Here is a 109156-nt window from a genome sequence, read left to right as displayed (position 1 = left end):
CAAAAAATGAGGTTTACAGGAGCTTTCGAAAAAGGCTTTTATTTTCGAAAGATCCTTGTCTAGATTGCTGGGGGGTTTTCCGAAAAAGCCCCATTTCGAAAAAAAGCGGCAGCCACCATTATGTAAATGAAGTGTGGGATATTTAAATCCTGGCTTCATTTGCACTTTCGATATGCCTAATCTACATCCCTCTGCCGACAGAGGGGTGTAGTTTAGACACACCCTTAAAGACTAACACATTTATTAGGGTATAAGCTTTTATGGGTAAAATCCACTTCATCCCTGAGGCTATGTCTACACTGCACCACTCTTGACAAAAGCCTATGCAAATGAAGTGTAGATTAGCATATTGTCACACTTCATTTGCATAATTAATTAGGGGCCGCTTTTGTGTAGATGGCTTCTTTTTGTGCAAAACCCCCCTCTTGCACAAGAGCCCTTTCCTGAAAAAATGAGGAAGAACGGCTCTTGCACGAGGGTGGTTTTGCGCAAAAAGTAGCCATCTACGCAGCTCCTTTTTGCGCAAAAGCCTCTTGCGCAAAAACCGTCCCTAATTAATTATGCAAATGAAGCACGGCAATATGCTAATCCACATTTCATGTCCATAGGCTTTTGTGCAAGAGAGGTGCAGTGTAGACATAGCTTGAAAGTGGCAGGAGATGGACAGTTGCCTTACGCTAATCCGGGTAGCAATTTAACTGTGATATTTAAGAAACAGGAGGTTACTTCAAAGTCATAGTGCTTCACCTAGTATTTACCTGCTGTCAAGAAGCTGCTAGAGAACTATACAAAGAACTCTTTGGGCCATGGTTCTGTTATCTCCAATGTGCTTAAGCTTCATCCCAGGAAGTCTGACTTGCAAGATTGAGGTCTCCAAGTCCAGACCAGGTGACCCTGGTATTGGACTATAATGTATGGAACGAATTCTGAAAGAAGTTTTTGCAACTCCAAAGCTCACCATCTCTACTGTGAACAGACCTAAGAACTCTATTCACACCTGTATGGCCAATGCACACCCTCTTGTCTTAATAAATCTTAATTTAGTTCATAACAATTGGCTGCAAGCGCATATTTGGATAAGATCTGAAATAATCATTGACCCGGTGGGTAATGTGTCTGACCCTTTGGAACTGGTAGGACTTTTTATATGATGAACAAGATTGTCAGCAATCCTCATCATATTTGACTTGGCTGCCTGCGTGGGAGTCCAAGGCTGGGTTGCTTTAAGGGAATTGTGTTTTGACTTCTGGGTAGCCAGTAAGTTATTTGTAGAAGCATTTTGTTGCAGGCTTGGTGAATCTGAGTATTAGAAATAGCCACCAGTTTGGGGGATTTTCTGCCCTATTCTTTGCTTGTGCCTTGATTGAGCAATCTCAGTGTGCCCTCCGGGAACCTGCTCAAAGCACCAGGAGGGCTGTAGACTGGGGAGTGAAGGTTTGGGGCTTATGGAGGTCTGGGGCTTTGTGGTAGGGAATGAAGCATTGGGGTAGTGGGAACCAGGAGAGTCAGTTGTAGGAATGGGGTGTTTCTGGAGAGAGCTGTCTTGTAAGGCTACGTCTACACTGGCATGATTTTCCAGAAATGCTTTTAACGGAAAAGTTTTCCGTTAAAAGCATTTTCGGAAAAGCGCGTCTAGATTGGCAGGACGCTTTTCTGGAAAAGCACTTTTTGCGGAAAACCGTCCGTGGCCAATCTAGACGCGCTTTTCCGCAAAAAAGCCCTGATCGCCTTTTTCGCAGTCGGGGCTTTTTTGCGGAAAACAGTCCTGTGCTGTCTACACTGGCCCTTTTGCGCAAAAGTCTTTCGGAAAAAGACTTTTGCCCGAACGGGAGCAGCATAGTTTTTCTGGAAAAGCACTGATGGTTTTACATGAGATTGTCAGTGCTTTTCCGGAAATTCAAGCGACCAGTGTAGACAGCTGGCAAGTTTTTCCGGAAAAGCTGCTGATTTTCCGGAAAAACTTGCCAGTCTAGACACAGCCTAAGTGTGTAGTAAGAGAGTGTGAGGGTGGTTGTGAGAAGGATCTACAATGGGTATAGGTCTGGGGTTCCATAGGATACCTTATAGGATGGGATAGGTGCAGAGAAACAGGTTTAGGTGGAGCCAGGGCTCCCCTGCCATTACAGAACCAACCCCTCATGACACACTAGGCATTCCACTGCTGCCTCAGGAAGCTATTTAAACAGAAGCTACTAAAGTTAAGCATTGCTAAGTCAGTAGGCCCAGAGAATTTGCATCCAAGAGTTTTAAAAGAGCCGTCTGATGACCGTGCTGGACTGTTAATGTTGACTTTCCAAAAGACTATCACATTTGAGAAGTTCCCAAGACTGGAAGAAAGCTAAGGTTGTGCCAATTTTTAAAAAAAGTAAATGGGGAAACCTGAGTAATTGTAGACCTGTCAATTTGCCATCGATCCAGGGCAAGGTAATGGAGTGGCTTATACAGAATTCAATTAATAATGAATTAAGAGGGCAATATAATTCATACAAATTTACATAGGTTTATGGAAAACAGATCCTGTCAAATTAGCTTGACATTATTTCAATGAAGGTCATAGTGTTGATGGATTGTACTTAGCTGTCTGTGAGGCATTAGACTTGGTGCCACATAAGACATCTATCAGGGATGATCTAGACAGTGCTTGTTGCTGCTATGAGGGCAGGAGACTGGACTTGATGACTTCTTGAGGTCCCTTCCAATTCTAGTCTTCTAAGATTCTATGACACTGTTGCAAAAAAAGCAAACGTGATTCTGGGATGCATTAATGGGAGTGTTGTGAACAAGACACGAGAAGTCATTCTTCTGCTCTACTCTGTGCTGATTAGGCCTCCATTGGAGTATTGTGTCCAGTTCTGAGCACCCCATTTCAAGAAAGATGTGGAGAAATTGGAGAAGGTCCAGAGAAGAGCAACAAGAATGATTAAAGGTCTAGAGAACATGACCTATGAGGGAAGGCTGACAGAATTGGGCTTGTTTCGTTTAGAAAAGAGAAGACTGAGGCTATGTCTACACTTGCGCGATCTTGTGCCAAAGCTATGCAAATGAGGCTAAGCGTGGAATATTGTTGAGCCTCATTTGCATATCTATTGAGCCGCCATTTTGCAGAAGAGGCTCTTGCGCAAGAAGAAGCTGTCTACACTGCTCCTTCTTGCGCAAGAAAAACCCTCAAGCGCAATGCTGTTTTTTCTGAAAATAACCAGCGTAACGGCATTGCGCAAGAGGGTTTTCCTTGCGCAAGTAGGAGCAGTGTAGACAGCTCCTTCTTGCGCAAGAGCCTCTTCCGCAAAAATGGCGTCTAATTAGATATGCAAATGAGGCTCAACGATATTCCACGCTTAGCCTCATTTGCATAGCTGTGGCGCAAGATTGCGCAAATGTAGACATAGCCTGAGAGGGGACATGATAGTGTTTTTCAAGTATCTAAAAGAGTGTCACAAGAAGAAGGGAGAAAAATTGTTCTCCGTGGCCTCTGAGGACAGGACAAGAAGCAATGGGCTTAAACTGCAGCAAGGGAGGTTTAGGTTGGACATTAGGAAAAACTTCCCAACTGTCAGGGGGTATGTCTACACTACCCCGCTAGTTCGAACTAGCGGGGGTAATGTAGTCATCCGCAGTTGCAAATGAAGCCCGGGATTTGAATTTCCCGGGTTTCATTTGCATGAAGCCGGTCGGCGCCATTTTTAAATGCTGGCTAGTTCGAACCCCGTGCCGCGCAGCTACACGCGGCATGGAGTAGCTAGTTGGATTAGGCTTCTCCGTGCCGTGTAGCTGTGCGGCACGGGGTTCGAACTAGCCGGCATTTAAAAATGGCGCCGGCCGGCTTCATGCAAATGAAGCCCGGGAAATTCAAATCCCAGGCTTCATTTGCAACTGCGGATGACTACATTACCCCCGCTAGTTCGAACTAGCGGGGTAGTGTAGACATACCCAGGGTGGTTAAACACTGGAATAAATTGCCGGGGGGGGGGGGGTTGTGGAATCTCTGTCTCTACAGATATTGAAGAGTAGGTTAGACAGACACTTGTCAGGGATGATCTAGAGCAGTGGCATGGAGTTGTCGTGGGCTCCTGTTGCTGGAGCCTGCCGGCTAGTTTCCCGGTGTCTGCTGACAGTGGCCAGCACCAGGTTCCCCAGAGAGGGTGGACCCAAGACAATGATCAAGCGATTTGTGTCCTGCCATCCTTCTCCAGCCTCTGACAAACAGAGGCCAGGGACACCATTTATATCCCCGGCTAATAATCTTTTATGGACCTAACCTCCATGAAATTATCTAGCTTCTCTTTAAACTCTGTGATAGTCCTTGCCTTCACAGCCTCCACTGGCAAGGAGTTCCACAGGTTGACTACACGCTGTGTGAAGAAGAACTTTCTTTTATTAGTTTTAAACCTGCTACCCATTAACTTCATTTGTGTATGTGTGTGTGTGTGTGTGTGTCAAGAGTGGGGAGAGACAGGGCCTGGGGCAGGATGGTTAGCCAATGGGATTGGAAAGAATGAAGTGTCACCATCCCCCCCCTCCACAAACACACACACACACACTTCAGTCTGTTATGCCCCACCCACTAATTTGAGGAAGGATTGTGACTGGAAGAGAGTGGGAGATGGGCAGGGGTCACGGCCTATGAGCTGCTGAGTGGGGGAAGGCATGCTGCTGAGGGGATGGAGGAGGAGGGTTTTGCAGCCTCACCATGGGGCAATTGGAGGCCCAGGAGGGACCGGTTGTCCGGGACTATCTCCCTTAAAATGAAGGGGGGGGCAGATGGGCACATTCCACATGAACAAAGAAGAAGCCAAAGGCAGGGGGTTTAGAGGCAGGAGCTATAAACCCTCTCTGCGAGTATCCAATAGATAAACAGAAGAGATGTGATTGACAGCCCGAGTCACCTATGTGGTGCACGCTGGTGTGGAGTGGCAGGCAGCTGGCCAATGGCAGCCACAGGCACGAGCTACTCTTTGCAGCCCTGTCTTCCCTCCCAGCATGGAACGTTGAAGTGAGCCCACCCTCGTAAGCTGTGGTCAGACCCTGATTGGCCAAGAACAGCAGACGGACAAGCAGTCTCAGCCAATGGGGCATCGAGTAGTGGGAAGGCTCAGAGCACCATGCAGAGGAGGGTGGGGACGGGAGGGTGGCACTGTGCTGGGGGGAGGGCTGGGGGGCAGGGCCATGGGCCTGAGGGAGCAGAAACAGGGCGGGGGTGGGAACGGAGCTTCCTGGGGAGCACATGGGCCTTGCTGGGGGATGCAGTGCTGAGGGGGCACATGGTCCTGAGTGGGGGGGGACGAGCAGAGGGGGAACAGGGTCCTGCGGGGGGGGGGGGGACGAGTAGAAGGGGAACAGGGTCCTGAGGGGGGGGGACGAGCAGAGGGGGAACAGGGTCCTGAGTGGGGGGGACAAGCAGAGGGGGAACAGGGTCCTGAGTGGGGGGGGACGAGCAGAGGGGGAACAGGGTCCTGAGTGGGGGGGGACGAGCAGAGGGGGAACAGGGTCCTGCGGGGGGGGGACGAGCAGAGGGGGAACAGGGTCCTGCGGGGAGGGGGGGGACGAGCAGAAGGGGAACAGGGTCCTGAGTGGGGGGGACAAGCAGAGGGGGAACAGGGTCCTGAGTGGGGGGGGACGAGCAGAGGGGGAACAGGGTCCTGAGTGGGGGGGGACGAGCAGAGGGGGAACAGGGTCCTGCGGGGGGGGGACGAGCAGAGGGGGAACAGGGTCCTGAGTGGGGGGGACGAGCAGAGGGGGAACAGAGTCCTGAGGGGGGGGACGAGCAGAGGGGGAACAGGGTCCTGCGGGGGGGGGGACGAGCAGAAGGGGAACAGGGTCCTGAGTGGGGGGGGACGAGCAGAGGGGGAACAGGGTCCTGAGTGGGGGGGACGAGCAGAGGGGGAACAGGGTCCTGAGGGGGGGGACGAGCAGAGGGGGAACAGGGTCCTGCGGGGGGGGGGACGAGCAGAAGGGGAACAGGGTCCTGAGGGGGGGACGAGCAGAGGGGGAACAGTGTCCTGAGGGGAGGGGACGAGCAGAAGGGGAACAGGGTCCTGAGGGGGGGGACAAGCAGAGGGGGAACAGTGTCCTGAGGGGGGGGGACGAGCAGGGGGGAACAGGGTCCTGCGGGGGGGGGGGGACAAGCAGAAGGGGAACAGGGTCTTGAGTGGGGGGGTGAGCAGAAGGGGAACAGGGTCCTGAGGGGGCGGACGAGCAGAGAGGGAACAGTGTCCTGAGGGGGGGGACGAGCAGAAGGGGAACAGGGTCCTGAGGGGGGGGACGAGCAGAGGGGGAACAGGGTCCTGAGGGGAGGTGCTGAGGGGACACGTGGTCTCAGGTGGTGGTGAGCAGGGATGCAGGAGGTACTGAGTGGTGTGGGGGGAGCTGTGCTGAGGAGGTGCAGTTGGTCCTGAGTTGTGTGGAGGGGAAGGGTACTAGGAGGCGCAGGCAGTCCTGAGTGCGGTGGAGGGGAGGGTTGCTAAGGGGGTGCATGTGGTTCCGAGTGAGGGGGGAAGTTCTGAGGAGGTGCAGGAAATCCTGAGGGATGGGGTGCTGAGGAGGTTCATGGGGTCCTGAGTGGTCGGTGAAGTGCTGGGGGGAGGAGTGCTAAGGGTGCAGGCAGTCCCAAGTGGTGGTGATGGGGTGCTGAGAGGCAGTGCAATGGAGGCAGGATACAGTCTGGGGAGCATTATGAGTGGTGGGGGAGCACACTGCGCTGGGTGGGGATGAGCAGTAAGAAGCTTGCTGGGCTGGGTGGGAGAGAAGCATGCAGTCCTGAGAGGGGTGAGCAGTGCTGGGTGGGGAATGAGCTCACAGTTCTTGTCTGGGGTGGGGAGCTCAGCATCCCTGGAGGGATTCCTGAAGCTGGGGGAGAGTGGGGCGGAGAAGCCGTCACTCCCTGAACTTCAAGTCTTCAGGCTACTACAGACCATGAGCGTACACCTCCATTTCCAAAACATGCAAAGGCACAAAGGACGTGCTGGGAGCTGGGTGTCTCCTGAGTGGTTGTTCAGTATCTCAGTTTTCCTTTTTTAAAAGTTTAAAAGTAAGTTTCCAATGGTCGTGTTTCTGAAGAGAAGCTTGAAAACGTGACCTGAGTTTAATGGCTGCCTGTGTTTGCAGAGAGCCTGAAACAGTAGCCATGAGAGGGGAGATCTGCCTTAAGTGTAACAGCCCAGCATTATCTGCCAGTAGCTCTGAGAGGAGGAAGTGCTCCAGGTGCAAATTCCAGTGACCATACTTTCAGTGGCGATATTGTCTTCACAGTACAACTAGCGGCACTAGCAACTATAAGGGCACATCTACACAGCCACGCTAAAGCCAAAATAAGCTACACAACTTGAGCTACATCAAATTGCATAGCTTAAGTCAAAATAGCCTATTTCAGCTTTTGGCATTGTCTACAAAGCAGGAAGTCCGAGTTAGAGCACTCTTCCTCTGACTTCCCTTACTCCTCATGAAAGGAAGGTTACAGGAGTGAGAGTAACAGTCCTTCAAGTTGGCATTATTTCAACATTACGTCAAAATAACTACTTGTAGTACAGACACAGACTGTGTTATTTCGGAATGATGTCAGTTATTCCGAAATAACACTGCTGTGTAATCAAAGACTAAATGGCCTCACATTGGGGGAAGCTTAGTATCCAGAATTGGGAGGTTGAGTTCCACTTAAAAAATGGGGGAAATGCTGCCTTATACATAGTTATAAACCTGCTACAGTATTTGCAAATAACTTTGTGTTATTTGGCCCTTCTCTATAGCCTTATAATCAAGGATACAGTAATGTAAATGCAGGAGTAACATTAATTCTCCATTTTCCAGACTTTTGAACAGTTAACAGTGTACTCGTAACACTCTCTTACATAATTTCTGGCAGAAATGTTCTAAGACTTTTGTTTTTCAGAAAAGAAAATACATTTCATAATCTGAAAAGAAGTGCCAAGGCCCCTCCAAAATGTCCTGTCTCGTACTGGATAGCAGGGCACTGCAAAAGAAAGCTTTAATCAATGAAAACCAGAGACATGACCTCCAACCATTATACAGTAACCAGCGTCGGATATAGGGCAGGGCGAGCGGGGTGGCTACCCCGGGCCCCGCGCTTCAATAGGCCCCACGCCAGCCCCGCTCGCCCTGCCCTATATCTGCTACTGCTGCCCTTACCTGCTGGAGCCGCCTCTGCCGCTGCCCTTCGCTGCGTGTCCATGAGCAGCTCCATTAGCCCGTGGCATGCGCGCGGCAGTGGCTCGTTGCCATGGAGGCGAAGGGCGATGCCTGGCCATTGCGCCCGGGTATCCCGCTACTCCAGCCTCCTGCCCCACCCAGAGAGAGGCTGGGGGTGGCATGGTCTCTCCCCTGGGGGAAGCCCAGACCCCTTTCCCACCACGCCCAGGGGCAGAGCAACCTGCCCGCAAGGGAGACACTGTCTCCTCCCGCCAGTGCCCACCTCGCCCCACTCATGGGCACAGCGCGACCCAGCTCCACAGACACACACACGTCCCTGGGAACAATGCTGCCTGGTAAATATCAGCCATGGGCAGACAAAGAGACTCTACTGTGAGCCAGGAGCGTTTTGTAGGTCTTTTGATTATATTGATTGAAAACGCCCTGTGTAAAGAAATGGACTTTACTGACATAATGGAAGAATGTGCTGCCAAAAGAGCTAGACAGCTAATAATAGACTTAAATACAAATGAAAATTTTTAATTATTAATGCAGAATTTTGTTTAAGAATGAATTACAATAGAATTAAAATTAAAATTATTCAACTAAATTAAGTTTCTATCAAATTTACACAGTTCACATTTAATATTGAAATAGCCTTCAATTTGCACATTTGACACCTTTTTTCTATTTTTTCACCAAAGTGGGGCCTGGTGAAATTGTGCTGCCCTGGGCCCCGCAAAACTGTCATCCGCCCCTGACAGTAACACAGTATTTTGCAATCTTTGGAGACTGTCCAAACTAATCAATCCAAGTATTTTTGTCATTGGTAGGTAAACAAACATTTTACTGGAAACGTGCTGATACGTGCTTTCTTCATTAACCCTTTATTTGCATTGTAATGGGGGATCTTTGAACATTAGTCTTTTACTCATCAATAGAATTAGCTGTGGAAGAAAGAAAACATATTTGCATCTTGTTGGTCAATATTATTATCCTGTAATATACCAGTAACTGGGAAGGACAGAAAGGATACTGCTGAGCAGCTCCGTATTCTTCTTGGAATGACAGAAATTAAAACCTTAGGATAAGCTGAGGAACTATTTCAGACACAAATAAAATACAAACCTTAGGGCCACTACCAGTTGAAAAAAATTGGACAGAACAGTTTTCCATTAGAAAATAGAGTTTTATCAAAACCTAAATGTTTATGGGAAGTGCTGATGTTGGCAACAGATTTGAGAGAAAAGTCTCAAAGGCTACATCTACACTGCACTGTAGGTTGAAATAAAATTTGAGCTACGGAAATTGCGTATCTTATTTTGATGTTATTTCAAAATAGCTTATTTCAAAATTTGGCACTGTCTGCACAACACTTATTTCAAAATAAATTTCTATTCTAAAATGTCCTTTACTCCTTGTGGAATGAGATTTACTGGGACATCAGAATAGTGAGCCTGTTAGATTTCAAAATAACAGACGCGCTCCAAGTATGTGGAATAGCTGTTTCGAGATACTCTGCAGTGTAGATATAGCCAAAATGAATTGTTTTGACTTTCTCATTTCAATAATGTCAGAATATTTTGTCTCAAAAAGACAAACTGTTTCGTTACAATTTTACGATTTAATGTCCTTTCCTCCGGGTTTATTATATGATCATTTAAATGTCGTGGCGCAAATAACATAAATTTCTCATTTGTCCCAGGGAGGGAGAGATCAGCTAAGGGGCGAGGGGGGAGCCATATGACCTCCTCACATGACTCTCCACGTGACTCCACCCTGCACCCAGTCTGGGGTTTCCCTCCCCATCCCATATTACTGGACAGGCGGTGGGGAGGGAGGCCAGGGGCAGTACAACAACTAAAGGAACAGCTGGGAGTTCTGCTGCTTTCCCCACTACAACTCTGACAGCTCCTCTGGCTCCCAGCTCTCCCTCAGATCCTTGTTCTCCGATGGGGCTCTGTACAGGCAAAGCTGGACCTCCGAGAGGCAGCTCTGTGGAGGGGCTGAGGCTGATAAAGCATCTTTCCACTTCCAGAATGCCGTACGGGCTACAGATGTCTTGCTAGTACAATGTGTCATATCATACTGGCCTATCTGCACTACAGTTGAAATGTAAAATACTTATGTTATTATTTCTGTGATATTTTATCATGTTTTGACATTAAAACACTTCAGTGGTTTCAGATAAAAAACATTTCAGTGCTCACATGCCCTGAGAAATGTGCCTTTTGGACTTTTGTTCAAATTTAGAATTAAAACAGGTTTCAAAATCTTGGGATTTCCTGTGGGATGGAAGTCCCATCTCTAATCAGTTCTAGTTTAGTCTCATTCCTCACTACACATTTCGAGTGCTCACCATTCCTGCCCTTTATCAGAGTGTGTAACACAAAGATTAAAAATCTGTCAGATTTATGTCACTAGAGAAACAAGGCAGCTGAGGTACAGATTGAACCACTCTAGCCTGGCGCTCTGTTCAGCAACATCCATGGATGGGTATGATTTTAGTTAGCTGGATGTCCCCTAAGCATGGGTGTGGCCAAGTTTTCCAAGGTCCCATAAAGTTTCTTTACAGCCACCAGTTCTGGCTTTCAGGGTATGTCTAGACTGAATCCCTCTGCCAACAGAGAGCTGCAGATTAGGCAGGTCGACATTGCAAATGAGGCAGGGATTTAAATATCCCATGCCTAATTGGCATAAAAATGTCCGCCACGTTTTGCTGACCTCTGCAAGGAGGTTTACAGGATCAAAAAAACCCTGTAGTCTAGACACACCCTGAGTGGCCCATTAGCCATTTTGCAGTTGCAGGACGGAAGGAGAAAGTTAGTGGATTACAGGTTGTTTTAATAAACCATACATTTGCTGTCTCTGAACAATAATAGCCTTGTCTGCTTTATGGGCCAATCTAATGGCCGTATTTTGAGACCTTCTAGTGAACAATGGTCCACCACAGGTAAAGGACATGGATTTCCACTGGATGAGCAGAATCATGATTTTCTATGACTATTTGTATAAATAGAAAGCTTGAAATATAAATTGAAAGCTTGAAAATGATGACCTTCTCAAGCGGCGCTGGCTGCTCTACTCTGATTCAACTGATGAAGTTTTCTGTTTCTGCTGCAAGCTCTTTGACTTGAATCCAAAGTCATCCCTAGCATGTGAGGGATCAAATGATGGGAAGCACGTCTCAGATCCTTGTGCATCATGAAAAGTTGCCTAGTCATTTCAATTTTCACTGAACGAGGGTCAAAGCAGACCTGGGGAATTGGGTGGGGAGCAGAGCAGCACACTTCGGGCAGCCCCCCTGCTCCATCCCCATCTGCCTGAGCCCCCTCTTCTCCTGGGAATGCATAGCTACCCTCCTCCCACCTTGCCAGGAGCCTGGCAAGTCTGTCGGTCTGCCTGGCTACAACTATACTGCATATTTTTGTCATTTTTGTTCTGGTTACAGATATGAAGGCGCCTGGAGTCCTCATTACTGATTAACTGCTCAGCTGTTAGCACAAGATCTCAGTTTAACAGGATTCACAAGATAAATAGCCCAGTACCCCTCCTGATCTTCCCATCAGCATGGAGGGATTTGTTCTCTGCCTGGGGATCCTGTTTGTGTTCAGTTTCCCAGAGGTTTCACACAGCCAACTGTAAGTATCCCCAGAATTCTGAGCTGGTGAGGATATTTTGGGGTTCGTTAAACTTCTGAGAGTGAATTCTGTGACGGGGTGTGGTCACAGATGACCCCTCAGGGTGCTGACACGGCCACTGCCCACTCACCTTTCCGCTCTCTGGGCCTCCTTACTGCCCTGTCCTGCTGGGCCAGCTCCGCTGGTCTCCCCCAACCAAGGTCCCAAGCTGGGGCCCCTGCCCCCACTGAAAAGCAGTACAGACACTGAACCACTCCAGGTCCAAGAAGAGTGCGGTTTAGGGCCCAGCCTCCTGAGAGCACTCCCCAGATGGGATCAAAGCCCAAAGAATTAGGTAACCCCCCTTCAGCAATGAAAGGGGGAATGTGCACACTGGGAATGTGCCCCCACTGGTAACAATCGCTTACACTGGGTTTGATAGAAAATGAAAATGGTTTTATTAAGTCGAAGCAGTAGGAATAAGAGAAAGCAGGCAGAGCAAAGTAGGTTACAAATAATCAAAAGAAACAAAACCTCCTGGCTAATTCTCCACTGAAACCTCAGTGCAAACTTAAACTCACCCTAAAACCTCTTTTCCAGATGCCACTCTAAACCAGGGCTGTCTTCCCCACCCTGGGGTCTCAGGCTCCTTCCTTCAGGTGCAGCCCAGCCAAAAGACTCAGGCCTCTGCTTTCCTATTCCTTTTGTTAAGGAGTTGAGGCCCCTCCCTACCAGTCACTGCTCAGACTTAAGGACAAAAGATTGTTGAACAGTGGCTCATCTAGAAGTTGCAGGTTAACACCCTCCATGTCTCCCTGGGTATGTCTACACTACCCCGCTAGTTCGAACTAGCGGGGTAGTGTAGACATACCCCCTTTCACACATTTGAAACTCACCAAGTATTCCCCACTCCATGTGTCTAATTTTCTACACACAAATGATACATACAACAGAGTAAGATCAACAGAACCAGCAGATCATGACATGAAGATTGATGGGTTACATGAAATAATTTGCTCAAACCACCTTTGAGTTATGTATATTCATGTCCATGAGTCCACTTCATAAATTCCACCTTCACTTTTGTCTTTTCACCAAAGTTCCATTAATGTTGGGAACTGCTTCCGCAATTCTCTTCTTTATCCTACTCCCTTTGATTCTTGTCTATCATGTTCCGTTCTGAAGCTGGTTTTAGGACTGTAGAATCTGGAAGCGTTCAGCTTCACATGCGGAACACAAATCTGAATAAACAGATTGATGAGGCAAAATCTTCCACTGGGCAAAGTGAGAGAGAAAACCTTCCCTTCCTTATGGGGGACTGAAGTAAACTAACCTGTAGTTCCTGAAAATGGAATTTGGCTAGTAGAGAGGTGCTAGCAGGCCAAGGCTTGAGAAAAATGCCATAGAATTTTGAATGACCAAGTGTACAGGAGGCAGTCCAGAGGGAGATCAAGCTGCCTTATTCCTCTGTGCTCTGGTGGGCCCATTAGGCCCTGCTACAGGGCTGGTCTGCCACAGTCTAAGGGCTCAGGTCTATAGCCTGGCTAATTAGCAGTCGAGTTACCTGGCCCTAGCTCAGGGCGAGGGTATAAATGGTCCTGGGGCTCTGGCCAATGTGCTGGCTGAGCTGCAATTCACAGGCCCAGCCTGAGCTCAGGATGGGGCAAGCTACAAAATAAAGGTTTCAGGCTTTCTTGGGTATGTCTACGCTGCAACACTATTTCAAAATAACTAGCGCTATTCCGAAAATAGTGTCAAAATACTGTCCAGCTGGAGGACTTCTTACTCCAACTCCTGTAACCCTCATTGTACGAGGAGGAAGGGAAGTCGGGGGAAGAGTGCTCTATTCCAAAATAGGTGCTATGTAGACGCTCCCTATTTCAAAACAAGATATTTCAAAATAAAATACACAATTGACGTAGCTCAATTTGCATCACTTATTTTGAGTTAAGCCCTGCAGTGTAGACACACCCCGTAAGGCCAAGCAGTAGTTCAAGGCCCCCGGCACTGGCTCAGGGTGGGGCGGCCAACAGTTTAAGGACTCAGGTCTCTCTGTAGGCTGAGCAACAAGTGACATGTCCAGGCTATCGGTCGGAAGGGGGCAGCCAACAAACAGATCAGCACTTAGAATTTCAGCCCATCTGCAGGCTGGGTTGCAGTTTATGGGTCCAGGCCCATACTGAGGGCAGGGCAGCAAACAAACAGCTGAGCTGTTAACAGACCGATAAGCAGTTTAAGGCTCGGGCTGAGCAGCAGTTGATGAGCCCAGGCCCTTAGTCAAGGCGGGCTGTGAACAGTTAAAGGCTAAGCAGCAGTTCATTAGGCCAAGGGCAACAGACAGTTTAAACAGTTTAAAGTTCAGGCCTGTCGGCTGCCAGTGGGTTGGCGGGGATCCTGGCTGCATGCTGAGCAATTTGCTAGGTCAGTGGGGATTCTGACTGCAGTGACCTCCATTTCCTGACTGGCTCAGCCTCTGCTCCTTGGGGTGCACGGTGGTGCTGGCAGTGTGTCCATGGGCTCCGGGTCAGGGTCAACTAGAGGTCTGGGTGGCCCAATCCAGTCTTCGGGGCCCCACAGTAGTCCTGGGGGCCCTGGCCAATCCTCTGGGCCTGGCAGTGGCCCTACCCAGACTTCTGGCCCCGGTAGCTGCCCTGGTGGCCCAGGACAGTCCTCCATTTGAGGGTGGCGTGGCTGGGCCTTCCTCCTCGGGAGCTTGGGCAGAGCGTCCGACCTGCTCTGTGACTGGGGCCCTTCTGAGCTCTGAGCTCCTGTTCTTATGCCTCTTGTCCTGCCTTCCTTCGAGTAGGGCTGGGTGACTCGGGCCCTGCTTACCAAGGGGTCTTAGAGAGTCCTTCCCCTTCTGGGTCTGAAGGAGGCCAAGCTGCCTCACTATACCAAGAATTCAGCTTGACTTCTCACCCAAAGATGACAACCCACTACAGTTTGAACCTCCCTAGTCGGGCACCCTTGGGATTTGACCGACGCCAAACCAGAGAATTTGCTGGACCTCAGGAGATCAATATTGTCAAGGAGCATTACCAACACTTCCACTCTTAGAAGACACTTAGGGCACATGAGAGCTAAACAACAGTACAGCACACTGAGAGCCAGGACTGGTGGCTGTAAACAAACTTTATGGAACCGTGGGAAACATCCAGCTAACTAAAAACATGTCGGATAGGGATGTAATCGTGTAGTTGATTAACCAGTAAGCAAAAGCTGAGAGGTTAATGCTATAGGCTACACGCATTTGCCCTCCCTCCCTTGCCAGTAAACTTTTTAGCAGGCTGGCCAGCAGCCTGGCTCAGTTCTGGCTTGCAATAGATCCAGGACCTATCCCTGCTGCAACTCTGCATTTAAAGTGTATTAGGAGCTAGATGGGCAGGCAGCCTGGCTCAGTTTCAGCTCATGCTGGGTCCAGGAGCTCAGATTCCGCCCCCTTTCCAGACAGGGACTGCTGCCCCCCTGCTCTGCTGCCTCTATATCAGTGCACTGGCTTATGGCCCCACCCCCAGGCAATATAGAATAGTCGAATAACCAATAAGAATTCATGAGGTTACTCAATTGTTCAATTAACCGATATTTAACATCCTTAATGCTGGACCACGGATGTTGCTGGACCAAAGGGGACCAGACTACAGCAAAATACCACTTGCACTATGCTGGGGGCATTCAATCAGTGCCAGCTACTGAACAACACCCTGAACTGAATTGCGGCTTTCTGTGGCGCAGTAACTCTCATGCTGGGGTGTGAGCATCATCTAGTGCACTGATGTGGCGCTTGTGCATCCATTCCACTTAAGTGGTATTCTAAAATTATTGGCTTTGGCACTACAATAAGGGCTTGGGGTATGCATGGTTTTCAGGCCTGGGCACAGAGCAGGGACTTCGGCAGGTTACATTTCAGGTATTGCATCTACAGCCTGAGAGAGCTACATTCTGATTTTCTGTCCCTGTCCAAGATACAATGCTGCAAGCAGAAATTGTCTCTCACTTGGCAAAGCTTTCCCCCTCCCCCTGCAGTTTTGCACATTTTTGTTTGAGTGATGGGATGTGAATTCACATCATTGGTAGAGATAGTGGAATAACTCCCAATGAGAACAGCAACTTTGCTTTACAAAATAAAAGAAATCTGAAACTGAGCCAGGCTGCCTCCCCATCTAGCTCCTAATACACTTTAAATGCAGAGTTGCAGCAGGGATAGGTCCTGGATCCATTGCAAGCCAGAACTGAGCCAGGCTGCTGGCCAGCCTGCTAAAAAGATTTGGGCCAATATTTTTTTGGTTTCTGGAGACTCTTCTGCTCACTTCTCTTGACACTTTACCAGTATAAGCAGAAATGAAACTGTAAATGATCAGTATTATCAGCTATTTCAGACTGTGTGTGCTATATTGTATTGCTTGTATTGCACTGAAATGTCTTGGTTTATTGGCTACAGAGACACACTCACCCTATCCTGTGTATTTCATCAATAAAATCAGAGTGGGACTGTAATGGGGTGGACCAAACCCCAAAGCCCCCTGCTGGATGCTTGTGGCCTTGCCACACTGCATCCTACCCAACCATAGAGAAGTCCTCCAAGGAGGCTAGAGTGTCTGTAGGCGATAACAGCCAATCAGGGACCATGAAGGCCCTATAAAAGGAGCTATAGGCGCAGAGTCCTGTTCAGTACCATTGGTGATCTTGACGACAGAAGACCACAGGTGACAAGCTCACTGAGGGAGCAACATGGAGAGAGCTCCATGTGAGGAGCTATTGTGGACTATATGACAAACTACGATAGAGCCCTGAAGTAAGGGTGAAGACACATGTCTCCAGGAGGGGAAGCCCTAGAGGCACCATTCTCCATCTGAGTGGGAAAGAAACTGAGAGACCATACAGAGGACACCAAGATGGGCCCTGGCAAATGTATGCCCCAGAAAGAATTTTGAGTGACTCAGATCAGGCCGTGTGACTGGGCTGGAGGTCTGAGTAGCCAAAAAAGGCTGAAGAACAGAGCAAGTGAAAGCACACACACTCAGCCAGAAGGAGGGGCTCGAGGAAAGTGAGTACCGTCCCTTAACAGGGAAGCATCCCTGATGAGATTATTATTTAAATGGACCATTCCCATAAGATGTCAATTGTTTTCTGCTTCACTGGCTCTAGTGGGAGTTAATAGAGCTCAGCATCTGTCAGGATTAGGCCCTAAGGCAAAACCAAATACAGAGTGTGGAATTTATTGGTGATGGGGAAGAAGTGTAGCTGATTTAAGGATGTTCTATATTATTAATTTGGACAGTTTGGATTAGGCTTGTCAATTAAACTAATTAGAAGATAATAAGGTTTTTGTTCCAGAATCAGGCTGTACGGAATATACCAGGGACCTTCAGGGGTATGACAGGCTATTCATACTGAGGCAAAATAGTTTTAAATTTTATTAAAATATATGGAATTGAAATCAAATAGCAATTTCAATAGTAAAATAAATCAGAGTTACAAATGCAGAATTGTGGGTCTTTGCCCATGAAAGCTTATACTCCATTAAATCTGTTAGTCTATAAGGTGCCACAAGACTTCTTGTCGCTTTTGCAGATTGAGACTACATGGCTACCCCTCTGATAAATGCAGCATTATTAGTCTAAAATACACGTGGGATTATTTCTATAAGCAGCAGTTAATGTACTCACACCCATTCTTGATATCTTGATGACATAAGACAAAGGATGAACCTTGCCTCTGGTACAGTAGTTCAGGTCTGGGGTTTCCACGAGGAGTAACGGTAGTTCGAACTAGGAAGCCTAGTTCAAACTACCTAGTTTGTGCAGCGTGTAGCCGCGCGGCACGGGGTTCGAACCAGCCGGGATTTAAAAATGGCAGCACCCGGCTTATGCAAATGAAGCCCGGGAAATTCAAATCCTGGGCTTCATTTGCAATTGCGGTATGCCTACATTACCCTCCTATTTCGAAATAGGAGAGTAGTGTAGACATACCCTTAGGCTATAAGGTGTCACAGGACTCCTTAGTTTACCTAACTGACCATTAGGAAAATAAAGTTGAAAGACTACCCTTCATTCTCTCTTCTCTTCTCCTCTTTCCTCTCCTTCTCTCCTGCTTCTAACAAAAGCTCCCGTCACCCTGTTTTATAAACATAAGAGTCTGGGACCTCCTTCTATGCCCAAATTTAACATCCTCACCCACAAACTATTGATACACTTACTCCATAGACTGGATGCATGTAACATGTTTGTACATATTGATGATCTAGTCATGATTCTAGATCGTTCTCACCTCCCTTATCTTTGTATTATTTTTGTTCTTCTTGTGGTATCCTTGTTAAATTTGAGGTTATTCTTGGAAGCGGCCATGAAAGAGGTTCTGTTTTATCACCATCTATCCAGGTGAAAGGCCCTGAGAATATGTAAGACATCTTTTGCTGTCTGAGTGAAAAATCCCAGATGTATGTGAGCTAAATGGGTGGAAGGTCCCCAACAGAAACACTAACTTGCCTTAGCTTAACATACAGGATTTGACCTGTATGCCCTCTTGCCTTACAGCCAAATTACTTTGCTATAAACCTATAAACTATAATAAATGTTTAAACCATAAGAAAGTATATAGATATCTATAGGCAAGCAAGGAGGTTAGCCCTATATAGGCTATAGAAGGGTAAGGTGCTTGGAAAAGTTATCTCTGCCAGAGTTTCAAATTCAGTAAATAAATGTTTCCCTATTCAGATACACTCTGATCACCCCTAATGTTCTGCGGGTAGAGAGCGAAGAGAAGATAGTAGTGGAAGCTCATGGTCTCACAACTCCAAGTGAGGTTACAATCACCATATACAATTTCCCTCAGAAGAGAAGCTATTTATACCAAGTCAAAACCAGCCTGAATTCTGAGAATGGGATGATGGGAACAGCGGTAATAAAGGTGGGTAAAACGCCAGCCTCCTTTTGCTATGCAAAACAGTTAAACCAAATTGCAGTATGTGTCTGGTATCCTCCTATCCAAAAATGCATTTAGAAAACCAGTTAAAATACTTTTCCTTGCAACACAGTGGTCTTTACTGTATATGAACACACATACTTCAATTTTCAACTAGGGATCCTGTTTAATTGGTGAATCAGTTAACTGGTTAACTGGTTAACTGGTTAAAGGGGAGTGGATGGGGGGGACTGCTCCAGCCTTCCTAGTCCCTCCCCCCGCCCCCCCCCCCGCCACAGGCAGGGACTACTCTGGACATCTGGAGCAGGTCCTGCCTGTGTCACATCCGGGCCTGCTTCAGACGGGGGCTGCTCTGTCCAGCCTGGAGCACCCCTGTCCACAACAGGCTCCACAGAGCTAGAGCAGCCCCCTGCTTGCCACAGGCAGGGAGCTGCTCCAGTCCCCATCGGTTAACCAGAATCGATAAGCATCACCCTGAATGGATGATGTTTACTGGTTAACTGATTAACCTTTCACATCCCTATTTTTAACCAGGACTGCTGTGCCCAAATGTTATGGGAAATTCCTAAAACCCAAACCCTTTCGACTCCAAAGCAGGGAAACTGCTGATGAGTTATATCGGTCTATGAGTATTCATCTAGCTCTGGCTACACGCCACAAATTCTGTTCCCAGCAGACATTCAGCTCTCTGAAAGATTGGTGAGCACATTGAAGAGTATTGCTGCAGCAGAAATAGATTAATCAGAAAACTCCTATTAAACCAACACCTCTAAACAGATGTCAGGTACCTGTTGGGTATGGACAAATAACCGCAGAGCTTGCATTCCGACTGGTGGAAATGGGAATTTCAGAGCCTGGTCAAAGTGCATAGACAAAAAAAATCCCACTTCCTACAATCTGGGACTCCTTCAGGCCAAATCTTGATCTCACTAACGTGACTGAAAGACTCCCTTTGACTTCACTGAAATCAGCACCAGGCAGTAAATGTGAAACTCCGTTCAGTGAAGAGGGCCCACACAAGACCACTTCTGCCCTGGGTGCAAATTCCATCCTTGATAAATTTTGAAGGACATAATCAACTTGTCACAAACCAGTGTAGCTCCACTGAAGTCATGGGCTGTCTTTCTCTTAGGGTATGTCTACACTACCCACCTTCTTCGAATTAGGGAGGCTAATGAGGACGACTGAAATTGCAAATGAAGCACGGGATTTAAATATCCCACACTTCATTAGCATGTTCCCGGGCGGTCGCCATTTTGGAAATTGACTAGCCCGGAGTAACTTCCCGCGTCTACACATGGCAGTGAAACGGGAGTTCGAAGTAACCCCTTAACTCGAATTAGCTGGTAACAGGAGGAGTAACATAATTTGAGTTAAGGGGTTACTTCGAACTCCCGTTTCACTGCCGCGTGTAGATGTGGGCAGTTATTCCAGGCTAGTCAGTTTCCAAAATGGTGACCGCCTGGAAACATGCTAATGAAGCGTGGGATATTTAAATCCCGTGCTTCATTTGCAATTTCGGTCACCCTCATTAGCCTCCCTAGTTCGAACTAGGGGGCTAGTGTAGACATACCCTTAGTCTTTTGCTACTTTACACTAACAGTAATTGATACCGGCCGCACCATCATTAAAAAGATGCATTGTAGGGTGTAACTATTGGTGGTTTTTAAAGTAAAACCAAGAACTCATACAATAATCATTTTGTCATCCAGGTTCCTGCCAAAGACATGAAAGTAAATTCCAAACAAAACCAGTATGTGTGTGTTGAGGCAAAATTCCCTCAGCAAAAGCTGGAGAAAATAGTCTTGGTCAGTTTCCACAGTGGCTATATCTTTATCCAGACAGATAAAACTACCTACACACCTGGATCTTCAGGTACTGCCTTTCTCTACCATCTATTAATGGATCATTTAAATGCTACTTACATAATGTCAAATCTATAGCAGGTTCCATACCATGGAGGTTACTATTTCACTCATTTTCCGCTTGTCATTCTATTCTGTATTTCATCTGTGATTTCCCAGCTCCTCCTACTACCTTGTCCATCTTAGAGAACCAGACGAGCAATGCTGAAATGGTTTCAGTTTTGCCCCCTGTCCATGCTGGTGCTGTCCTAAACCACTTCAGTTGCAATGTCCTCTGGGTACCGATCCTGCAGTTCCCAGCTCAATTTGAAGAGATTTTGCAAGGCTTCTAGCTCACTGTGGGACCATTGAACCATTTCATCTTGTCTGTACCAAGCTGGCACTAGACAGTTAAGCCCTAATTACTTACCAAATATGCTGAGAGGTAATTTGTTCTGGTCAGCTACTCGACCATTTGGGATATGTAGACAGAATTCTACACACATCTTGAGGTTTCATTTCTTTTAGACAACGCCTTCAGGCAAATGTTTTCCTGTGTCTTGGGGCTTGACTCTCAACTGTCACTTAGAGCAGGGGTTCCCAACCTTTTTCAGTCCCCGTACCCTCTTGGCTTTTAGTAACCTGCCCGTACCCCCTATTCAATAGGAAAGGAAATAAATTCTAGACTCTAGAATCCACAACTTTTTTCACTCACACGACTACTTTTGGAATATTTCAATTAAGGTAATCTAGTTATTTACCAAATATTCCCCGTATCCCCTTGACAAGCTTCTCGTACCCTCTGGGGGTATGTGTACCCCAGATTGAGAACTCCTGACTTAGAGCTTTGCACAGTCTGGGTAAAGTGGATGTAAAATTATACCAAATGAGAATTCCCCACTCACACCAGTGGCTGTGGGTTGTACCATTTTTTGCTCTAATATAAATAACTGCACAAGGAACAAGCCAATGCAAAATTGGGCTTCTAATGTTGTCGTAGGGTGTTCAGAGCTCTGACTGTTGACTGCCTGGCCCAGGTAAATGGGAATGGAGCATAAAAGATTTTTGCTCCAAAATTAGTGGTCCATTGTAGGTGGGTAGGTACAAAGCTGTTACATCTGACAGCTGTTCCATAGTCTCTGTATTTGCATTTTATTTATGTTTACAATTATAGAAAAGGCCTGTCCAAGGGTCCCAGGTTCTAGCTGGTGTAATGACTTCACTCACTATAGAACAAAATCCCCATAGCACTGTAATAATTGTTCTTATATGAACTCAACCAACCAGACATCCACAGAGGAAGCCCCTCATTTCAAGGAGACCCCAAACAGGGAAGCCAGCAATCAGACAGCATGTTCTCAGACTCTATTTCTACACTGCAATTAAAAACCTTCAGACTTCAGCTCCGAGGAGAATGCAATTCAAAGGCACAGCATTCAGGAAACCAATCCCCAAGTGGGATTAAAATCCCAAATAAATCCATCTTTCACTGTGTGAGAGATTCATACATCGAAAGCCCATTCAGTTAAGTCCCCTTGAACAATGAAAGGAGGATTGTGGTCTGGCAGAACACTGCCCACCAGGGCTCTGCTAGGGGCTCCTCCCCCTCTGGGTCAGTGGGCGGCCACTTCACCCCAGTACAGGGATATACACACGGATTGTTCTCCCCAGGTAACAATTATTTACACTAAGCTTGATAGTAAATAAAAGTAATTGTATTAAATACAAACAGTAGGATTTAAGTGGTTGCAAGTGGTTTCATCAAGGTGTCTTAGCACTGGAAATACCCTTAATGGCTTTCGTTTGCATATTTAAAACCATAAATCATTCCATACTCCATATATCTAACTTTACATACAAGAAGTGGTACATCCAAAAGACAAGATACAGGTCATCCTTGCTGTAAATCCAAGATACCTTCCAAAAAACTTGGACTTATAGCGAAACAACTTAAAGCAGGGAATTTTTTTTTACTGTGACTGACTTTCATTTATGCAAATTGGGGGGGGGCCGGGGCGCAACTTAAGAGCAAGGAATGGGAGGACTTATAACGCATTCGTGTCAATGACTTTAGTGCGGAAGGGATGTATATCAGGTGACTTACCGTGGGGATGTCCTGTATACAGATCCAGCGTATTGTGACATTAAAATTGATAGGTTACTTAAGCCATTTTGTCCAAAGCATCTTCAAGTTATGCATATTTGTATCAATAAGACAATTTCGTAAAGTACGGTGGGAAGGAACCATTACAACCACCTGCCTCCCGCACAAGGGAGTCCTGTCTTACTAGCTGTACTTGTCTGTACAGAGCTCCCTAGCGCAGGCAGCCTTCTTATTTGACTTCTGTTTCTCCGCCACACTCTCAGTTTTTCTCCGGTAGTGGGCACATGATAGAGCCTAGTCTGTATCCTTAGCAAGATCTTCCATGGTGTACGGTTCCTCCAGGAGCTGCCACACCAACAGATGTTCCATGAATTGTGATTTCCTCAGTCATGTGTGGGTATGGTTTTGGAATAGCCCCTCTTCTGCATATTGTCTCTTGACTCCCAATCCCAATGTTAAACTTCCCCAGATTGACCAGTCCTTTTCGGCACCTATGGGAAGCCATTTGGCAACATCAGTCTACGTGCTGATGTCCTTGTCCAGTGTTTCAAGCCAGGCACGTCACATTTCCAGTCGTGCAACCACTGGTCATTTTTTAAAAGTGTGTTCTGTTGCAGGGAGGAAGCTTTTCTATGGTTTCATGTGGCTAACTGCCCTCTCACTGAGCGACTGGTTTTTAACTACTGATGTAGAGAACATCATCTTTAGTGTATCAGGCCCATAAGTGGGGATGGGGGGATGCGAAGGGTGCAAAAGCACCCCCCATGGCCAAGTAAGTATGTGCTGGCCGGTCAGGAGCAGTGCGCTGCCTGAGTCTCCCTCCTCCATGCTCTGGTGGGCCAGGGGAAGACTGGGTCTGATTTTCCTGCTTATTTGGGAGACCATTGGGAGTGCATTCACACCCTTCTGTTCCTCATTTACAAAAAAAATCACCCCCCACACACAGAAATTTCTGCACATGAGCCTGTGTAAATATTAGGGGTGTAAATAGTGTAGTTGATTAACCAAGTAACCAATAAGCAAAAGCTTATAGGTTAGTGCTATAGACTACATGCATTTCCCCTCTTACCCCACCAGTAAATTTTTTAGCAGGCTGGCCAGCAGCCCGGCTCAATAGTGGCTTGTGACGGGACCTACCCCCGCTGTGGCTCTGCATTTAAAGTGTTATTAGCAACTAGCAGGTAGGTGGGCAAGCAGCTCAGCTGAGCTCAGCTCAGTTCCATCTCATGCTCGGTCCAGGAGCTCAGACATACTGCCCTTCCCCCTTGGACATCACCCCACCCACCATTGCTGCTAACAGAGGCAGCAACACGGGGCAACAGGCACCCAGTCCGTGAGGGAAGCTGGTTTTTACACTGGCTCCCCTCATGGACCAGCTCCCAGCTGGCACCCCATGCTGCTGGCTCTGATTAAGAGGCAGCAGCATGGGATGGCAGGGGGTCCTCGGGAGTGGGGACAGGTTGCACTGGCTGCCAACCCCGCCTCCAAGGACTATAGAATAGTCGAATAACTGATCAGAATTCATGAGGTTACTCAACTTTTCAATTAACTGATGTTTTACATCCCTAGTATATACATCACTCCTCAGATATTTTTCCATACATAAATCTCACAAAGGTTATGATGACCAGTGTGACACAGACTTTCAGTAGAGACCTTTTGGGGATCCCTAGACCCCTACATTTCCCAGTGTCCTACTGCCAGTTGGCATCCAGGAGTTCTTGTGTCTGAGCAATAACTTCCTGAGCAAAATCTACACTGTAACAAGGCCCTGCTGGCTGCACTGTTGGTTTTAGTCTAGGTCATAGAATCATAGAATACTAGGACTGGAAGGGACCTCGAGAGGTCATCGAGTCCAGTCCCCTGCCCCCATGGCAGGACCAAATACTGTCTAGACCATCCTTGATAGACATTTATCTAACCTCCTCTTAAATATCTCCAGAGATGGGGATTCCACAACCTCCCTGGGCAATTTATTCCGGTGTTTGACCCCCCTGACAGTTAGGAACTTTTTCCTAATGTCCAACCTAAACCTCTCTTGCTGCAGTTTAAGCCCATTGCTTCTTGTTCTATCCTCAGAGGCCAAGATGAACATGTTTTCTCCCTCCTCCTTACGGCACCCTTTTAGATACCTGAAAACTTCTATCATGTCCCCCCTCAATCTTCTCTTTTCTAAACTAAACAAACCTAATTCTTTCAGCCTTCTTTCATAGGTCATGTTCTCTAGACCTTTAATCATTCTTGTTGCTCTTCTCTGGACCCTCTCTAATTTCTCCACATCTTTCTTGAAATGTGGTGCCCAGAACTGGACACAATATTCCAACTGAGGCCTAACCAGCACAGAGTAGAGCGGAAGAATGACTTCTCGTGTCTTGCTCATAAAATACCTGTTAATGCATCCCAGAATCATGTTTGCTTTTTTTGCAACAGCATCACACTGCTGACTCATATTCAACTTGCGGTCCACTATAACCCCTAGGTCCCTTTCTGCCATACTCCTTTGTAGACAGTCTCTTCCCATTCTGTATGTGTGAAACTGATTGTTCCTTCCTAAGTGGAGCACTTTGCATTTGTCTTTATTAAATTTCATCCTGTTTACCACAGACCGTTTCTCCAATTTGTCCAAATCATTTTGAATTATGACCCTATCCTCCAAAGCAGTCGCAACCCCTCACATCTTGGTATCATCTGCAAACTTAATAAGCGTACTTTCTATGCCAATAGCTCCTAGTGGTATATGTTGGGATTGGTCCTGCCTTGGGCAGGGGGACTGCACTTGTTGACCTCCTGAGGTCTATGTGCGTGCGTGCTTGCGTGCGTTCATGTGAAAAATCAAGAAATCTCAGATTTATCCTCCTTCAGCATTCTAAATAGAAGTTAAATGAAGCAGCATGACATTTCATTGCATATTGATAACATCTCCCATATGATGGCTTCTCTCTCTATTTTTTCAGTCTTATTTCGCATCTTCACTATAGGACATAAACTAGAGCCACTGCATAAGAACCTTATTACACAACTTGTGGTAAGTCACTTTCCTGTGAGCTTGTCAAAGTATTTGGTGTAGCAGTCTGACTGTGTAAACTACAATACTTTAACTACTAGATTGGACATTAGGACATTAGGAAAAACTTCCTACCTGTCAGGGTGGTTAAACACTGGAATAAATTGCCTAAGGAGGTTGTGGAAACTTCTTCATTGGAGATATGTAAGAGCAGATTAGATAGACCTCTATCAGGGATGACCTAGATGGTACTTGGTCCTCCTGTAAGGGCAGGGGACTGGACCTAATGACCTCTCAAGGGCCCTTCCAGTTCTAGTGTACTATGATTCTAACATAGCTATTTATATGCACAGTAGGAGAATGGGAGGGTAGGACCAGGAGTAAAGGAAATTGATCACACAGAACCTTATTTGGTAAGTCTAGGGCATGCATTCAGTCATTTACCAGGGAATTTCCAAGATTTTGGAGGGTGACTGCAGTTCTTACAGAAGGCTTCAAGATTCATGTGGGGAGCTCCTGCTTTGTAGCATTTGAGAAGATAATAGCGCTGCATAGCGAGAGCTAGGCCAGTCTTTGGTAAGGTGGCTTCGTGAACCTGCAATGGGGAACAGTGCAGCCAGCAGGGCCTTCAGTGGGAACATTCAAACTATCTGAACACTTGGCTCTTTGGTGGAATTTCTAAACTGTCACTGAAGACATGAAGGTTTTTCTGCAGAGACCTGCTGGCTTCTTTACAGTCTGTTTTAAACCAAAACAGTAGAAACAACTGATTATTAAATGATCATTTATCATCGTTCCGTTTTTAGAATGGAAAAATCAAACCTATATAATAAAATCACTAAGAAAAATTCATAGTACTACTTTCATTAAAATCAAAACCCCTTTTCTTTTCCAGACCCCAGAGGGCAGCATGGTACGACAGAATCTCATCTCCTTTTTCATGTCAAGCATCACCAGTCAGTCATTCAATTTACCAGAAGAAAACAAGTAAGTTTCCATAAATGTCCCTATGTACATATTCACAAAACCTCATACAAATCAGGCACTGAAATGAGATGTGGTGAGGCATTTTCTAAGGCCAGGTTTATACTATATCTATAAATATACACGCACACGTAAATAAGATAGCTGGAGTCTATGTAACCGAAGCTGAGCTTGGCACCATCTCCATAGAAGGAGCTCAATGGGAGGAAACACTCCCATTGATTTCCCTAACTCCTCTCAAACTGAGGAGCACTGGTGTCCACCAGTGGCATCCTCAGTGTTTGATTTAGCTGGTCCTTACTAGACCTGCTAAATTGAACACCGGAAGATCAATTAAGAGGGAGACCTGTCAGCTATTTCCCTTCTACAACCACTGTCTGGGGCATGTCTATGCTAGGAAATTATTTTGAAATAACTAAATTCGACTTAAGAACTCCCAGTTTTACAAAACTGAAATAGGGTGTCCCCACTATGGGGAAGCCTTGAAGTTAATCTGAGGCAGGCTCTGTTAATGTGAATGTGTTACCTCGACTTAGAGCACCAGGAAGCACTGGGTAGTAATTAGGTTGAATTACTCTGGGAAGTAGTCATTTCAGAATAGCAGCACTGGAGAGTCCACACTACTGCTATTTCGAAATAAACGTTATTCTCCAAGGAAAGCGTTAATACAGATTTTTAAATAAGTGGCTGGTTATTTCAAAATAACAAGTTTGGTAGAGGACACTCCGCTTACATATTCAACCTAAGGGGGTTATTTTGAAATAACAGCCTAGTATAGATCAAGGCTTAGTGACCAATATGATCTATAAGCAAATAAATTCCTTAGATATATTCAAATTGGGTGTGAACACATCAGTCATATTACTCTTGAGAGGTCTCTATCTTCAGGTCAGATAAACTGAGCTTAGTTACACACTAGGACAGAAAAAAAAAAAGTACCGTGAGCAAAACCCACAGAATAATAAGGCTATCCCACTGAGACTAGCACAGCAGATAGCTATAATTTGACAGTACTCTGATGGGGGCCTATTCTTCCTCAAAGGATAAGAGTAACATTGGAGTCAGCCTGAGGCAGAGGGTCGAGAATATGGCTTTTATTGTGGGAACCTGGAATTGCCATAACACGAACAAAATTGAGGATTTAAATTTCCTGAAATGTGAGTCTAATCCCTTTCATTAGCACAACATTTTTTTATGATAGCATAAATGTGCTGACAATGTCTGTCTGCTATGTACATTGGACAAACGTCTCAGACACTTCGCCAAAGGATCAATGCCCACAAAACAGATATTAGACAGGATCACAAAGAAAAAACAGTTTTTTGCCATTTCAACCAGAAAGGACATTGTCTCAATGACCTGATTACTTGCATCCTGCTTCAAAGACCTTTTAACACCAGACTTGAAAGAGAATCCTCTGAACTATCTTTCATGCTTAAATTTGACACTTTACACGTAGGTCTTAACAAGGACGCTAATTACCTTACCCATTACAAAGATAGCTTCCCTAATTATCACCTCTAATATCATTAGCTCACAGACATTTATCTCCTCCCCTCATCCACCTTCTGTTCTGAAATTTGATTTGTCCTTTTCATATGTGTTCATTTTTTTGATTGCATCCTTTGGTATTTATGGTCGTGCCAATTTTCTTCCACAATTTGATCTAAGGAAGTGAGTCTGACCCACAAAAGCTCATCACCTAATAAACCATCTTGTTAGTCTTTAAAGTGCTACATAGTCCTGTTTTTTGTTTCAGCTAGACCAGACTAACACGGCTACATCTCTATTAATATAAAAAGTAGTGGCAGAACAAAGCGAGCGAGAGAGAGTTGTTAATAGTTGTTGGGTTGAGCTGCTACTGGGGCTGGAGGAGAGGGACTGCTTGCCCTGCTGCCTGAGTGAATTTCAAAACAACAGTGGCAAAGTGGGTGAACAGGGACTGGGAGATTGAGAGGCTCTTGCTTGGCTGCTGTGACCGAGCTAACAACAGTTTGCAAGTAGGGATTGGGGAAGCATTGAGGGAGCTCCTGACTGGCTGCAGGGACTGGGTAAGGACAGATTCTGGGGAGAGTCCAGGAAAATAGTGTCTTTGGGGGGGAGCCTGGGAGATTCACCCCTAAACCAGGGCTGAAATTACTTGAAGATTGAGCCCAGGCAGGTCTAGCAAAACTGCCAGAAACAACTAAAAGAGAGTCACCAGTACACAGGCACATGGAATCAGGGCGGGTGCTCATGAAGAGGTGGGTGCAAATCTTGTCACAGGCTGATTAAAAGGCCTTTATTTCATAGTTAATCTCTATACATAACAATTCCAGATCTTGCTTTTTAAATCTAGCAGACAATAAAATCTGCCAGCAGAAGCCATGCTGATTAGACCTGCGGGTTGGTATCCAAGTTCTGATCTGGATCTAAAGTTGTCAGGAGTTTGGATGTGGGATTGTGTTCTGGTCTTTCCTCTTATTCTGATAAATGGAAACATCCCCCCTCCCCCCACCCCGTGAATGTAATAAGCCCTCAGATATTGCTCATTTATAGGAAGTTTCAATGAAGTCATCCCAATTGCAGAGAAGACCGTTTGGATTCAATTAATTGCTCAGCCTTTGTTTTGCCACCTGAATCATTGCCTGAAGTAGTGAGAGCACCAGTCACTAGAGCCCTGCAAATCCACTTTGCATCCGTGGGTATCCGCATTCGCGGATATAGATGCAGAGATCTGCAGCTCATTTTTGCAGATACAGATGTGGATACAAATTTGCTATCCGCGGAGGGCTCTACCAATCAGGCCCTTGGTATTCATTCTTGCCCTTCTTTCCCCTTCTAGTCTGGGCACCTGGAAGATTGTGGCCTGGTATAATGACACTCCCCAGAAGAACTTCAGTGCACAATTTGAGGTTAAGGAATACGGTAAGAATTCCCACCATTGGTCAGCACCTGCTCTGTCCATTCCCACCAGAAATGTCCCCTTTCAGTCTCCTGCCTGTCACGACCCATAGAGAGACCCATGTGCTCAGAGCCAAACACATAAGCTCTGCAGCAGAAGGGGAACTTGGTGCAGTTGCACCCCACAGCACGACATATCCTTCCTGTACACAGCATGAGACGGGGGAGGTGCAGGTGTGCGACCCACACATGAAGATCTTCAATCCCAAACATAGGGGGTGCTGCTTCACCTAGAGTGGAGTACCCACACGGGGCACGTCCCATAGCAACTCAGTTACTGCTCGGGTGTGTAACCATCTCTTCTGTTCTTTTACTTCTCCTTCTAACTCAGTTCTCTCTTCTCTCTTCCTAGTGTTGCCGAGCTTTGCAGTCACCTTGGAGCCCTCTGAGAAGTTTGTCTGCATCAACGATAACAAGGATCTTAAAGTTTCTATCAATGCAAGGTGGATCTGTGAGCTTGTGGAATGGGTCAAGGCATTATCCACCCACTTTTCTTCCTCGTAGCTTTTAGTGCATTGGTTACAAAAAGAAAAAACAAAACACGCTGGCAACCTCGGCTCCATGACATGTGGGTGCAGAGTCCTGCCCTTTCCTCAGGATCGCCTCCTTCTGATTACCAAGTAGCAACTCTTAAGAGTCTTCTTTACTTTCTCTGGGCGCCTGGTTGATCTTGCAATTCCCGTCTCTGCGTTATTCAGTCCCCTCCTCGCCCCTGCCTCTGGCAGATCAAAGTCTTAGCTCCCTGCTTGCTGCTAATGGGGGTCTATACAGGGGGCTTGTCTTCCACCCAGTTACAACCCACTTCACAAGCTGACTTCAGGAAGAGGCAGAAGCTGCCTGTCTTGCCTGAATGAACCCACCAAGCTGAAATGAGCCAAGACACCACACAGTGAGTACATGAGCTGCAAGCACAGCTCCCATTCCCCAGAACAGAGGCCTCTGCCACACGAATTCTCCTGCCATTGGCAGCAGCAATAGATCTGGCGTGCAGCATGGTGGGCTCAGGCTTTAAATGGAAATGTGATCCCATATGCATGCAGATGTGCTCACACACACACGCGCACACACACATGCGCACACACACACACACACACTTTTTGTACTAAATTCATAAGTCAGTCAGTAACAATCCACGTGGGCATTAAGGGTACATCTAGATTACAGGGTTTTGTCGACAGAAGTGGACTTTTGTCGATAAAACTATACCTGCGTCTACACTACCGCTGAGTTCTGTCGACATAACGTTGACAGAACTCAGCAGTTTTGTCAACGCTGGTAAACCTCATTTTACGAGGCATAACACCTTCTGTCGACAGAGTTCTGCCGACAGAAGGTGTTATTGCCTGTAGGGTTGCGTCTAGACTACAGGGTTTTGTCGACAAATCAGCTTGCTTTGTCGACAGAACTGAATGTGTCTAGATGCTCTATGTCGACAGAAGTTTTGTCGACAGATACTGTCGACAAAACTTCTGTCGACAAAACCCTGTAGTCTAGACGTACCCATACTGTCGACAAAGCTTCTGTCAACAAAGAGCGTCTAGACTACAGCCAGTTCTGTTGACAAAGCAAGCCGCTTTGTCAACATAACAGTGTGGACGCAAAGGACAGTGTAGCTGCAATAATGCCTTCTATCGACAGAACTCTGTCGATAAAAGGCGTTATTCCTCATAGAATGAGATTTACATACGTTGACAAAACTGCTGAGTTCTGTCGACGTTATGTCAACGTAACTCAAAGGCAGTGTGGACACAGGTATAGTTTTGTTGACAAAAGTCCACTTTTGTCAACAAAACCCTGTAGTCTAGACACACCCCAAGTGTTCAATAAAACTTCCCAAAGTGAAATTTCTTATAATGAAAAGTTTTGAGACCCAGCTCAACCAACAAACCAACGCTGGGCGTGATGGTTCTTGTGCAGGTGCTTTTGCAGTTATTTCCACCTCCTCATCAGATGAAGTGGGTCTTACCCACAAAAGCTCATGCTGCTTCATATTTCTGTTTTTTACTGTTTAATTTGCTCCAGGGCTGGCCCACTTCAAACCAAGGGAAATGTGCATGTCCTGCTTCCGAACTTCCGGAAGTAAATGTCTTTGCCCTAATTCACAAGCCATCATACAGGTTCTCGGGAGGTTTTCTTGCATCTTTTCTTACTTGTCCTTTCCTCCGTCAGGGCCCTCAATGGAAAAGAATTGTACGGCACCGCTTTTGTCCTCTTTGGGGTGAAGGTGGATGATAGGAAGAAGAGCATCCCGCAATCACTTAAGAGAGTCCTGGTAATTCTCGGTTTAGGGAGGATTCCGGCGTGCAAGAGGCCGTGGGAAAGCGATGGGCACAGGATGATAATGCAGCTGAGATTCTCTCCAGCAATATGCCACCTTTCTCACTGCCTCTTCTCTTGTAATATAAGTCAATGCCAGGTCCCTCTCATTCTCCCCTCCAAAAACAATTTCTAGACCAATCGGTCGGGGAGGATGAAGTTACATGATCTTAACTCCATCCCATACTCTCATCTCCAGGGAGTTCTGATGGATAAAGCACTCACCTTCTCTCCCTGGTCCCATTAGGCCACCTTGCTCAGCCAGCTATGGGGGCTGCTCACGATACGGTGCCCAGGAAGTAACCCATTGGCCCAGACTTCTTTGTTCTCAGTGCTGCTGGGGGTGACACATTCCAGCCCTGCAGAGCCATGTCACCCTTGCTCCAGGCAGCTCCCTCTGAAGTCACCGCAGCTGAGAAACTAAAGGGCACACTTGCCATAAGGCAGCACCATTGCTCCTGACATGCAAGTAGCCAAAGTGCTGCAGATGGCAGCACCTGGTTGGTCATGCAAAGCATCTCAAAAGCACCCTAGTGCAGAGATCCAGGGTTGGCTCTGTGCTTGGAGACATGGACTCTTCACAGTGCAGCAGGGTATTAATCATAAGGGTTGCAATCTGCTCCATAGTGTGCTCTTCTAAAGGCAGCCTTTTGCCTCCTGGTAAGATGTCAAGCTTAGTGATGTGGGGAAAATTTGAGTGTTCTCCTTGGAGTTATGTGAAGTTGCAGGCCAGGTGCGTGTGTGGTGTATGTGTTTGTGTGTTTGTTAAGAAATCCTTCTCTTGTTCTAGATAATTGACGGGGCTGGAGAGGCAGTGCTAACCAAGGCAATGCTACAGGCTCAATTTCCCAACCTCAGTGAGCTCATTGGCCATTCTATCTACATCTCTGTGACAGTTCTAACAGATTCTGGTGAGCAGGCGTTTTGCTTCTGAACGCCAACGGTCTATCAGTCGCGTTTATGGTTGGGCTCCCATGTGACCCTGCAGGCCACATCTTGCTCTCACTTGCACTGGCATGAACCAAGCGTAACCCCACAGGCTTCATGTCACACGGACGTCGCCGAGATTGGACCCTGGCACTGCCTTGCGCTGGGGCTACCTGGCGGGGTGGGCCCTTTCAAAAGCGGTTGGGTGGGAGGGTTTGTTAATAGGGGCTTTGGATAACTGCATGTGGTAAATCAAAGTGAAGTTAATTTTGAAATGAAGGAATGCAGACAAATCGCTACTCCCATGACCAGGGTGCCCTTTGATCTCAGGGTTATAACTCCTTGCTGGGTCATTCTTTGGGTGGCATTTTACACAAGCAATTGGACTGCACTTGTGACACTGGGTGGGGGGTTGGGCCTGAAATTCATCTCTCAGCCTGCAGCCAGTGTGTAAAAACAGGAAGTCTGGCTCTTTAAAATATGTAGAGGAAAACGAAGGGGGCTGACTCTGCTCACAGTTAATCCAGTTTCTGTCTGAAGTAACTTCTATCAGTAGCAGTGCAGTTAAACTGGACTGACACCGGAGCAGCTGAGATCACAGTCTAGCCAGAAATCCATGTTTACGTCCCCTACTCTGTGGCTTCCTTTCGCAGGCACTGAGACAGTAGAAGAAACAAATATTAACATTGTGGCGTCTCCTCCATATGAGATCCACTTCACAAATACTCCCAAGTACTTCAAACCGGGGGTGCCTTTTGATCTCATGGTAATAACACATCTGCCAGGACCTGGGTCTTCTTTGTGTTAACAGGAGAGAGAAGGATGGATTCTTATCTCGTTTTCCCGGGCCTATACATTTGCTATAATGCCAAGCAAGCCAGTGGAATTACTCCAGTTGAGTTTGGTGCCATTCTGCCAGTGCATCTGGAGAGCTGAGGCTCTTGGATACTAGTCTGGGCCACCATGAGCCATTGAGGAACACAGATGCAGTAGGGCAGTGGATCACACTGAGACCATATGCCAGTACCTCAGTTTTTTGTGACATGGACTCTAGACTCCATCACCCTAATACACAGGGCCGGCTTTAGGAAGTGCGGGGCCCAATTCGAACAGTTTCGATGGGGCCCCAGCAGCCAGAATTTTTTGTTGAGCAAAGAAAAGAAAAACACCGCACACAAAAAAAGAGTCACGGCCCCTTTACGTCCCCAGCTACAGGCAAAGTCCCACCTTCCCGCCAAACCCTGGGGCCAATTCCCCCTCCCACAGCACAGGGAAACCCTTGCATTCGACTCACCCCTCCCGTGGTGCAAGGCAGCCGCCACGCTCCTCCTCCAAGGTCGATGCCCCCTCCCACAGCACGCCCGGCATGCCAGCACACTTCCGGCTTTGGGGCGCAGAGCCCTCTTGCTTTAGGGGCGAATTGGGCAAATCGGACTAAAGCCGGCCCTGCCTCCCATCGAGTTACGGACAAGCCCTACCCAGCCTGTGCTGGTGAGGAGATTAAGAAAGTGATGAAGGATAGGCAAGGACTGAGGGGTAGGAAGGTGTCCTACAAAGGGGAAATGTGGATATGGGAGACTTAGTGGTTGGTGGAAGCTGGGAAGGGTGAGGGATGAGGGTTGCTGAGAGGACACTGCCGTTGGGGATAGAAGAGTGTTGGAAGGGGATTGCAGAAAGCACGAAAGGAATCAGTGGAATTTTCATCCACGTTTCTATTTAACAGTGACACTGACCTGTTCAGGTAGAATACACCGCAGGGGTTTCTGTGCTTAATACGAGTTGCCTCATCTTCCTTGCTACCTCAGGTCTCCGTCACAAACCCTGATGGGTCCCCAGCTGCCCAAGTCCCATTAACGGTCAAAGTCAGAGGACTCCAGGATGCTACGCTGATTCACACTCTGGCAGATGGGACCGCGAAGTGGAATGTGAACCCAGCTGCGGATGCAACACAGTTACCCATCTCTGTGAGTAACCTTACCCTGGTGCGGGAGGCTGGGCTTGACAAACCCACCTGCTGGGTCATTCTTTGGGTGACATTTCACACAAGTAATTGGACTACAAGTGTGGCACTGGGTGGGGGATGGGGACTGAAATTCATCTCTCAACCTGCAGCCAGTGTGTAAAACAAGGCAACTAGGACTGCTACTGTAGGATAGGGTAAAACCTGCTGCTCTGTCAGGAACTGAGCCAGCCCTTTTCAGCAGTGCAAGTCAGAAGCCACTAGGAACAGTGATTTTTGCAAAGGACATAAGGGGCGTGTCTAGACTACAGAGTTTTGTCGACAAAAGTCCACTTTTATCGACAAAACTATACCTGCATCTACACTGCGGCTGAGTTCTGTTGACATAACATCGACAGAACTCAGCAGTTTTGTTGACAGCTGTAATCCTCATTCTACGAGGAATAACGCCTTTTGTCAACAGAGTTCTGTCGACAGAAGGCATTATTGCATCTACACTGTCCTTTGCGTCTACACTCTCATGGCTTAGCGGCTTGCTTTGTCGACAGAACTGGATGTAGTCTAGATGCTCTTTGTCGACAAAAGCCTGTAGTCTTAGACGTACCCATGCTGTCTGAACATGCACCAACATGGAGGGCTGGCCAAGCGAGGGCTTAGCAATGGCCTACAGGGACCTAAGTTTCCTGTTGAAAACCAGCCCAGGTTGCTGGAAACTAGAAGTGACTACTACATAGGTGATCTGTTTGATCTGAAATGAGTTTGGTGGGTCTCAGTCCAGCTCTTAACAGTACAAGTGTGTTGTCTTTTGCTCATTACATGACAAATGTATCACAAAGGTCCCCCACAGGCGTAAGGGGCTCCATGTCATTGTGTGTGGCTTGCTTCTGAGAACATGGCCCCTTTAGTTAGGTACCTAAATGGCAACTGAACTCTTGGCTTTCTGGAAAAAGGTGAATTTCAAGGAGTCATCAAGTGGCAGTGGATAATGAATGCAGCAGTTGAGTGCCACCCCCACAAGGCCCTCTTCCTACCTCACTTGCTACCTTGAGTTAATGAACAGATGTTCTTGATTTTTTTCTTGAATTTATGGACCAATTTTTATTTAAGCGTTTGGGACCAAATTCTGCCTCCATTAAACCTGTGTAAATCTGGAGCAACATCACTGCAGTTGTTCTGCATTTACACCAGAAAGGGTGTAAAGACCAAACTCAGTTTCAGATTTAGTTGACAACATTTCTCCCATCTCCGCACCTCTCTAAGGTGAAAACAGCCCTGGCGAACCTACCAGAGAACCAGCAGGTCTCTAAATCCATGGTGGCTGAAGCCTATCAGACACAAGAAGGATCTAAAAACTATCTCCATTTGCTGGTCTCGGCTACCCAGGTCAAACCTAGAGACAAGTTACTTGTGAGTTTCCACCTGAAAACCGGTAGCCCAGATGGTCTGAACCAGATTCAATACATTACTTACCTGGTGAGTGGTTTTGTTCTTGACTACCGAGAGCTTGTTAAATCACAGCATGGTGAGGAATAGCAGCATGACCTTTATGGATCACATCTGCCTTGCTCAGAGTGTCCATCAGCATTGACCATCATTCCCAAAGTCTTGTCTCCAGAGTTTGTGGAGAAGTAGAATGCAGGGAAGCAATGGCCAGGAAGATGAGCCTAGAGGCGACGTATTGATATAGGCGCGGGAACTGAGGCGATGGGGGGTGCTGCAGCACTTCCAGGCTGTCAGTCTAGCATCTGGGGTCCTGGCTGCCAGCCCTGCACACTGGGGGCTCGGCTGCCAGCTCCACACCCAGCGATCCTGGATCAAGCCTCCCATGCTGGGATCCCTGCTGCCGGCCCTGTGCACTGAGGCTTTGCTACTGGCCTCAGCTGTGGATGGGGATGCACAGTGTTAAGGGAGCTCAGCATCCCCATTTTAAAAAATGTTCCCGTGCCATTGCAAGTTGAGTGGATGTACGGGGATGAGGATGGAAGTATCAAAGCCAGAGGGGTGGAGGTTACAGTGATCAAAGTTGAGAGATGACAAGAACCTGAACAATGTTTTTGGGTAGCTTGTACAAATAGGCAAAACTGCATCTTACAGAAGGAGACGCTGCAAAGTGCAGACGCTGCCTGGCTGCGAGGCCCGAGGTGAAACCTTTTGTCCTAGATCTGTCCTGGGTCCTTCTGCTCCTCTAGGCAGACAGCCCCAGAGAACAAATGCAATTCCTAAGCAAGGATTCTGCAGTTACTGGTGGAAAGGCCCTCTCCTCCTGCCCTTCCTTATTCAGAGCTCCTCTCTCCCAGATGAGAAGCCCAGAGTTTGGATTCCAGAGACTTCCCTGCTTTGCTCCTGTCTGCCAGGATGTTCTCCCTTCTCTAGTTCCACCTCCAGGATGATCTGATTGGACTGAGCTGCCCAATAGAAAGATCGCTGGTCATTTTCATAATGTTCAGCCACCCAGCCCCTTGCTCGTCCTTTTAGAGTCTGCTAGAAATGTTTGTGTTAAATAATTATTTATGATTATAATCTATGAATCTGGGGGTGCAAAGAGTGCCTGAAAATCAAGGCTATGGTATTTATCCTATAGGTTTTAATGGACAACTGAAATTTTCAAGTGACTGAATCTGGTCCCATTCCACAAAACGGATGGACGCAAAGATCGCTGGCTTTTGATAATCCATGCCTTGTGTTCCCCCATTAGATTCTGACTAAAGGGACGATCATTCATGCTGGAAGACTAGCAAGGCAGGTTGGAAAAACTGTGGTGACTATGTCCTTGTCCATCACTCCAAATCTCATGCCTTCTTTCCGCATTGTGGGTTACTATCACATAAGACAGAAGGAGATTGTGGCAGATTCAGTCTGGGTAGATGTCCAGGGAACCTGCATGGGAACGGTAAGTTGATCTTCTCTCTGATCCTCTGCAGGCTAGACGGAGTATACAAACTGTCATAGGAACGAACTCGAGGACTGTACTGCCTTGTGGTGGCCAGGGCTCCCTGAAACACAAAGCTGCTTTTACATTGTGGCCAGATAAAATAAGCACTCTCACAGTCAGTCATGGTACTGAACTACATTCAGATCTGTTACAGCAGTGTAAATCTGGGGGCACTCCATTGATGACAGGTTGTGAAATTACAAAGAAAATGAATGTCATTTTCTCATTGAAAGAAAGCTTGTAAACCATTCCTTCTGTGTTAAAACAGTCTCCCACTAAACTTTGTTTCAAACAGCTGGTCATCAAAGAGGCGACCAACGTGGGCAATAGAAACTCTGAACCAGGACATATGGTGAAAATAAAAGTAGAAGGTGATGCTACAGCACATATCGCACTGGCGGCTGTGGACAAAGCAGTCAATTTGCTGAACAAGAAACATATGATTACACAAACTAAGGTAGGCCATGAAAGAAATTGATAGAGATTGTAAATTGTGTGGCTTTAAAGCATGCAACATGCTGAGATGAGATTGAATTTTACCTTCATTTTATATTCTGCCTGGCGGTTCAAGAAAAGTAAAAGCAGGGATTTCTTTCCAAGAGTTTGTCCCTGTGCAGGGCTGGCTCTACCACGAGGCGAACTGAGGCGGCCACTTCAGGTGCCAGACTGTCGGGAGCGGGGGGTGCCACTAGCACCTAGAGTGTAGAGAATTGTGTCTACTGCTGGTGCATATGTAGTCTCTCTGCTCTAGATGCACAGAGATGGTGGAGTGCTGTGCTGGAGGAAGGAGGGCACAGGAGACCTTTCAAAGTCTTGGCCCAAGCGAGGAGGAATGGGGGCGACATTTGAGCTCCCAGCCTCAGGTACCAAAATGTTGTGGGCCAGCCCTGTCCCCGTGTGTATTGCAGTCTAGACACAAACCATCCGAGATTGGAGATTTTGATAACATCGACCATTCAATCTGTGTATATACCCTGAGTATTCTAACACCCCATAACAAGGGCATAAAGGGCAAGGTAGGACCAACCATTGTTCTAGTTCCTTCTACACTTCCTCTCTCTCTCCGCAGAACTCAGCTCAGTTTTCTCTATACCTTTAGAATAATTTACTGTTAATGAAGTTTTCCCATTGACTTTAGTTTTTAAATTAGCTTAAGGTTTTTTATGTCAGAATCTGCTGTTTTGTTTTTTCTTGTGAACGAGACTTTCTCCTTAATAATGGCCATGCTCACTGTTTCCTGTTTAGGGGAATATCACATCCTCTCAAAGTGTAGTGTCAGTAGGTCATATTCTGAAAAACTAGAAAATTGAGGGAAACAAACATTGCTGCGAGACCTTGTGGCTGGTCTCAGACACACACAGAGGGATCAGAGCTCACTTTGCACTCCACATCTGTGAGCTCGTAAGTACCACACAGTTATACCTAGTAGGAAGATTGATTTAAGAAGAGTGGGGGTGGGACTTGTGGCAGAAGGGGGTGTTGTCTCAGTCCCTGAGCCCTCCCCCCCCTTTGGACAGCCCTGGTGGTTGCCAGGTTTATTGTTGATACAGCACAGTACTAGTGCCCCATAGAATCTACAGGTATACAAACACCTGTTCAATCACTTACCAGGATGCTCCCCTAGCTAGTGCAAGATGTCCCCCATACCCTTTCCTTTTGCACATTGATGCATTCAGCTTCCATACTCTGTTCCATATGCTCTTTGTTTTTCTGTAGTTTGTACTGACTACTTCAAGCAAAACCTCCTCATACACTGGCCTGGCATTCCCTCCTTATCTCACTGGGTACGTCTACACTAGCCCCCTAGTTCAAACTAGGGAGGCTAATGAGGGTGACCGAAATTGCAAATGAAGCACAGGATTTAAATGTCCTACACTTAATTAGCATGTTCCTGGGCGGTTGCTATTTTGGAAACTGACTAGCCCGGAATAACTGCCCATTTCTACACGCGGCAGTGAAACGGGAGTTCGAAGTAAACCCCTTACCTCGAATTAGCTGATAAACCTCATTCCACGAGGAGTAACAGCTAATTCGAGTTAGGGATTTACTTTGAACTCCCGTTTCACTGCTGTGTGGAGACGCAGGCAGTTATTCTGGGCTAGCCAGTTTCCAAAATGGCGACTGCCCAGGAACATGTTAATGAAGCGCAGGATATTTAAATCCCATGCTTCATTTGCAATTTCGGTCACCCTCATTAGCCTCCCTAGTTTGAACTAGGGGGCTAGTGTAGACGTACCCTCTGGGACTACGTCTAGACTGCATCCCTCTGTCGACAGAGGGATGCAAATCAAGCATATCGAAATTGCTAATGAAGCAGGGATTTAATTATCCCATGCCTCATTAGCATAAACATGGATGCCGGTTTTTTTAAACAGTTTTTTTGGAAAAAAAAAAACGGCAGTCTAGACGCGGATCTGTGGAAAATAAAGCCTTTTTCGGCAGATCTTGTATTCCTCAAAAAATAAGGTTTACAGGATCTGTTGAAAGGCTTTATTTTCGACAAATCCGCATCTAGACTGCTGTTTTTTTTAAAAAAACTCCATTTAGAAAAAAGGCGGCCAATGAGGCACAGGATATTTAAATCCCTGCTTCATTAGCAATTTCAATGTGACTAATCTACATCTCTCTGTCGACAAAGAGGTGTGGTCTAGACACACACTGTGGGTGCATCTATACTTCAGGGCTTAACTCAAAATAAGCTATGCAAATTGAGCTATGTCATTTACATATCTTATTTCAAAATAACTTATTTTGAAATAGGGAGTGTCTACACAACACTTATTTCAAAATAGAGCACTCTTCCTCTAACTTCCCTTCTTCCTTGTACAATGAATTTTACAGGAGTTGGAGTAAGAAGTCCTCCAGCTTGACAATATATTGACACTTTTTCAAAATAACTGCCTGCTGTGTAGATCCAGACTAAGTTATTTTGGAATAGTGCTATTATTTCAAACTAGTGTTGCAGTAGAGATGTACCTTGTGGCTGTGTCTAGATTGCATCCCTTTTCCATAAAAGGGATGCAAATTAGACACATCGCAATTGTAAATGAAGCGGGGATTTAAATCTTCCCCGCTTCATTTGCATAAACATGGCTGCCGCTTTTTTCCAGCTCAGGACTTTGCCGGAAAAAAGCGCCAGTCTAGACGGGGATCTTTTGGAAAATAAAGCCTTTTCCGAAAGATCCCTTATTCCTCTTAAAATAAGGAATAAGGGATCTTTCAGAAAAGGCTTTATTTTCCGAAAGATCCCTGTCTAGACTGGCGCGTTTTTCCGGCAAAGCCCCGAGCCGGAAAAAAAGAGGCAGCCATGTTTATGCAAATGAAGCAGGGAAGATTTAAATCCTCGCTTCATTTGCAATTGCGCTGTGTCTAATTTGCATCCCTTTTACGGAAAAGGGATGCAATCTAGACACAGCCAGTGTGTCCTTGTACATTCTGGGTGTTTCTCTATTTTCTTAGGACAGGAATGTGCTTACTAAGACCTTGTGTGTTGCTAGTGTGCTAGAGCCAAGCACTCTCTGGTTCACAGCTTTTGCTTCATGTTACTAGTTAGGCCTAGGACTCTAGCAAGGCCAACAAAGTGTAATGAAAAATTGCAAAAGGTAAATAACTGCTTTTTTATTTGACATTCTGCCTAATGACAGGATGAGTCGGCACCTGCAAATACTGTGTGTCGAGCTCTTGCTATTATCTTTCCTACTTCTAAAGAAACTGAGGGGGGGGGGCAGAAATATTAATTTCCTATTGAAGGCACTGATTGCCTGTATTTTCATCTGGTACAAGGTCTACACATTGCCAAATTTCAGGAAAACCTCCTCTTTTAAGCCATCCCTTCTTCCTGGTAAAACAAGGTTTATAGGGATGGCAAAAGAACACATCTGCTTTTTCGGAAATTGTTCTGGAGGTATCCCAGGAAAGCTCTGCAGTTCAGACATAGCCTCAGTGACTCAGTATGTAACTCTCTGGTGTCTGAATCAGCACTGTGTTGCATAATAGGCCGGAGGGACCTCTTGCTGCTGGAAGGTTTATCCCAGACAAGATATAAAATCAAGGTTCTGGCTGCTCCTAGTCACTGAATCTGCTTGACACTTTCCCACTCTGCACAGATCTGGGATGCTGTTGAGAATAGCGACATTGGTTGCACAGCTGGCAGCGGTAAGAACATTCTGGGCGTCTTTGCAGATGCTGGACTGGCCTTGGTGACAAATGTTAAGATTTCAACACCTACAAGAACAGGTACTAGTGTGGAGAGCTGGAATTGCCTGCTTGTTTTCTCAGTCCTAGAATTTTTTCCATCTTTGGAGATTTTTTAAGAGAAAGTTAGACAAACACCTGTCAGGAATGGTCTAGATCAGTGATTCTCAAACTTTGTATTGGTGATTCCTTTCACATAGTAAGCCTCTGAGTTTAACCCCTTCATCTCCAATAAAGTTAAAACTCTTTTTATGTACTTAATGTCATTATAAAATCAGGGTGCAAAGTGGAGTTTGGGGTGGAGGCCGACACCTTGCAACCTCCCCTATGTAATAGCCTCATGTTTCCCTGAAGGGTTCAGAGCCCCAATTTGAGAACCCTTAGTCCAAATGGGACTTAACCCTCCTTTGAATACAGGGAACTAAACTAAAAGACCTCTCGAGGTCCCTTCCAGTCCTAGGATTCTGTGATTGCCGGATCTCTGGCTGTCTCAGGGTGTTAGTCAAGGGATTCCAGAGTCTTTCACTTCTAGGTCATTGATTCAGTTCTGTCTCTCCACCTGCCTGCCTCTCAATTTCTCCATCTATAAAATGGAGATGATGATATTCACCTTTTGTACCATGCGTTCAGATCCTCAAGGAAAAGTGCCAGAGAAGAACAGGATCTTATTGTTAGATCACAAAAAGTAACACCTGGATGATCATTAACTGTCCCCCTTGTCGTTGTCTCAGCAGAGAGACCAAGCACAGAGTATGGCACAGGGACTGGACTCTGTTCCCCCAAAGTTTCATTTGTTATTTGTCATCTTCTGCAGATCCACAGTGCCCCCAGCCAGCAGTGCGCAGGCATCGCTCTGTTCAGCTCTCTAAGACAAAGCAAGGTAGGTACAAGTTAGATTAGGGAAATAGGATTTGCCATCTCTGATCAAACCATTTGTCCAGCAAAGCAAGTAGCCTATGTCCCCAGACTGAACAATTTCTAAAAATGAAGAGATGAGCAAAATCCTCAGCCCCGTTCCCAATGCATATGACTTATTTCACTGTTGTCCGTGGGAGATGAAGGTGAGTGACTATTTCCTATGTCTACGCTGCAGACTTTTTTAGCAAAACCAGCCATTTTTGTGCAAAAACGCGTGGAGCATCCACACTACAAGTGCGTTTTTGTGCAAGAAAAAGTACAGTAGATTGTCAGAAGACAGGGCTTTTTGCACAGGAGTTATTCCTCTTTCTACAAGGAATAAGCCTTTTTGTACAAGAGCTCTTGCATAAAAAGGTATGCGTGGACGGACAACAGGGGTTACTTGTGCAAGAAACCCCTATCATAAAAAGCACAGATGCTCTGATGGCCATTCTGTGAAAGGACATCTCTTGCGCAAAAGCACATGGCAGTGTGGATGCGCCCTTGTGCAATAACTTTTTGTGGAAGAGATCTTCCACAAAAAGTTATTGTGCAAGAAACCTGCAGTGTAGATGTAGCCTTCAGATTCTGAGTTTGGGAGAAAGGGGAGAGGAAAGGAGGGACTGGAGAAGGTTTAGGAGGAAAGATGAGGATATCTGTTTTAATTATATTATGCTGCAGCTGTCTAAGGGATTCAAGTTGGTTTAACTCATGCCAGGCCTACGCTAGACCTGGAAGGTCGGTTTAAGGTAAGCAACACCAGCTATGTAGAATATGTAGCTGGAGTCAGCTTATCTTAAGCCAACTGTGACAGCATCCCCACATCAGGAGGCTAATGGGAGCAAATGCTCTTCTTGTCGGCTTCCCTTATTCCTTGCAACTGTGAAGAGTACAGGTGCTGGCTGGAGCTGCCCTCAGCATTTGATTTATGGGTTTTAACTAGACCTGCTAAATCAAATGCCAAAAGGTCAACTCCCAGCACAGCAAATGAAGACTTGTTCTTACACACACAGTGCATGTCTTCACTTGCCGTGCCGGACATCGATCTTCTGGCATTCAATTTAGCGGAGTCTAGTTAAGACCTGCTAAATTGAATGCTGAGGGTGGCTTCAGTTGATACCCCTGGCAGTTGTGAGGAGTAAGGAAAGCCAACAAGAGCGTTTACTTCCATTAACCTTCTACTGTGGGGGCAGCACCAAGCTCGTCTTAAGGTAAGCTGACTCCAGCTACATATTCTACATAGCTGGTGTTGCTTACCTTAACCTGACCTTCCAAGTCTAGCGTAGACCTAGCCTAAATCTACATCACAAAATTAAGTTGACAAATTACTTTGGCCTACAGCCACTGTAGTAATTTCATTCCATTTTGCACAACCACATTACACTCCTATGTCAGAGAAACACATCCTCACCAGGAGCACTTGCACTGATTTAACTGTCAGTGGAGGGCATTGTGGGATGGCTTCTGCAAGGCAGAAACAATGAGTGTAGGCGATTCAGTGTCAGCGCTGACGTGGTGTTGTGCTAACTACATCAACCTAAGCACTGTGCCTCTCAGGGTATGTCTACACTACCCCGCTAGTGAAACGAGGAGTAACGGTAGTTCGGAATAGGCACCCTAGTCCGAACTACTTAGTTCGAGCCCCGTGTAGCCGCGCTACACGGGGTTCGAAGCAGCGGGGATTTAAAAATGGCGGCTCCCCGCTTATGCTAATGAAGCCCGGGAAATTCAAATCCCGGGCTTCATTAGCAAGTGCGGTATGCATACATTACCCTCCTAGTTCGAACTAGGAGGGTAGTGTAGACATACCCTCACAGAGATGAAATCATTAAGTTGGTGCAGTGGGCAACTTTCACTGGTGGGAGCTACAGTTTGAGTGTCAAGCCTTGCAGAATTACGTTGAACTAAGCTGCCTTACATCGACCTAGCTCTGTTGTGCAGACCAGGCCTTAAGGGCTGAAATAAGGCGCAAGTTAAATAGGGGCAGACTCTTTAACATACACTTTCTAACTCCCTCTGGGTCAGCAACTTTTCTTGCTACACCTTTGGTGATGAATAAGGGGGTGCAACTACACAGCAAGAAGAGGATGTGAGAGCAAGGAAGTCTTAACTGGGGTGACATACACATTGTGGTGGCCAAAAGATAGCGTCAGTTCTACCAGCCTTTACTCCTCTTTCTCTCTGGCTGATTCCAGAAGTCAGTAAAGAGAATTAAGAAAACTCTCCGTGCAAGATACAAGAGGGCCAATAGAGGCACCGTAGCCAGGACTTTGTGATTTGTACCGTTTCAGTGGCCTGGTACCAGAATGAGCAGCTGAGAAGATGCTGTGAAGATGGGACGTATGAGAACCCCATGGGGCACAGCTGTGAGAAGCGGGCTCAAAACATTCAGGAGGAAGAGTGCAAAAAGATCTTCCTCACCTGCTGCCAGATGACACAGGAGAAACACCAGAAGCATCACCTGGAAACCTCAAGCAAGTATCAATGTTGTAATGTCACTCCAAGGAGCAAGGCTGGGAGAATGGTTGAGAATGTGACACATCTCTACTCATAGTTAGTGACTTGGCACCCAAGTTGGAGCTTGGTGGGCTTCACCTTATTGGTACAATGATGACACCTGTGTTGTCACATCACATCAGTGTTATGCCCCAGGCTAGCTAGTATGCCAGGATCACACCACAGAGGAGGGAGCAGGAATGGGTGGCCACAGGGGAAAGCAGCCACAAGATGGGCCTTCTGCTCTGAGAGCCTGCGTGGAAACAGGCAGCCAAGTATAGGGAAGAAGAGAGGTTGGTGGCTTCCCTATCCATCAGTCCGCCCATGCTACATCACCAGAACATAGACTCTGCTTCCACACTGTGATGTGTCATAACAGAAGCGTCTTCACGGCGAACTTGGAGCTTGCCAAACTCGGCAATTAAGCCAAGAGAGCTGAGCTGACAGTCTGTTTTGATTTCCCAGGTGACTTCATCGATGATGATGATTTCCTACCAAATGACGAGATCGCAACAAGAAGCATTTTTCCAGAGAGCTGGTTATGGCAAATTGAACAGATGACTAAGCCGCCAAACCAAGAGGGGTGAGAATGTGTCGCTGTGTTGCTCTTCTTTCTCCCTGCAATACCTTGCCCCCCAGTCAAAAGCCTTACATAAACTGGCACCACAACCTGCCTTTTGCTCCGAAATCTCCCCAAACCATTTTTACACACTACTCATATAGGAATTGCTTCACTGAAATGTGGCTACTTCTGAGTTTGAAAACTGACCCACTTAGGACAGGAAGCGAAGGAAAAAATCATCCAATTAAAACTACAGGGAGAATATGTATGGATTGCCCCCAAACTGTGCAGTACAAATAGAGACATGATATCGTACATGAAGGGGAGAACACTCTCATCTCCTTAGCACTTGTGTAGAGTTTTGCATGTTCAAAGCTCTTTGCAAACACTATTATCTAGTTAGTTCACAGAAATGCCTCCATGGGGTAAGTCTTTCCTATTTTACAGCCATGGAAACTAAGGCACAGAGACTTGTCTCATACAGAAAGAGGATTAAAATTCAGGCCTTCCTGTTTCCTTGGCTTGTGCTTAAACATCCAGACCACATTTCTGAGTATTAGAAGAGATCGTCATTACCAGATTGGAATCTGAATAGTACTCAGGGCCTAGTTCCCTGTCTGCGTGGGTCTTTAATGACCACAAGGGTCAGGAATATAGTTTGACATGACCCCCAAATGATGGTTGCCCCATCATTCATATACTCTGATTGGGGTTTGATTCAGTACTGACTCATAGGGAAGACACTGAGCATAGAAAGTCAGAATTTCAGGTATATATCTCGAAGCCCTGATCTACACTAGGGAATTATTTTGAAACAGGCCAATTAGCCCGTCATAAGACGGGATTTTCAGGTCTCTCCTCCACATTGGTCTTCTCTCCTGAGCCTCTGGTCTCTCGCTCTGTCTCTGTCTCTGTCTCTCTCTCAGCTCTCCTCCGCCTCCTGCCTCTTTCTCTCTGTCTCACTCTTTCACTTCTCCTCCCCTTCCTGCCTCTCACTTGGGGGACTGCGGAGCCCAAATGGCCGTTTGGGGGGTGCATGGGGGGCGCGGATCCCAAACGGTCGCTTGTGCCGCCTGCTTCCACGTGGCGGACTGGCTGAGCAGCACAGAAGTTAGCCAAGTGCCATGGCGGGAGGTGAAGGGGGGAGGGGCGGTGACATTCACGGCTAGGGTGCGGGGCCTGGAGCCACTGTCACGCCGCACGTCACTGCCCCGTCCCCCTTCCCCTCCCGCCGTGGTGCTCGGCTGACTTCTGCACCGCTCAGCCAGGCTGTCGTGGGGGAGCAAGCCTCCAGCATGGGCCACCACAGGGAACAGCCAGCATTTCAGCAACAGCACCGCCCAGAGGGAACAACCAGAATTTCAGGCAACAGCACCGCCCAGAGGGAACAGCCAGCATTTCAGCGTTACAGACTCTCAGACACTGGGCTACTATATATATAACAACAGGCTGGTTACTTTGAAATAACAGGCTGGTTATTTCAAAATGTGTATTCCTGCTTTCCTCAGGGAATAATGCTTATTTCAAAATAGTTATTAGAAATAGCTCCGCGGCTGCTCCTTCGAAATGATTACTTGCCAGAATCATTCAAAGTAATTACTCCCAGTGCTTCCTGGGCCTCCACAGTAACAGAGCTTGGCTCAGATTCATTTCAAGGCTCCCCATAGTGGGGTCACGGTATTTCAATTTTGTTAATTCAGGAGTTATCCCAAATTTAGTAATTTCAAAATAATTTCCTAGTGTAGACATGCGCTAAGCCAGGTCTGTTTGGATCCTGGGATTGGGAAGGACCATAAAGCCCCAGCTTCTCCTTCTATAAAATAACCTGCCCTTCTCTTACCATGTAGAAACTTTCCCAAGACGATACATATTTTCCTGAAGGATTCCATCACAACCTGGCAAGTGCGGGCTGTGAGCGTCTCAGAGACCACAGGTAAGGCACACAGACTGCTCTTTGGAGAGCAGGAGGATGCAAGAAAGGGTGCGAATGGAGAGTACTCTCCAGGTTACAGTGAGCCTTGGAAACATCACCATGAGATGGAACAATCGATGAGATAGCAGCATGTACATGCTGTGTTTTCCCGCTGACTATGCAGGGATCTGTGTGGCTGACCCCTATGAGATCACGGTACTGAAAAAATTCACCATTGACCTCCGGCTGCCCTACTCCGTAGTGCGGAATGAACCAGTGGAAATCCAGGCTATTTTTTACAGCTACCTGGAGCAAGACATCAAGGTAAATTTGCAGCCCCACAGAGCTCTGAAATCAAGTTGGGGCTTTGATGAAATTGATGCACAAGCACACATGGCCATCTCCAACTCTTCAAAAATCTTGGCAGACAGCCCTAATGTAATAAGTTTGGCTTTAAAATCATGAGGTTTAAAATCAATGTAATGGGTTTCTGGCTTGCCTTCGGGGGCCTTAACTATGAGGAAGAACCCCCATTGGAAGAAGATTGTTTCAGTATGAAAAGTCACCCTACAATGCCTGCCCTGCACCACTGGGGAAGTGGATTTCTCTTTCCCTAACTGCTATGGCAGAGAAAGGAAACTGCCATCCTTTCCTTCGCCAGCTCCTGGCCCTTTCTTCCCAGACCTGCTCTTCCATTCCTATCAGACTTCTTCCACATGTCTCATGTTTTCTTACCCCTTCCTTCACCTCTCTGATTCCCCCATCGCCTTCTCCCTTTCCTGCCTCATGGCACTCTCTCCCCTCTCTTTCCCTTCCCCATCATCTTCCTTCATGTCCCTTTCTAGTCTCTTTGCTTGCTGTCTTCTGTTCCGCCCTTTTCCTTCTCTCGCTTCTTACGCCCACTGATGTCAGTGAGGCTACGGCGGCAAATAGGCAGGGTTATAACCTACAGGAAAAGGGGATGGCCCAGCTTCCTAGCCACTGTGACCAGTTAGCGATCCTGGCCATCTCTGCTCCAAAAATGTTTCCTCACCCCCACCTTCTGTGGGGGAAAAGTGGTGTTCTTCACTGTTGGCAACAGGTGTGAAATTGCCGGCAGTTTGAGACTGTCTCAATCTTTGACGCTCACATGCAGGGGCAGCCCGAGGTAGGCTGCTGGCAGCTGGTGCCCCAGGCGGAATGCACAATTGGCGCCCCAGGAGGAATGCGCAATTGGCGCCCCTGCCTCCATAGCCCTCGATGGCATGACGTGATCATTGGGAGCCCCGAGTCAGCCTATACACACGGGCCACCCCTTCTCCCATGCATTGTCAAATCTGCACAAACCCAAAAAAGAAAAAATCCACTTTCTGATGATCACTCTGTCCATGGATGGTTGGTTCCCAGATCCTTTGGTGATCGGGACAGTACTTTCTCCTGAACTACCGGTTTCTCTGGATGTAGAATGCAGTGTCTCAGATCATGCTGGTGCTTCACACAGATGCTTCCCTGAAGTTTACACGTTAACATTTTCAGGACAGCTCTAAGTCATAAATAGCCCAGGTGCTGTGTGACAGCTGAGGGCTGACTGGTGTCCTGTGGGGAACAAAGTGGGGGTTTCATAGCAGAAGATGTGTTTGTAACATGGCAATATCAGCTTAAATCTCTCCTAATGGTGGCTGTAATGATAGAACACTGCCTGTTCTACCCAGCCAAGACCCCTTCACAGACAGTTGGATGTGCTAAATTGCAGTGGGTTGCAGTGTTTCCTGTAAGCTGAGCACTTGGGTGAAATTCCATCTCACCTTTATCCACTCTCAGGGGTGTTTGTGTGGGGAAGCTGTCCAGGCTGGTCCTGATCTGTAGATAAACAGAGAGTATTATTCTCTAGTGGCTGGCAAACCAGCACTTTAATACACAGTTACGTGCTTCTTGCGTACCTGCACTGTACAGCCGAGTATATGCTCCCCATCGGCAGATTTCCAATTAAGCAGTTTCAGCTCCTCTTTTGGCATCCTTTGGTTAACAGTTCCTATGCTCAGGTTTCTGCGGGCATTCCAGTGCTAAGCTTAGTTGTAGGCCCAATCCTGTTTGATTTTGTGCGCCCTCGGCATGCCGGGTCATGGAGCACTAAACAGGATCAGGCCCTTAACTTGTCATAGAATGAGGGCCTCTGCTGTTTTCCTCTCCCTAACTGCCACATCCCTGTTCAGGTCCGCATGGAGCTGATGTATAATCCGGCTTTCTGCAGCCCATCCTCTTCCAAGGCAAACTACCGGCAGATATTCAATTTGAAAGCCAGGTCTTCCCGGGCCTTGCCATTTGTGATTGTCCCACTGCAGCTGGGATTCCATAACCTGGAAATCAGTGCAGCTGTGTGGCACTCCAATGAGGCTGATCATGTGAAAAAGAAGCTGAAAGTCGTGGTAGGTACCAACTTACGGACTTTTGTCCACTGTAGGGCAAGAGGCTGAAGGACAGACAAGCCAGTCTCTTAAACTGGTGCTTTACCTTAACCATGACAATTAACACTAGCATCCCTCTTGTCAGCTCTCTTCCTTCCTTCCAGTGTGGCACTCAGCAGGGTTGGGGCTGGAAGGGCAGTCTCGCATTTGGCCCTGCAAAACATCACATACGAGACCACGGACAAATTCATTAGGCTCAGTGTGTTGCTCCTTGGACCAGTAGGTAGTGGAATCCATGCAGACTCAGTGCACCCAGGGAGTGTCTCCAATCACTCAGCAAGGACCCCTGGGAGCCAAGCAAAGAAGCATCAATGCCTAGCTCTAAAGGGAGTCTTAGTTCCATCCTAAGCATCCCCCAAGAATTCTGCTCTGGAAGCTTCCTAACTAGGATCTGAAGGGGGGCAGGAGAGTGCCTCGTATTTCCAGACATCCTGGTCAGATCCTCGACTAAACATCACTGCTTCCTTCCTGCTGATATTTCACATGCTCCTCACTGCCGCCGAAAGCACCGGACAATGACATGGCCATTAGAGCATTTGTCCTTTTTCTTTCTGTCTAGCCTGAAGGGAGGAAAGAGACAAAAACGATTGCGTCCATGCTCTTGGATCCTGCTAGGAAAGGAATAAGTAAGTGACCCTAATGATTTGCCTTCATACAGTGCCCACAGAAAGGAGCAATTCACCCACTAGGGTTGCCAGGTGTCCGGTATTCACCCAGACAGTCCGGTATTTTCACCTACTTTCCAGTAAAAAAATTCAGAGAACAACAACTTTGGTCTCCCTCCCCCTTTTTTTTCCCCCTTCAACAGAATTTTTTCAGGGGGGAGAGGCATGTTCGGTATTTTTGTTTCAACCATTTGGCAACCCTACCCGGTAGCAGCCTTTTTCTCTTCAGGACTCCTCACAAGCTGCTTCTTACCTTCTTCAGGCCTCTGACCAAGTTGCTTTGTAAGCCGTCCCCTTTCCCAGCATGCATTGCTACTCCAGCTTCCCTTCTGACCTGAAATTAGTAACAAGCCTGTGCCTGGTACGGGTCTGTCTGAGCTAAGCCTCTTGGGAGTCACCTCACTACTGTGCCAGAACCCAGGAGTTTGTGCTTTTCCACAAGGGCAGGTCACATTAGCACTCGAACCCCAGGACTGGGTCCACCGTGAGCTCCGCCAATGAGTCCAACTTCATACAAGGTCCTGCAGAGACTTTATCTTCTTAGAGCAGTGCTAGCCTAGAAGAACTTACCCTGGTACCAGGCAGGCTTTCCAGAGCTGCGGAGCATTTATTAGCCAGCTGGAACAGAGCACCCCGGAGTCCTTGGGTCAGCACAGAAAAGCCACCCTTAAAACAAAGGGTATGTCTACACTACCCCGCTAGTTCGAACTAGCGGGGTAATGTATGCATACCGCACTTGCAAATGAAGCCCGGGATTTGAATTTCCCGGGCTTCATTTGCATAAGCGGGGAGCCGCCATTTTTAACCCCGCTGGTTCCACGAGGTGTACCGGTAGTTCAGAATAGGAAGCCTAGTCCGAACTACCTAGTTCGAGCCCCGTGTAGCCGCGCTGCACGGGGTTCGAACCAGCGGGATTTTAAAAATGGCGGCTCCCCGCTTATGCAAATGAAGCCCGGGAAATTCAAATCCCGGGCTTCATTTGCAAGTGCGGTACGCCTACATTGCCCTCCTAGTTCGAACTAGGAGGGTAGTGTAGACATACCCAGAGTGATTGATTATCAGTCACTCCAGACTGATCGCAGCAATAGCTTTGCCATGCCATGATTCTCTGGGCTCCATCTTTTCTCTCTGTCCCTGTTTGTGTGACGTCTGTTCAACAGGCCAGGCTTGAAAGGCAGCCTCTTGACACGTTATTCCTTCCAGCTGTGATCTCCTGACTGTGCTTCCCTGCAGTATTGGAGGAAGTTGCCTGCTTTGGGTTGCCCCAGTTGTTAAGTGTTAATGGCCCAGTCCTTGGCTCTTCCATTCCATTCCAACTCAGGTTCTTCCATTCATGTGTGTAGATTTCAGCCAGTTCTTGTTAAAATATAAAAAATTCCCACGTTCATCCCACAGGCCAATGCCTGATATGGGTCTGTCTTTAAAGGGACAGCTTACACCATTACAGCCCTCTCCATTGTCCCAGCCCACCAAGGTGGACCAGTTTTCCCTGTAAGCTTAGCACTTGGGCAGCCACCCAGGAGAGATTCCAGCAGCAGGTGCTTCTATTGGTGATGCACAACTGCTCATGCTTTGGTGCACATAACAAAATGTATTCCACACACGGATGGAAAAAATAGAGGGAGCCGTGTGCTGGACTATGCAGGAACATAAAGCGCCCACAGAGTAACATTTGAGAAATAGCAGCAGCCACCTCCAGCACACTGGAACAGTCGGCCTGATTGTGGTTCTCCCACACCCTTTTCAGATGGCATCCAGGAAGTGATGGTGGGCGCTGCAGATATAGACGACATGGTTCCCAACACGGAGTCGCAGACCAGAATCATATTCCAAGGCAAGAGATTGTGGTTTTAAAGAGCATTCTGCTTAGATAGAGAATGAAGTATAGAGGCCATGGAGACATGATAGCTGTACCACAGCAAGGCTATGTCTACACTCGCAGCTTCTTACGCGAGTAATATTCAAATGAGGCTAAGCGTGGAATATTGCCGAGCCTCATTTGCATACCTAATGAGCCATCATTTTTTTCAGAAGAGGCTCGTGTGCAAGAAGGAGCATCTACACTGCCCCTTCTTGCGCAAGAAAAACCCTCTTGCGCAATGCCGTTCTTCCGGAAAAGTAATAGGTGTAAGGGCATTGCGCAAGAGGGTTTTTCTTGTGCAAGAAGGGGAAGTGTAGATGCTCCTTCTTGCACAAGAGCCTCTTCTGAAAAAAATGGTGGCTCATTAGGTATGTAAATGAGGCTCAGCGATATTCCATGCTTAGCTTCATTTGCATATTACTCACACAAGAAGCTGACAGTGTAGACATAGCCCAAATGTGCTCATAAATGAGGCATACGCAGGGGGCAGAAGAGAGCTAGTAGGGGAAGCAGAGCATGTGACTATAGCTCCATAGGCTATTTCGCCGATTGAGTGTGGCTAGTTCACTATGGCAGTACCCACTCCCAGTGGCTGCTGCTTCAGAACGGGTTGGACCACGGATCTAGCAAATACATTCATGTTGTCTTTCCTCTAGCTTCGGAGCAGGGATATCTGGATTCTCTCCCTGTTGTAGCCATTCAGTTCCAAATGCCCATGATACACAATGTTGGGACAACTATGAGGTGCCCATGAATTTACCACAGACGATTGAGAACGACACGTGGTTTCAGTAGAGTGGCAAGCGGTGGTGACGGACATAGATATAGACTGGAGTATAGACAGTAACGGTAGTAGAGTAGACATGAGGGCTTGAGGACACAGTATTAGGAGATGCCTTAGAACACACAGACTTGGGTCAGTTGATCCAGGCTTAGGACAGGGTCCTGCAACATGCTGGGTCCCTTGACTTCAGCAGGTGCTGAGGGAAGTGGTTGAGGAGTGGTGCGTGCTCTCTCTCCCTCTCCCTGTCCCCACCAGCCCTGCCTCTCTGCCGGAATTCACACTGTGTTCTCATGGCCAGGAAAGCCTGTGCTCTACCTGACAGAAGAACCCTTTGACGGCACCCGCCTGAACCAATTCATTCTGAAACCTCATGGCAACGGTGAGGTTAACATGAAGAATATGTCCACAACAGTCATCGCCACCCTCTACCTGGACCACACGGAGCAGTGGGAGAAGATCGGCATGGATCTGAGGGTGGAAGCCCGCAATCTGATCCTGCAAGGTAAGAGGTGGCTCTGATGCGAGACAGCAGATCTCGAGGCAGACTCGTGTTCTTTCCTAGCATGTGAGAGTCCTGTCTACACGGCAGAGTAAGATTTCATGGGGCCCTGGACCAAAGCAATGGGGAGCCCCCGCCGGCCCCTTCTGCCTTGGTCCCATCTCCTTTCTGCCTATGGTCCTGCCCCGTTCTGCCTATCCAAGACCAGGCAAGTTCTCTCTGTCTTGCCTACGGCAGCAGTAGGGAGTGAAAGCTCCAGGCCCAAGACCAGTACTGGGGCTTCCCCTACCCTACCTGGCACTACTGGGGAGTGGGGTTTGGGCTGTGGGGCTTTCCCCATCCCACCCACGTGGCACTTCTTTAGGGGCTCCAGGCTTTCACTGCTTGGAGACAGATTTTTACTGGGTTCTCCAGATGGCCAGGGCCCCTGGGCACAGGCCCCATCAAGCCAGTAGCTAATCCGCCACAGCCTGTATATGCCATTGCGCAAAGACAGGATTGAACAGTCTCTGAACAATTCACCCACGTGCTGCCAGTTCAAATCTGCCGCAGCTCAGGCACTGCAGAAAATTTACTTTTTGCTGGCTGTCGTGTGGGCTGCAGTGGGTGGTCTCTGTTCAGTTCCTGATGTCCGTTCAGATGTCCACAGTATCAACCTCACTACTGCAATAGGCAGTCACAGTGCAGAGGCCCCAGTTGCCCTGGGGCCTGGCAATTCAAAGGAGTCCAGGGCTCCCAGCTGCTGCCAATGCTATTGGAGCTCCGGGCACTTTAAATTGCCACCAGAGTGCCATGTCGTGCACTCTGTGAGGCTCTGAGGGCGGGCGTGCTGTACTCTGGATGGTGTGGAGGGCTGGCTGCCCACAGCCCCACCCCTCCTGCCAAGGCCTCACCGCTTCGGGGAGAGCAGAGCCACCCCACCTTGTCCTGGGGTATGCACAGGCTGCCAGCTCCCCTGATGGAGGCTGTGTGACGGACCGGGCCGTGTCTGGGCACAGCTGAGGGCATCCGCTCAGGGCGAATTGCTCAAATCCGGGGCTCCTTACAGCCCCCGACTGGCGACCTCTCCATACAGGCCACAAACCAGTCCCACAGAGCGCTTCAGCAACCTGCCTGAAGCCTCCCGAGCAAAACCCCTCCGACACCCCAGCAATATCCGTGCCCCAGATGGCCCCGGGCCTCATACACAGGTGGGGGGTCCTAGCACCCAATCCCACCTACCCCGAACAAGTCCTGTCCGGTTCCAAGAAACCAGCCACAGATCCCTGGTCAATTTGCCCTCTGGACCTTACCCACAAATCACGCTAGGCCAATCCTTTAGAATCTATATCTAAAGGTTTATTATTACAAGAAAGAAAAGCATGAGAGTAAGGTTATTAAAGTACAGTACGTTACATGCACCGAATCTCCCAGTTCTCGATGCAGGCTCTAGCAGAGATGTTACAGCTGCTGGTTTAAAAGTTCTTATTGCACATCCTACGATCAGGATGGGTTCACAGGTCTTCCGGGCTCTTCAATCCCTGCAGTGCTGCCTCTGGGATGAAGTGCTGAGCTGAGAACCAAAATGGCATCGACCACATGGCCTCTTTATACTCCTTCCTGGCCTCTTCTAGTATGTAGCAGGTCACCTGGTCCTCAGCCTCTCTGTGTTTCCTGCTGGCTGCTCTCAGGACAGCCCCCATTCTTTGGGTATGTCTTTGGCCCATTGAGAACCATTGTTCCACAGGTAATTAGCATGTCCACAGGCTCCACAGGCTCGGCCCTGCCCAATGCTTAACCACATGCAGGGAAATCTTCAGTTTCCACACAGATTACAGATCTACACACACAGACATTATATACTCACAAAAACAGTGTACACAGGATCAGAAAACAACAAGCTCCCATTCAATACCCCACATGGCTCCCCCCACACCAATTTCTGGGGCCAACACCCCCACCTAGGGGTGCAGCAGCGATTTGGCTGCTTCCCTCCAATTCTGTAATGTGACAGGTTGATCTGCCCGTGTTGTCACTATTGTCTCCTTAAATTTCCTCCTGCAAGGCAGCCCTGTCTGATCCTAGGGCAGTGCTCAGGTCATTGCTGAGTCTAGACGTGAGGGTGCATCAGAAGTCCACAGGCAGAGTGAAAAGTAACACAGATCCAAGAGACTGGAGTGATTAATTCAGGAGCTTCATGTTCTTCGCTGGTTCACTTGGCTGCTAGCCCCTATGTGAGAGCACTAACACAAGAGGTAGGAGACAGAGGTGACAGAGGGAAGGCAGGAAGAGAGAACTCAGCTGTGACGCAAGAGAAAAGCACAACAGGAAGGTTTAAGCCGGGAGACAGCTCAGAGCATGGGATACTTGCATGGGGTTGTGCCCCCTGCGTTCTGTTTGAATGACAGCCTTGCCCATGTAAAAGCCTGTGGTTAAAAATGAGACAGGCAGGTATTTCCCAGATATGTCTTGCTCTTTTTCAGGTTACATGCAGCAGCTAGTTTTTAAAAAACCTGACCACTCCTATGCAGCTTTCCAAGACAAGCCTTCCAGTACATGGTAAGCTCAGCTGGTCTGTAACACTTGATGACCAAAGGACCGCCCCGTTATTTGACAAGATATTATAATTATACAGAGCATGATTGCGGGGCTGGAGCACAGGACTAATGAGGAGAGGCTGAGGGAAATGGACTTTAGTCTTCAGAAGAGAAGAGTGAGGGAGGATATAATGGCAGCTTTCAGTGACCTACAGGGGGTTCCAAAGAGGATGGAGAGGGGCTGTTTTCAGTGCTGTCAGGTGGCAGAGCAAAGAGCCATGGTCTCAAGTGGCAGTAGAGAAGGTCTAGGTTGGATATTTGGAAAAAGCTATGTCCGTAGGAGGGTGATGAAGCACTGGGATGGGTTCCCTAGGGAGCAGGTGGAATCTCCACCCCTGGAAGTTTTTAAGTCCTGGCTGGGATGATTTACTTGGAGTTAGTCCTGCTTTGAACAGGGAGTTGGAGTAGTGGTCTCCTGAGGTCTCTTCCAACCCTAATCTTGTATGATAAACTATGACATGCATCTGACAAAGTGGGTCTTTGCCCACGAAAGCTTATGCTCCTACACTTCAGTCAGTCTATAAGGTGCCACAGGACTCCTCGCCGCTTATGATAAACTAGTCTCCTCTCCAAAACCAATCACCTTATGGATCTGATTTTCATTCACACTAGCCCTGTCTACCCTACTGACCTTACAGCAGCAATGCTGTAAGGTCTCCTGCATCACCATCCTTTGCTGGCAGGGGAGAACTTTTCTGCTGACAAAATAAAACCGCCCCTAATGAGTGGCAGTAGTTTTGTCGAGGTAAGATCGTCTCCCACCAACAAACCGCTGGTCACACTGGCAGTTTTGTCAGTAAAACTTGTCAGTTCAGGGTTTCAGAGTGTTTTTTCACACCCCTGAGTGCCAGAAATTGTACCGATAAAAGCACTAACATAGATACAGCCTACAGCCACTTTATATTATTTTGGAAGTACAGGCAGTCCCCAGGTTACGTACAAGATAGGGACTGTAGGTTTGTTCTTAAGTTGAATTTGTATGTAAGTCGGAACTGGTACATATTGTAGGGGAAACTCTAGCCAAACATTTCTCCAGAGCTCAGTTTTATTCTCCCACACCTCACTTCCCTCAGACCTTTATTCTCAAGCTGAGGTATCTGCTGAGAAAAGCCACTCCGCATCTCCCTGGTCTTCTGGGGGGGGAGGGGGCACAGCTAGTGCGGGGTTGCCTCACCCCGTTTGTAAGTAGGGATCCGATGTAAGTCGGATCCATGTAACCCGGGGACTGCCTGTATAAAAGGCTCCCTTACAGTGGCCATTAATTATATTTACACATTCTTTAAGGCCCTTCTACCTACCAGAGGGGTTTAAAACAGCCTTAGTGGAAAGACAACTCTGGTCCAATGTGTAGAAGTGGATCTTTAGGAACTGGACCGAGACCAACCACATTTTATATAAGCTCTTTATGACAGGAAGTTTGCCCTGCACTGGCCCTTTAAGGGCAAAACGCCAGTCCTGAGCAAGGGCTGAGAGCAAAGCCTGATGGCTGTTCACTGGTGTCATGGGGCCGACTCACCAGCCCTTGGAATTAGCTTGATGACTTGCTGGAGGCCTCCCTCTAGCTGGTCTCTCTCCGTGTGTCTCTGACCTAGGGTTGCCAGGTGTCCAGTATTCAACCAGTCTGGTTTGGGGGCCCTCTGTCTGGTAAAAAAAAAATCAGAAAATACTAGACATGTGCAATGTCTGGTATTTTCTGGTTTTCCGGAAGGACACCCCACAGAAGCCTGGCGGGGGCGGGGGCGGGGGGAGTGGCTGGGAGGTGGGGCATGATCAGCGCTGGGAGCGTAGGAGTGATGCCTTGGGGAGGAGTAGAAGTCCTGTCCATGCTCCTGAGTGCTGTTCAAGCACATTGTGGAGCCATAGCCAGACTTGCTCGTGCTTTGCCAGGACCGTGTGCAGGACACGCTGGGATCTTCACATGCCCAGGTCAGTCCTGCTCGTCACCAGCCGATTCTCTCACCCGCTGGCCTGCCCCACTCCCATTGACCCCCTCCCAACTGGCCCAATCCCCTTGACCCCCTCCTGGCAAGCCCTGCTTTTCCTTCTGGCCAGTTCTCCTCCTCCCAATCTCCCCCCACCAGCCCTGCTGCCACTGACTCCACCCCTCCCCCTGACCAGCCCTGCTTCCTGCCAGCCACCTCCCCTCCCCCTATCTCCCCAGCTAGCCCCACTGGCCCCCCCACAAGCCCGGCTTCCCGTCCCCCTGCTTCCTCCTCCCAGCCAGCCCTACTCCCCTCCCTGCCAGTTCCTTTCCCCCTCCCAATCAAGCCTGTCTGTTTTTTTTCTGAAGCTACCCGGTAACCCTACTTTGACCCTGGAGTCTTCTTCAGGACACTGCCCACTCCAGTCTCTGAGCCCCCTTCCAGGGGTTTGTTGTTCACTCCACTTTGCACTCCAGGGTCCTCTGCTCCCCAGGGGCCCCCAGTTCCCCTGTACCCACTTTGTCTCAATAAACCTCTGCCAGTCAGACTCAGGGGCAAACTGCAGTCTGCAATGGCCACTTATTGCTGGCCAAGGGATGTGGACCTGCTGCCCCTGCCCACCTCTCTACAGCCTTAGTAGCCTTGCTTCAGGCACTGCAACCTGGGAGCTTGCTTGACCAGAGCTTCCCTAGCCCTGTTCTATCTCCAGGAAGCCTCCTGCTTCCCTGGCAGGCAGGTCCCTACTGCTCTCTAGCCAGAGCAACAGTCAGTTTTCCTTTAGGTGCCACGAGTCCTTCTTTATATAGCCCCCAGCTGGGCCCTCATTAGCAGAACTGCTTCAGCTGGAGCTTTGCTCTTAGCCCTTGCTCAGGGCTGGGGTTTTGCCCTTAAAGCGCCAGTGCAAGGCAAATATCCTGTCACAACTGGCTTCTCTGGAATGTGGTTGGTCTTGGTCCACTTCTCAAGGGGTATGTTTTCACAGGGTGTAAGTCCACCGTGGCAGCTAGACCATGTTTGAGATATGATCTCCCTCCATCTCAGGCCAGGAGATTCAGGCCTGTTTAGTGCTTGGATGAATGATCGCTGTGTAAAACCGTGTGCTGCTTTTTGTTCCTCCCACATGTGCACAATCACACCCTTTGCATAGGAGTTCAGAAGCTTTAAAACCAGTGTCCAGAACAAGTGGTCTTCCTCCCCTGTCCCAGCGGCCATAAAGACAGCACAATGACACCCTTCCACATCAGATTATTCTAACCACCTTTTTCAGAGAGTCAGAAGAGAGGAGCGTCCTCCTTAGATACTCTAGACTGGCCAGTTTTTCCAGAAAATCAGCTGCTTTTGCGGAAAAACTTGCCAGCTGTCTACACTGGCCGCTTGAATTTCCGCAAAAGCACTGATGATCTCATGTAAGATTGTCAATGTTCTTGCAGAAATACAATGCTGCTCCTGCTTGGGCAAAAGTCCTTTTGTGCAAAACTTTTGCGCAAAAGGGCCAGGGTAGACAGCTCAGATTTGTTTTCTGCAAAAAAGCCCCAATCACGAAAATGGCGATTGGGGCTTTTTTGCGGAAAAGCGTCTGTGCCAATCTAGACACTCTATTCCAAAAATGCTTTTAATGGAAAACTTTTCCGCTAAAAGCATTTCCGGAAAATCATGCCAGACTAGATGTAGCCTTTTTGTTTCTTAGCATAGCTGGCCCATGAGTGCCCCTTCTTGCCTCTCATTCACAATTTAAAGTTGTAGCTGAAATTTGCCAGCAGATGCGTGAGTGGGGTTGGTAAATCTTTGGCACCGATGCTCCTGTGGGGAGGATTTCAGAGTCATGGCAGGGACTCCGATGGAGAACAAGTGACTGACACTGCATGTTGACCCCTTAGGCTGACAGCATACGTAACAAAGGTCTTTGCTATGGCTAGCCACCTGGTGCCTATTCCTTCTGAAGTAATTTGTAATGCTGGGCACTGGCTGTCCCTGGAAAAGCACAACTCTGATGGGACTTTCAAAGAAGATTCTCCTGTGATCCAGAAAGAGATGGTGGTAAGTTCCTAAAACACCCCAACCACACCCTGCCTGTTCAGCCTAGAAACTTAAAACTTTTAAAGTCAGAAAGTGTCAGAAGCCAGGATAGAAGTAGAGAGGTAGCTGTGTTAGTCTGATCTTGCTAAAACAAAAGGAAAAACTATGTAGCACTTTAAAGACTAACAAGATGGTTTAATAGGTGATGAGCTTTCGTGGGCCAAACCCACTTCCTCATATAATTTGAGGAAGTGGGTCTGGCCCATGAAAGCTCATCATCTATTAAACCACCTTCTTAGTCTTTAAAGTGCTACATAAAAGCCAGGATGTGAGCAGTTAGGCCCAGTGGTTACAAACACTGTCAGCCAAGACTGAGGGATCGAGCCAGATTTGGTAGCCCAGGTCTAGGGCTTAGAGCCAAGATGGAGTCAGTAGTCAGGAGCCAGAGGGCAGGGAATGAAGCAAGGTCTGTTGCAGCAGCAGGCCAGGGTTCTGCCTTGTTCTTCCCTTTGAGCTTGCTCGTGTTGATCCCAGTTAGGTGTGTGCACACCATGTGCACGGTCACCGGAAGATTTTTTTCCCTAGCGGTACCCATAGGCTCAGCTATGGAGTCCCATGGAGTCCCACTTTCATGGTGCCGCATATAGGGCTCTGCCAACCTGCCGCCTCTCCCGTTCCTCTTTACCACCAATGCCAGTCGTTGGGCATTTCAGATTTCTCCATACGAGGGACCCTCTAGCTTGCTTTTTGTACATGTTTCTGTAAATAGTCAAATAGTTGAGGCTAGTTGAACTCTTGCTGCTGGGGTTTCCCCCCCAGCTCCCTTATCTCCCCTCGGGGACAGGCATGCCTCCAACCTGGGTGGTTTGCCAGAGGGCAACCCCCACCCACCTTGTTCATTGTACCCAGGGGAGTCCTGCCAAACAGACAGGTGCAAAATGTGTAGCGCTGCAGCAGGAAGGAAAAGAACCACGGGCTGAAGCTGCTGCTAATGGAAGCGGCTCTGCACCCGTAGTTGGTGTTGAACCCCACAGACATGGTGTCTGGCTCCTTGGGCCTGGTGTGCAGAGCTCTGCTGTCAGTCCGAGACATGCTGCCGGGGAAGGACTCTGGGGTCAGAGCTACTCGGCACTGGCGCTCAAGACTGGTTCGTGGGAGCAATCACGGCGCTGCTCACCGTCTCCTGTACCAAGAAAGAAGCACAGAAGACAGCTGGGAGGGGCGCTCCCCTGCCCGGGCAGCAGAGTGTCAGATCCCGAAGGGGGGTGTGGAACACCCCTCCCTGCCTGCACAACACCTGGCACCATCAGCTTGTCACAGGAAGTGCCTACAGTTCTGCTCTTTCCTAAATCCCAGGCTGGGCTTGCTGGTAGACATATTTCTTCTTCCACGGAAGGGCTGCGCGTTTCCGCTTGCCACGCTCATTCGCAGGATCCTCCTCAAGGTCCAGAGGGATGGAGCCTCTGCGATTCTGGTGGCACCAGACTGACCATGACAGCAGTGGTACACCCTGTTGCTGGAGCTCTCTGTGGATACCCCGATCATCCGACCCATTAGTTCCAGATTTGATTGCTTAGCGTAAGGGCCAGGTCCAGCACTCTAATCTGAAGTCTCTCCAGCTCATGGCTTGGGAACAGCGCAGTTAAATCTGCTATAGCTCATGTGCTCGGGTCCCATTAGGAAGGCTCTTTGTGGCAGTAGAAAACCATTGGCCAGTGCTACCTACATAGCCGAGTGGGAGAGGTTATCAGTTTGGGGTTCGCAAAGCCATGTTTCTCCGAAACAATCTGGGATTCCCTTTATCTTGGACTATCTGTTAAATTTGAAACAGCAGGGCTTGTCACACTCATCGATAAAGGTTCACCTAGCTCCCAATTTCAATTTCCATCCCAAGAGAGTCTGGCTGTGCTGTCCTCGCTAGTCTGGCGGTGCAGCCATTCTTAAAAGGACTAGCCAGATTATATCTGTTTGGGCTCTTACCCTGGTACTCTTGAGGCCAATGGGTCCCCATTTGAGCCCTCATGATATGCTCACTGCTCTTTCTGCCTTCTAATGTGACTTTCCTGGTCACAATAACTTCAGCCAGGAGGGTGTCTGAGCTCAAGGCCCTCACCTCTGCACTCCCCTACACAGTATTTTACCAGGACAAGGTGTTTGACCTCATCCAGCATTCCTCCTGAAGGTAGTCTCATAGTCCCATGCCAACCAAACCAGTCTTTCCCCCAGAGCCTCATGCCAATGGCCATGAGCAAAGGCTCCACTCGCTGGGCGTTCGGTGGCTTTGTATGTTGAACAAACAAAGCCATTCCACAAAGCCGAGCCAGCTATTTGTCGCAGGAGCACACAAGATGAAGAGCCTCCTCTCAAGGAATATTACCATGGATCATGTCCTGTATCTGGACATGCTATGACTTGGCAAAGGTCCATGCCCCCACACTGACAGCGCATTCCACCAGCTCACAGGCCTCTTTGGAGGCCTTCCCGGCCCAGGTCCCAATCCAGGAGATCGGTGGAGAGGCAGCATGGTCCTCGGACCACACTGTCTCTTCCCATTATGCTGTCACCCAGCATGCCAGGAATGATGCAGCATTCGGCAGAGCAGTGCTTCCATCAGCCGTTCCATGAACCCCCACCCCACCGCCTAGGTAAGGCTTGGGAGTCACCTAATTGGCATCAACATGAGCAAGCAGAAAAAAGAAAAAATGGTTCCCTACATTCCTGTAGCTGGTGTTCTTCCAGATGTGTTGCTCATGTCCATCCATCTTCCTCTCAGTCCGAGGAATCTTGCAAGAAGGAACTGGAGAGGCAGTAGATCATCTAGGCTCCGTATGTGGCACCTCAACTCCAGCAGTGCAACTCTATGGCTATGTCTACACTGGCGGGTTCTTGCGCAAGAACACATCCACACTGCCATGTGCTTTTGCGCTAGAGCATCCATGGCAGTGTGGATGCTCTCTTGCACAAGAAAGCTCTGATGGACATTGTAGCTATAGGGCTTTCTTGTACAAGAAAGCCTTGCCATGTGTCCACACTGCCCTCTTGCGCAAGAGGGTTACACTTGTTAGAAAAGAGCATAGCTCTTGTGCAAGAAGCCCTGTCTTCTGACGCTGTACTGTAAATCTCTTGTGCAAGAGCGGGCGGGCAGTGTGGATGCTCTGCAGGTTCTTGCGCAAGAACGGCCAGCACAATGCATGGTCAACCTGTGGAACTCATTGCTAGGAGATTTTGTGAAGGCTAAGATTATAACAGGGTTAAAAAAAGAACGAAAAGTTCATAGAGAATAGGTCCTTCAATGGCTATTAGCCACAATGGGCAAGGATACAAAACCAAAATCTGAAGTGTCCCGTACTTCTGCTTGCCAGAAGCTGGGAAAGTACTACAAGATTGCTTGATAATTCCCTGTTCTGTTCACTTCTTCTGGGGCACCTGGCATTGGCCACTATTGGAAGGCAGGATACTGGGCCAGGTGGACCTTTGGTCTGACCCAGTATGGCTGTTCCTGTCTGCTTATAGCATATCATGTCTTTTTGTCACTATTATATATATTGGAAACTTGCTATTATTTCTTAGTCTTTATTTAAAAAGTACATACTCAAGTGATTTTCTGAACCAGAGATTTTTTCTTTCTTACTCTTTAGGGAGGTTACCAAGGTGCTGAGCCAGAGGTCTCTTTAACGGCATTCGTTCTCATTGCAATGCTAGAGTCCAAAGATGTCTGCCAGAATCTGTTCGTTGTGAGTATATAGTTTATTGATATTCTTGTCCACATTTTCCATCCTTTTAGCCTTTGGGTTCTTAATCCCTGTCTCCAATAGCCAAAATTGTGGTGTATCTAAGCATGTGGTGTAAGGAATCCAGCTATGGAAAAGTTAGAAAAGACACCAGATTTTCTTCTCCTGTCCACACAGAAGAACTCAGGTTTCAAATGGGGCTGTGATGCCAAGTTCTGTCCCCTATTAAGATCTTGACAGAATAGGGAAGTTGAGAACTAGCATTTGTATCAAAAAGAAAGGAAAGGAAAAATAAGGCCATCTTCATTCATCAGAAAATAGTTTTTTCAAATTTTTTGGAGGAGTGGTATGGCAAAATTTCTTGCCAAAACTATGAGGAATGCAAACCCAGCTGTCAGACTAGAATAGTTTCAGTTTCCCACCCAGAAGCAGCAAATGGCAACCGCATACAGGACTCCAGAGTGTGGGGGCACTGTGGTAGGGCAATACCCAGGTAGGAGAACACCACGGTCTGGGAAGGACGTGGGTCCTAACACAGAGACGGAGAAGAATAGGTAACAGCAGGCATGACACCAACCAGAAGGGGGCACTCCCGCACCATAGAGCTGATTCTCTAAGTAGAATAGTGATAGAAATGTAGCCGTGTTAGTCTGGGGTAGCTGAAGCAAAATGCAGGACAATGTAGCACTTTAGTCTTTAAAGTGCTACATTGTCCTGCATTTTGCTGATTCTCTAAGTGATCAGTAGGAGGCCAGCGTGGTGGTGAGGCCTGCCAAGTTACACTTGTACATCTCAACAGAGCAGAATTTACATGATCAAACTAAGACAAACTAAACTAACATGGTGATGTTTTTCACATTGCAAACTAACACAGCTCTCCCTCTGAGACTTCTTAACATTGTTATGTGACTGGTGAAATGAATCAATAGAATCTCAGCCTAATCCAGCCACACCTTGAATTCTACCTTGTCTTTTTTTAACTTCCCAGAGGTTTCACAAGAGTATCCTTGTAGCTGGAGAATACTTGTCCTCGAGGTACAGCTCTCTGACAAGGCCCTACACTGTGGCTATAACATCCTATGCATTAGCACTGATGGGCAAACTGCCTGATGCAAAGGAGCTTATGGCAGCTTCAAAAGGTACAGTCTTGTGCTAATTCAGTAAGAGAGAGAAGTGGCCATGTTGGGATGGAATTCGAAAGTGAGCAACAAAAATGCTACAGGGGGGCAGTGAGACCGATACAAGTGAGGGACATGCTAAGTAGTCCCATTGAAGTCAGTGTTCTAGGGATGCTAATGGTTAACCAGTGAGGGCTGGAGCTGGGTCGGGAAGCTATTCCAGCCCCGTGGTGCCCACCATGAGTGGGGGGCACTCTAGTCTGGCCGGGATAGCCCCCAGCCATGGTGGATCTGGGTGCACTGTGGACAGGGGCACTCCAGCCCAGCCACAGCCTCCCTACCCACTCCCTGCATTTAATTGGTTAACCAGTTAAACATTATATTTAGCCACTTTACTAATTAAATAGGATTTTACATCTCTGGTTACTACCTTAGGCTATGTCTACACTGCACACTTGTTTCAAAATAATTCATGTTATTTCAATATTACAGAGTGTGAGTCTACACAGCAAGCTGTTATTTTGAAATTATTTCAAAATAACGGGCTTCTTACTCCAACTTCTGTAACCCTCATTTTATGAGGAGTAAGGGAAGTCGAAGGAAGAGTGTTTGTTCTTCCTTCAAGTTCCTGCTGTGTAGACAACAGCAAAAGTCAAATTAAGCTATTTTGACTTCAGCTACGCAGTTGACGTAGCCAAAGTTGCATATCTTAACTTGACTTTGTCCCGCGCTGTGGACGTACTCTTAGATACTTCCAAGGATAAATGAAACTATTCCCAAATGATAACTACATTAAGATGGAGTTAAAGGTTGAGAGTACATGTCAATACAATACTTTACAGAAAATTTGTAAATATATCCATATCTAGATGTACTAAGATATGGAAATGCATCGTTCGAGCACACACAAAACCTCTCTCTCTGCCCTGTAGTGATGCTATAAGGGGAAACGTTCTCTTTAAATATCAGTTTAATCTAAATGGGAACCACAAGCACTATATTGTCTTAATCATAATCATACTACAGGGCAGATTTCAGATTGTTTGGATTTCTGTTAGTTCTAAATTTCCTGAGTGACTGATGCAGTAATCTGTAATTTTTTAAATTCTTAATGATGTACACTGTGAACCTTCATACAATATTTTTGTCTCGGAATATATAGATAAATAGGCATGGATTTGTTACCATTTGTCAAGTTGCAAGCACGCGTCATCTCGAGGCAACACAGCCCACTGGCTAGCGTCAGTAGCAATAGCCCTCAGTTCAGGGCATCACAGCCTAATGGCAAGAGTCAGTAGTTTGGGGCAGCAGCCATGGTGGGGGGCCTAGATCCACCCTACTCCACCAGGCCCTGACCCAGAGCTCTGTCAGTGGCAGAGTGCTCTACCACTCACTCAGCAGGGAGTTCAACCGCAATACACTGAGGTCACTTTGGTGGGAGATCCCACCCATGCACACCCCTTGGGTCACTCCCTACCAAAGCTGGCATGGGGATACTCCACATAATCTCTGAGACCTCTGGTTCCTGTCACCCAGGCCTCAGTCTGGGGCACCCCTGGAGCTCTTGCAGCAGGTCCTTCTTCAGCATCCAGTCCAGACTGAGCGGAGCTGCTCCCTTTTACACTGTCCCTGCACTTGGAGCATGCCCAGTGTGACTGGGGAGGGGGGGGGGCAGGGCAGGACTTCCTCCTTCCACAGGGCATTAAGCCTCCTGACCTAGTGTGGGAAATGCCTTCCTTGTCACACCATTGCTTGTTGCTGGCAGGGTTTGTGGGAGTGTCTCGGAAGGTGGGATTTTTCATTCAGATCTGCTCAGCATGAACCGTTCTGTGTGTTTGGGGATTTCTCTAGTTCTATTTCTTTGCTGGTGTTAGATGGAAATCGTTGGGAGGAACAAGACAACTCCAACTTCAACACTGAGAGCACCTCATACGCTCTCCTAGCCTTGCTGCGTTTGAAGAGGTTTGATTTGGTTGGGCCCGTAGTCAGATGGCTGAAACAGCAGGCATACTATGTAGAGAGTTATGACTCTATAGTAAGTAGAAGTTTCCTCTACGTGTAAATTCCTCCTCCAAGTTGCATATATAAGATTTGCACAAAGATCTGCAAAGGAATGGGTTGGGGGACTCCTCATAACTTGAGCAATTTAAAATTAGATTGTATAGTGGGGCATGGAGCATACATAGTTAGAACAGTCCTCCAATAGTTTCGGAGATATACTCCACATTTTTTTCTTAAACTAAAGTCAAGATTGAAAAACTGAACATTTAGGTAAACTATGAGTTTACTTTAAACACCTTACAAGAATACTGTAGCTCTCCAAACCAAGCCTGAGCAGTGGAGGAAATTCAGAATAGTTTTTGGTTTTGAAGCCTTCCGATGTTCATTTCATGTAACCTTTTTATCATCTTTCTGGTTTTATAGGCTACCACGGTGATGTTGCAAGCTCTTGGGCAGTATCACATAGATGTGCCTCTCCATGAAGATCTAATGTTGGATGTGTCTTTTCTCCTACCTAGACGTGCTAAAAAGCTCACATACAGAATTGCTTATACAAATGCCCATTTGACCAGAAAAGTTGAGGTACCGTACATCTCTGAGTGATTCAGGAAACATACAAATTCTGTTATGTCTGTTGTAGAGAAGGAAGACCCAATGAGAAATTCAAATCTGAACTTGTCTGTGCAGTTTGGGTCCTGTAGCCAAAACTAGAAAGGGCCTTTTCCTATTCCCGGGACTGATGTGGTCCAATATGGAGAACAGTTCTCAAACGACTGGGCCTGAGAGATGTCATTGGGTGAAGGGTGCGATTTCTGTGCTTGTGATCAGAAATCCCAGAAACTCATTAAAGGTGGCACAAATCTCACCTGCCAAGATGATCTTTTGAGAGTTCTCTGCCATTTGGGTTGAAATCTCGTTGAACCATTCACAGGGGTTTGGTGCTAACAAAGGTAAACTCACACTTCAACTTGGCACAGTTTCAGACCATATTTCTAGTCCAGATCCGGCTCTCAGCACCATTCCCTCATCTCCTCTCTGCTCTCTTGAGGTTTCCATAAGTGCTTTGGGTTAGTCATGATGACTAGTTACAGCAGGCCAATCAGGAGGCTTCCAGGCTCCTGGGAGTCAGACTAATCAGAACACCTGGGGACCCATTAAGAACTAGTTGAGACGGGTTTAAAAAGCCTTCCCTGCTGTTTTCTCAGTGTGTGAGGAAGGTGCTTATAAGAGTGTGGTGGAGAGGCTGGGAGAAGAAAATGCAAGCGGGTACCAGGAGGAAGAACCTCTGGTAAGGAAGGTGCTGGGGAAGGCCGTGGGGAAGTGGCCCAGGGATTCGTAGCTGTCATGCAGCTGTTACAAAAACACAATAGACATCTGCTGTTACAGACACTCTGGGCTGGAACTCAAAGTAAAGAGCAGGCCCGGCCTGTCCCCCTCCTCCCAGCTCCTCGTTTCAATAATAGAAAGAGACTGACTTTGGTACAAGGGCTTTTCCTACCATGTACCACTGTGAGGGGCCACAAAGACTATGAAGTTTGGTTTCCCTCTTTTCCCCATGCTGGCCAATGATAAGAGTAGCTTGACAAACAGCCAACTGGTATCTAAATTGAGGGCTGCTGGTGAGCCTCTGAGGCAAGTAATCTGCCTGAAAGCACTGGAGCCACCAAGCAGGGGCAGCCCGTGAGCCTAGGCAAGTTAGGCAGCTGCCTAGGGTGCCACTGGACCGGGCGCCCGATGATGACATCACGGCCATTGACGGCCATGCAGGCAGGGGCACCAATTGTGCTGCCCCACCTACGACACCAGCTGCTGCAGCTGGCCTCGGGCCGCTCCTGTCACCAAGGTTAAGTAGGAACTTTGTCACGTCCATTAAGCCTTAATATTAATACATTTAGCACTTACAAAGTCGTTTGTCAAATGCCATAGAAATGACTGATTTGGAACAAAGTTGAAGCACATTAAGAAGGTAATGTCTGCGTGGAAGTTTGCACTGTAGGGCTACAACTAGACTGCATCCCTCTGTCAACAGAGGGATGCAAATCAAGCATACTGAAATTGCTAATGAAGCAGGGATTTAAATATCCCACGCTTTATTAGCATAAACATGGCCATCTCTTTTTTTCAAAACAACCAGCAGTCTAGAAGTGGATGTGTTGAAAATAAACCCTTTTTCGAAAGATCCTGTAAACCTCATTTTTTAGGAATACAGGCTCTTTCGAAAAAAGGGTTCATTTTCAACAGATCTGCATCTAGACTGCCTTTTTTTTAGAAAAAACTCCATTTCGGTAAAAAGCTGTGTCCATATTTATGCAAATGAAGCACAGGATATTTAAATCCCTGCTTCATTAGCAATTGCAACATGCTTGATTTGCATCCCTCTGTCAACAGAGAGGTGTAGTCTAGATACACCCTAGATGTTCTGGATACAGAGGAAATAAAAAAATGCCCATGCTGGGAGTCTGGCACCTTTCACAGGCATTAACTCCTAACTGCATTCGTCTTACTTAAAATGATGAAATATGTGTAAGGAATCCGTCACATCTAAGTGTATGTTCTTTACAGACCAAATTCAATGAAAACTTCACCATCACAGCAGAAGGCTACGGACAAGTGACATTAACTGCGGTGACTGATTATAATGCAAGGATACGGGAGGACGAATCCCAGTGTAAGACATTTGACTTGAGCGTGTCTGTCCAGGAAGCCCAAGGTGGTAAGTCACTCTTCTGTCACGTCTGCCTTGAATGGCTAGTTTAAGTTTTCTGTAACTGTTCATCCCTGAATGCCACGCTACATTCTGATCAGTTACACTAGTTTAATCTGAAGTAACTCCATAGAGTGCAGTGGATTTATATCAGTGTAATAGAGCAGAATTTGGCCTGATGGTTCAGTAAATCACACTCCTCACTTGATAAGAGAAAGCATGGTGGAGAGTCTGGGAGAAGAAAGTGCAAGCAGGTACCACCAAACTTTTGTGAAATTTCAAATACAGGATGAACCTCTCTAATCTGCATCTCTGCAGTCTGGCAATTTCTATGGCCCAGCATCAGTGGGGACCCCGTGGGGTTGCAATACTCATGGGGGAAAATTAGCACTGCAGAACCATGGATAATGCTGGATCAGAGAGTGGGTCTGGTGGCTGGGAGCAGAGCCCCAAGGCCAGGGGGCCGGTGACTGGGGTCGGAGCTCATTGACAGGGGTCACAAGAAGAGCCCAGCGGTTGGGATTGGGGTCCAGGAGCACAGGCTGGAGGTGGAGCTCAGTGGCCAGAAGCTGGCAGCAGAGGGGCTATCATTGACCTCCCGTGGTCTAGCAAGTGCCCTGGTTCGGGACTGCTCATGTCCCGAAGGTACCGCACCAGAGAGGTCCAACCTGTATTCACATTCCCAGATCAGGAGCAAAATAGAAGAGTGGCCTTGAAAATTAGCAGACAGTAAATATGCATTGTTTAATGCACTGAAACGAAAAACAGGACTGTGTAGCACCAGACTAACACGGCTACATTTCTACCACCATTTAATGCACTGGTTATTGTTCACACACCTATATGGTGATTCAATTAACAAATAAAGATACAGGCACATATTTTCTCAGAAATACTGAGTTCTAATGTATGGGAGTAGTTCACTTTTAAGGTGGGGAGTGTGAGCCGTAGAGACATTCTGCTCTCAGTTACCCCATGTAAATCCCTTATCTTCCACAGAGTTACTTCAGATTTAAACCCTGGGGCTGTGTCTACACTGGCCCCTTCTTCGGAATAGCCATGCTAATTTAGAACTTTGGAATAGGGAAATGCGCGGGGGATTTAAATATCCCCCGCGGGATTTAAATAAACATGGCCACCGCTTTTTTTCCGGCTTGGGGAAAAGCCGGAAAAGAGTGTCCAGACTGGCGCGATCCTCCGGAATAAAGCCCTATTCCGGAGGATCTCTTATTCCTACTTTCAAGTAGGAAACTTTCAAGCAGGAATAAGAGATCCTCCGGAATAGGGCTTTATTCCAGAGGATCGCGCCAGTCTGGACGCTCTTTTCCGGCTTTTCCCCAAGCCGGAAAAAAAGCGGCGGCCATGTTTATTTAAATCCCGCGGGGGATATTTAAATCCCCCACGCATTTCCCTATTCCAAAGTTCTAAATTAGCATGGCTATTCCGAAGAAGGGGCCAGTGTAGACGTAGCCTGAATGTCAGTCCCAGATGTCCTGATCAGCAGCATTTACAAGCTTAGGCTCCAATCCTGCGGTGACTTATGTACAGGCAGTCCCCGGGTTACGTACAAGATAGGGACTGTAGGTTTGTTCTTAAGTTGAATCTGTATGTAAGTCGGAACTGGCGTCCAGATTCAGACACTGCTGAAACTGACCGCCAGTTCTGACTTACATACAGAATCAACTTAAGAACCCCAGGCGTCCCCAAGTCAGCTGCTGCTGAAACTGATCAGCAGCTGATTCCAGGAAGCCCTGGGCAGAGCAACTCTGCCTCGGGCTTCCTGTAGTCAGCGCTGGTCAGTTTCAGCAGAAGCTGACTTGGGGACGCCTGGGGCAGAGCAGCTGGGGTGCTACTGGACCAACCCAGCAGCACCCCATCTGCTCTGCCCCAGACGTCCTGATTCAGCCGCTGCTGAAACTGACCAGCAGCGGCTGAATCAGGACCTGGGGCAGAGCAGCTGGGGTGCTGCCGGGTTGGTCCAGTAGTGCCCACGGGCGCTGCAGGACCAATCGGCAGCGCCCCAGCTGCTCTGCCCCAGAGTCCAAAACAAAAGCCTGGTCTGCTGGGGGGGGGGGAGCACACTAGCTGCGCCCCCCCCCCAGCAGACCAGGGACACGGGGAGCAGAGCCGCAGCGGCAGCGGGGTGCCGCGCCTCTGAGGCTTTGCTCTGGCAAAGCCTCAGAGGCGAGGGACCCCGCCACGGCTGCGGCTTCAGTCTGGGTGCCTGTGGTCTGCTGGGGACCGTCGCCAGCAGACCACAGGCACCCAGACTGGAGCGGCAGCAGCGGCGGTTCCCCGCGCCTCTGAGGCTTTGCTCTGGCAAAGCCTCAGAGGCGCGGGACCCCCCGCGGCTGCGGCTTCAGTCCCGGTGCCTGTGGTCTGCTGGGGACCGTCCCCAGCAGACCACAGGCACCGGGTCTCAAGGGGCAGCAGCAGCGGTTCCCGCGCTTCTGAGGCTTTGCTCTGGCAAAGCCTCAGAAGCGCGGGAACCCGCCCGGTGCCCCTGGTCTGCTGGAGACGGTCTCCAGCAGACCAGGGGCACCGGAGCAGCTTACGAACGGGGCTTTCTCGCCCCGACTTCCGGGGCGAGAAAGCTCCGTTCGTAAGTGCGGATCCGACGTAAGTCGGATCCGCGTAAGTCGGGGACTGCCTGTATGTCCTTCACTTCTCATGCTTATTTCAGTTTAAGTAAAACAGACAAATTCAAACATAAAAGCCTCTTAGTGAAAACCTGCTAAATGGCTAAGTGACAATAGTGCAAAACTCCAAAACAGAAAGCCTTGAAGAAAGGAAATGTTAGGTACCTACACACAATGTTCGCTCTCATCTTTTCCACCCATGTGCAGAATACATGTTTATGTGCACTGAGGCACGTATGGATGTAAACCACTAGGAGAAACATAAATGTAACTGTGGGTGCTCTGCTAATCAGCTGGGTGGCATTAGAATCCTTCCTAAGTGACTGCACAAGTGCACAGCTTTCAGGGAACACTGCCTACACACATCACCTTCTCCCACCGACATACCCCCAAGCACACAGCGTTCATTCCCCTAACAAATCATGCCTTTTTTAAATTAAAGCAAAAAAATAGTCCCCTTAGCTGGGCTGTACAGTGAGTCATTATGAAAAAATAGTACTTAAAATCATTGTGATCTAATTTGGGACTAGAAATGCAATTAACCATAGAAACCACGAGCAGTCCTGTGGCACCTAAGAGATTAACATGTATCATGAGCTGTCATCAGCTGCAACTCACTTGTCAGATGCATGAAGTGAAAGACAAAGGAGACAGATAATAGGGATGCAGACTCCAGTTCATCAGATGAAGTGGGTTTTACTCATGAAAGCGCATTCTGGAGTAAAGCTGTTAGCCTCTGAGTTGTCCCAGCATTCCTCCTTGGTTTTTTTAGAGGTGGGAGTGTTACATCTGAACTAATTCAATCTGGGAGGATGTGGATAAGAAGATGAGAATATCTACCTGAAGGAACAATGGTCAGGATCCCTACAATTATAATACCATGAAATTTCAGATTTAAATAGCTGAAATAATGAAACTAATGATTTTTAAATTCCCATGACTATGAAATTAACTGAAATGGGCCATGAATTTGATAGGGCCCTACACATAGGCCTCTGAAGGATTTTTTTCCATGCTAGGATATGTTTGATTACTGAACCATGTTGCTGAGTTTAGAAAACAATATCGATGTATGTTAAATGAAACAAACGCAAAAAATTATTCTTTTCTGAAATATTTCTAGCTAAGAAGGCAGATGGAACTCTGCACTCCATCGGCTTTGAAATCTGCACAAGGTGAGAACATCTCCCAATACTGACCATGCTGTGTTGCCCTAGGAGAGAGAGAGTGTCTGTCAGTTCCCTGTGGCTCCATTCTGACACTAAAAACTAGGGACTATATTGTCAAAAGCAGCCTTCAACTGAGGGTGCTTATGATTTTCAGTGCCAAATCGAAGATACCTTAGGCATCTCTGAGAACATGCAGATCTCTTTGATTTAGCACCTCTGAAAATCTGGCCCAAGATGTCTCAAGTCAGGAACACAACCCCTGTGGCATTTCCCTCTTCCTCTGGAATTTCCTTCTCCCTGGTAACAATCCCTGATGTGGCTGAGTCCATCCCAGGGACTGTTAGCAGGGAGAAGGACTCTTATGCTGAAATTCCAGAGAAGGAGGGAACTGCCACAGAGGTTGTGAAGGGGGCGGGAGATTGTCTCTCAGGGTACGTCTAAACTACATGGCTCCGTCGATGTATCCATGTAGATTTGTTTGTTTGGCAAAGGGAAATGAAGACGTGATTTAAATCCGGTAAACCTCATCCTACGAGACATAACGGGGAGGTCGATAAAGGGTTTTCAGGTCAGCGCGGGAGCGTCCAGACTAGCGCGCTGAGCCAACAAACAGCTGATCAGCTGTTTGTCGGCTCAGCGCGGCAGCCATGTAAATTTAAATGAAGCTACGATTATTTAAATCGTGGCTTCATTTCCCTTTGCCGATCAGACTAATCGACATGGCTCCATTGATGGAGCCATGTAGTTTAGACACACCCTCAGAGGCTGCATCTAGACAGAAAGTTTTTTCCAGAAGAAATCTTCTGGAAAAGCTTATTTCAACAGCAAAGGCACAACAAAAAAGCGATGTGCTTTTTTGAAAGATAGCATCCACATTTATTGAATGCTATTTCTCATTTAAGTTGTGATTAGTCTGGGTGGAGTGGCCACCAGGGCACCTGTTATTTCCTATTCTTTCGAAAGAATTCCCTCTTCTGTGTCCACACACGCCTTTTTCCGAAAAGGGCTTCTTCCTCGTAGAATGAGGTTTACTGCCATCAGAAAAAAACCTCTGTTCTTTTGACTTTCTGTCAAAAGAACTCAATAGCAGTGTGGATGCAAGTATTGTTTTTCCAGAGAAATGGCTGTTTTTCCAGAAAAACACTGCAGTATAGACGCACCCTGATTCTCCTCCTGTTGAACTGACAATTTGCAACAAGGGGGAGGGGAAGGGGAGCCAACTGTGACCCTGAGTTATTTCCCAGTTTCAGTGAGACTGTCCAAAGTGTGATACGTCCAGGAGGGGCATAGGAACAGCAGGGGTCAGGTCCAACCCCAGCAGGCACAGAGATGTGTGGTCACATGTCATCTTAAGACAAATCACTGCTTAGACTTAAAGGACAAAAGAGGCTGTTTACAGGTGATCACCCCAACATTGAGGGAAACACCTTTGATGGTTTTCATTTGCACATTTAAAACCATAAAACATTCTATACTCCATATGTCTAACTTTACATACAAGAATGATGCATACACCAAAACAAAAGATGATCCAGCAGTTTGTGACATTACAGTTGATAAGTTACATGAGGTATTTGGTCCAGAGCATCTTCAAGTTATGCATATTTTTATCCATAAGTCAATTTCATAAAGCAGGGGGGTGGAGGTGAAACTGTCACCAGGGCCAGCCCGAGCCATTTGTGCGCCCTGGGTTCCATAGGAAACCAACTTCCAAGTAGGAAAACCAACTTCTAAGCAATTAATTCTGGTTCAAAACTTAAACGACTATCTCTCTCTTCCCTGCTAGGTTCCTTGGTGCAGTTAATGCCACTATGTCCGTTCTTCGTGTCTCCATGCTCAAGGGTTTCTTACCAGACACAGAGGATCTTACAAGAGTACGTTATCATTCAGGAACTGGAGATGTAATAAATGACCCAGAGGTTCCTTAGAACCATCACTGAGTGTTTGAGTAGAAAGTAAAACACAGCATATGATCAGTAAGGCCCAAGCAAAACAGAAACAGAGATTTCATTCAGGGGAAACAGCAGAACTAGTGACCCTTGAAATTAGGGGAAAGGCCCATTCTGTACACATGAGGTTAGAGTTGTAGGTAAATTAGATGCCTCAAAGAATTGGTAAAGGGGAAGGCCTTTCAGCTTTAGGAAACTAAAACCTTTTGTCCAATAATTGGAAGTCGTGTTTATCAGTCACCTTTCCAGTGACCTGTGTGCATTGAGTCTGGTGGGTTTCAGTGAACAAACATCCTCATCGCGGTACCCATCCTCACAACAGGTGTGCTGGCTGACAGTTTCAGCAGAGAGGTCAAGGTATATAAATGGGCCGTGGAGCCTAACACAACAATTGGTGTGTGCCCACAAATGGTATTTGCACCTGGAAAAGTATGGCTGTAAAATGAAAGGTGAAATGAAAGCTGCAGTGAAAATGAGGCCCAGGATGGATTGCTGCAGGGGATCCCTTACCCAGAACAGACTGAGGTTTTACTATAGGTGGGGTTGGTAGTGACCTATCTTTAAGCTCTCTGGACACTTCTCATTATAAGACCTTGTTTTCAATTGCTTGTAATTCAGCCAAACAATGGCACTGATTATTTATTTGCTGGGTCTCGGCCTCAATTTGATTTAAAAACAATCCAGCAAAAATATTCAGCCATTTCTGAGAATGAGGCTAGGAGAACATACATTGTTTTCCCTATTGTAATGCGTTCTGGTAGTGGTTTTTATTTGAACTGCTCTGGTTCCCCTGTTCTTTGGAATAGGGACAGCAATAGGGAAATGTGGCAGACATGGCCTGTGTGTTCCAGAGATGGCTTACGTGACAGATGAAGCAGTGGCCCTATAGGTAACAGCCTCTTTTTCTATACAACCCTGAGTCATGCTCAAAGCAGGTCTAGCCTAGGCACTAAACAAGGTAGGGGGTCTTCTGAGAAAAGTACAATGTGAACAAATTAAAGAATGGATCGTAATGTATACACTCAAGGGGGCTGAAGTAAGACTGTACACACTTCCTAAATGAACACTGGTGTTTCCTGACTTTTGAGTGCTTGGCTTTGCAACCTTAATGATCTTCTGCTAAGGGTGTTTACTGTGTGTAACTAAACAAGCAAGCTCCGGTCATCTGAAAAAGTGTCCACGAAAGCTCATGATACCATCTATATGTTTTGTTAGTCTTTAAAGCGCAACCAGACTAGTTGTTGTTTTATAAGTTTTTCCTGTTACAGACTAACTCAGCTACCCCTTTAAAGCCCAGATACATTTCACACTGACGCTACGTCTACACTGTTTCCCTCTTGCGGAAGAGGAAATGCAAATGGAGCGCTCATTAGCATATGTCGCACTCTCATTTGTGTATTCTCTTCCAATCCTTTTTGCAGAAGAGGTTTTTGTGCAAAAAACCGCACTGTAGATGGGGCTGTTTTGTACAAAAAAAACCTTTTGCAAAAGAACCCTTATTCCTCATTATTTTGTGCAAGAACCCTTATTCCCCATATGTTGAGGAATAAGGGTTCTTGCGCAAAAGGGTTTTTTTGCACAAAACAGCCCCGTCTGCTCCTAAACTACTTTTTAAAATGTACTAGGCACCTATCTGCAGTTTGAGGCACTCAAATATGCTTGAAAATATGGCCCTGAGTGCCTAATCCTCTTAGGCTGTTCTGAAAATCCAACCACAGTGTCGTAGTTGTAATGAATTGATGCCAAGATTAATGAGGAGTATTTAACTTGAGCCATCAATGCTAATCACTATTACTTATGCGAAAACAGAAATTCCATCAGTCGTGAATTAATAAAAGGCTCTTAGCCCCTGTGAAGATCTGGTGCTGGGCAACATGATCACATGCAGGTATCTTTTTTCCATTTTCTTTTTTATTGTCTTCTTTTGTTTAGCTTTCCCAAGGGGTCGATAGATACGTTTCCTGGTATGAAATTGACACAACCCTGTCAGACCAAGTCAGCCTCATTATCTACCTGGACACGGTAAAGGGATTTCTCTGATTCTTTGTTAATTTCATGAAGTTCAAGGCATCCCCGCTATACTTCGCCCTGGTAGACATCCGTTCTGCACTAAAGTCGTTGACACTTGTTGGAACTGATGCGTTATAAGCCCTCCCATTCCCCACTCATAGGTCACACACAAAGAAAACCCCAGTTTGCACAAATGGAAGTCAGCCACAGGAAAAAAAATCCCACTTTAAGTTGTTTCACTATATATCCAAGTTTTTTGGAACTTATCTTGGACTTACAGTGAGGACGGCTTGTACTGCTACAAGCTCTCGCTGAGTCAAATGCTGCTCCTTGAAGGCTTCTCAGCTGTTAACAATGGTATTTCCTGGGTGTATCCAGTGGCAGATTTTGGATGCTCTAGCCCAGATTTAACTCTGCCAGGAGAACATGTCACTCCCATGAACTTCAACATAAAATCACAGCCCCATACATCAGAGGAGTTTCATCCTGAGTGGCGACTATTTTTACCACTAGCTTTTTTCTATGGCTGCCAATTGCCACCTCCCTCTCAAACTCATTCTCTCTTCTTACCACTTTCCTTCTGTCTAAATTGTCCTTTTCCCCGTTTCTTCCCATCCAGGTTTCTCATGTGGAGTCAAGTTGCTTGAGATTTAAAGCTCACCAATTTTTAGAAGTCGGTCTGGTTAAGCCTCTATCTGTCACAGTCTATGAGTATTACGCTACAGGTAACATAGATGACTGCTCCTTTTATGGCACAGTGGGCCAAATTCTGATTTTTCTTACAGTGGTGTAAACCTGGATTCTATCCATTAACTTATGTAAAGTGACTTATGTAAAGCAGAATTGGGATATTATTTATTACATTTTATATGATTCTTTTATCTAATGGCTTTACACCCCCTATTGAGCATTATTATCCCCATTTTACAGATGAGTCAACTGAGGCTCAGAGAGGCTACACACCTACTGGCATGGTTGGGAATAGCATCCACGGGTCCTGACTCTCAGTCCCCTCTTCTAGTGCTAGTCCACACAAGGAGATATGCTCACATTTTCTGTCTAGTACTAATAATCCCATGAAAAGGCAAATAAAATAATGGGGGAATCCTTAAACTCATCCCCTGGCAATAATTTTCCTACCAAATTTATGACCCCCAAGGGGAGTTTGTTGTCAGAAGACAAGTAACGTGATAGCGAGAGTCTCCCTCAAAATGTCCCATTTCTGACAGGTGCTTTAATATTTTTGACAAGTAGGTCACCCTCACTACTTCTCTCTTCCTCCAACCACTTTCCCTCCCTGCCTCACACAACTCTCTGCTGTTTTACAGTGGCAGCAAGTATCCCAGCAAAATCCAGAAAATAAAAAAGCCAAAGTATCATCTGTGTATTAAATAGGGTCTTGGTCTGTGTGCTAGGATGGGCCATCCCCTCATCTCCTGTATAGAGAAGATGGAAATCTCTCTCACTGCATTAGGGCCAGACCTTCAAGTCTTTTCTTGCTCTTTATTTGAGCAAAACCCTCATTGATCTCAGGGACTTTTACCTGAGTAATTCACCAACTGCTTGTCAGTCTGTATGTCGAGGAATGATCTGTAGCTCTGCTCTTTCTGCAGATGCCCGCTGCACAAAGTTCTACCAGCTGCCTAAACAGAGCAGCCTCCTCAGCAGCTTCTCCCACAAGGAGGTTCATCAATGCAGTGAAGGTAAAGAGCTCTCCCATCTCCTCACACCGCAGCAATATGGGCAGAGGCACAGGAATCTGGCCTGGGCCCAGCTGTTCTGGTGAAGATGCTCTCCAGTAATTATGATTCATCAGTGGAAATGTAGGAGCATTTTTTGATCACTGGGGTTGACAATTTGTTATGACGTGATGGTTGCTTGCCTGCAGGTTTCCAACCAACGCTTGTCTACATGAGTAATTCTTAGGGAAGTTAGTGCAAAAGAGCTATCAGGAATTTAGATCGGGTCTAACTAGGGGAGATCAACCTAAAACATGCAACTCCATTTAAGAATAGTGTAGCTGGAGTTGATGTACCTTGGGTCGAATTTCTGCAGCATTCCCACTATGGGAGGTCAGCAAGAGAAACACCCTTTGACTTCCCTTATTCTTTGCAACTGGGTGGAGTACCAAGGTTGACGGGGCACTGTCAGTGTTTGATTTTGCAGGTCCTTACTAGACCCACTAAATTGAACCCCGGAAGATCGGTTTCAGGGGCATTGATCTCCAGGTTAATGGAGATGAGCCCTAAAAGTGCAGTAGCGATTTCACACTGATTCCTGCTGTGGGTGCTCTTATAAGAACATCTGTGTGGTTTATTCGTGGGAAACAAGTTTCCGCATAGGGAACTAGTGCAAATAACTTGTGGTTTAAATACGCACCATTGCTCTTTCACACCAACTCCTTGGATTCCTTGTGTACACAAGCCCTTATTTGAAACTTGCTGGTAAACCACCATCGTACAGTCACAGTCTGGGCGAGGATTTTACCAAAGATCACCCCATTGATTCCCTGTGGGGACCAACCCTACCTGTCAGTCGAATTCCACATTATAAATGTTCCCACCCCCTCACTGGCAGGTTGGTTCAGCAAAGGCCAGTGATTGAGAGGCCAAGCCCAGGGCACCCTCTTCTTACTCCCAGATAGAGCCCTTCTAGAAGAGGATGGACAGTCCTGGCAATGGTGCACGTGTCCAGCGACTTTGCCACGGTGCTGTTTGTGCTTCATGTGTCCTTGGGGCTATATAGTGGCCAGCGCCTCGACTCAGGAATGTCTTCCTCCCCCACAGAAAACTGCTCCAAGCAGGGCCAGCTGAATGGCTCAGTCACTCAGGAGATGCGGTTACAGGAGGCCTGTAAACCTGGAGTGGATTACGGTAAATCTGTGATTTAGGCCTGTTGAGTATTTTACAGGAGAGCAGACGCACAGGGCAGATTTAGATCCCCATGAAAACTCTTAATTTACGGCATTCTTATCAGTGTCATTAGAGCTCGTTCCTGTCGGTGTCATTAGGGTTCAGGAGATTTTGAGCCCCAGTTAGAGGAATGATATAAATATCTTTTGATGAGCTATTCCCATCAGATCTCATGTGCCCCAGGAGAAGATCTAGAAGATAGGTCTCTCCCAGTGTTGGGATCTAGCCCAGAACCAAAACAGTTTAGACCTATGATTCTGTGACTTGGGATTCCAACTCAGCTTCCCACACAGAAAAATTCTGAGAGGGTCAGGTCTACGTTTCTGGTTTTGATCCATGAAGAGTTCTCCAGGAATTGGCTTTGAGTGGAGTGCGAGCCTCAAAATGAGCATTGCATGTGAAAACAGATAGTCTTTGTAGGCCACGGTAACAGGGGTACACTCACCTCTCACAAGCGCCCCCGGGCCAGTGTACCCCTTCATGTTTTATGTCCATCTGCAGAATGACTTTTATGATGTGCCCCAATATGGGGGTGATGTATCACATAAAAGTCATTCTACTCATGGACAGTATGTGGCAGGCAGCCTCCTCTTGCACCCCAGTCCGTTCCAGTGGCTTACCCTGTTGAGCAGTGTTGGGCCCACAGGAGAAGAGAGAAGAGCTGGTACTTCTCTTGAGAAATGTAAGCAATAGAGTCAAAGCCTTTTACCTTCCGTTACTGTCAGTCCCTTTGCCTCTCGGTCAGCTGGCCCCATGCCAAATTCTCAGCAGATAAGTGCCGCACACGTAAGTAATGTAATTTGTTTTCATTTAGTGTATAAAGCCAGGCTCATTAAAATTGAAGAATCAAGCAGTTATGACAAGTACACAATGGAAATTTTGGAAACCATTAAAGCAGGTAAGAGCGTTACCTTTGGATGGAAAAAAAACAACCTGTTCCCAAAATTATGAGCATTCTTTTTAAACGGCCATAGTTGAAAGCTGTTAGCTTAAGGCTCCAGGGGATAAGATAAAGATCATCCAGTCTCTTGCGTCCGGGCATTACTGCTCTCCATAACGTAACAAATCCAAAGGAAACTTCCCCCATGCAGCACAGCACTGAGAGCTGGAGCTAGACCAGTGTTTCCCAATTGGTGCTCCGTGGAACCCCGGGGTTCTGCGAAGTGAAAGCAAGGGTTCCGTGAGAACGCGGCATTGCCCCACCCCCTCTTAAAGAGACAAAGTATTTTGCAGGTTTTTTTGCTCAACCAATTCTGGCTGGGCTTTTTTTGTTTTGGTTTGGTTTTTTTGCTTGCCAAATTTTACCCTGGGAACCCTAGGGGTTCCTTGAAATTATTTTAAGCTGAAAAGGGTTCTGTGGCCAAATAAAATTGGGAAACACTGAGCTAGAGTCTTCAATGAGAGGATCACTTGTTTACTCTTCTAGGGCTAAATGTGACCCCATGTCTCTATACTGCAGCTGCAGAAAAACATCTGAGATTCTTCTTTTTCCTATTCCTCTCATCTCTCTCCCCTGCACTTGGTGTATGCCCCCGACACCCCACCTCTCTCCAGCTCACTTCTCTGATGTGCAGCTTCTTTCCTTTTTCCCCAGGAACTGATGAAAATCCAGAAGGAAAAACACGCGTGTTCATCAGCCATGCAAACTGCAGGCAGGTTCTGAAACAAGAACTTAACAACGACTATTTAATCTGGGGCCTCTCCAGTGATTTATGGACCTCTGGAGCCAAGTGAGTAATCCCTTCACATGGGCCTTGAATTTCAGCGTGTTGAGGGGAGGACGCAGTGGCAGGAAGTTGGGTTTGCAAATCTTTTCATCAGCACAAACGATCGTTAAAGCTCGCTGTTTTCAAGGCACTTCGAGCGCAATTGCTCCAGAGCTGTTTCTGACTTGCACTGGCCTGAATTTGGATAAATAACTTTATTGGAGCAGGTGGAAATGTCTGTCTTTTGGGGGTAAATATAGAAAGGAGCTTCGTATGGGAAGGTGTCACCAGCTCACTGGGGCAGCCTTGGCTGATCCTGTAGAAACCAGATTTTCTTTTGGGCTGTGTCTACACTGGCATGAATTTCCGGAACTGCTTAAAACGGAATACTATTCCGTTTTCAGTTTTTCCGGAAAAGGAGCGTCTACATTGGCAGGCTGCTTTTCCGGAAAAGCCCTTTTTCCGGAAAAACGTCTGTGACCAATGTAGACGCGCTTTTCCGGGAAAGAGCCCCAATCGCCATTTTTGCGATCGGGGTTTTTTTCCGGAAAAGACTACTGGGCTGTCTACACTGGCCCTTTTCCGGAACAGTGTTCCGGAATAAGGACTTATGCCCGAGCGGGAGCAGAATAGTTTTTCCGGAATAGCGGCTGATTTTGTACAGTAGAGCGTCGTTGCTTTTCCGGAAATTCAAGGGCCAGTGTAGACAGCTCACAGCTTATTCTGGAAAAGTGGCTGATTTTCTGGAATAAGTGGCCCAGTGTAGACACAGCCTTGGTGTCTCATTGGAACTGAGCAGTCAGGGAGCAAGAGAAGAATAAGGGCAGGATCTCTTAGCAATGGTCCATCCTAACTGACCCAGTAGAATGTGGATCACTGCTAGCTGTGTCTCGAATTAGAGATGACCCTGGATGGAACCTGTTCTGATTCCGTACAAGTCAGGTGCAGGCTCTGTGCTCCAGGCCTGCCCCTCCTTAGAGAACTCAGCAGACAGATTGCAGATCAGCAAGTATGGAGTGAAGCACAAACCTTCTCCTTCTCCTTTCCAGCATCTTCTATGTCATTGGCAAAGACACTTGGATGGAGAAGCTGCCAAGTGAGAGCAAATGCCAACAGGCAGTTTTCAAGAACCTGTGCATAGAATTTGTGGAGTTCTCCCACACCATCATGGTATTCGGCTGCCCAGCGTAAACATGGAAATGGCCATTGTACTACCTGAGCAGGATGATTTGAGCTGAGCTAGAGCATAACACTTGGTGCGGCAGTCATGAGATTGCAGGCACTCTGAAATATCCTCTGCCCCATTTGGGGCCTCCCTCTTTGCTTTCTTATTGTTTTTCTACTCGTATTCAGTGACAAACATTTACATTAACACATAGTAACAGTTGCTTGCTCTACGTTGTCCCCTTGAAGAATGCTGAGTTGAGCAAAAATCAAACGTCTGAAAACCAGGAAATGCAGAGTTAAGGTTGCATTTGTGAGTGAAGTGGGTGCAAATACATGGTGTGAGTGAAGTGGGTGCATCCCCTTACAGATTCTTGTCAACACAATCATATTTTTTGAGAGAAGAGTGTTAAGTTTAAAAATTACCAGTAGTCTATGGACAGTAACATTTCTGAGAGTTCGGTACATACTATTGTTGCAGAAATAACTAAATTTAAATCAGTTGTTGCCATGGTTTAAAACAGACACGGGTGAAAGAATTGGGCCTCATACTTCCAAGAGAAATGAACTTTCCTTGTTTGTTTTACATGGCTGTTGATTCTGAACCCCAGTGGTGAACACTTACATGTCAATACAATTACGTTTCAGCTGCTGATCATTTTAGCCAGAGTGTGGGTACAGCTTGGGCAGTGTTGACACACATCTTTTAATGGCCCACAGCTGAGCAGATCATTACCATATCAGTGAAAACTTGGTTTAGTTTGCTCAATGTACAGCTGTTTATTTTAGAGAGAATCACACATGCAGGAAAAGGTTATATAATACTCCCCTCAATGCCCGGCAGCTCCCTAAGCTTAAACATTCAGTAACTATGTTGACCTTACACAGTATCCTGAATGCCAAACAAAGCAGATATAGCTTCAACTCCTAGACGGAGTCTCTTCTCTTCTCTTCGCTTCTCTTCAAGCGCTTGGTCTATCAAATGTCCCCAAAGCAAGGTCTTGGTTACTCTGAGGCTCACTGGTTCAAAAGTCATACAAAAGCCTCATAGCAGGATGTTGGCTACCCTGATGTCTTACAGCATCATGGACCTAAGTGCTGTGTTGAACTATACGTGCATTTCAGCGCACTCAGTACATTTCCATACCATCTGTCTTATGGAAAAGGAATCCTGCTCCCAGAATCCTTTAGTCAATTCACGCATATCAAGCCTCAACAAACCCATGCTTGCCACATTCGTTTATATCAATCACAGGAATCGTACTGTATACTTTAGAAATGTGTGTCTATCTGTCTAGCCATCCATCTGTGAGTCCATTTGTTCAAGAACCCCTCCTAAATTATAAGTGCTAGGACCGCCACTTCCTCTTGGTCATATCTTAAAGCAAGGTAATAGTTTGGTTGTGCCAAGGCAATGGGATGTGTCTGGAGTTTGAGTGTTTTTCATAAAATGGAAAGGGAGCATCTGGCAGGATGGACTGTTATGCTACAGAATGACCACAGGGAGGCAGCAAGGGGCCAGAGATGGGGACCAGGACAGCCATAACTGCACTGGGCTAGCTGGGAGCAGGGATGGAGAAAGGGACCGCTCTCTACTATATATTTCAGACAATGTGTGTGTTTGTGTGTCTGTCTGTCCTCCAGCCAGGGGACATGCCACCCCGCCCCTGGCTGTGCCCACTGCAGTGGTAGCAGCCATGGAGAGGTGCTTCTCACCTGGCCCCAAGCTGCTGCAGCAAGAAAGGACTGGGGCTGTCCTCGCTCCATGAGGCAGCCAGTATATTGACCCCCTCCTCCTCAGCCCCACACTGGGATAACGATTTAAAGGAAAAAAAAGAAAACGTATTTGAGTTAAGGACACAAGCAGCGCTGGGTAGATCTTGCTCATAATGATTCGGCACTGGAGGTAAGCGGGGCTGATTTTTCAAGATCAATTGGACTCCAGAACCTATAATCCCTCACTAACATGCAGGAATCAGGCGAGCGCTATCAAAACTGGAGAAATGGCACCTGCAAGCCAGCTCTTGGGGGGAGCTGAAGTGAGTGCTCGTCTGCCACTGAGCAGCTGCAGAAGAAGGAATGGGACTTCGGCTCGATCCACAGCCAGAGCACGCTGGAGAAGTGGGTCAGCAGATCCATTTCTTTTCACAGATCCAGTAATTAGGCTGGGAGCAGTTGGAATCATCCCACATCCCAGAAGGCCTCATGCTGGCACAGTCTTCTTCCTCCCTCTTGGAGTCTGGGCCCTCTATGTACCAGAAGCTACCAAGAAAAACAAAGCAACATAAAGCCGGCAGATGTAGTTAGACGGAGTTAGCATTTCAAAGGTGTTCTTCAGGCTCCAGAGCTAATCCCCATGAGGAGTAATGGAGAAGCTCATTCCTCTCTGGGCAATGCCAATAGCCGTAGCCTCTAAGCAGGGATTTTGTAGATCTCAACCCCTTTATTAAATAGAGCTCCTGCCACTGCAGAGACAGATATCTCCCAATCCCTCCATTTTCTGGTAACAGTGTAAATCCAGAGTAAGCCAAATGGGCATGACTGTCTCATGGAGACCAGAAGCTGACTCTGAGGCTACGTCTACACTGCAAGGTTTTTTTAGCAGGAGATATGCAAATGATGCACTCATTTGCATATCTCGTGCTCTCATTTGCATATCCTCTTCTGAGTCTTTTTATGGAAGAGGCTGGTTTTTTTCCTGTTAAACAGCCCTGTGTTGACGGGACGATTTGTCGGAAAAAAAAACCTTTTGCACAGGATCCCTTATTCCTCAAAAAATTGAGGTTTACAGGATCATGTGCGAAAGATTTTTTTTTCCCCGACAATTTTTTTTCCGACAAATGGCCACATCTACACAGGGCTTTTTAATGGCAAAACCTCTTCCGCAAAAAGGATCGGAAGAGGATATGCAAATTAAGTGCTCACTAGCTCTCATTTGCATATCCTCTTCTGATCCTTTTTGTGGCAGCGGTTTTGCCATGCAAATGAGAGCATGAGATATGCTAATGAGTGCTTCATTTGCATATCTTCTTCCAGAAAAAAAACTGCAGTGTAAACATAGCCTGAGAAGGTGCCACTACAGGAGTGAGTCTCTTCTTACCCCAGTGAGTCCTGTCACCTGTACATCCTGTCCTCTTCGGCTACGTCTAGATTGCATCCCTTTTTTGTAAAAGGGATGCAAATTAGACGTATCGCAATTGCTAATGAAGCGGGGATTTAAATCTCCCCCACTTCATTAGCATAAAAATGGCTGCCGCTTTTTTTCAGCTCGGAGCTTTGCCGGAAAAAAGCGCCAGTCTAGACGCGGCTCTTTCGGAAAATAAAGCCTTTTCCGGAAGATCCCTTATCCCTTGTTTTAAGAGGGATATTCCTTTAAGAGGCCAGGACCAGAAGTCTTGTGGGGGTAGAGGGCAAGGCTCCTCACTCTCCTAACCAACCAGAACCAGCGGTGGGACAGAGGGCTGCATATATTCCTCCTGTTTTTCCCTCACACTAGGCAGACCCTGCAGGCAGTGGAAGGTTGTTGTCTGCGATGCTCTCCCACACCAGGGAGCAAAGGAACTAATGTGAAAAAGCACCAGGTGGAGGAGAAGCTGGTTTAAAGTCACAGCCGGCCTGACATGACATAAGCGCACCCAACATACAGGAAATCCTCTTGGCCCAAGCAAGGAGGGCTAGAAAAACCCCTGCATCTGAGGTGAGACTCAATTGGCCTGGAGGACCAAAATCCCCCACCTCAAGAGTGAGGTCTGGAAAGACCCCTCCTCCGAAGGGTGAGCGATTTGGAAGGCATCTGTATTAATAGGGCTTCTGGTTTGTGTGGTTTCCTAATTTAAGTGCTGGAGATTTATTTTTAGCACTATCTGAGTGACACACATTGAGGTTTTTTGCGTCTTTCCGTTTCTGTGTACTGTAATTTGTAATATGTAAATACCCTAAGACTTAAGTCATCTTGCAGGTTTCAGTGGGGCTAGTTCAGGTTACCATGGGGGAGGTCTAGGTTGGATATTAGGAAAAACTATTTTGCTAGGAGGGGGGTGAAGCTCTGGGATGGGTTCCGTAGGGAGCGGGTGGAATCTCCATCCCTAGATGTTTTTAAATCCCAGCTTGCAAAGCCCTGGCTGGGATGGTTTAGTTGGGATTGGTCCTGCCTTGATCAGGGGGCTGGACCCGATGACTCCTGAGGTCTCTTTCAGCCCTAGGATTCTAGGATCTCTCAGTAACGTTCCCGAAGCACGCTTCCGAATAGCATTGTTCCCAAAGTGTGTTTGGGTGCCTTTAGGCCACATCAGCAGGATTACATGGACAAATTAATGCCCAGCACATTCGTATGCCTTAGAAATCAACCACCCCAGCACACCTCCTGTTATCCAAATTACTGCTCTGTGCCAACAAGCCCTTATATACAAGCAATCTTTTCCAGTGTTTATTAAATAACCACCAATTTCTTTTTATATAAGGGGTGTTTTATCAGTGTTTCTTAGTTAAAAAGGAAAATCCAAAGACCTCTGTGTGTGCAGTAAATAAATTAGATGTCAGGGGAAGGAAAATCTTGTTTAAAGATTCTGGAAGTGAGTGATTTATTTCTGACCCTAGTAGAGGGAACTGAGGGAAATGTGCCTGCAGGACCTTGCTGTGTCACAAGGAGGTGCTCAGGTAGGGCTTCATGGTACCCCTATTTACTGAGAAGGAGCTGTAGGAGAGGAAGGTTGGCAAGAATGGCAACTCTTCCACAGTTAACCTGTGGAACTCCTTGCCAGAGGATGTTGTGAAGACCAGGACTTTAACAGGGTTTAAAAAAGGGCTAGATAAATTCATGGAGGTTAGGTCTATCAATGGCTATTAACCATCAATGGTGTCCCTAGCCTCTGTTTGTTAGAGGCTGGGAATGTATGGCATGGAGGGATCACATCATGATTCCCTGTTCTTTTCACTGTCTCTGGGGCATCTGACACTGGCCACTGTCGACAGACAGGATATTGGGCTAGATGGACCTTTGGTCTGACCCAGTCTGGCCGTTCTTATGTTCTTACTCCCTCGCAAGAGCTATTCCAAGGCATTGCTCTGAGCACTGGAGGGTCCCAGGTTTAAATTACTAGGTGAGTCCATCCCAGTTGATTAAACAACCAGGAGATGTCTCCATTTGATGGCGCTTTGGCAGCCTGTGTCACATGAATCCCTGGGACTAGAGTCTGGACTGCTGAAAACAGGTGCAAATCCAGAGATGCTCCCACTTATGCTAAGCCCCAGTTCATTTCCCAAGAAGACAAGTCCATCTACCAATAGAGAGAATAACAACAAATCACAATAATGAAACCCCGCCTGGTGCACGCTGGTGCTGCCAGTCCCAAGCCTGGGTCAAATGGGGAGGGTTGAACCCAAGATAAAACACCTGGCCTTACTAAAATATCTCGACAGGCTGCCATGTCAGTCGAAAGAGCACTGCTGACTCACCAAGCTTCAGGAAAGTTCCCGGTGGAAGTCAGGGCCCCCACAAGTTGGATGCTGACCTTCAGAGTTGGTTAACGGGCATGTGAGAACTGTCTTTCAAACATCAACGGTCTCACAGCTGAACCCCTGGGAAATGAAATTCAAACTTCCCTGGGGTGTTTCCTGTTCATCTAGAAAGCAATAGAGGTGCAAGTTCTGGCCAGAGTGGTCCAAGTGGGGCACTGTGGGATGCCAACTGGAGGCCAAGAACCTCGACTTTCACCAGAGCTGCAGCTACGCTACTGTAAATTTGACCAGGCAAGGTCAGGAAACTCCTTATGAAATAGGAAAACCTGACATTGACTTCACCGGCCCTTAAGGTTGACAGAACAGGCTTGGTAGTGTGGACACGTCATTTAGAAAATCGATCTTATGTGGCTAAATTTGGTCTAAACGCCTAGTATAGACCAGGTCGTAGGGACATCAAACCCTTGGGGGAGTAGCACAGAGAGAATGGACCTGAAGAAAAATGGGCAGCGCTCAGAAAACAGATGATTCAAGCTGCTGTAGTCACAGTTGGATATCAGCATGGAGCAAGTCTCAGAGGGGAAGCTGTGTAAGTCTGTATCTGCAGAAACAACGAGGAGTCCTGTGGCACCTTACAGACTTGGGGTACGTCTATAGTAGCCCCCTAATTCAAACTAGGGAGGCTAATGAGGGCGACTGAAATTGCAAATGAAGCGCAGGATTTAAATATCCCATGCATCATTAGCATGTTCCCGGGCGGTCGCCATTTTGGAAACTGACTAGCCCGGAATAACTAGGTCGAACTAGGGGGCTAGTGTAGATGTACCCTAATAGATTTACTTGGCATGATGTGGGGAAAGCCTTTTGCAGCATGGTACGATGGGTTGAACTTCTTTGGTCCAGGACCATAGTTCCGTGTAAGATGCGCATCTGTGCACAAAAAATTCCCCGCCCGCCCAGCTCCTTTGCAGAGCTGTACAGCAGCTCTCACTTACATGCAAGCGGCTGCTCCAGGCCAAGCCAGCTTAGGCCTCGTGGCGGGGGGGGGGGGGGCACCCATTCCAGTGGCCAGGGCCAGCTCTGGCAGTCAGCTGGGGCTGTGTGACAGGTGGCCAGGGCTTGCTCTGGTGGGGTGCTGGGACCTGCCACACGGTGGGGGGGAATGCTCTGGAGGCCAAAGCCTTTCACAGCTGCATGGTAGGGGGAGGGGGAGCTGGAATTCTATATCTTAGTAAGGTACTGATTTTGATGGAGGTTTATCTTAAAGCTAGTTCATCAAATAGTCAGAAATAAAAGGGGGAACTCATTTGTCCAGCAATTTGGGAAAAAAGGAATGCTGTCCCCTTAAGGGCTCTCTTCAACCCCAAGGGTGAAAGGATAGTAGGGTTGGATACAAAGGACAGGAAGACTTTGGAAGCCAGTTTCTGTACTATAATAATTAAAATGTGAATTTTGGATAAGGGGGGGTCTTTTGAAGATTTTATGAAACATCTGCATGTCTGACGAGCCAAGCATTTCAGGCTAATGCTAAATACTCAGATTGTGCATCTAAAAATCTATGCCAGGGTTTTTCTAGAGATGTGATTTTTATAATCTTCAGCAAGAAACTAATGAAATATGTAAAGCAAATTTTAAACTAAGCTTCTGTAACACAGTAATGCACAGCTGTTTTTATCACTGGCTACATCTACACTGGCATGATTTTCCGGAAATGCTTTTAACGGAAAAGTTTTCTGTTAAAAGCATTTTCGGAAAAGCACGTCTAGATTGGCAGGATGCTTTTCCGCAAAAGCACTTTTTGCGGAAAAGCATCCATGGCCAATCTAGACGCGCTTTTCCGCAAAAAAGCCCCGATTGCCATTTTCGCGAGCGGGGCTTTTTGCGGAAAACAGTACTATGCTGTCTACACTGGCCCTTTTGCGCAAAAGTCTCTCTGAAAAAGACTTTTGCCCGAACAGGAGCAGCATAGATTTTCCGGAAAAGCACTGATGATTTTACATGATATCGTCCGGAAATTCAAGCGACCAGTGTAGACAGCTGGCAAGTTTTTCTGCAAAATCAGGGGATTTTGCGGAAAAACTTCCCAGTCTAGACACAGCCAGTAAGTTCAGGGTGGGTAGGTGCCTGTTACATAGTTTTATTACTGCTGAATGGCTCTTTTCCAGGTTCAGTGTGATGCTAACAGGTCTGGCTTTTCACTCTTAACAGGTCCACTTCTGGGGAAGGGTCACCCGTCCGCAAGCTGCAACAGCCTGTCGTGGGAACCTTCAGGAACGGTCAGAATAGGGATAGGAAGAGGGAGCAGTTGAGCACTAAGAGCCAGGGAAGATATACCCACCAGCCATGCTAAGATTCCAGCCCAGTTCAGCTTTCCTGCTGCCCAGAGTCAGTGCCTGTTCTGAGCCGAGCCCACTCAGGCCCCTTTCAGGAGACAAAACAGGATCCTTGAGTGCCCGGCTAGTTTTCTGAGAAGGGCTTTGCATGAGAAGGGCCTTACCTGGTAGAATATGTGCTCTGGTCTACCCACTGCCACCTCCCTTCCTCCATTGCATCGCTCAGCCCCAGCCAGTACGTCTTGTCACTCTCACTATGTTCTTTCAAGAAAGCCTGGAATGGAAAAGTAACAGAGATGCAGCCGTGTTAGTCTGGACTTGCTGAAACAAAAGACCAGACTATGCAGCACTTTAAAGACTAACAAGATGGTTCATTAGGTGATGAGCTTTCGTGGGTCTGGCCCACAAAAGCTCATCACCTAATAAACCATCTTGTTAGTCTTTAAAGTGCTGCATAGTCCTGTCTTTTGGAATGGAAAAGGATTTAACAGCAGGAAGGCCAAGCTGAGTGGTCAGTCTGTACATTTCCAGTGCAGCCACCGAGATGGGCCACCATCGGCCTTTCACTTGTACATCAACCTGGTGTCTAGTGACCAAAAGTCTCTGCCGTAGGGGAGATGAGTTTGGGAGTTCCCAGTAGGATTGGGCAGGGCCGCTGACGGTGGGTAAAGGTGGGAGGTGCCCCAGGGCCCAGCTCACCACTGCACCCTGCATGGCGCTGTCTGGGAGGTGCTGAGGGCTTCCGGGGCAGGCACAGCATGGTCCAGGCAATGCTAAGGTCTGGCCGCCCTTAGTCCCATCCCTCCTGGGGAGGCCTGGACCCAAATCCCGCCACATCTCTAGCCAACATTCTCCTGCTATAACCATCCCCTCAGGACTATCACAGCAGCACAGACTCGGCTGGGGTAGTTCTGCTGAAGTCTTTCGGCCCAGATCCCTGGCTGATGGAAATTCACAAAGCGCCATTGTCTTCAGTAGAGCTCTGCAGATTCCACATCTCAGGATCTGCTCAGAGCTCAACCCACATTTGGGAGGAAAGTCTCAGACTCCCACCCTCTGCTTGATCCTGTTTCTCCCAGCCGGGTAGCGTCATTGCAGCCGGAGCAGTCACATCCCTCAGGGAGGATGATCAGGCTCGGCAAACTTGTGAAATCCCTCCAAATTCACTGGCATTACTCTCCATCGGCACGGCGCGAGCTGACAGCAGAATTTGATCCCTCAGCCTTACCCGGTCCGTTCTGAATGGCGCTACAGCAAGCAAAGGGGAGGGCTTACCTGTTCCTCATCAGTGTTAACGGAAACCAGGTGAGACTTTTGATCAACACAGAACTGCTTTGCCCATGTCCAATCTCCTGTCATGTTTGAAAAGAAATAGCAGGCTTTCTCAAACTTCTTCCAGCCTGCGTGACAGCGTAAAGGCTCTGGCAGAGCACTGCAGATGGACTCTGTAAGGCAGAATTCAGCACGGCCCTGCATTACCATCCGAACCTCTGGCTCACGCAGAAAGCAGCTTTTTGCTTATGTAGTGGGGTGGCTCCCTGGGCCCGTGTGGCATGTTTTTTTAGAAATTGCAGTTTGTTCCCATGAGCCATTTTGACCTGTAAATCTCTTATGGTTGGGATTTTGGCTTAAAATCCTGCCATGGACACTCTTGCACAAAAGCACATGGCATTGTGGATGCTCTCTTGCACAAGAAAGCTGTGATGGCCATTTTAGCGATAGGGGTTTCTTGCACAAAACATCCCTGTTGCCCATCCACACATGCCTTTTTGAGCAAAAACTCTTGCGCAAAAAGGCTTATTCCTCATAGAAAGAAGAATAACTCTTGTGCAAAAAGCCCTCTCTTCTGACAATCTATTGTACTTTTTCTTGTGCAAGAATGCGCTTGTAATGTGGACGCTCCGCACATTTTTGTGCAAAAACAGTAGGTTTTGCGCAAAAACTCTGCAGTGTAGACACAGCCTAAGCAACTTAATACTCTTTGGCCGAATCATTCACACTGGGTCACCAAGAGCAGAAACTGACCTTCATTCCCCTGCCCCTTGTAACGCTGCCGGGGGTAGAACTGCTGACACATTTTTCACTGGCACCATGATCAGACCATGTGAAAACACCAGAGATGAAAATGGGCCCGGTGGTCTCTCACCTGCGATGTCCCACAGTTCCTTATAGCTTTTGTTCATGTTGCTCTGGATTTCTTCTCGCTCTGTTCGAGCATCGGCCAGGGCTTGCAGCACTGAAAAATACAAAGCCTCACATGAAGCAATAGGGCATAGGCAGGACGGTGTAGCAGATGCTGCGCTAGACAGCTGGGTTCTGTTCCTAGCGCTGCCTGTGACTTTGAGCAAGTCTCTTTTCCTTCTCTCCCTGCATCCGTGTTGCCTACTTAGATGGTGCAGGCACAGGCTGTCTTTTTTCATGTGCCTGCACACAAAGGGGCCCAGCCCTTGGTGTAATGCAAGGAATAATTGAATTTCACTTTCAGCTCCATTTGAAGCCGAGAAACTAGACGTAAGTTCTTATGAAAGGCAGCCTTCCTTGTGAAGGGCCAGCTCCTTCGTTCCTTCCTTGGGAGTTTGTGCTCCTGCCATTTATTTACTGTTTCTTGTCTTTGAGTGTAAGGTCTGTGGGGCAGGGAGCATGATTTTTATATGTTTGCACGGTGCCTAGCACAGTAGAGATGCTAACACAATACAGATCAAGAATAATAGCGATACGCCTCCATTGCTGTCAACTGCATTTACTGACATGGATCAACCGAGGATGCTCTGACTGCCCAGTTGCTTGGTGTGACCTTAATCAAGTCCTCTGCTTCTCGAGTCTCTGTTTCTCCACCTGACTCTTCTCTCATCCTATCCAGTGTAAGTCAGGAGTAACTCCATTCAACTCCGTGGATCTGATTCAGCTCTCACTTAAACCACTTGTCACCTGGACTCGTTCCTCTGGCGCCAGTGGTGTTCCAGATGTGAGAGCTGAATCAGAGCCAAAGGGTGTCATTCTGGTGTAAAGAGAAGCATTGAAATAGAAATACTGACGCCAATGGTTCTTTCCCTGGTGCCAGGGAAAGGAAAATCAGATCCGGGGGGTGGCTTGTTCAGCTTTTTTTTGTGTGTGTTATTTGCAAAGAGCTTCGAGATGCCTCGGGGTGGGGCTGAAGATGGAGTCCTGAAAAGGCTGGCACTGCCAGAGTGGCCCCGTCCCCTCCTCCCCCTGCCTAATTCAAGCCCAGAACTTTCCACTCATCCCCAGAAATACCTGCTCCGTGTGGGCTAGAGTCCCAGAACCTACCATTCGTTAGCATCTCCGAGTAGTTATAGTTTAACCCTTTTAACTCCTCTGACATCTCCGAGTCTAAAAAAGGAAACGAAAGAACACGGCTTGTCCATTCACGCTCAGATAAATAGGCCAGATGCTCAGCTAGCGAGGAATGGCCAGTCTGAGTCAAATCAGGACTCTTATCTAATCTAGTGTCTTGGCTCTAGGAGTGGCCTCCACCCGCTACGTCGGGGGGGGGGGGGGGGAGGGGGGAGGGGGAGATACGCCAGCAATCACCTATCTCCAAGGGAAGTTTCAACCCACGAGTGATAAGTTGGCTTATGCCTCAGGGGTATGCTGATTTATGCCGGATGTGTATCTGGCCCAGGGGAGTTATTCTGGTTTACACCATTGGAACAAGCCCCATGTCTGATCCCTTAGTGTGGGATGGCTGGGATGGGACTCAACTGCATTGCCAGGCAACCGTCCCACCCTTTGCTGTTCTTAGTGTATGTCTACACAGCAAAAAAACCCGTCTCTAGTGCAGACAGTTTCAGACCTCAGACCCTCGATCGCTGAAGTCAACTGATCCTGCTCTGAGACTGCTGCCATGGGCTCTGGGGTAATTTTCTACTGTGTAGATATACCCTCATCCATTGTGACTGAAGGGGCAAAAACTGCCTTTCCCTACATTCCCATACAGTGTCTTGCACAACTGGTTCTCCAGGCATGACTGTAATACAAGTGTAACCCAGAGGCACTGAGCAGGGAGTGAAAAGTCTGCTCTACAGCCTTTGCAAGAGGCTCTTAGCGCATGCTGTAAAGGCTCATGGCATTGCCCTTAAAGTCCCAGGTTCAGTCCCACCTGCTGCTCACCTGGGTTCACTGGCTTTGTGCAAATAATAATTAGATTGTAATAATACTCTATTTGAGAGAGTTTGTGTATTTGCCTGTATGGGTACGTCTAAACTACATGCCTCTGTCAATGTAGATCAGACAGATCGGCAGAGGGAAATGAAACGAGGCATAACAGGGTGGTTAACAAAAGGGTTTTCTGTTGGCAGGGGAACGTCTAGACTGACCCGCTCTGCTGACAAACAGCTGATGGGCAGAGCAGGACAGTCATTTAAATGAAGCCGCAATTATTTAAATCGCCGCTTCATTTCCCTCTGCCGATCTGTCTAATCTACATGCCTCCGTCGACAGAGGCATGTAGTCTAGACACACCCTATATGTGTGTCTGTCTGTGAGTCTGTTTGGTCAAAAACTCCTCCTAACTGGTAAGATCTAATGCCACCATATTTGGTAGGCAGCTTCCTCTTGTCATAGCTTAATGCCGGGTCAGGGTTTGATTGCGCCAAAACACTTGTATGTGCTTAGAATTTGATTATTTCTCACAAAATGGAAAGGGAAGAGGTCTGGTAGGAGAGACCTCCTGGGACTATAGAATGACCACCTGGGGGCAGCAAGGGGCCAGAGATGGAGACAGGGATAACTATAACCCCATTGGGCCAGCAGGAGAGCAGGGGTGGAGAAAAGGAGATTTATTTATTTACATATTTATTTATATTTCATAGAGTTTCTCTCTCTATATATATCTATATCTATATCTATATGCACACACTATATATTTCATAGTTTGTCTATTTGTGTGACTGTTTGTGTGTCTGTCTGTCCCCCAGTTGTGGGACATGCACCCCTCCCCTGGCTGTGCCCACTGCAGCAACCATGGACAGGCGCTTCCCTCCTGGCCCCGAGCTGCTGCAGTGAAAGAGGGCTGGGGCAGTCCCCTCTCCCCAGGGCAGCCTGCAAACTGAGCTCCTCCTCCCCAGCCCCACCCCAGAGCAATGATTAAAATTAAGAAAAACAAAACTCATTAGAGTTAAGGACCTGAGCAACGCCGGGTAGATCTTCCAGTGACTGATCAAGTAAACTAGTAACACTGATAAGAACACAGGGGGGAACATGACACTAACTTTTCCCTAGGAGAGGACTTGACACCACTGGAGCAGGGATCTGTCTGAGCTGCTCGTAACCCTCCCTACTCATCCCATCCTCCGTGTTCAATCATCGTGCGAGCCCATTCAGCAGTCAGTGGTACCCCGGTGTCACTTGTATGGACGGAGCTTGATCCCCTGCTGGCCTGACCCTCGTACGGCTATTTACCCACGTGCAAGGTGAGTGTAAAGTAACAGCGAGTCAGGACAGGGCTCTGGGTGACAGGAAATGAGGCTGACAGCGGTGTGACGTTGCCAAAGTTACTCTTGATTTGCACTAGTGCGACGGCTTCGAGACACAGAGCATGGTGCGCTTGCACCAGTGTTACCGAGATTACTGTGGAGATTGGGGGTTGTTTGTCATGAGTGGCCCTGCATTGTGTGTGTGTGTGTGTGTGTGTGTGTGTGTGTGTGTGTGTGTGTGTGTGTGTGTGTGTGCGCGCGCGCTTAATAGAGCTGTTTGTGTCAGGGGTGCTTTGCTCCAGTGCAACTGAAATCGGACGGGCAGGGGAGCAATGCAAGTTTTCTGGGAATTGCTTTTCTGTGGTTCTCTCTCCCTACTTCCGCCCCTGTGGCATGCTTCTCCTAGCACAGTCTATTTCAGAGCCAAGAATACCACCAGTAGCTCCCTTATCCCTCTCTTCCCCCCTGCCCGCAGCACTCTTCCCAGGTGTCAGTACCAACTTGTGTGGAGACTTACACTTCACCACTGCCACTGAGAGGAGGACGGCCCACATTGCAAAGCAAATCCCCATCAGGACGTAGAGGGTCATGATGGACTTGGCTCTGTGGCCCTTTCCGTGGTTGGAGTCAGGAAGGGGGTCCGCTGTGGAGAGCAGCAATGATTAGATCTGACAGCAACTCCCTGGATGCTCAGCACTTTCTAGCAGGAAGCACCCGAGAATCGTTTGCCCCAGTCAGCGCTTTCCCCACGCTCTTGACCTTAAGGGATGACTCTGTGGTTATTCCAACTTTTTCAAAATCATGTTGAGTTGCACTGAAAACAGTGATGGCTCTCTCTTAAATGAGTAAGGGGACGTGGTGCAGTCTAGTGGTCAGAGCACGGTGGGGCCCAGAATCCCGGACTCTTGCAGTCTTTACTCGCCTCTCAGAGGGCAGCGGTGCCTAGAGGCTAGAGCTAGGAATCTGGGCTCCTTGATTCTCTCCCCCAGCTCTGAATAGGGATTGGATTCTCATGGCTAGAGCAGGAGACTGAGGGTACGTCTAGAAAATAGCTATTCCACGTCTTGGTAGCATGCCCATTATTTTGAAATGTCTTTCAAAATAATAGGCCCGCTATTCTGACGTCCCGGTAAACCTTGTTCCATGAGGATTAAGAGATGTTTCGGAATAGCAGTTTATTTCAAAATTTGGTGCTAATTACAAAATAAGCCATTTCAAAATTCACTCGAAATAAGCTACGCAATTGTGTAGCTTATTTTGAGCTAAGAGTGCAGTGTAGACGAGGCATGTTAAATATCAGTTAATTGAATAGTCTAGTAATCTCATTAAATTTTATCCATTAGTCGACTATTCTATAGTCCCCGGGGGCGGGGCTGGCAGCCACTATATCAGAGGCAGCAGTGCGGGGAGTCAGGTCCCCTCCCGGACCAGCTGCCTGTCACCCTGTGCTGCTGCTTCTGAGAAAGAGGCAGCAGCGCAGGGTGGCAGCAGCCCCTGTCTAGGGCGGAGTCTGAGCTCCCAACACGAGCTAGAATTGAGCCGGGCTGCCTGCCCACCTGGCTCTAATGCACTTTCAATGAAGAGCTGCAGCGGGAGTAGGTCCTGGATCCAGCATGAGCCAGGCTGCTGGCCAGCCTGCTGAAAAATGTACTGGCAAGGAAAGGGGGCAAAGGAAATGCGTGTAGCTTATAGCATTAACCTATAAGCTTTTGCTTATTGGTTTATCAGTTAATCAACTACACTATTACATCCCTAGGGTAGGCGCCCCTTGAGAGGTTGGGGAAGAGAACGGAGGGCCTCTCACCTCTCCGGCATTGCGTCCAATCGGCTCTAGGTAGGGCTGTGGCACCTGGATATGAGGATTTCATGCTCTGGGCCCTGGTCTGCACTTGGATTTTATTTTGAAATAACAGCCCTCTACCCGGTCGAATGTATAAGCGGAGCATCTACACGACCAAGCCCGTTAATTGAAAATAACAGCTGCAGAATTCCAGATCTGTACTCCTGTTTTTAATCAGGAGTAAAGCTAATTCCAAAAGAGCGGTCATGTGGACACGCTGGGTGCTGCTATTTCAAAATAACAGCTCCCCAGTCTAAGCCACACTAATTACTCCCCAGTGGTTTCTGGGGCTCTAAGTCCAAGGTAGTGCGTCCACATTAAGGGAGCCAGCCTCGGACTAATTTCGAGGCTTCCCCATAGTGTGGACATGCTAGTTCAATTTTGTTAAAGTGGGAGTTAAGTAACATTTACTAATTTCAGAATCGTTTCCTAGTTTAGATATGGACTAGGGCACCAGTCCTAATCTATGAAGCCACTAGGAACTCTGCTAATGCTATTAAAAAGTCATTCCCATCTGATGGGTACTCCACGGCCCAGCTGAATCCAGTTACCCCGAGCACCACAGGCAGCAGGGTCCCAGGGACAGGAGACTGCAGGAGTCCGACTCACCTGTCCTTGGGGGACTCAGCGACGCTGGTTTCCCAGCAAGCACGTAAACCCCTGAAAACAGGAAGGAAAGTAAGATGCAGGCTTCTCCAGACCGGGTTGCAGCCGGAAGTGTGGCTCCACGTGTGGCTGTGGGCCCAAACTCCACTCATCCCCACGGACTGACCCGGCCAGCAAGCGAAGAGAAGATGCAGGTTCTACCTGTGCCTCCCGGGCTTGTGGCATCTGTGTTCTGTGCATGAGCCGGGTGCCTTTGCAGCATCTGCTCTCCCACCTCAGACATGGAGACGTCGTCATAGTCCTCCTCATTGTCAAAGCTATCTGGGGAGTCTGCACAGATGAGAAGAATTAATCCCGGGGCAGCCATTGGCCATTTGGGCCAAATCCCCAGGCCGTGCAAATGGCATCGCTTCAAGCTACATTGGCGGAGGCTCCTGCCCAATGCACTACAGGCAGTCCCCGACTTACGTCGGATCCGCACTTACGAACGGGGCTCTCGCCCCGGAGGTCGAGGTAGCGGATTGCTACCTGCGAGCTCCGGGGCGAGAAAGCCCCGTTCGTAAGCTGCTCCGGTGCCCCTGGTCTGCTGGAGACCGTCTCCAGCAGACCAGGGGCACCGGGCGGGTTCCCGCGCTTCTGAGGCTTTGCCAGAGCAAAGCTTCAGGAGCGCGGGAACCGCCGCTGCTGCCGCTTGAGACCGGGTGCCTGTGGTCTGCTGGGGACCGTCCCCAGCAGACCACAGGCACCAGGACTGAAGCCGCAGCCGCGGGGGGGCAGGGGGGTCCCGTGCCTCTGAGACTTTGCCAGAGCAAAGCCTCAGAGGCGCGGCACCCCGCTGCCGCTGCTGCTCTGCTCCCCCTGTCCCTGGTCTGCTGGGGGGGGGGGGCGCGGATAGTGTGCCCCCCCCCCCCAGCAGACCAGGCTTTTGTTTTGGACCCTGGAGCAGAGCAGCTGGGGCGCTGTGGATTGGTCCTGCAGCACCCGCTCTGGGCACTACTGGACCAACCCTGCAGCACCCCAGCTGCTCTGCCCCAGGCGTCCTGATTCAGCCGCTGCTGGTCAGTTTCAGCAGTGGCTGAATCAGGACGCCTGGGGCAGAGCAGCTGGGGTGCTGCTGGGTTGGTCCAGTAGCGCCGAGGAGCGGTGCTACTGGAGCAACCCAGCAGCACCCCAGCTGCTCTGCCCCAGGCGTCCCCAAGTCAGCCGCTGCTGAAACTGACCAGCGCTGACTACAGGAAGCCCGAGGCAGAGTTGCTCTGCCCCAGGCTTCCTGGAATCAGTGCTGATCAGTTTCAGCAGCAGCTGACTTGGGGAAGCTTGGGGTTCTTAAGTTGAATCTGTATGTAAGTCAGAACTGGCGGTCAGTTTTAGCAGCGGCTGAATCTGGACACCAGTTCCGACTTACATACAGATTCAACTTAAGAACAAACCTACAGTCCCTATCTTGTACGTAACCCGGGGACTGCCTGTACTAATACTCAGGTCAGAGCAGACCCCTTGCATCTGAGAGCGGTCTGTGAAGAGCCCTGAGCTTCTCCGTAGCTTTGGAACTCTGGAGCACCTGCAGTGAGATCTCCCCCCCGCCCTCTCCGCCCCTGGAAGGGTGAAGGGGATGAAGTTCCTTTCTTCAGGAGCCTCATTCTCTTCTCCCTTGTCCCGGGGCGAATCTGGAGAAACTACTGAAGCTAGGAGCTGTTGGCTGGTCCCATAGGTTTGGTTTACTGAGCAAAGCCAAAAGCCACCATCGCCTAGTACAAAGGCAAAATAGTGGTGGACATAGTGGAAAGAGTTGTTGAGCAAAAAAAAAACCCCCAAAAAAAGTGTACTCTTTAAATGAAAACGCTGGTTTGGCTTTTGGCTTTTTGGCCACATCAGGATCCCGGCAGCTATCTTGCCAGTGTCATTTTGCTTTCCCGCGCTGGATGGCACAGCACAGGGAGTACCCGGTGAGCACAGGGAACCAGGTCCCAGCAGCTGCTTTGGGAGCTAGGGGGGACACTGCGAGAGACGCACTTTTGGTGGTGAAGAGCCACATGCGGCTCGCGAGCCGTGGGCTGGCGATGGCTGGCCTGGTGCATAGGACACTAGCCAAAGTATGGTCTGGGGACCACTAGTGGTCTGCAACCATCTTGCAGGTGGGCTCACCCCTTCCCCCACAGCAGGGAGCCTGTGCTGGTGCTCCAGCCCCATGCCAGCTACCCACTGTGCGGGGAGGGAAAGGGTAAGTCTTGAGGGCCAGACCTGGCTTGCAAGGAAAGGAAGCAGCTCTGGGTGCTGCCACTCCCCCTCTCCCCAGCTGGAGGCGTTCCCTGCTGCTCCCATTGGCTGGAATCACAGCCAGTGGGAGCAGCAGGGGGCGGTGCCTGGAAGCAGCAAGATGCATTGATAGGGTTGCCAGGTGTCCGGTTTTGAACCGGACAGTCCAGTATTTGAGCTTTCTGTTCAGGAAACAAATTGAGAAAATAGAAATGAGAAAATAGAAATGTCCATTGTTTTTTAAATAAGATGTCATGTAGATTGTGATGTAATGTGAAGTGTGTCTGGTATTTTTGTTGAAACCATCTGGCAACCCTAGGCATTGAGCCAGGTAAGCACCCCACCCCTCTCATGCCTGGATCCCACACTCCCATTGCCCTAATGGACTCCCTCTCCTACCAAGACCCCACACTCCCTTCCCCCTTAATAATCCCCTCCTTCTGAGTCCCCACACCACCACCTTGCTCCTACCTCCTCCCTTCCAGCCAGACCGCCACTATCAGCCTGCTCCTGTGCCCAACCTCCCAGCCAGATTCCCCACCACCTCCTGCACCTATTTTATCATCATGGGTGGTTGTTCCACAGGAAGGTTTGTGTTGAACGGGATGGGCTGAAGGCCAAAAGTTTGAGAACCACTGGTCTAGACTGGAGCAACTGTTGGTTGCTCTGCCACTCACCGACGGTTGGCCAGTCACTTCCTGCCTGTGTCCTATCACAGCCTTTGCCTGTCTTGTAAATTCAGACTGTCCCTACCCTGAAGAGTTGGCAGTCTCTGGTGATGTGACTGTGAAACACCCCACCCAATGGAACGCTGAGCTCGGGGCAGCTGGGAGTTGCTACCTTACTACTAATAAAAACTAATAAAGAAAAGTGCTGCATGGGACAGGAGAATCAGTTCCTTCTGCACAAATTTCAAAGTACCTGTTGGTTGAAGGGGTTATACCCATTGCACAGATGAGGAAACCGAGGCAGAGAGAGAGAGAGAGAAGCAGAGAGAGAGAGAGAGACAGAGGCAGAGAGAGGCAGAGAGAGAGAGAGAGAGAGAGGAGGGGAGTTGCTCAGGGTTACACATAAATCACTGGCAGAGCTGGGAATAGAGGCCTCTCAGTACTGGCATCTCATCAAGGTCCATTTGGCACCATGGCCCAGGTGCAGGAAGCCAGATCCAAGGAACAAGAGGAGGAAATAATGTGGACTCACCAGATCTGAAGTGACTTGCACTTACTGGTCTCCCCTGTAAGTGGTAAATCCCTGCAAAAAAAGAAGGGAGAAAAAGGTAGGTGTTTGGAGAAAGGAAGCACTTCTCTAGAGCAGTGTTTCTCGAGCAGTGTTTCTCAACCAGTGGTACCCTTAGGGGTACTCAAGAGAAGTCTGGGGGTACTTCAACACAACTGACATTTGGGAGGTGTCTAGACTACAGGGTTTTGTTGACAAAAGTGGACTTTTGTCGACAAAACTATACCTGCATCTACACTACCGCCAAGTTCTGTCGACATAACATCGACAGAACTCGGCAGTTTTGTCAGTGGCGGTAAACGTCATTCTAGGAGGAAGAACACCTTTTGTCAACAGAGTTCTGTCTACAGAAGGTGTTATTGCATCTACGCTGTCCTTTGCGTCTACACTGTCATGTCGACAAAGCGGCTTGCTTTGTCAACAGAACTAGATGTAGTCTCGACGCTATTTGTCAGATACTGTCGACAAAACTTCTGTCAACAAAAGCCTGTAGTCTAGACGTACCCTTGGAGAAAACGGAATTTTTGTTTTAAGTTTAACAGTGCTTTATTATCTTTGGACTTTTTACACCCTAACATTTCATTGCCCACCCAGCTGTGATTAAGTTGTTTAAACAAATGTGTTGCAATGGTAGAAAAAAAATTGTGTGTCTGAAAACTGTAGGTACTGAGGGTACTTATAATGGTGTGTGTGGGGGGGGCGTTAAAGGGATACTTTATTTAAAAAAGGTTGAGAAACACTGCTCTAGAGGATACCACCACAGGGTCCGATGCTGGCATCACAGCCATTGGTAAGGAAGCTTAGAACCTGTAAGCACGAACTTTTCCTACTAGACACCTGCTCCAAGGAGATGCCAGTCAGGGAAAGGGCATGAAGCCTTGTGTTTTTTGGATTTCACAAGGGATCTGAAAGGCTGAGGATCTGCTCAGCAAACCAGTTTGGGTAACACACAATTAGGACACAAATTGAGACTATTCCCCAAAAGGACAAAAAAAAAAATGGTGAAGTTCATCAAAGAAAAAATGATGGCCTGGACTCCCAGCAGGTGTAAATCAGCATTTGCTTAGTGGGGTCTGGCTCATTGACTCCAAGGCTATATCTGCATGGGTTCTTATGCCAGAAATATGCAAATGAGGCTCAGCGTGGAATATCGCTGAGCCTCATTTGCATACGTAATGAGCCACCATGTTTTGAAGAAGAGGCTCTTGCGCCAGAGGGAGCGTCTACACTGCCCCTTCTTGCGCAAGAAAAGCCCTCTTGCGCAATGCCGTTATTCCTGAAAATAATCAGCGTCGCGGCATTGCGCAAGAGGGCTTTTCTTGCGCAAGAAGGGGCAGGGCAGACAACTCCTTCTGGCACAAGAGCCTCTTCTTCAAAATATGGTGGCTCATTACGTATGCAAATGAGGCTCAGCGATATTCCACGCTGAGCCTCATTTGCATATTTCTGGAGCAAGAACCCGCCAGTGTAGACATAGCCCAAGAGAGCGACCCCGAGGGCTGGTCTGCACTGGAAAAGTTGCATCACTAGAACTCTGGCACTTCAGTGCGTGATTCTTTTTTTACCCAAACTCTGGTACAAGCCCGACTGTAGCTGGGTCCTTCTACCAATGAGCTAACTGCAAGGTTTACTCAGCCTTGCTCGGGTCCTTAGGTAAGTTTTGGTTTTCTTCATTTCAATCATTGCTCTGGGGTGGGGTTGGGGAGGAGGGGGTCAGTGTGCAGGCTGCCCTGGGGAGAGAGGACAGTTCCAGCCCCCTCTCATCACAGAGGCTTGGGGCCAGGTGAGACATGCCTCTCCATGGCCACTGCAACGGGCACAGCTGGGGGAGGGGTGCATGCCCTCCCACTGGGGAACAAACAGACAGACACACAAACCCTCTGAAGTATACAGTAGAGCTGCCCCTTCCCCACCCCTGCCCCCTACTGGCCCAATGCATTTATGGCTGTCCCGGTCGCCCATCTCCTGACCCTTGCTGCCCCCGGGGTCATTCTGCAGTGTAGACTCGTATTAAGAACATAAGAATGGCCATTACTGGGTCAGACCAAAGGTCCATCTAGCCCAGAATCCTGTCTGCCGACAGTGGCCAGTGCCTGGTGCCCCAGAGGGGGTTGACCGAAGACAATGATCAAGCAACTTGTCTCCTGCCAGCTCTCTCCAGTCTACCAGGAAAAACTCCTTTTTGCACTACGCTCTTGCACAAAAAAGCCATGTGTGGATGCTCGCAGGGGTTTCCTGCGCAAAAAGAGCCCATCAGAAAAAGCACAGGTGCTCTGATGGCTATTCTGTTAATGGCCATCAAAGCTTTCTAGCAAAAGAGCGTCCGTGCAGTGTGGACACTCTCTTGTGCAAAAGCACGTCATTTTTACGAGGCACTGTTGAGGTTTGGACGTGCTTTTGTGCAAGAAGTTTTTGTGGAAGATCTCTTCTGCAAAAAGCTTCTGCAAAAACCCTGCAGTATAGACAAAGTCCCAGTGATAGAGGAGCCAGGTGTGAATCGGTGTCATTGTGCTGAAGTCAATGGACAGAGGACAATTTACACCAGCTTGAGACCTGGCTCAAATTTGCTCTCTGCTGTGGCACAAACAGCCCCTTTAAATTCTACCCAGGTGCAAGCTGCTGCAACTTTCCTCCTAGTTGGACGGTCCAGCACCCTGGGACCCGAGCAGTCCCAACAGAGGGAGTTTGCTGGACATGGCGAGGTCAGCCCTCAGGCTGTTCCAGGACTCTCCTTCTGGCCACTGGCCTGGCTAGTGCTGGTGGAGCTCAACTCGGGGCTGCAGCCCTGCTGGCAGAGCTCTGTCCCAGCTGCTGGGGCTCTGTGGCTCCAGCCAGCAGTGGGGCTCACCTCCTGGCTTGCTCCCTGCCCCCAGCCCCCTGACCCTGCAAGCTTCTTGCTGCCAGACTCTCTGAGCTCCCAGCTTTTGGCAACCCCATGCTGGGGCTCTCTAGTCCAGCAACATCCATGGTCCTCCTGGACCACAGATGTTGCTGGACCAGAGAGTCCTGGACCACAGAGGCTCAACCTGTAGCTCCACAGGAACTGGGCCTGGGAACACCCTTCTCCCCGTGACCTCAGTGTGGCTGCCTGCGTCGGGGCGGAGGAATTCCGGCCACAGTCGGTTGTGGTTCCTCAGGTATTTTCCAAGTCCTTTTCTTCCACAAAGCTCTACCCTGATGCAAGTGAGAACCACAGTGTGGTTCCCCAGCCACCGCTACAGCTGGGTGAGAGAGGTGTTCTTTTCGCGGTTGGCTGCCCTTATCCTATCTGACCCCGTCCCTTCGGAACACATACACACCATGAAGAGCGCCCGCACCCTTCTGCACTACACACAAAGCGGCCACACACTAAACAGCATGCACCCGGGCACATACTTACACAATGTCCCCCCCCCCACATACACACAAACGGGCTGACATGTACTGCCGCCCCCAAAGCGCACACGGCTGCAGGTACTCGCTCTTTGCACACACCCTGCAATGCACACGGCTGCACAGTTCACATAGCCACAAGAGACCACACCTCTGCACACACCTGCCCTCCCCCCTCCCCATTTCTGGTCACTTCGTCTTTACCTGTTTGTCTCACTAGTTTCTTCCCCGGGAACGGTGGTGGGCACAGCCAGTTCCCGTACAGCTCCTGGTGTTCCATGCCGCCTGGCTGCAGATCAGGGGCATAGGTGGGCTGCTGCTGCATCCACACACCCTGTGCTGCTTGGGGCTCTCTCTTGCTCTTGGCATCTCTCTCAGGGCAGTCGCTAACCCTCAGTTTCGGTTCCTTTCTCTGCGTGAGAAGGCTGGGATGAACACGGCTATGCAAATAGCCTGCCATGCAGCAGAGCCTACTTGTGCACAGACGCTAAGGCAGAGGCCTTGTCATGTGCCATGCACACAGCCTCTCCGTGGGGGGCAGGGCTGTGGGATGGTGCTGTGGGGGCCCCCTGGCCGATGGTGTCCGTAGCTTCTGTTTGTCCGAACCTGGCAATGGTGATCGGTTGGTGATTCCCTGCTCTGTTCACTCCCTCTGGGGCACCTGGCATTGGCCACTGTCGGCCGACAGGACCCTGGGCGAGATGGGTCTGACCCAGTCTGGCCGTTCTTATGAACTGCATGGGTCTATCATGCCCACTGAAGAGCAGTGTTTCTCAGGCAGGGGTATATGTACCCCTGGGGGTGCATAGAGCTCTTCCGGGGGGTACATAAACTCCGTGAGAGGTTGCCCAGGTTTTTACAATCGGGTGCATAAAAAGCCCCCACAGTGTCAGTATAAGCTCAAATTTCTTACAGTGCCTTGTCTGTGCTGCTCTCTGTACTGCCCACTGAGATGCAAGTACGAAGTTTACATTCCATTGATTTATTTGGTTAAAATGTAAAAAATAGGAATTGCTCAGTGTGAATGGCGCGGACGCTTTTGTATTTTTATGTCCGTTTTTTTAAGTGAGGTGAAACTTTGGGGTACTCAAGACAAGTCAGACTCCTGAAAGGGGGACCGTGGTCTGGAAAGGTTGGGAGCCCCTGCTGTAGAGCTCAGCAGCCACCAGACTGGATTGGACCCTGTGACGGGATGCGCTCTCCCCTCACTGAGCAGGAGGGGGTTAACCCAGTCCTCGGGGCTGACAAAGCCACGCCCCCTTTGCCTTACTGGGCACGCTCAAGATGCACAGCTATAAAAGGGAGCAGCTCAGCTCAGTTGGGGCTGGCGAGAGAGGTTGTGCATTGCCTGCTCTAGCCAAACTGCAGCGACTACCCAAATGCTGAGGTGCCTCCATGCAGGCTGGAGGCCAGACGCTTCCAGAGTCCTTCCCGGGTTCCAGGGCCAAGCAGGAGCAGCCAGATCCCAGCCCCAGGAGGAGAGATGGTGATTCATGATGGCGCTGAGACAACTGTGGCAGGAAACAGCCCAGGGAGAGTGAGCTGGCACCAGGGAGCCAATGTGTTTTGAATGGAGCTTTTCCCTGCTCACTCAGTGGCTAGAGAGAGCTACTAACAGAGCCCTGGGCTGGGGTCCAGTGGAGTGGGAGGGCCTGGACTTCCCTGCCAGGGGATGTAAACACTTCCCCTATCTCCTGTCCCTTGAGCTAATGACTCTGACCACTGAACTGCACTGCCCTGGGAATAGGGGCAAGTTATAGACTGTAGCCATTAAGCTGCACTAACCCACGAGTAGGGGCAAAATTACAGACTCTGGCCATTAGGCCACCCTGCCCCATGTACTAAAGGGGGTTCACAGACTTTGGTGGGTAGCCAATCAGTCGTAGAACTGGGGGAGGAGCTACAGACACAGCCTGGGGAACAAAAGCGGAGAATTCACGGGAGTGCCACACGGGAGATGGGCGCCCTCGCGCCACACTGGGCAGCGTCTTCTTCCCATCCACGCCACAGAGCCATGGTTCTTGTAGCCCAATATCCCCACCTGAGTCCTAGCCGTCCCCGCGCCCAGGCTCTGGGTTGTGTGGGGGACAAGAGTCCATCCTGCCCCTCAAATTCCTTCCCTCTCCTCTCCTAACCCGATCCAAACCTCAGCCGTGGAGCAGGCATCAGAGCCAGTGCCCGTGCCCAGGCCATGGGCTGGGCTACTGGAAAGAGGGTTTAATTCCACAGCACCCTCTGCGCTGGGGCTCCCTTACGTCCTCCTCGTGCCCATAGCCAGGGGTTTCGAATGACGGGTCCTGCCCAGGACTGGGCTGTGGCATGTCGGGTGCCGGGGCTGGTTGCTGCAGGGTGAGCAATGGGGGGGGGGGAAGGATAGTGCATAGGGCCCTGTGCACTGCCCCTGCCCCGGGGGAACACAGGAACTTGGTTGGGAACTTGCTGCTGGCTGCTTCTGGGGTGCAGCATGGTCGGTGGTGCCAGGAGAGGCTGGAAACTGCCCTAGCACCCCCACTGCACCGCTGATCAGGAGCCACTCAAGGTAACCCCCTCCTGCCACAGCCCTGTAACCCCCCCATCACCTCCTGTCCCCCTCCCCCCCCCCAAAAAAAAGCCACTTCAACTGGGTCATGAGGAAAAAAAGATGGAAAACTGCTGCTGTAGGCACTGGGGTAGCCTTTTGCCCAGAGGGCATTTCCCCCTCTAGCGCATTGTGGGATACCCACCCCGCCACGCCCATCAGCTGGCCGGAGCAGCGTGCAGCCCAGCAGCAGGTGGGGGCAGGAGGCCTAGGCGGGTCACACTTTTATTTTTAAGCATGTGTTTATTTATTTTTATAAATAAGATGGTCAGTGATGCAGCAAACCACAGCGCTGTGGAAAAGGGGCTAGAAGAGGATGTATCTGCACCTGCTAATCATGTCACGCATTTGGCAAGTCCCAAGGACCTATAGCTGGCCCTGTCCTGCCCGTACAGGTGGGCTAAGGGTCAGACATCTG

At 48.0% G+C, this 109156-nt stretch overlaps 2 protein-coding genes across 4 annotated transcripts; one reads left to right on the top strand and one right to left on the bottom strand.

The window, feature by feature from the left end:
* The first annotated feature begins 11623 nt into the window (after positions 1-11623).
* Positions 11624-83652, top strand: LOC102449495 (A.superbus venom factor 1-like). The gene is made up of 40 exons (XM_025180411.2): positions 11624-11780; positions 18473-18665; positions 20393-20555; positions 25583-25653; positions 26528-26619; positions 29441-29523; positions 29912-30002; positions 31729-31831; positions 32666-32786; positions 33456-33568; positions 34608-34766; positions 36023-36235; positions 37458-37652; positions 37990-38151; positions 41801-41930; positions 42703-42768; positions 45077-45259; positions 45747-45864; positions 47691-47776; positions 47940-48079; positions 49948-50160; positions 50759-50825; positions 52612-52698; positions 53808-54011; positions 56471-56546; positions 60384-60543; positions 64161-64256; positions 65242-65392; positions 67246-67406; positions 67796-67954; positions 69935-70085; positions 73839-73890; positions 75671-75758; positions 77766-77855; positions 78463-78568; positions 79457-79546; positions 80630-80716; positions 81570-81653; positions 82350-82485; positions 83511-83652. Exons 1-40 carry the CDS (start codon positions 11710-11712, stop codon positions 83650-83652), a joined length of 4953 nt encoding a protein of 1650 aa, XP_025036196.2. The 5' UTR covers positions 11624-11709.
* Positions 83062-106547, bottom strand: LOC102449260 (hepatic lectin-like). 3 transcript variants are annotated; one of them, XM_025180415.2, is made up of 10 exons: positions 106365-106546; positions 102753-102803; positions 99498-99626; positions 99300-99350; positions 97368-97493; positions 94704-94766; positions 93562-93651; positions 92691-92860; positions 91580-91689; positions 83062-85887 (listed from the first exon to the last, which is right to left on the bottom strand). In XM_025180415.2, exons 1-10 carry the CDS (start codon positions 106483-106485, stop codon positions 85752-85754), a joined length of 1047 nt encoding a protein of 348 aa, XP_025036200.2. In that variant the 5' UTR covers positions 106486-106546; the 3' UTR covers positions 83062-85751. The 3 variants fall into 3 exon arrangements, 2 of the variants coding, with proteins under 2 accessions (XP_025036200.2, XP_014424813.2); XR_012896647.1 differs by lacking the exon at positions 83062-85887 and adding an exon at positions 85895-89246 and having other exon boundaries at positions 91421-91689; positions 106365-106547; XM_014569327.3 differs by lacking the exon at positions 94704-94766 and having other exon boundaries at positions 83063-85887.
* Between the last annotated feature and the right edge of the window lie 2609 nt (positions 106548-109156).

This window comes from Pelodiscus sinensis, chromosome 19 (assembly GCF_049634645.1).
Source record: "Pelodiscus sinensis isolate JC-2024 chromosome 19, ASM4963464v1, whole genome shotgun sequence".
NCBI lineage: Eukaryota > Metazoa > Chordata > Testudines > Trionychidae > Pelodiscus > Pelodiscus sinensis.
The sequence above is the reverse complement of the archived record's forward strand: the minus strand, read 5'-3'. Positions and strand labels throughout refer to the sequence as shown.

Excerpts from the sequence above, each read along its gene's own strand:
- LOC102449495 (XM_025180411.2), top strand. The coding sequence starts at position 11,710 with ATGGAGGGATTTGTTCTCTGCCTGGGGATCCTGTTTGTGTTCAGTTTC. Across the intron at positions 25,654-26,527 it reads ACCTTATTACACAACTTGTG|ACCCCAGAGGGCAGCATGGT; the intron begins GTAAGTCACTTT and ends TTTCTTTTCCAG. Across the intron at positions 45,865-47,690 it reads AAGCCGCCAAACCAAGAGGG|AAACTTTCCCAAGACGATAC; the intron begins GTGAGAATGTGT and ends CTTACCATGTAG.
- LOC102449260 (XM_025180415.2), bottom strand. The coding sequence starts at position 106,485 with ATGCAGCAGCAGCCCACCTATGCCCCTGATCTGCAGCCAGGCGGCATG. Across the intron at positions 99,627-102,752 it reads TGCAAGTCACTTCAGATCTG|ACTCCCCAGATAGCTTTGAC; the intron begins GTGAGTCCACAT and ends TCATCTGTGCAG. Across the intron at positions 97,494-99,299 it reads GCTGAGTCCCCCAAGGACAG|CGGACCCCCTTCCTGACTCC; the intron begins GTGAGTCGGACT and ends TGCTCTCCACAG.